The sequence below is a fragment of the Emydura macquarii genome, unplaced genomic scaffold, assembly GCF_026122565.2.
Source record: "Emydura macquarii macquarii isolate MOO-44397 ecotype Brisbane River unplaced genomic scaffold, CSIRO-AGI_Emac_v2 contig_1451, whole genome shotgun sequence".
NCBI lineage: Eukaryota > Metazoa > Chordata > Testudines > Chelidae > Emydura > Emydura macquarii.
Window position 1 is genome coordinate 24179247 of NW_027131588.1, and position 129329 is coordinate 24308575.

Below are 129329 nucleotides of genomic sequence, written 5' to 3' on the forward strand. Positions count from 1 at the left end.
CTGTTCACTGTTATTTTAAGGTCTGTGTGGTCATAGCTTTTAAGACCAGACATTTGACTGCCTATAAAGCACAGGGCACAGAATTTCAGAGATGGAGGATATCTTTTAGAGAAAAATCGAATCTTGATGTAAAGCTTCCAGTGACGGAGAACCTGCCTCATCGCTAGGCAAGTTGCTCCATTATCCTCCCTGTTAAAAATCTGCTGCTTATTCTGAAGGTCATTTGGCCTAGCTTCAGTTCTGAGCCACTGGACCTTGTTATGCCATTATCTGCTCGATTAGAGAGCCCTCGCCTATCAAAAATCTCTTCCCCGTGTAGCCATTTGTAAATGGTGATCACATCACATCTTCAGATCCATCTATTTAGATTAATAAAAAAAAGGTCTTCAGTCTGTCATTAGAGGGCAGGTTTTCCAGAACTTGAATCATTCTTGCAGATCTTTCCTGAATTCCTTCCAATTTGTTTACACACTGATCTACGAATCTACAACAAATTCAGGCTGGGTATCAGGAAAACAGTCTTACCAGTTAGGTCTGTTAGCTGTAGAGTTGGCCTTAAGGGAAGTGGTGACAGCCTAGTTGTGCTTGGGACACTTCAAACACCAATGGACAAAACTAGAAAATATAGTCTAGTGAACAATCCTGCCAAAATGATGGACTACCTGATCCACTCATCTTCTCTCTAATCTGCACAGTTCTTGCATTTTAGGTGCACTTTAGAACAGTTATTTCCACACACTGATTTGGGCAAAGTAGCCATGACACACACATGCAACACCTCATCCGAAGAACCCCGTCACCAACTCGCAGAGAAGAGCTACACCAATGCCCTTCACAGGCGCGCCACAGAATCTCTGCCGCATAGCAAACTTTTCCCAAGAAAAATCCCTGCTCCAGTTTAGATCACTTCTAAAATCTTGAGGTTTTATAAGACAAAGCGAGCTGGGCTGGTGAGACGTCAGTCAGTTCAGGAGCTTGTCTGTCAGACTTTGACCCAATTAAAGTACAAATAGTACCGCAGAGCTGCAACTGACTTTGCTCACTGAGGTCACAAAGGGCATCCATGATGGACAGGCCTGAATTACCTAAACCGCTTCCCTTTTAATTCACTTTAAATCACTTGGCCTTTTGCACTCGCACTGACAGAAAAACAGGAACTAAATGAAAATAGAAAAGCTGTTAAATGCCCCAGCAGTCCATCACACAGCGACATGGCCAAAGACAAACGGAAAGAGCTAGATTGCGAGTGTAATCCATACTTACCCACCATGGAGCTCTGTTCCCTCCTGGTGGCTCAAAAATCTGAGTCTGCTACTGCCTTTGCACTCAAGGACTTGGCCCTTTAGCTCAGGCAACAGGAAGACATGCTTTTTGATCCAGAGGTCCCGTGTTCCATCCCCGCTGACGACCCCCTCAGAAGGCTTTGTCGCATGTGCTGTATGCAGACTTGTAGGAAGCAGTGCAGAGCTGCAGGGAAAGAAATTATAGCTGAGGGGAGACAAGGGGTGCACGCTCCATTAGGTGCATGGGGGAATCCTTAGCCAGCTGAGTTGGCTCAATCCTATCCTTCAGAATAGGAGCGGGGCTGTGGAAGAGGAGGGGGGTAGAGTGCCCTCTACCCTGGCAATCCCTCACTGCCATTATGGCTCCTTGGGAGCTGTTACAAGCTGACACAGCATAAAGCAGTGCTGGGGCTGCTCTAAGTCATACTGGGGCCAACAACTGACACCGCTGCCACCCCCACCCCCGCTGAGATCAACACCAGCATCTTGGAGATTGGAGCCCAACGTAAGTACAAGTTGCAGAAAAATTAAACAGTATGTAAAGAAGATTATCTAATATCTAGAAACCTGCTTTATAGTCTCAGTGGAGAAATGTTATTGCTTACTAATTTAAAAGGAATATGGATAATAGCTACCATTTGCTGGGTGAGCAATCTGTATTCCCTAGACCCGATTTTGGAGCATTCATACACATCACGTGAGCAGTTGGTGCCTTCGCCTGCAGCCAGACAACTCGAAGGAGTCAAGACTTTAGGGTCAGGTCCCCACTACTACAGTAAGCATGTAAAGTAGCTGTGTCCCTTTCAGAGGAAGCTGGAGTGTGTGTAATAAAAACAACTCCATAGCTGTACTAGGCATCTATTCATAATAGCAACCACATTAATTTTAGCAAGATACTGATAAACGGCATAAGGAGAGTAGGACTCGCTCCCAATGCAAACTATGACTGGAGAAACAGATGAGAGAAGTTGTCTTCTCTCTCTTTAAACGTTTCAAAGGCTATATTTTTTTATTGATCTGATAACTTTCAAAAGAACAAAACCATCTGGCGAGGCCACTTTGTATTACCTCAGCCTTCTGGTGATAATGCAGTAATCCAGGCTTGGTGTGACCACAGATACAGTCGAGGAAAGATAATGTTTAACAAATAGCTAAATCATAGCAAGAGGGGAATAATGAGAAGATTAAGATGGCAATAAGCCACAAGCAAAGGTCAAAAGAAAAGAAAAAACAAAACTCAGTCACTGGGAATTAGGGATTCAAGGCCATATTTCTCTGGTTTCTACTTACTATGCAAAATCCATGTTCCTATGCACACAGCCCAAAACAGAAACAAGTGGAGATAAAGCTAATAGTCAACAAAGCAAAAGAGGTCTACAGCCTTTTAAGGGACCTTCTGCAGCTTCTGCCGGGAGCTTAATTTCTGCCTGAGATTCAGTCAACTTCTGCCAAGTGATTCTCCCCATCTGCCTGAAGCTGAAAAGGCTCCAGGAGGAATTCCTTCTCTCTTTAATTAGAGCATGGTTGGCTTTCAGAGGAGATTTCTCTCTCTCGAAGAGCAGAGCTGATAAGTCCCATTGGGCTTGCTTTCTATTTCCTTGCACTTAAAAAATAATTATCTTCCAGTTGTTCGCAAACACGCTGAAGTTCTTTTGTCGCTAAACAAAATTGAACGTTCTCTATCAGTTTCTTTGTGTTGCTGTTAGCCAAGGGGCAAGGAGAACCACTTGGATGAGAGTTCCTCCTCCCAGAGATAGTTAAACGTCTTTGTCCCCCTAGAAATATGGTATGCTTGGGAATTAAGCCAGACACCCTGCCCACAAATCAGCAGTTCAGGTAATGTCAAACCTGGGGATTTCCTAATGCCTGCCACCCCAAGAGCTAAATGCTTCCCACGTGAAACAGATCATCGAACAGAGATCTCTAAGTGCCCTTACTTCCTGGAGTCTTCTACTCTACTCTTTTCCCTGTGATCAGAGGCCTTGCTTGGTGACCATGCATAGATGTGTCATTTTTAATATGATTCCCATCCTGGAGGGAAAACTTTCTCAAAGAGGAAGTGTGAAGAGGCATGGGAGAAATCAATTATTTTTATGAATGGTATGGGTATCTCCATTTGATCATGGAATCATTGCATGTTCACATGGATCATATCTCCCCAAGGAAAGTCTAGAGCAGGGGCCGAACTCCGTTGGACTTTCTAAGGACTCTGTGATCTGGACACCGAGTCTAAAAGTGGCTGAACCATGGGATTCCACTCCGAGACAAGCGTAGGCACCGAATTTGTCATGGGAAGGGGTGCCCATGGATTGATGGAATGAGGGGTCAAGGGTATAGCTAACCCTGAACCAGGACAGGAGGATCTAACATCACACACAGTAACGGTGGTCAGAGTCTGGATGGGACATCTTAACAGGAGTGATGTGGAAAACGTTATGGTATCTGAAAAGGGTAGGTAAAAAATCGAAAGCCAAATTTTCAACAACACTCATAAGTAGAGTTGATCAAAGTTTTTCACAACTCATGGGCCCTGTCTAATCAATCACGTGACACCATTATATTAAAAGCTAGGTGTACTTGGGTCCAAGTTACAACAACTGTGCTTTGTTCCAGGGAATTTTAGAAATAGCCCTTGAAAGAAGGTAGAGTCTTGCAAATTTTAGGATGAATTCAAGGTTGATTAGCCTATATTCCAATGGAAGTATCCCTAGTCAATCTGCAAGCCCTCTTGTCTGTTTTTTATTGGGAAGCATTCAGGATTGATTTGTTGTTTATACTAGAATGGCTTTAAGATACCATTTGCTTTCCACGGTAATTCTCTAGATTTTCCATCAATTTATTAGATTAGGGTTTTTTCTCCCCACCCTTTATTACTGCAACTCAATAATTATCAAGCAATATATTATGAAAAGTCCCTTTGTAAATCTGGGTTTATTCCTGAAGTTACCAGCTTCCAAATGTTTCTGAGAGCCTGCAGGAGGTTTGTGCTAACTTTTGGACTGTCTATTTTAAGAGTTCTCCTTTTTAAATAGCAAAATTAAATTAGAAATAAAAAATTGAAGAGCTGAATAAAGATCAAAGGAGGAAGAGTATTAAAGTTAATCTTCCTGAAGTCAGCAGCTCAGCCATATAAAATTCAGTCAAATGTAATTTAATGATTCAGAGTTTCACATTTTTCAGAGTATTAAAATCCACTCCAAAAAATATGAAATAATGATTTCCAATGATTCTGCCTTAAGAGATTCAGCCGATAAGATGAAAACCAGCTAACAGAGAAAAGGGTTAAAAATGACGATGGTATTTTAAAAGATGAAACCGAAATGGATTGTCACACTGCAAAACAAACCATTACAACACACTTTGGTGGACTGAATGATGTGAAGCAGGGTTCTATCCTGCAAAGGGCAGGTAAGGCTGAGCGCACCACACAGAGTCGTTGGCAGGTCTGCTGAGCATGGCATACTGTTACAATCCCGTCAGACCAATAAAGCTTAGGCGAGTGCAAGCGGGCAGGCCAGTAAGGATTCTAGATGCAGAAGACATCATGAGGATGGCTGTGAGAAATGCAGTGTTCATAGAACTTTCTGAACCACTTTTATAGTCGTGTCTGGCCCTGTAGAGAACCACAGGAATTAGAGGAGGGCCAGACCTAGTCCACCCCCACGTGTTCATGCAGAATTCTTCCTTACAGTGCATTGCCTAGCAACTGGGTCAACTTCCATTGAGCTGCTCCAAGCAAACCAGGTTCCAGCACCACGCTTTGGGAGCTAATAGATCTCACCAGCAGGAGATTTCCAACCTAAACGTTCCTTTTGCAAAGTTCACCCCATTACTTTCCCACTCTATTCCTAGCTACCATCCGAAACAACTCCTCTCTGCCCTTGGCATATCGGCTGTTGTTAATAATTCTCTACAGATATTTCATTGAGATTGCGCCCAATCATGCTAGGTGCCCCGAAGAGTTTAGGACGTTAATTAAAAAATGACAGGAAGCCAGAGGCAGCACCGTCGTGGGCGGTGGAATTCTGCCTGGACTGGAAATGGAAAGTAACCAGGCCACAGTGTGACGAACTGTTGGTAAGTGATTTCCAACGGTGATCATCATCTCTGGCTGCACTGCTGTCCATAAGATCCAAACCACCAGAAAGCTTCTAAGGACTAATTACATTGCTAGAAGCTCTTGCATGTTGATATGGAGCCAGGCTTCTTCTGTTCCTTTTAATTTATTGCTTAATTTCATAATAAAAAGTTACCAAAAAAAACCCAGATCCAATTATAGAATTTCAAAATACATCTAAAAACGGGAAAGGGACAAGCCAACAAATAGTATGGGTCCTAATCCAGTTCTGTGAAGCCCATGCTAATTATGGAGAAAAGCACCACCATTTACAGAAATAGATTAAAACAGGGAAGGGTGCAGAAACGTTCACTATCGAAAAAACCTAGATATCAAGAACAGCTCAAAGAGGGGACAGCACAACAAGCTACAGCATTAGCAAGGTCACTACGAAGGCGCTGGCCTGCAGCAGTGCAGAATCGGTTCCATTCCATATGGAATTAGTGCTGGAGAAACCACAGGGACCAGAAGAGGGTGGATCTGAAAGAACACTCGCCAGACCAGAATTCTGCTGTAAGTTTCCCAACGCCAGAGTTTCACTCCACAGACATTCTGCACTTAAGCATGTGACTAGCCTACTTGGACTTCAGCAGGACTGCTTGGTCACTTAGAGTTAAGCATGCGCTTACGTGCTTTGCTGGACTGGGGGCCGCTGCCAGAACCCCTGTCAAGCAAGTTCTCCAAGGCCTGGTTCCACTATTTGTTATATGCCTTTGACTGCCTCACCTCCTCTCTGCCCATTAACCCATTTCCCCTCCCTCCTCATCTGCAGCCTATGGAGGATAATGTCTCTCTTGGGCATACAACAGGATGAGACAGCAGTCTCCTTGAGAGCAAGCCTTCCCCCGCTTGGAAGACCGAGGGCAGTTCAGCCGTTTGTGTCACACCTGCTGACGCTAGCCACAAAAAGAACCTCTGATTACTCCTCGCTCCCACTGAGTCGCAGGGGGGATGACATCACTTCATTGATATTTACTCAAGAACGGGTTGTGTTTTGCCGTGCCAAATTCCTCCTAGAGCTCCCCTGGGAGTGGGACAGTCTAGCTAACGTGGGTCTATGCCTTCAGGGCAAAATGAAGACTTGCGGGCTTGATCCTGCACCATTAAAGCCAATGGGAGTTTGACCATCGACTTCAGTGGCAGCTCTAAAAAAAGCCAATAAAAACCCAAGTAGTAGTAAATGCAAAGCAAACACTTGACTGAATACTGTCCCCATGCATACACCTGTGGTGTGATTAACTCCTTGCCAAACCAATAGAGAAGCACTCATCAATGGTGAGAAAGTGAGGGGGGGGGAATGTGTGATGTGGTTAGGTTGCATTGCAACTGTTCTCTCAATGGGTTGGCTTATTACAGATGGTTGGAAATGTTCTAACACAACGTTCTTCCAGCTGAAAATGCCGAAATGCTCATCAAAACGTCGATTCTGATGAAATTTCAACACACCAAGGAGATTTCAAATGGAAACCTGCCTGGTTCCCTGCCAACTCACCTGTTCTTGATAACCCAGCTGGCAGGGTGTTGCAGACCCTGAGCTTCTGGCTCCAGGCAGGCCATCGAGAATCCAGGACTCGAATTATCCAAAAAATTCTGTTTCAATTTTCTGTGGGAAACTTCACACTTCCAACTTTTCATTCAGTATCGGAGCACATTTCCCCACCCCAGAAACGTGCAATTTCCTGCTGGACAGAAATTTCAGTTCCTGTCCTGCTCTACTACTTATAGATCCCTCAGTGCTCTCTTGCCCTACTGTTGTTCATAGTGAAAATGAGTAGCACATCTGCCTTTCAGAAATTGACAGAAAGATGACGAAGAAAGCAATTACTTCTCCTTTAGAGTAAATGAGCTGCAACAGCATCACAGGTTGGAACCAGACAGTGGAAGATCATTCCACTTTTCTCTCTCCCATCCCCTTACATTGTGTACTGATCTGGTATCCATTCACTATGTTGGTGATGGCATCACCAACCAGAAAGGAAAAGTTATTGAGGCTGCCGCCATATATTCACAGTAATACTACCGATGCCCTGCCTTGAACACTCCTCTCTACATGAACAGTGTAAGAACCTGAAAGGAGCAGCACTGCATTGCTCAAAAGAGCAACCCGTCTCCTTTAGAAACCAGTTCTTCAACTCTAGCCTGAGAGACACACACAAGAGACACAGGCCTCTCAGCAAAAGCAGACGGAAGTTATACCCTGTTCTACAATATGACGCACACTTCGGCCAAGACATTCAGCGTTAAGATTCCCATTGGCTCCTCATTTTGCTACTTCCCCCTTCCCACACATGTACGCACACGCGCGTGCACGTGATGTGTTCTGGTATTACTGCTCATATACGGGGCAGAGAAGGCACGGAACTATAGACAATGCCCCTTCTCCTGGACTAATGTGATGGCATCAGAATCTCAGCTTCTGATGGCAAAAAGTAACTTCCTCTCTCTCCCTGTTGCAAAGAAAAGCATAACTGATGCAGTGACCCGTGCCTGAGTCTACAGACATCCTGAGCCAATCATTCAGGGGACCATGGACTGCCCTCCCTATGATGCATCTCTAAAGAGCTTTAACTCCCAGCCCTACTGCTCTCACGGCCCCACCAGCACCACTGTCGTTCCCAAGGGAGAGCCTGCTGCTGCTCCTGCGAGCATGGGGCTTCAAAAAAGGTCCCATACCCCTGCCTCTCTGGGAGGGGATGGGGCAACAGACCCTTGTCCCTGCGTGTGTAGGGTCCCAGGTAGTCTCAGTCTCATTCTGCTCACCTGGTCTCCTGTAAGGGCCTCCGAGGATGCAGTGATCTTATGAGCCGTACATAACTATTGTGGAGCGTTAAGAAAAGAGTGACATCCCCAACTCTGAATTCCTTTACTTTGGGGCACGGAAACTGGGCCCGCCCTGCTATTTGTGAAGTGATCCTGTTTGTGCTAGATTTCTCGTGTCTAGAAGTAATAGCACAACCCGTACGAGACTCTTCAGCTCACATCCCATTGTCTAAGTCAGCGACACCAGTCCTACGTGACTCCCCCGCCACCCCACACAGCTTACTGATGTAACCGAGGACGCTTTGCGAGCAGCAGCCACCAGGCCAGATGTTCAAATTTGCTCATGTTTCTTTGCCTGGTGGCTGCAGAGACGCCAGCCTCAGCCAGTGACAAAACCCTGGGTACTGTTCTCATGTCACTGCCGCCCCCGGGGGCAGGGGAGGGCACCGCGGTCGTGTCAGCCACGGCGCGCATTAGCACCATGCGTACCACGGCGCGAGGACACGCATTAAAGACACTTCAGCAGCTCGGACCCTGTGAGCGCCAACGCCTGCTGGGCTCCGTAAAGACTCTGCCAACTGCCACGCTTCCCCCCAGGATCCCCCCCAACATCCTATCTCTACAACCCCCTCCCCACAGAGCCTCTCTCACCCCTCACCCTGCAGAGCAGGAGGGAGAAGAGCTGCCAGTGGAGCACGTGCCGCCCCACTGCACCCTGCCTGGTTTGAGTGTGAGGCAGCAATTGTTCTCATCTGCCCCCAACCACTTCTGATCACCACCCACACCCAGCCATCCCTCACTCTTTCCCCACTAGCAAACTCTGCTGGGAGCAGCTGGGCCTGGAGTATCTGGGTGACTCCTTCCCAGCCAGTGCAGCGCTCGCACATCAATTTTCGCTACATAAATGTTCTCCTGGAAGCGGCTGGGGACAGATTCTCTGCAAGTTACTTGACTGCCAAAATTCCCATAGCATTCCCAACATTGCCATCTGCTGGGCTACTGCAGATGTGCCACCCCATTGCTTTCCTCTCAGCTCTTTTCCCAGACGGATCAAAATGCCGATACAGAGCCTTCTAATTCACATCTTTCCCCTCGTCTTCCGTGGCACCCCGCCACATTCCCGCAAGCTAGAAAGAGCCAAGATATTACCCCTGAAAATAGGGATTAAAATAGAAAGACAAAACAGGCCTAATACGCCATAGAGACAAGGTGTGTGAGGCAATATCTTTTATTGGACCAACTTCTGCTGGTGAGAGAGAGACACGCTGTAGATCATACCCTGAAGCAGAACTCTGTGTCACGGGAAAACCTCTCGCTTTCACCAACGGCTGGTCCAGTAAAAGATATTACCTCACCCACCTTGTCTCCCTGGGCCCAGCACAGCTCCGACACCACGACCTATACATGATGACAGAAAGCCACTCTTTGTGGTGTAAGAACTCTGACAGGAACCCTGGCAGTTATCCGGGCAGTTTGTAGGCCACCAAAATAAACGAACGCCTGCAACACTTAGCACTTCCCATCCTGCCAGGGCTTTACAAACAGTAACTAATTGATGTCGAAACGTGGACGTAACAGAATACATCGCAGACAGATATATTTCTTCCTGATGTTGCACACACAATACTAATCCAGAGGCAACAACTTCTACCATTCAGAGCCAAGTTATCAGTGCTGGCACCATCCTACTGCCTTTGATGTGACGGGCATAATGCCCCTTCGTTTCAATAGTATAGCGGCATCCCTGTGTGATTGCTGACATCCAGGGGTCACGTGTGGATTTAAAAATGTTGACATGGCAGATAATTCTCTCAAGGTACTTTTTAAATTAAAATTGGATGTTTTTCTAAAAGATGTGCTCCTAGTTCAAACAGGAATTATTTCAGGGACATCCTTTGTTACACAGGAGGTCTGACTGGATGAAAATACAGTGAATCCTTCTGGCCTTAAAATCTATGAATCCATGAACTAATCAATCTGTAGAACTCATTGCCACAAGTTATTGTCGCAGCCAAAATCTTAGCAAAATTCAAGAGAAAGATTGGACATTTACACGGGACACATGAATATCCAGAGTTACAACAGCAAGGACCTTTTTCCCCCCAATACCCAAAGAGTTTGGGATGGGATATAAATTCATGTTTCAGGGCAAAAGCCAACTCTTAACTGAGAAGGTCTAGGAAGAAACTTGCTCTGTGGGTAGCTTGTTCCAAAACTGCCTTCTACTGAGCTTCTTGGATCTTTCCTGGAAGCAGCTGGTGCTGGCCACTGATCGAGACCAAATACTGAACTAGATGGAGCACAGGGGCACTTCAATCTGGCAATTCCTGAGCTCCTGACCACCGGAACTTGGATGCAGAATTTGAAGAGAGAGCCCTTGTGTGTAGAGGGGACAGCTAAATATCTGAGGGTTTATTTCCCCTTCTTCTCCCCTGGATAAGCCTCTTAGATATACTTTGAGCAGCATCTTTGTTTCTACATAGTTTGGGTTACCGGGTTGGTAACCACGGGCTACCAGACTTCTTAATCTCTGCCATTCATGTATGATGAGTAGCTGGTATGTTGATCATTTTATTGTGCATGGATCACAACAGGTGACTTCACAGCAGTTCGTATTGTTTAACACACACTTTTCGGTGGCCATGACAAGTTGACATAGTCTGGTCCTCCTTGTCTGTGGGTTGTAACGCAGCTCTACTATAAGGTATTAAGTCTTTTTTCTCTTTTTATTGAAAGAGTTGGGGTTACTACCATGTACTAAAGCAAGTATGGGTAGAGCATGCTTTTATGGTATCCAATTTCCAATTTAATGCACTTTTTTAGTTTTTCAAATTTGTCTGATACCTTCTGGGTTGAAACTTTCCATGATCATCTCAATCCAAAGGTGACTTTTTAGTTTTTTGGGGGGATGGGAAATCAATCACCCATTTTTAAGTTCTGCTGGAAAGGAAAATATATATACTACTTCACATAGTTTGCTTGCAAACATAACAAGGTTAAAAACACCAAGCCTTGCTGATTTTGTAGATCTCTGCGTTTTAATGAATAAATCAAATTTTGAGCTAACTTAACTGAAAGTCACGGGCGTTTATACTGGGAAATTGCACACATGCACCATGGAATTTTGCTATTCCGTTTTGTGACTGATTGACCTAAGAAACCTTGGGAGATGTAGAACATGGGGCGTGCTAAGATGCCTTTGGCTGAGTCTACACCACAGGCACTGCAGCAGCTTCGCTATGGCACCCGAGCTGTGTCACGGTAACGCTGTAGCGTAGATGCAGACTAAGGGGTTTTCCCATCACTGTAGGAACTGAGCATTGGAAGCATTCTTCCGCTTACCTAGCCGCATATACAGGGGTTACTCCAGCATAACAATGGCACTCGGGATTGCAGATTTTTCACACCCCTGAGCATCATTGCTATGTCAACCTAAGTTTTCAGCGTAGACCCAAACTTCGATTTGAAATGTCCTCAATAGAAAAGTTCGGCTTAAAGCACAGACAGCCTCACGCTGACTATTCAGCTTACAGTTGCCCTTTAACTCTGAGACGTCAAATTCTGGGCCATTTACAAATTAGTTTACGAACTGTGGGTTCAGCAAGGCTTTGGCTAAGGATGTCTGTAAGGTCAGATCTCCCACCTAAGGGCACCTGTATAGCTAGGACTCCTGGGTTACGGACCATCGGAGTGTGAGAGGCCTTGGTTAAGGACAGCTGTACTCAGGCATCAAGTTGAAGAAAGAATTTCCAGACTCTAATTTCTATTTTTCTCTATTTAAAAAGGAATTTCTACCCAAAATTGTCATTTTAATTCAGCATTAAAGCTAGGCAAGCAAGCATTTAAAAGTCAAGAAATAAAATGTTGAAGTGGAAAGCTTAACTTCATGCCCTTAAAATATTCTCCCGTCTTCACTCGGGGCCTCCCGAGAGCATGACAACGTCCACCGGGAAACAGAGGGTGTGAGATTCCTGAGACGGCTCGTTTACATAAAAAGGAAAACGTGAATGGTTCTGAAGCAGAGAGCAGAAAGACAAAACCCAAAGAGATTTTGCCTGTCGTCTTCGGTTTACTTTCGGATAAAGGAAAATCAATGCATACTAAAGACTTGCATCAGGAAAGATCAGCATTGTTTAAGGTCAGAGCACAACTCCCACTCGGTCTGAGGATGCTGTGTGCTCTCTGTGTGGGAGTCAAGCCGAGCCCAGAGGCAGGGACAGCCGAACAATGGAGCTTCCCAGTTAGAAGAGGAGCCTTTGATCTCAGTTAAGTTATAGATGCTGAGGGAATAACAACATCCTCACACAGGTTCATTATGCAGTACATCACCAATCATTCCATTTTCTAACCCCTTTTCTGAGAGACAATCAAATACTTCCTTTTCTCTAATCTCTCTCGTTTTGTGGTTGTTGTTAAGGAAACTCATTTCCTTTCCAGTCATCCTTTGGAAGTGTCCCTTAACCAAGACAGCGTTTCTTTAATGGTAGATGCACTCACTAAGGCATGTAGGGGGTTACACAATTCGAGGGCAGACAGCAGTGTTGCGTGTATCTATAGATAGAACACGTGGGGCGTTTTGGCTCATACATAAGAGTGCCAGGGCTGTTCTTCTGTATCTACCTGAATGTTTTCTATAGCATTTTCTAGAGCATTTGGCCTCGCCTCCCTCTCTGTCAATCCATCCACTGGAAGTGTTCGTGATACTCATAAACCATGCCCGTTCTCAGCTCAGAGTCTTCCAAATGCAAATTCATTTAGAAACTGCTGCATTGTGCGAACTGAATGTGAAGCCAGGCTTGGTCGCATCCCCGCGGTACAGAACATAAATGCAATCCATGTGACACAAGGCACCCCTGGGAGCTATGCTTGTTCAGAAGGAGAACAGTATTCCCTGAATAAACAGGTTTCCTTTAACCTTAGCAAACTGACATGCCTGAATCTCTGATTTCATGAATGGAAATACCTTTCAACCTTAATCCTAGAAGATGAGGGTTGGAAGGGACCTCAGGAGGTATCTAGTCCAACCCCTCCTCAAAGCAGGACCAATCCCAACTAAATCATCCCAGCCAGGGCTTTGTCAAGCCAGGCCTTAAAAACCTCTAAGGATGGAGATTCCACCACCTCCCTAGGTAACCCATTCCAGTGCTTCACCACCCTCCTAGGGAAAAAGTTTTTCCTAATATCACTCACAATCCATCTTCGTAAAATATCCGAGTTGCTTGATATTTGGAACAAAGTTGGGCTTCAGCATGAGAAATTCTTGTAGTAAAGTATAAAGAGCCATTAAGATCAATTATTTCTTATGTCACTTCAATATCTTAGGTTTTGCCCCAAAGATAATGGTCCATATCCTATTTGTTCTAGTCAAGCCAAACTCTTAGCTATCAGGGTAATTCCACAGTGTTATTTTTGATACATTTTGTTCATTAAGATTATGAAACTTCTGAGTGCTAGTCTGCCTGGATGGACAAATTATGGATACAACTGATGACACAAGATTATAGCACAATATAACATAGACAAGAGTCTCGCAGAAGTTAAAGAAGACTGATAATACTGAGCACAAAAATTCTCAAGATTGACTTTTTGTCCTGATTCAGGATAGGAAAACTTTTGGAAATCTCAAAAATTCTGGTGGGACAGGAAAACCATTAACCACCCAGGCTAGTCCTTGGGATCCATCAAGCCAAAAATCCCTCATGACAACCAGAAGCAATCCTCTTCCATAACCCACCCTCAGTTCTCCCAAGAGGCACCTTTTCTCCTGGGATGACAACAGCTTGGAGGTCTCAGGAAGCTACAGTAACTCCTGGGGATCCAGCCCAAGGAACCTTACGGATAGTCTCTTCTGTGTGGCCAGAAGATGAATGGATCTGAACATTAAACGACCTCTCGCCTCTAGAAGTGGATTCTTCAGATCACAGCAACTCGCAATCAGAGGGCATTGCGGGGGAGTGTATGATGCCATGACTTGGGATAAAAAATCCAGAGTTTACAAGCCAGGGTTTACAAGTTTACTGTGGAGAGGAGAGTTTGAAAGAGTCCATGTTTTAACATCATTGTCTGCATACACAGGGCCATCCCAAACATGTGCTACTGAAAAGGTGACGCCATGCAGCAAGTCATCCCTGTGTGGCATACATTTTATGGGGGAAACATTTTTATGAATGTTTCCAACAGGTGTTTACAATGCTCTTGAAACGATTTCCAGCATTTCCCCCTCACCCGAAAAAACAGCAGAAAATGCTTTAGTTACCGTGAGACCAACTCGACTGAGGGGTGAGAACATTTGAAAACGACTGCTAAATATGGAACATCCCTAAAAATGAACAGAAAAACTTCTCTGCATAAAAATGCCATGGCTTTAAAGTCCAACATTTTGGGAGCTTTCACGCATAGAAGCATTTGGAAGACAGGAATCTCACCTTTCCAATGGAACAAAGCTCCCGTGTGTCCATTCAGAAAGGATCACATGGCATCGGACTTTAAACCTGCCTCTAGACAGTTCCCTCTTCAAGGCAGGGACTGCTTCTCATGTGTCCAGACCGCGTATAGCTCCAGGAAACCCCAACAGAGCTGGGACCTCAGGCACTAATGTCATGGAAATGAATAGTCTCTCATCCAATACTACCTACCCTGGGCTGCAGGCCGGTGTCGGCTGTGTGGTGGATGGGAGAAAATTGGAATTCCACGTTTGTGGCAAAAGAGGGAAGGATTTTGTGCAAGGTGTTTTGTTAACAATGTTTGAGAAATTCTTGCTGCCAATGGGGTAAGTGGGCAAAGGGCAACACGGATGCCCAAAGGGGCCCATGAAATGCCATTTTTGACATGGCTCTGCAATTCCACAGCCAGCTCTCGCCTCTAGAGCATGTGCGCACTCACGCACTGAGAGAGCGTTCGATCCATAAACGCAAAATTGCGTTAATACAGGAAACTTTGTTTTCCCCTCCACATTGTGTCATAACAAATTTGCGCCTATCAAAAAACAAGACAATCATTTTATTATTGATTTGACGCCGCTGAGACAGAAGCTTGGATTTGAGATTTAAATCCACTTAATTCAATTGTTTTTCTATTGCTGCTAGATGAGACGAAAATTGATGCTTCTCTTCTTCATGACTCACACAGGCTGTTCCGAGTTGGGAGCTTGAAAAACTAATTTCCTTCATAGCAACGTGGAAACCTCCCACAGGCTGCCACAGACCCGCATCTTAACCAAAGCTCTGACCATTGAATCCAACGGTGCACTCCCCAGGAGATCTGTGGGCAACAACCAACCACCATCTCTCTGCTGAACAGGGCCCATCCTCTCTCCAAGACCACCCAACATCCTCCCTTTCCAGCCCCCATGTTCCTTGCTACAATATATCACCAGCGCTCCCCTCTTCAACTCACCCCTCCTCAATGATCAACAGGAACTAGCAGGTCTGCTAGCCTCACACCTTACGGCTTCTACCCTGGTCCCACCATCTTCCTTAAGATCTGAAAGAGGTGGGAGAAGGCCAGTGAAGAAGATGGGAAGTTACACGTGAATGCGGCTCCCTTCCTCACAAAAGTTCTCTCCTCGGCAAGCTTCCCGGTAACTCTCTTCAACCCTTACGCCACGTGTCTTAGTCTACGTAGATCTGGGTGGAATGACAAACTCCTCTAGCCCTATTTGTGCCCGGCGACAGCCACCATTGAACTAAAATCTCACAACATGGTGCCAGCACTCCATTCCCCAGGCCCAGCAGACAGGCTTATGGAACTACCAGGCCCCTACATGACTGCTGCTGCCTGAAGAAAAAACACGACACTTCTAAAGAGAAGTGGGTGGATGGATGCACGGGAGGGTGGGTATCTAAAATCCTTTGCCAAGTTCTGAATGTTTCTCAGGACTCCCTGTTTCTTTAGTCCTAGCTGAAGGACTCCTTTAAATTGAAATTAGTTTAATTCTAACACAGTAATACCTCAGCGCTACAAACACCTCCGGTTGTTCGTAACTCCGAACTGTCCGTAACTCTGAACACATCATTATGGTGCTTTCAGAAGTTTACAACTGAACATCGATTTGGTACGGCTTTGAAACTTTTCTCTGCAGAGGAAAAACTGCTGATTTCAGCCATCTTAATTTAAATGAAACAAGCATTGGAACAGTTTCCTTGCCTTGTCAAATCTTTTTATTTTTGTAAACTTTCCCTTTTCTTTAATCACTTACGTTGAACACAGCACTGTGCTGTGCTTGGTTTTTGGTTTGGTTTTTTTGTGGCACTGCAGCTGCCTGATTGCGTACTTCCGGTTCCAAAGGTTGACCGGTCAGCTTGTAACTCTTGTGTCCATAACTCCAAGGTTCTACTGTGTGTCAGTAATAGGCTGAGTTGCAGTTACTATTCGTGAGTAGCTACACATTGTGCACGTCCTATTATTTTAGCTATCTTGTCTCCCTCAACCGCTTCTTTGTCTCACCCGTCTGTTATGTCCATTCATCTGTTATGTCCATCATCCATCTGTTATCCTCCATCCTTAGAGGTTTTCAAGGCCCAGCTTGACAAAGCCCTGGCTGGGGTGACTTAGTTGGGGGTGGTCCTGCTTTGACTAGGGGGTGGGACTAGATACCTCCTGAGGTCCCTTCCAACCCACATCGTCTAGGATTCTATGTCTTTTCTTAGACTGTGAACCCTCTAGGATAGGGATAGTCATTATTATATATTTGCACAATATCTAGTGTAAAGAGACCCAGAGCCGTTTGGTATCTAGACACTGCCATAATATAAATGCTTAATAATGACACATTCATACAGCCCTTTCCAGCGTATTCTCCAAGTACTGTGCAAACCCATCTATTTTAGACCATCATCATCATCATAAGCTTAGCGCTATGGAATAGTAACATCTGCCAAAATCAATAATGTCAAAAGGTGGACATAATTAGAAGAAGGTAATTGCAATTCTCCCAGCTCTGGCACTCTGTTTGAAGTAGCTTGAAACAGAGCTATTCCAGTGGGCTCCAATTCCATCTAAGCTCCTGTCATTTATGTGCTAATGTTTGTAATTACTGCAGCCAGGGAATGCTAGTTCCTTTCTTTAATATAAAGTGCTCAAGTACCCTGAAGTTTGAGGCATATGGAATCCATGCACAGAACCATATTTTATCACTCATTTCTATCGTTAATACCACCTACAGGAAAATCTCATTGCCAAACATCCCTGAACACTGGAAGTTTTGAAATCCTGATTCAGGTCTGAACTTTGCTGCTTGGGGTTGCCTCTAATAACAACTAAACCATCATCTAAAACCTGGAAGGAATATTTTTTTTAATTTCTGAAACCTGGGGTTTGTCTCAGCTTTTGGGGGGGTTGATTTTCAGCTGCCTTTGTGATCTCGTGTGTGGATAACGACAATCACAAGACAGGCTGCTCTGCAATTAATTCTGGCTCAGTTGAAAACAGGGGACAGAGTCTTGGAAATCTAAAAAACTGCCCGTCTGGCCTCTCAACGATCTGATTTCACCAGAATTCCAGGAAGTCTGGATCAGTGCAGGTCAGCTCTTGGCTCGTTCCATCACCTCGCTCTGCAGCTCACCTGCATCTATTCTGACTTGTTTTCTGTATGCTGCACTTTCCATCAGAGAGAAGTTCCACACCCGGCTGAAAATGCAGCAGCCATTTTGCATTCAGAGGCAACTGAATACACAGGAGACCCTGCTCTCTCATGGAGACCTTACTTTTTTTGGTTCTTGTTCTGTTCTCTTAGGACACAATGAAGACTGTTCCTAATCATAAGTTTATTGCTGGTAATTGACGTATGAAGCAAAATAGGCACATACCTTTCATTGCTTACCTAAGCTGAGCCAGAACAACACAACTTGTCCTCTCCACTCATGCTTCCCCGGAGATGGGATGGAGCCCTCCTGGATTCCTTAACTCTACAGTTGCCACTGGTTCAACCCTCCCGACTCTCAGATGTAGCTCACTGGATCATTGATGGATGATGTTCAAGAAGCCAACGTTTTGCTTGTAGGATACACAGGCGTAAGCATACACTGACATGTGGGAAAGCTGTGTGTCTTTGCACTGCTCCTGTGGGGAATCTTCACGTCCTTTCAAGAGAAAGAAAACTGTTTGACGGATTTGAAATAAGAAGCTTTACCCTATGGCACCCGTTTCTTGCTGCAGCGAAAGGCTCCGGCTGAGCTTTCCCCTGCCAGAGCTTTTCTCTCACACGTGTAACTGCACACCGCAGTGCGGACACAGCCTGCTTTTCCCGGCGGTGTGCAGCTACAGGTCTGCTAATCACCACCACCAGGGGTGTGTAACGTAGACAAAGCCTTACAGAGCCTTTAAATGCATTTTCTGGAGTTTGTCCTGGAAATCTGACCATACCTTAGACCTATTTATCCCCCATTATGGTTGATTATGCTTTGTACCTTTGTCTTTATGAGTAGTGCCCTCAGTGAGGAAACACAGCTCCAAAGAGTCAATACAGGTACCGAAACGCTTCATAGTTATTTATCGGGCTCCCAAATATGTGCTGAGTGCTTCACAAAAATAGCTAGCACTCCCTGTCCTGAGAAGCTTACAGTGTAAACCTAAGACCAGGCCCACGTGAGAGTAACAAACAATGAGGAGTGACAGGAAAAAGGATGAAACATGAAGCAGGCTGGGCCAGTGGTCTGGGCACTAGCTGGGGACATGGGAGACCTGGGTTCAATTCCCTGCTCTGCCACAGACTCCCTCTATGACCTTGGGCAAATCACTTAAACACTTTTTGCCTCAGTTCCCCAACAGGATAATAGCCCTGCCTCTGTGTTGTGAGGATAAACACATTAATGATTATGAGGCACTCAGTTAGTATATTAATGGGGACCATAGAAGAAACAATGGTAGATACACAATACTCCTAGACTGAGTTTATTTTTTTTTAAACAGTCAGCTTAAGGTAACATTTTAAATCCCAAAATCATAGTATAAAAGTTAGTAAAAACCCACCCAAATGGATCAGCTCATTTTAAAAAATTAATTGTAAGTTTAAAATTATGCCCCTTAATATTTCAGGGTTTTTTTCCTGGATGTAGAATAGTTATAAATCACTGAAAAATAATAAAGGTTAATTATGTGAAATACACTTTAATACTATTCCGAATAAATTTCAGCTACATGCCTTCTTTGATCTCTATGGACTAAAAGTTTAATTAACATAGAACATAGTTATCAAAGTGTTTCCAGAAAACTCATTTTAGTATGAATTTCAAGATGGGGTTTGTCCCTCTCTGGATAACATTATTTCACTTTTTTTACCTTACTTCTGGAAACAGATCAGGGAAAGGAAAACTATAGAATCTTAAAGAGCCCCATTAACAAAGCTTGCATATGACCTTTGCATAAATGAATGCAGTGTTAGATTTTGACAAGCACCAAGACAAGAAGGGACGTGCTGAAAAAAGTAACAAGAGTATATGGAGAACAGGTTTGGGTGGGAATGAAAATAAAAGTAGTTCCATCAGGATCTCAAATTAGCACAGATTTTATTATATTCAATATTGAATTAACAGAAAATCTCTCTCAGTCTGTAAATAATTTTTTTGGGATAGCTATTTATTATATTTTTAGGAAGGTTACAAGTTAATTTTTATTATTCACACAAATTCTAGATTAGTCACAAACAAAAAACTTTGTTGAACGTTCTTTAAAGTTGTTCTGCTCAATAAACTCAACTCTAAACAATAGGAAATACAAATGTAAGGATATAAAGGATTCAAAGGCTCCAAAGTGGACCACTCTCAAGTTAGGAAATGTGAGAATGAATATTGCTCAGGAAACCTTAATTCAGCCCCCTTGTGTTTTTGCACAAAGAGATATAACCTTAACCAACATTAAATGAAGTTTTTTGTTCCCTCCAGTTTTCAATAGAAATTAAATCTTTTATATGGGTGCTGTTTTAGTAATAGAGCACTTACGCTTTTGCTGTCTTAAATGTGTATTTTATTGCTAGAAGTTATTTTTCCAAAACTCCATGTTTCACCACGCAGTGCTGCGTTGGCCAATATATTGGAAGTCATTAAATTAAACTGTCTTCAAACAAAATAGTTTTTTATTGCAACCTCAATTTTACTGCATCTTCTAAGTGACAGTTTTAAATTGTGCAACAGAAAACTAAGTCAGGACTCAGCTAGTTTTCTCCACTCTTTGAAAAGGTAAATATTCATGAACCCAGAGTCCCTAGTTTGTAAGAAGCAGGGAAACTATCTACATGAAAATGAGCTGGAATTGTGTGTCTTGGTTTCACGGCTCCCTTTTGAGGAAAGTAACGAACAATTACCATTTGAAAAGAAACCAGGGAATTTACCCCAGCACAAGCCCCAAGGTGCACAGCTGGAGCTCCTCCAAACCCAGTCTGATCTGTTGCAGCTCCTCCCAGGACCCTGCTTTGTACTAATATGATGGTCATCTGAACATCAGAGCAGCCATGCTGGGTCAGACCAATGATCCATCTAGCCCAGCACCCTGGCTTCCGACAGTGGCCAATGCCAGGTACTTCAGAGGGAATGAACAGAACAGGTCATCATCAAGTGATCCGTCCCACCACCCATTCCCAGCTTCTGGCAAATCGAAGGTAGGGACACTTTAGAACCTGGTTTTCCATCCCTGCCTATCCTGGCTAATAGCCATTGATAAACCTATCCACCATGAACTGATCTTGCTCTTTTTTTAACCCTGCTATCTTGGCTTTCACAACATCCTCTGGCAAAGAGTTCCACAAGTTGATTGTGCATTGTGTAAAGACATACTTCCTTTTGTTCATTTTAAACCTGTTGCCTATTAATTTCATTGGGTGACCCCTAGTTCTGTTATGAGGAGGAGTAAATAACACTTCTTTATTTACTTTTCTCCACATCAGTCATGATTTTATAGACTGCTGTCATAACCCCCCCATTGTCTCTCTTCCAAGCTGAAAAGTCCCAGTCTTATTCATCTCTCCTCATATGGAAGCTGTTCCATACCCCTAATCATTCTTGCTGCCCTTTTCTGCACCTTTTTCAATTCCAATATATCTTTATGAGATGGGGCAATCAGATCTGCATGCAGTATTCGAGATGTGGGTGTACCCCACATCTGTATAGAGTCAGATCAGGCTATGCCTGCTACCATAATGAGAGTAGACGGTACTACCTGTGACTCATCAAGCCCACTGACCTGTGAGTAGCCTGGAAGCTAAAAGGCAAAGGGAGCAACCCCTGAAAGAAAAGCACCACTCTCTTGGGGAGAATCCGGGATATTGTAAAGGCTATGAGGGTAAACTCAGACAGAAAATCTGGTATGGAGCCCCTAAGGTCGTCAGGTTCTAACATTTTAGTATTTTTCTAGCAACCCCTGCAGTGGATCAGGTACCAGATGCATTGGTTCTTCCTCTCCTCTGGACTTTACCAGTGACACCGAGAGGGGGGCCCTGATGCATAGGGAACTCAGGACCTCCATATTATTTGCCCAGACTTGCACCCTGGAGAGGTACTCCAGCTTTGCCTTGAACATCAACACAACATTGGAGGCAGCAGTCACCGGTTTTAAGCCCTTACTTGACTGGTGTAGAGTTGAGCACTGGGGGTGTCTCCAATGGTAGGAGAGATCTTTGTATCTCACTGGACAACTACCGCCAATCATAAAATTGGGCAGTCCCTTGACAATGAGGTGTTGTCCCACGACAGTTTGCCTGCTTCAATGGATGCTTGGAACTTAGAGTTTTATAACTCGACAAGTGGACTGAAATCAGCAGGCAAATCAAGTAAGAAAATGAAAACCTCTTTAAACATTTGGAACATTTGCATCATGACAACTGGATTATCTAAGGACCTTCAAGTAACCAGTGATGCATGTAAAACTGCCACGATCAATGACAAATTGAAATGACTCAATGTGGATATTGTATCCCTCCAAGAAACAAGGCTACCATCAAGCAGATGGTCTTAGGGGAAAAGACTATTCATTTTTCTGGCAGGGGAAAAGCGTTGAAGAAACGAGAGTTTCAGAGGGGGATTTGCCATCAAGATCTTACTTCTGGGGATGATTGAGCCACCTACAAATGGATGAGAGAGAATTTTGGCACTATGCTTGTTCACATCTGAGGTGGGAACAGAACATGACTCATGGACCAACTGACTTGGTCAATACAGAACTGGTAAGCTGAATGGAAATGGTCAGAGACTGCTAGAAATTTGTTCCTATGACAACCTTTGTGTAAAGAACTCATTCTTCCAGACAAAACCACAACACGAAGTGTCTTGGAAACACCCCAGATCTGGCCACTGGCATGAACTGGATCTTATCATCACAAGGCATGTCAACCTTAGTAGTGTCTTACGTGCAGTTATCAAAGTGCTGATTGTGACACAAATCACACTTTGGTATGCAGCAAAGTCAAACTTAAACCAAATAAAATACACACATCTTAAGCAAAAGGATGTCCTCGTAGTAACATCAGTTCCATAACGGACCATGAAAAGTCATAGCATACAAGAATATATTACAGCAAGCCCTTGATTCCAGTGATTGTGCTACAAGTGCCACGCAGAAGCGGGACCAACTGAAGAACACAATCTATGACGCAGCCCTGTCGGTCTTCGGGAAGAAGGGAAACAAGACTAATGTCTGGTTTGAAGCATATTCCAGTGAGATGACACCAGTCATCATGGCCAAACATACAGCCCAAATCAATTATAAGAGAGATCCAAATGACGCAGCCATCAACGCCATTGAAAGCTTGCCTATTATGAACCAACTTGACGATGAACTTGACGATGAACCAACTGTCAAGAAGCTTAGCCCTGCCATAAATGGCCTTCCCAAAGGAAGGGCTCCTGGAGAAGACCGCATACCATCAGAGGTCATAAAATGAGGAAAAGCAACACCTGTAGGATTTGTTCTGTCTGAGCTGGAAAGAAGGCAAAGAACCACAAGAAACAAGAGATGCCATCAGCATCACTCTCTATAAAAACAAGGGCAACGAATGACTAACAACTATCGTGGCATTTACTTTCTTAGCATGATGGAAAAAGCTTTTGCCCAAGTCGTCCTGAATAGACTTCAAATCCTGGCAGACAGAACTTATCCTGAATCACAGTGCAGCTTCAGAGCCGAAAGGTCTACTATCGACACGATCTTCTTGCTGAGACAACTGCAAGAGAAATGCAGAAACCCCCAAAAAAACCAAAACCTTTAAATAGCCTCTATCGATCTCAAAGTCTTTTGACCTTGTCGGTAGAAGCTGGAAGGCAGAGTGACAGCAAAGGGTTTCATGTGAACATCTCTGTACTGCATCCAGGCTCTCTTGCCAGACATGACAGCTGAGACGTCTGAGTTTTGGAACGGACAATCTGAAAAATGGAAGAGAAATTTTTGGCATCAAAACCGTGTAAACCTAGAATTTTCAGAGCAGCATTTGGTGTAGTCTTTCGCTCTCCCCCGGTAGTGAAACTGACTAGTAAGAGTGCCGAGCTGATGTACAAAACATAAAAAAACCGGAGTCCAGAAGAAAAGTTCCATTTTGGGCCAGGACACGTAAATATTTACGAATAAATCAGCTTTCCAAATAGAGCGTTCCCTGGGAAATATCCGTTTAAAAGTCAAGGCAGACGAGCCTTCTGTGATTTCTAAGTGGGCCAGTATACTCTGAAATGGCAAACCCGGGAAGCTTCAGAAAAAGATCAAATTGACCGTGTTCATAAGCACTTGGGGGAAATCAACATTAGCCACAATGCAGATCATTTGAAAGCTATTTAATTGGTATCACCGCTACACAGGAAGAGCTTTGGATCCTGCTATCGGTGTCTTTAAGTTAGCCCCACGAGTTATTTGCCCAAACCAACACGTGATGGGGTGACCAGATGTCCCAATTTTGTAGGGACAGCCCTGATATTTGGGGCTTTTTCTTACATGGGTGCCTATTTACCACCTCCTCCCCCGACACACACACACACACACACACACACCCTGTTCCAATTTTTCACACTTGCTATCTGGCCACCAAGCAAGAACAGGGCAGGTAACGAGTCAACAGGAAAGTGCTGGCAGGTGAAGAATCCCCCTTTTAAAATTCTTTGATACATGGCAGGCCAGGGCAAACCACTTCTGTCGAAGACACTCCTCCTCAGATGCCCATAAATCGTGCAACACTGACCCTATGAAGAAAGGCCCCACGTCAGACAGCTCCCAGAGGTGTCACTGCTTTCTCGTCTCTGTCCCCTAGGCTGGAAGCTCCCCCAGGGAGGGACGCTCTTCATTGCCAAGTGCCAAACACGCCCCAGCAGCAATTAATACCTTCATGCGCTGAATCCAAGAGGAAGCGTTTTCCAATAGGAGTCGTGGGAGCAAGGGTCCTAACGGAGGTTTAGGACGCAGATTAGATGAGCGGAAGGGATTGCCTCTGACAGCGGGGGACTGGGCTCAGTGACCCAGGAGGCCCCGTCCCATCGTATGTTCTTATAACACAGTCACCGTAGCAATAAGTGCAGCAACGCCGTGTTTAAAAAGCTTTCCAGTGGGCCAGACGGACACTGCAGTGCACAGCACAGCCTGGCGCCGCGCGGGCTCAGAGCTCAGCTCTCACTCCCCACCCCGCCGGGGCGATAAAGGAGGCTGGCTCAGGCACTAGCCATGCCCATGCCTGAGTGAAGGCCCTGAGGGAATCCAAAGGGAGACTCTTGCCCCTCGAAGGACCGGCTGCTGTTGTGTTTCAGGTTCCCGAGGGCCTGGAATCCTTGTGCTAAGAGTCAGTATTAGCGCTGGCCTGGGACCAGCCGCCACACTTTGGGCAAATCCCAATGGTTAGTTGTGAACTCTGCGGCTTTTGGATCAACCAGCAGCTGTCAGGATGTATCGGCAAGGTGCCTACTCCCCAGATGTCCCGCTCCGGCGTGCACCGAGTCTTGGGAGCAACCGGAGACGCATTACTCAGGGGCTGCCTTGGGTGAGGTTGTTCCGGAAACAGAAAAGGCCTTTCCGGGCCGGCACGTGACAGAAGCTGCGAGTCAAAGGTGTTCTGGGAGAGAGTTAAAAGAACAAGGAGGGGTGGAAGCCAAGAGGCGCCCTTCCCACAAGACGACCCGCAGCGTCAGCAACAGAATGGAATCAGCAATTCACCATTTGTTAGCCTTCAAGTTTCTGGTTCGTTTCTCTCCCGCCTGAAGTGTCTCATGATGACTCGAGGCTGGCCCAAATGGGGGCACGGGAGAGAATCCATCTGGCTTTCTGACATACCCTGCCTGGCATGGGTGGTACCTATTCATCACACAGTTGGTGTCTTACCAGATGAACCTTCTGGCTTCTCCCCAACCTCCCTAACGTTTCCTCACAGCTTTCAGCACACACCCAGAGCATTAAATAAAACTCAGAGCCAGCCACAAAGGCAGCAGTAGTTGCTGGCATCCCAGGGCTGACGTGAGCAGATGGCCTAGTGGAACCTCTCCTATGGCAGAGAGTTAAACTACTCCAGTTATTAGCTGTGTGGTCCCACGGAATTATAACCTGTCTTTAGAACAGGCAACAGTCATATGTAAGGTAAGTATGTATGTAAAGTAAGGTGGGCGGGAGGAACATGGTTATTTAATCCCTTTCTGTGGAGTGGTTTTTTAGCCTGGCTGTATAACAAATACGTGGAGAACATTGGCTCTGCCCTACGTCAAGTGCAGCATGGGCTGTGGCAATGGACCTGCAGAGTACTGGTATTCAAAACCCTTCCCCGCAGAGACCTTTACAAAACGCCCAAGTTGCATCTTTTAGTACCACATCCAGGCAGCCGCCGCAGCCTTTGAAGGAGGCTTGTGAATGTTTAATTACCTCAGGCACGTGGCGCATTGCAACAGCTGCAGCCTCCCTTAACTTCACAAGCTCTGTTCAACGTCCCCGGGAAAGGGGCGCAGCATTCAGCAGTATAGCACACTCAAAAATCTCTGCTAAATGGGTGAGCAACGCTGAAGCTAGCTAGACCCACAGACTGAGTTTTACCTTGTGCAGTCGAGGGCTATATTTGTTTCCTCCAAATAATCTGCACTTTTTCTTACAAGTTTAACACAAATAGAGCCCCATGAACGTGCCGGTCTACAGCAAACGAGGACGTGCAGGTAGAGAGAGGAAGACACGGTGTTAGGCAGATGTTAACAACGGTTATCGCTGAATCTGAAAGCTAAGACAAATGGCCAGGGAATTTGGCCCAGCTTCAGGCACTGCAGTGACAGGATAGGGTTCCATTAATTCTTTAGAACCTGGAGCTGCTCTGAACAGTCCAGTTCATTGCCGTGCTTGAACATGCGCATTAGCTCCTTGGTGGCGGCAGTGAATAGAGCTCAGAAGAGTTAGGAAAAGCCTGCAGCAACTTACCATCCGAACAGCACCCAACCATGACAGGAAGCTTAGTCTACTCAAGCCCTGACTGGCCAGCATCCGTGACACTCAGCCGCCATAGCCAGCATGGCAAAGCAAGCCAAGGAGCTGGAACAGCTGCCCAAATTACAACGGCAAGAGACAAAAATCAAGGAAATGCAGCGAATTAAGGCAGGTCTTACAAAGCCAGGCGCCTACCAAGACTGAAGGTACAAGTGAAATGCTAGATTTAATCAGCATCCAGGCTAAAGCAGGGTTCTCTTAGCGGCGCTATGTACTGTGCAGAAGTCAGTGTTAGCTCCACACAGCTACCCTTCGCAGTGAGAGTGCAGCATGCCAACACCAGCCCGCAGAAAGCACAGCATAAACAGTCATACATCAGTTAGGATGCACCATAAACAAATATCCCCTTCTTCCAGCTGACGCACAAGATCCACCCCCGATTGTCCCCTCACATGCAGTTTGCCTAGCTGCAGCGTGGGAGTGAGCTTTGCATCCCGGTCTGTATCGCTAGCTCAAATACAGCAAAGCTCTTTCTTTGGAGAGGTCATGAGATGGCTGACAGGATAACATTGCCATACTCTGCGAGCCATATCCTGCACAGCATGTCTTCGGCTTGCTTTGCTTGGCATCCATTGCTCTCCTCTGCAGAGGCCAATCCTGTCATGATCAAGTCTAGTGGTTCAGGAGAGGAGTCTCTGCAGAGCATTTCACAAACGCAGAACATTTTTTGCATATTTTTATATACATAAACGCGTACGTGCGACATTCTGCCGACTTTTGTTGCAGCCTGGCAGAATTGCCCCTGCCATGGCCACCACGTGGTTGGGTATCAAGCCACTAGGACAGCAGGATGCTTTATAGCATTTCACACAAAGACCCTACACAGCTTGTGTCCACAAGGTCACTTCTCATCGAGACGGTTGCCACCAGCTCAGTCATTCAACTTCTTTTCCTGCACATTTTAAATGTCTTGTCATTTATTTCTATATCGAGACATGCTTCTTATGCCATGACCCTTCAGAATGTGGGGCTAAACAAGAGAGTCGCAGTATATGCCAACAGGAAGCACTCAAAAATCATGGAAAGGGGTTTGGTTTGGTTTTAGATCATGAATTTTAGGTTCCTTATTTACCTTGTGGTTTAAGACTTTAGAGGTCATATGTTCAAATTCTTCTCTGTAACCATGGTGGTTAGAAACTTACCTTGGCTCATGAAAATTGAGATTCCTGTCATCACATGAATCCAAGAACTAGGGCTCTAGGACAGAAATCAAATATCAATGAGACATGATGAAACCACAAAAATGGGCATTGCTGGATAATGTTTTTAACTAACTTCCCAAGACAATAACGCTCACATGATTTGGTCTCCCAAAAATGTATTTCCGGTGTCTTTTCTGAAGGAGACAGAAAGAAAATTGGCTTGGATAACCATAGGAAAGTATATAGTTTCTGTTCATGAACTAATTTCTTTACCCAGGAAATCCACCCTCCACATCGCTTCGTGCAGCAAAGCTCCAAAGTGATTTGACAAACAGCAGCATATGACAAATGGAAACACCTACCATGCAGGCAACGGCGTATCAGGCGTGCAAAGACTCACAGCTTTGACTGAGCTGTTGGGCACAAAATTGTTCTCTAATTGCAAGGTGCAGGTGGCGCAAAGGCCACCTTCTCGAGTAGCATGATTATGCCATGATTATGCCTTCCAGCAATTAGAAGGTAAAACTGTGTTGGAACAAACCAATAGAAGACACCCTAAATGATTTCACGGGCTCCATTTGACAGATTGTGGCACATGTAATTGTTGGAACATAATCACATGATTATAGTTCCGCAGTAGCCCGGTAACTTGCTCACAATTTACGGTCATAATAGGTAGCTTAAAATTCAGTATGGACTGCAAAGTGGATCTCCATCATTTTCTGCCATCTACTGTCCATTTTCCAGAGGTCTCTGCTCAGAGCTGTTACTTTGGTCCCCTCTCTCTCTCTGCCCTGCTGCTGCTCTGTGGGAAGATTATTATTTTGGGGTGTGCTGGGTGTTACCCAGGGTTCCTCGACCCAGTAACTTGTAGTCTCTTGTGAGTCACTATCAGGAAATAAACCAAAGGAAACACAGTACCTCCACCTGCTATATGGCTGGCACAGACAAGTCAAAACCAAATACTTCTAACTTTAAAGCTTTACTTTATTGGCCTCCAGCAATTCCCATCAGAATCACTTTTACCAGAAGTCTCCGCTTATTAGTCTTAAACACATAAAAATACAATAGGTGGTTAGAGTACCCCAAAACTTGATAGTTACCCCCCAAGTCTGGTGCAGTCTTCGGGTGAATCAGTTACAGTTTTCTGGCTGGCCAGCCCTTCCGTCTGTGCCTGGAGCTCTTTCCACACGTGTCCACCCAGTGACGTGCCTGACTCAGACTAGCTACCTCCCTTTTATACCCCCAAACGTTACAGAGACATGTCAATCAAAAGAAGGTTACCCTAGCTGACCAAACACGTCAATCACTGGGCAGAACAGGAGATACAGGGTCATGTCACTAAAAACAAATATTGTTAAGCAGCAGACTTAAGCTGTTACTCTGATAGCGACATTTCCCCATACCGACAATTCTAAACTATATCCAGACTTCCTGCTTTTCACAGACGTCTGCCCCAGCACGTTCAGAGAGCGAGAATGCATGAAGCCAGGCTCACGTCACACATTCACGTCACACATTCACCGGTTTGCCCAGTTATGCTAAGTTCCTACAAAGGCCTGAAAATGGCTAAAAGCAGCAAGCAGAAGAATTGATAGTCCATCCCAATACTTGGCAGCGCTGGGGCACCTAGCTGGTTGCTAATAGGCCTTGTACACTGGGCACCTCAGGACAGCTAGGAGAACCCAGGCCTCAGAGAGTTTACAGCCTTATTTTAGAGGGTGTACAGGGCTTGCCCACAGTCAGATCAGAGCTGTTCAGCAAGGCCAGTGAACAGCATTCTGCAATGTGTTGCAGGTGTTCGAGGGTTTGGTTCATTTCTTTTTAAGGCATCACAGCAGAAGTGGACCTCGCAGAAGAAAGGTAGAAAATTCCCTTATTCTTGGGGTGGATGGTGCAGAGAAACACTGATCCTCATAGACCTACTGTAAAAAAAAAAACCCACAACCCTTCCTCCTGGCGAGCCTGCAGCTTTCAGTCCATCTAGGCCAACATGCAACACCCTCCTGTTTGTTCTTTAGCACTTCAGCTTTCATTATTAGTTCATTAGACTCAATTTCAGACTAGTTTGCGTCAGAGACGCTTTTTAAAAACAGCTGATTGTTCTAGCTTATAGGGTTTTTTCCCTCTTTAAAACAGCGGTGTAGTAAGGAAAGCAACATTAATTTGCACAGACCAGGTGGGTGAGGTAATATATTTTATTGGACCAACTTCTGTTGGTGACCGAGATAAGCTTTTTAGCCACAGAGAGAGAGCTCTTCCTCAGGTCTGGGAAAGGTGCTCCCAGCATCACAGCAAAATGCAAATTAGAACAGCTTGTTTAGCAAGAATAGAGTGGCCCAGTAAGACCTCTGCAGTCATAGGAGAAAAAGAGGGGTTTCGTGGGTTACAGATGGCTGTAATAAGCCATCAATCTAGTGTCTGCTCAATCCATGATTTTTAGGGGCTAGCACAGTCATGAATTTAAGCTCTTGGGCTCATCTTTTGAAAGTGCTGTGCACATTTTCCAGAGCACAGTGTTTCATTTGGAGCAGGGTCACGGGGGTCGGAGAGGTCAGTGGAAAGCTCAAAGAAAGCTGGTGTCTCTTGTGTTCTGACTGACGGAATGTGTGGCTGTAGTTTTGAATTAACATCCAAATTGAGCTGTGTCACAAAACCAAACGCAGTGTTGTGGCCGTGCTGGTCCCAAGATATTGCAGAGGATAATTACTTCACCCACCTTGTCTCTCTAAAACAAATGCATGCATTGAAGATGGACAGCCTGACTTGTGAAGTCCTTTCGGATTGCTGTCTCTGCTTTAATCTACATCCCTGTAGAATGCTTATGGAGATACGTTTTGTGAAGCTACTGTAATTCAAAGACAAAACATCGATTCCCAAAACTAAATGAATTTAGGTGACGCGTCACAATTTTTTCCGCATACCAACATAGAACTTTTATTGCTCACATGAAATATTGATTTGGAAGCCAGCTTGTGCAAACATTTCCTGTCAAAGTGCTCTGTGAAGAGTTTTGATTGATGGAGTGCGCCAATACCTCATAAGGAGAGAAATGAGTGGACAAACACCAAGAGGAACTGTATTGCTCGCCTATTTTATTCATGAGGGTTTACACAGTTCCTGCAACAAAGATGAATAGGGGATCAAAAGCAACAGCAAGGCTTATATAAACAGCAGGGAAGATTATATAAATGTAACATCATTATTACAACTCCTGCTAAAACACAGCTCTGAGTTTGCGCTTCTAAACCAAACCGCTGCTTTCTGGTTATTTATTTATGTATTTTACACAGTGCTTTGTGGTGAAGGGGTGTTTACCTTTCTCAAACAGGTCACCTTTTTCTTGTTAAGAGACCTGTAGGGCAAACCTATTACTGAAAATATCTTCTGTTAGAGATTCACGAACTTCAGATCAGGGAATCCTCAGTGGAGCCAGGTGAATAACTGGTTTTTTTGTTTTGCCGGCCGGCCCCAACAATTGAGGGGAAAAGGGTTCAGGTTGAACTGAATTAAAACACACCAGACAATTTCAGTGCACTGAAAAAGTCCATTCCAGGTCAAATGAAACACGCCATTCCATCTGGAAAGCATGGTCCACGGGCATTTTTAACAGACTAGCATCTCAAAGCGGCCAGCAGCAGTGACTGCAGGAGAAACAACCTTCTTACACCCTTCAGCCCAGGCACCAGGGCACTCACCTGGGACGGGGGAAATTGGGGTTGAGTTCCCCCTTCTGCCCCATGTGGAGCAGGGAGTTCTACTTCGGTCTCCCCCCCACCTCGGGGTGCCCTAAACACCAAGCTGGCATCATTTTCACTCTTCCTCTGCCCCAAGGACGAGGCAAGTATTTTACACAGAGTGGAAGAGCCTCAACAGGAGAGGTTGAAATAGACCCACTCCCGGGTATTCCACGGGCTAGAGCCACCCGGGCACTGCCCAGCGAGGCCCAGAAGATGACGTGGGAGGAACCGAACGCAAGGGCCTTCTGCAGAGCGGTTCTCTGGGAGCTGAACAGACTCGATGTGATGAGCAGTCCACACTGCAATCCATGCCCCAAAGAAATCTGTCCGGAACGCCCCCTCTTCTGGCCTTCAGACAACCCCCCCATCCCACACACACTTCTCCAAGCTCCCCAAAGACCCGGGCCCACCCACTGAAGGCAGCACCAGACCCTGCCAGAACAGCAGCTGCAAAACCTGCAGCCATCTCTGCAGCCAACACCCCCCACCACACACCTTTCGGGTTCCACGGAGCCTATCACGATACGCGGGGCACCTCCTCCCGGGCACTCAATGCCTCAACCACCACCCTGTGGGCGAACCCAGACAGTCACTGCGCTCCCGAATGAACTCCCACAGCAGAATGAGCCGAGACAAAAAAAAAACCCTGTCCCCTGTGGGTGAACACGTCCCACGGAGCGATCCTCCGTCACACTCGAAGGGCCCTGCACAACGCTTTCAGAAGACGAGTCTGGGAGCGTAAACCCAGCACTCTGCTAGTCACTAACACTCCCGCACTGAGCAGAGACGCTGGAGTCATGGCTTATTACCACAACCGTAACCCCTGATCTCCCCCCATCTGCCCCGTGACAGCAGCGGTGTTACCGGGACACCCTGCCTCGAACGGTGCCTGCAATACGTGCTAACCACTTCTGTCCCGCCGGGCCTTTCACTGCGAGCCGGGAGTGCCCGGCCCAGGCCCGAGGAAGAGCTCCGTGCGGCTCGGAAGCGTCTCTTTCACCCACAGAAGTCGGTCCCATCACAGATATTACCACGGGCCGTGTGCGACTCCTGCCCTCCCCGAGCCCCTCACGCCCGCCGCCCCCGGATATTACCTCACCCAGCTTGCCTCTCGGATACCCTGGGACCCACACTGCAGACTTCGTAACTGCACAAGGCAGCGCTGCGGGTGGGACGCTGGCACACTTCCCCGCGAGTCGCCCTGAGCCAACACCTTGCTCTGCCAAGCAGCCCGTGGCTGACGGGAGTCCCGCCGTGCAGGTGAGCTGTGAGACTGAGGGGTCAACTCTGGAACCCTGAATCCCACCGAGGGGTTACACGCTGGCCACCAAAACCGCCCCTGCAGGGCCAGGTAATCAGGTGTTCCTCACTGCCTGTCCTCAACTCTTCTCCCATGCTTCTAAGCTCTGCATTTCAGCACTGGCCAGCTGAGTCCCTCCCTGTGCTTTGGGATCCTTCGGGCTAAAAGGTGCTAGATGAAGATACTAGCTAGGGTCACTGAAATAGGCACACCAATGCGCTTTCAGACTTGTTTCTCCCCCATTCCCCAACACGGGCAAGGGACTCGAGGGATTTATTCACAGGGCCTTGGTAATCCCAGAACCTAGTTTTAAACTTTACCACCACCCCAGTAAGATTAGCTAGAGGCACCAGCACACACAGGAAAATACTTGCTGTGTTCAAACCACAGGGACAATTTCTACATCCGTAATCAGAGTCCGCAGTACAGGAGCCATGCAGGGCATGGACCCGCGCTCCTGGCTGCACTGAATACTTCACGAGTCCTGCGTGGGAACACAGGGAACGGTTTGAGCAAGCAGCTAATTCAAAATGGCAACGGCCATTGAACAACAGCCTGCACAGAAAAGCACATAACGGTGACAGTGTGGGAAGAGACTGGGTGCTGGATTCCATTCCCAGCACTGCCACTGGCCTGCTGGGTGACCTTGTGTAAGTCACTGCCCCTCTGTGCCTCAGTTTCCCCCCACAATAAAATTCTGACCTTCCATTGCAAAGCACTTTGAGTAAGAGCTGAGTATTGTGTATCATCTACGCACCACAAAAAGGAACATCTTTAATAGCCACAAACACAAAACCAATGTGTCATGCCCATTGCTTTGAATTTGCAGGAGATTAGAATACAGGAATAGGATTTTAAAAGGTGAAGCCACTAAGAGTGGTGACTTGGTATCACATCGCTGTCCATACAAAGGAAAAGCTCTGTCAGAAGATAGCATAGTCAATATACCACATGTGCTATCCCATTGCTTTGAGTCTGGCTTTCCCTCTTCCCGACTTCATGTGAATATGTCCACAGTAACAAGTGAATAATTCCTTTGTACCAGGGGATTTTTTTCCCCCTATTTAATTTGTGAGGGAACAAATTCAGCCCTTTGTGGTTATTACCGTACTATCCACTTTTAATCGTAGGTGCTTTGGGGAGCCTCCGACGGCGAAGGCGCACAGAGCAGAGGCCAAATAATTACTTTCACCTCTTTAAAAAAAAAAAAAAAGCAGCAAAGCAAAGCAAAAAGGCCGTGGGAATGCAAATCGAGTTTGTTCAGTGTTCTGCAAAGTAATTACATTCGATCATTTGGCATTTGATTCGCCAGCCGTCATTCAAGGATTTCAGTCACACGCAGACTGTGTCATGCTAGACAAAGAGCATATGAACAGGGAGAGGAAGGTGCAGCTAACTTCGGTACAAAAAACAAGATCATCAGATAGTAGCCTCAACGAACGACGACCAGGGAACCATAAAATCTTAGCCATGTAGGGCTGGAAGGGAGCAGAGGTCATCTAGTCCAGCCCCCCCTCACTGGGGCAGGACCAGGTAAACCTGGACCGTCCCTGACTGGTGTTTGTCCCTGACTGCTCGTAAAAGCCCGTCAGTGACGGGGATTCCACAGACTCGCCGGGTAACTTGCTCCACGTGGGTCCCCAGCACCGGGAGAGCCACGCTCTGTGCTCTCCCCATGGGGCAGCATCAAGCGGGGCTTCTCCGAGGCTGGAGGGGGAAGAATGGGAGAGGAGAAGGGCTGCGCACCTGGAGATTCACCAGCCGTCGCCGAGCCCGTGCACACAGCATCCCACCCTCCACGCAATGCCCGTCTAAAAGAGGCTGCGCAGCAATGGAGGGCTTGGGCCGTAGTTTAAAGGGCCCCAGGCACAGGTGTGGCGGCTGATCTTTGCCGTAGGGTTTCTACACCTCAGCTGGGGAGGACGTTGGTTGGGCGCTAGCTACTGGAAAGGCCCCAGAACCGCGTTCCTGGGTGTATTACAAGCTATTTTTAACACCACTCACTGACCAAGGACTCACGGCTGATCTCTGCACCTAAACTCTCCTTCCAGGGCACTGAACAGGAACTTCCACAACGCGCCCAGGCCCTATTTCTTGAGGCTCAGTGGAATCCCGGGAGACCCCCTCCCCTGCTGCTGTAACCGTCTCTCTCACTCACACACACACACTTCAGGAGAACAGCAGGGCCGGTGTTCAGTCCCCTATCCCATAGGCAGCAGCAGGACCGCCATTTAGAAGGTCCACAGGCTTGCGCACGCCCCTCTCCTGGACACACATTCTGGCGTGTGTCACACCAGGCCCCCCAAACAACCCATCCCTGCCTGTGGCTGTGGGATGCTCCAGGCCCGGCAAAGGAAGGAATGGGGTCAGCGTGTCCACCTGTCCCAGCGGAGGAAAAGGCTCCGGAGCAGAACTCAGAGCAGCTCAGTTACCACGTTCCCAAGCCCCGGGGAAGGAAGTTCACTAGCCAAGCGCTAGAGCTGCTTCTCAGGGGTTCCCAGCCATTTCCGCCGCCCCCTGCGAGTCCTGCTTATTTCCTGCAGCCGCCAGTGCCTCAGGTTCTCAGATTGCTGACCGGCTGCACCTGAGACAGCATCCAGGCATGGGCTCATGTGGCTCTGCCGGCACCAATAGCCAGGCAACCATCCCTCCCCCCGACCTTCCTTGCTTAGACAGGGATGGATATTTACACCCTGGTGCTTTTCCTAGCGGTGGAAAGACACAGCGAGCGAGCAAACGCGCACTGCAGTGACACAGGCCCCTACACACCCTCTCCTCCCCGCGGCGGCTGATACTCGAGGTCCGTGTGGGAGAAGCACAGATCGATGGAAGGTGGGCAGTGAGGAGCAAGGGCATCATCTATCGGCGTGTAAGAGGACACGGGACGGTTCCCAGTCGAGTCGCTTCAACACATTGCACCAAGGCAAGTTGCATCCATAAAGTTCAGCCCCTGCAGGACGAAGGACTTAGAAATAAAACCACTGAGAGGTGACTGCCCTCCCGGCTCTGCTCATCTCAGCCAAACCCAGAGAACAGGGGAAGGCTTCTCCTGAGAGGAAACAACGAAGACCAAAAGCATATCTTGGGCTGACTGGTCTGCCAGCACAAATTCCCTCCTCCTGCAGCCTGACAGCTCCCCCTCACGCTTCCACCCTCTCCCCTCTACCTATAGCTTCTGCCCCAGAAATAACCCGTCTGCCCTCCACATGCAGCCTGCCCCGCTCATTCCCCTTGGCTGTCTCGGATGGTCCTGGAACAAGTCCCCCGGGACAGAGAGTGTGAAACCCCGCGAGTGTCCCAGGCAAACCCTGCAGCTGGCAACCCTGCTATGGGGATTGCAGGGGAACGTCTCCAAACCTCAGAGTAAGTCTGCGCTCGGGGCGGTTCTTTACTTTAACTAAGTAAGTTCCCTGTTTCCTGCAGACAACTCTGCACCCAGCCCAGCAAGGATCCTTCCAAGGAAACCCCTGCAGCTGGTCTGCTGGTCCCGCCAAGGCTCAGAGTCACCTTCATCACAGCGGTATCAGCTCACGGAGGAGCCAGACGGCAGAGCACCACTGGAAAGCTCACCCAGGCACGACAAAACACCCAGCCCGAAGGACACTGGTAAGATCACTAAAGAAGCTGTCTGCAATAGGTAGCCTCTGCTTATCCAGAACATCCCAAACTCTCGCAACAGTAAGGCAATACAGGGGGAAAAAAGATCTGCCTAATACTTGACTCTTATCTAGTGGTTTTCATCCACAGAGCTCACAGAGGCGTGTCTTTAATCTCAGACTTTGAGGCCAGGAGGAACCACCATGATCTAGTGTGATCTGCACAACACAGGCCACAGAACCTCACCCCCCCCCCCCACTCCTGTAACAGACCCAGAACCATACAGAGGGAGCAGAGAATTCCCCTCCTCACAAGGATCCTGGCGCTGGGCCTTGCACACGTGTGTAAAGCACATTGATGTCTCCAGACTCAGATTAAATCCACTGTGTGGTTTCCTCCTCCCGCACCACCTGGAGCTAATTTCTGGGGTCGGCGTGGGCCCAAAGCCGCCTATTCCACCCTGCTCTGCACGGGAGCAGGGCACCACTGCCGCCCCATCTCCCTGAAACTGAGGGCAAAAAATTTCTTGGGCCTTTTTTGCTACAGACCTCTAAGGGCTTCGTACTGCGCCCATCACCATTTCCTGGAGTCTCTGGCACTTCTCCCCTTTCAGGGGGTCACAAATGCTGTTTGGGGGGTTGAGGGTTTTGCCTTTTGGGGCTGGGATGTGGAATAAAGAGAGTGCAAGAACGGGCAGCATCGCTTGCCGTGGAGCGGCTCTCCCACAACTCTGACACACTCCCCCGACTCCTGATGCTACTGGCCATCTAACAATCTTGGGCTGAGATGCCCAAGGATGCAGTGAGGCCTCAGGTGTTCCCTGGGTCCTACATGTTAAAATAGCAAGAACCAGAGCCATATTTCCTATCCTCCTTTGGATGAAGAAGCAGGCAGGGTGTCGGCTTCTCAGATGGTCCTTAAAAGGCATTAATGGGGTGGGGAACAGCAGGCAAGTGAGGGACAGTCAGCTGAACAACTGGCCCTGGAGACTTTGAGAAAGGGATGGACAGCTATTAAGCTACTTCCTCCTCTGCACCATAAAACAGCTGGGGGTAATCCAGGGGATCTTGTGGCCTATTGGGATTGGAATCCGATGGGTAAAGTGCCCCACAGGGAGGCGCAGAGGGCTCTGGGCTTGAGAGGAAGGATGAAAGGGCTGAGAAAAATCTTAAAATCCCTGAACATTCAAAGTGTCTATTGGCCTTTGCCACCATCTCAACATTTACCTGTAGGTGGAGACTTGGTTGTCACCAAAAGTCTCAGTCACTCCTCCAGCATCCTTGTTACTCTGTTTCCTACAATAAATGCATACGCCACAGAACTGGGGGTTAGAAGAAGCTGGATATGAGTCAGCATATTGCCAAGAAGGCTAGCGGCATATGGGGCTGCATTAGGAGGAGCATTGCCAGCAGATCGAGGGAAGTGATTATCTCCCTCTATTCGGCACCGGTGAAGCTACATTTGGAGTAGTGTGTCCAGTTTTGGGCCCCCCCCTACAAAAAGGACGTGGACAAATTGGAGAGAGTCCAGAAGAAAGCAACAAAAATGATGAGGGGGCTGGAGCACAAGACTTATGAGGAGAGGCTGAAGGAACTAGGCTTGTTTAGGCTGCAGAAGAAAAGAGTGAGGGGGGATTTGATAGCAGCCTTTAACTACCTGAAAGGGGGTTCCAGGGAGGATGGAGCTAGGCTGTTCTCAGTGGTGGCAGATGACAAAACAAGGAGCAATGGTCTCAAGTTGCAGGGGGGGAGGTCTAGGTTGGACATTAGGGAAAAGCTTTGTCCCTAGGAGGTGGTGAAGCACTGGAATGGGTTACCTAGGGAGGTGGTGGAATCTCCATCCTCAGAGGTTTTTAAGGCCTGGATTGACACAGCCCTGGCTGGGATGATTTAGTTGGGGTTGGTCCTGCTTTGAGCGGGGGCTGGACTAGATACGTCCTGAGGTCCCTTCCAACCCTTATCTTCTAGGATTCTTTAGAGAGCAGAAACTACAGATACACACCATAGGGACCATTACCAGGCTGTACAAATGTAACAGGCACAGAGCAGCAGAGGGGGCAATCCTCAAGCCACAGAAGGGTTTCCCGGTGATATTTGAAGAGAGATGGAAACACAGGAGGGGTTCAAGCAAGGTGGGAATGGAGGACACGAAGGGACAAAGGGCAGCTAGTGAGGATTAGGAAGAGAGGAGACAGGAGCATATGGAGGATTTTGGAGGCTTAGGGTGATTATGGAGAGGGAAGCATGAGACAGCAGTTCGAGTAAGATGAAAAATACAAGAGCGACACTTAAAGACGATGTAAAACTTGGCTGATGCTATGGTAACGGTTAAAGAGTGAAGTAGTGACAGCCTAAAGAGTTCTTCACACAAATGCCATCAACGAATGACCGATCTCGCAGCTGTTTGGAGAGCAGGCTCCTACATAGGAAAGGGCGTGGGGTGGATTCATCTGCCCCCGGCTGAGGTTTCTGATATTTATTGCTGGCCAGTTCCTCTGCTCTAACCTCACTGGACCGTCCTGCAGTTCGATTGGTTTCACTGAGCTAGCAATCCATTAGCATCCTCGAAGAAGCGTTTCATCTGGATTTGATGAATACAGCTTGCCGATTTCTCCACTCTTACTTGTCCCCTTTTGATCTTGGGGCCTTTTAACTTGCGTATTGATTGCTTGTCCAAACCGTCTGTCTTTGTCTTTATTGGGATTCTGGAGCACCTTGCCCGGAGGCAGAGGGCCGTTATGCCACGCCTTCACACCGGCTCCTATCTTGATCCTACTTTTACACAACAATGCCCTGCAGTGGATTTGCTGGGCCAGCAAGCTGTTATAGTAAAAGATCAAACCACGTCGAAAGCACAAATATTTAATACTTTGGCTCCTGCATTCCACGGCAGTGGTACACGGTGGGAGCGTCTCTGTGGAAACAAACATAGCACGCATGGATTCACAATGGATTAACCACCACTTAACTGCAGAACATGCCAGGGGAACAAAGGCACCTGAGAAGCTGGCCCACGTACCAGTTGATTCTCTGTAATGTGCTGGGAACACAGGACAGGATCTGAAGTGCACTGGACCTAACGGTGAGCAATTCTCCAAGGCGGCCATATTTTAACACACCCACATCAGAGATCGTTTGAAAGCTTAGTTTTTGTACATTTAGATGAGGTATAATGTGGAGCTGCAAACTGGTGCCATAAGCCTGGTAGGCAAGGTGAAACGATGGTACCAAAATGAGCAAGTGTCGTCTTTTGCACAGTTCCAGAAACACTGCCCCATGACCGTGACTACAACATTTTTTACTGTTTAACTTAAACACCTTACGGTGGAGTTTACTGCACAAAGCCACCAAATGACAATATTTTTTTTTAATGGTTTTGTATGGACAAGTCTTCCCCCCCCCCCCCCCAGCGATAATGAAGCTTTTTAATATGTGACAAAAATCAACATTTTGCAATATACTAACACGACATGTTTTCATATTGCATTTTCTCAATTGTCAAAGTATCTCCCATGTGAAAATACTTGTCTATATTTTCAATTGAAATTTGCTGATCAGATCACAGTTGCACACTGAAACTTGTGGACCAACAACAGTGGATTGCATCCCTATGGTTTGCATTGCATAGGGGGTAGATGTAATGGTACGTGAATTCCTAATGTAATGATTCTCCATTTGTAAGCTTGTGTGAATACAATGTAGCATCTAGTCTTCCTGGTAGAAGGTTTTAATTCGTAATTGTCTTTGCATGCAGTACAAACCTTTGAAATATTTTAGAAAATAGCTTTTTAATTCAGTGATACTTATGCATAGTTCAGTATTAGTATTAGAGATGGCAATTTGCAGCTTCTAACTGGGCGTCAGTCAAAGTGCTCAGTAAACAAAAACGGCCATTTTGATACTAACATATAGATATAGTTCATCACAAGTCTGTATACTTGTACAAAACGAAAAACGGTGGCAGTGGTGGTGGTAATGCTAACAATATACTTTGGAATTTCACCAGGGAAGTTACAATATACGAGGACATGGAGGATACATGCTCCTTAAAACTCACATCAAAGAAAAATAAACCTCCCCACAAACTTTGAAACGTGTTGTTTTTCAAGAAAACCCAAAAGAAAGAGTGAAAAAAACCTGTCAAAAGCCAATTGTGCTCGACAGAATTCTGTGATGCTGGCAACAGAAGCCAGGAAAGATGAATTATACCGGTGGTTACAGGAGCCGTTTTCCAGTTTGAATAATGCGCCACCAACGCTCTATTGCCTTCAGAAATACACAAGCATGTCGAGTTTGGTACACACCAGGCTTGTATTCAACCCAGGGAAGAAAATGTACTCAGTCTGATCAGAGAGCATGATATTCAGCTGCTTCTGGAGCCACCTGACCAAGGACAATTGGTCCTGTTGCATTGTTAGCTTGAAAAAAAACACCCAAGAGACAAGAAACTTCATAAAATAGAAACCTTTGAGAGAGCAACCTAAGGGAGGCAGCACTTCAAAGAGCTGATGACATGATGTGCAGAATATCTGTGGAAGACTTGGTGCTAAGTTTATCACTCAACCTGCCTTTCTTCCTACTTGAGCAAAACAAATCTTAAAGCAAAACCATCTAGTTAAACTGCAACAACGTCACATGATTACATTTTATCAGCTGACTGAAGACACACACCATGGCCTTATGTACAAGATGGTTCTTCTCCTGTCCAAGCTGCTACAAACCCCTACTTCCGTCAGACACAGCGACTGCAAGCTATTCCAGTAGCAAATTACAGGCAAGATGAGAAAAACATCATGGTTCCACTGCCTCTTGCCCTGCAGCTCTGCAGACACCTTCGGTGACTGAGGTAGGTGCCGTCCCAAACTCCTTGGTACCAAGCCAGACTCCGGCGACCGGGTTCTGTGCCACGAACTCTGAGGTGCTGGGTTTTCCGACAACAACTGGGTTCTGCACCATCTGGTACAGGTGAACTCCTCGGTGCCAGGGATCTGGAACGGGAGCTGTCTGAGTGCTGCCTGGCAGACCTTGACCGGTGCCGCCTCCTGGCATGCACTGCCTCCGGTGCTGGGGAGTGACATCGGCGCTGACAGGGAGACTCCATGACACAGACCTGGAGCGACTACTAGGGGGGTGGCTCTACTCTACCCCCAGAGATCGTCCGGCAGGAGATCTTCCTCCCTGTACCGGGGATCTCCACCGTCATTCAAGGGGACCCAACGTGGGTTTCCTCTGTGACACCGGCCCCTTCTCCCTTGGCAGAAGGGGTGGCGGAGGTGCTAGAGGCAAGGCCAACAAGGTTCTTGCCCCCTGAAAAGCCTCCGGTGTCAACAGCGTCGGCAGGGGCACTCTCCCACTCCCAGGAGTCGAGGGAGGCTCCCTGACCGGAGATGCAGGCACCGGAGAAGACTCGACGGGCCAGGTCTGGTGCATCTCCGTACTCAACCCTGCCCATACCGATGACGCAGAGGAGCGTCCATGCTCCACACACCGCTTCTTCCTCTTTGGTGCCAGCGATGTTGTGCGGTGCCGAGTGGAGGGCGGCGCCGATGGTGCGCTCAGTACCAAAGTCACACTCGGTACCGAGGCAGAACGGGTCGGCTCAGACGCCGGGCAGAGTGCTACCTCCATCAGCAGGGCTTTCAACTGGATCTCTCGGTCCTTTTGAGTCTTCGGTTTAAAAGCCCTGCAGATCTTACACTTTTCTTTTCTGTGGGCTTCCCCCAGGCATTTAAGGCAGTGGTGGTGGGGGTTGCTGAGCCCAAGGACCGGGGCATAGCCCAGCCACTCTAAGTCCTCACAGGGACTTGCCTTATCTCTAACTACTCTTAACACTGAACAACTAACTAAAACTAACTTAGAATATCAAACAAGTCCGAACAAGGGGAATAGAACTTGCTGAGAGCAAGTTCACTGTCACGGGTGGAAAGAAGGAACTGAGGGGGCGTAGAGCCGGCAGCACCTCATATACTGCGGCATGTGCGCGGGGCTCCAGGAAGTGCCGGAGCCGGCCCTATGGGATCTGCTAAGGGGAAAAAAGTTCCGGGTAACAGTGCACGGACGCATGCACACCTCTATAGTGGAATGGACATGAGCAAGCACTCGAAGAAGAACTTCTATTCTCTTAGGAACTCCAAGAGCTCTTGAAATCCAGGCTGGTCCTAGTTTGTGTCTAAGTGTCTGTCCCAGTCTGTTTTGCCTCTCTGAGGGAAGCTGGGGTTTCCTCAAACTCCACCTTCCATACATGAGTCGCTGGCCCCCCAACTACCATATTGCTTATGGATCTGTTATAGGGTTATGGTGTGAAAAACTCCTTTGTCTCAAACCGGTTTTTCACGGTTGGCCAACATGGACATCTCGGAGAATAACACCATCAGAGTTGCTCCATTGTTTGGTAGCTAGACCAATTCAGCCTCGCTGGCTTGCAATCACAGCTCTTCTGACTGTACCCACCTGTGTGTGGAAGGGAATGTGTTGAAATTGTGTAATATCCGATATTTGAAAACATCTTAGAAATCCTAAATGCAAGCCACATTACAGGGTACGGATTCATTCCAGAGCATTTTCGCATTCATCGCAACTGGACATAACAGAAATCAAAGATGAAAGCCTGTTACTTCCCCCACCTAGCTGTTAATCGACCACCCTATCGTCTGTTTCTCTTTCTCTCTCTATGCCAGAACTACTCAAAGTAACTTCAATTGAACAAAATGCACCAAGAAGGCATTTTCTTTCCACCTCAAGCATTGCATACAGCCTACACACAAATATAAACCATAAAATAGAAACGAGAAATCACCAGGAAAAACTCCTGTTTAGAAGAGATTCTTCAAATGTGAAACGCCACTCAAACCTCACAGGCAGGCATCTCTGAAGCATATTATATATTCACAAAGGCCTCTTCAGCAGTGTTGACAGAATGTCAAAGAACATGTTTAACTTCAAAGCATGCAAAACAGTTCACTTCAAAGTCAAAATCAAGCACTAAGCCCAAATATATTGTTGCTGGGAATTTCTCAGATAAAATAAAGGAAAATAAATAGTTTTTACGGTAAATGGCGCGCACATATTGGAAGTTTGAAGACACTGAGTAAGCTATAGGTCAGAATAATGAGACACTTTCACTTTTGATGCCAGCACTAAAGTATTTTATATAAATTCCCATAGGTCTGAACCACTGACTTTGAAAACAACCAATCTTTGACTTAACACTAACCCACCACTACAAATGGTGCTTCAGATGCATGCAAGTCATAGAACTTCCATATACAAAAGTTATTGAATTTAATGTTTTTTAAATCAATTTTTAGCCTAAGTGTTGTTCTTACTGGAGCGTACATGGGAAACATTCAACCAGGCAGATTCACAGTAGGTAAAGGACTAGCAGGATTTCTGAACTTGTCCCATGTTTACCTCTAGGGGAGCATTTTAGTTGGTTGCTCATTAAGAACTACACTGGCAGATTTATGCTGTAGGAGCTTGCTAGGAAGATGGTATATTCACACTAACGTGATTCTTAGAGAAGCTACATTGTGAGGCTCTCGGGAATTCCACAACCAAGCTGAAGTAGTTTCCACTAGTGTTCTGCAGATTCGCAATTGTGTTTTGGGATGCTACGTTTTTCATTTAGTTCCCCCACTTCCACTGTTTAGTTTTCTATGACTCACAATCAAACCTAATTTAGATCAATTAGTTCAGACGAGCACAAAGGTCATGGAAATAAAAAGTAATGGTCAAAGAATTTATTTTTTATGTCCAAAATCAAAGCCAAAGACAATTTGAATAACTACAAGTATATTATACACAAAGCAATACAAAATACAAACGTATCAAAGTTTTGGGACAGCGTATTTCAAAAGGTCACATTCACAACAGATGTGGATGGCGGTGCCTTTATCCATTCCTGAAATGAGGTATGTGCACATCATTCTTACTGTACACCGGAGCAACTTACTCACCATGCAGATGCTTATAAAAAACATTAGATTAGTGTGCAGACTTGAGTTCCTATGTATTTTAGTGTAGGGCCTGGCTCCAAGATCTCAGCTGGCAAAGACTGTTGGTCATCACTTAACTATTCCAGCAAATTACAAGAGGTGCAGGTTGGAATATACAATGACACTATTGTGGAATACAACAGTTGGTTTCTAGCGCTGTTAATTTCTCTCTAGATGCCTGGAATACTTGCCAATAGTGCAGTAGGCTGTATTAATCAGGAACACCCATGCATAAATCACTGCTTCATAGATGTTTTTGAAGCAACCAACAAAGCAAAGTGACGGGGAAACGATAGATCAACTAACAACAAGAACAAGTAGATTTATGAACTGTAGTGCTCGCTGACACAGCAGAATTAGTGCTAAACTTATATCTTTATTATTTATTCACTTTTTAGTGACACATCTGAACAAAATGACCTTTCTGAGATAGATTTCTCCCATCGGTATTTAAATGGCCCATCAATGACAAAAACTGTCTAGTAGGCCTCATCGCCTCAGGATGATTACACGTCACCACCATTAGTGCAAGTAAGAGTGAGCTCTGTGCAGGAACAGACCACTATGTGGTTTAGAGTCAGAGTTCTTTACAATTCCTAACAAAATGGCAGAACCGTTAACCCTTTTACCTCTCCCAATATGAAGAAAACACCACACGATAGTTCTGAAAATATACATTATTGTATGCAGATACTGCAAAGAAATTCACCTAGTGTATTATCTGCTTTGCAGTTTACTATAATATCTAGATTACCCATTTAAATTCATTTAAAACCAAAACAGTAAATCCTTTTGAGGAGTTCCTACAGCATCCTTGATGATCTTAAACTGTTTGGAAAGAACCACTAAAATAACCCAGAACGCTACGAAAAATTAGATCAACTCTTTGAAGGCAAATTTACCTCTAGTTCATGAATCAAAGCTCTCTGCAGTGGCATTTTAGCTACTCTAAGACCTTTTTCTAACTTTCAATCAGAGAGAAAATAGTCTATGAGTATCTGTCAATCATTAATGATTAAGACAAAATAAGGATTTGGGCAGATTTGGTTTTTTGATTTAACATTTGTTCATTATGTCCAACAGAATATTGGACTTCAATCTGACCCAGCACAGTGACTTCAGCAGATGTGGAACAAGTCTGATATCATGTGAGGTGAATATATCCATGCTCACAAATACAAGAAGCGTCCAAAGCACCTAAAATAACTTCCTCCATGCGACAGAAGTCACTTTATTTGCTAATAGACAGACTTCCATGTATTTGGCACAAACATTTTGCCAATTTAAGGAGTTTTGTATTTTGTTTGGTGCTAGTGTTAGAGTCAAGCAAAAAATGGTAGACATTTTAGAGGAAAGATACTGTATAGAACTTGAGACAGATAGACAGACAGACAGATAGATAGAGAGGGGACTTACTCTGATACATGTAGTATTGTGCAGTACTAGTACCACTGTACTGTACTAGCTGGTCCTTTATGTTCTTGGGAAAAAACTGGACAAACGTTCAGCCTGACAGAATTTGAGTTCGCTTTTTTGCTTTTATTAACAAGCATATAATATTAATTGGCAAAACACTGGATACAAGCTTCACTACCATAAAACCAATAATTAAGCAATAATCCCAAAAGGTTTATTCAGACAAAAACTAGCCACCAATAGTACAAAAATCACACAGCAACACAAAGCATAAAAAATGTAAACTTTCAAATGAAACAAAGTCAAAAATATGGTTTTATACTGTGATAGTTTCAGTATCTTTATATACCACATGTTGAGGATAAAGGCTTAGTGGTTGCACTGGCTTATTGTCCCTTAACCCTAAATTAATCTTGTTCCAGAAAAAAAGAACTGTCCTTTTGTTCAATTCAATGATTTGGGTGTTAAGGGTTATATTAAATCAACGTGATAACTGTATTTTAAACAGAAGTGGAACTTCAGTCCATCCTTCAAAAATGAGGGTTTCTGCAGATAGGCTCCTACATAACTCTGCTGATGTGAATAATCCCACTGACTTCAATGGAACCATCCATGTGAGTAAAATTGCAAGGCAACTATTTGCAGGATTGAACTGTCACACCCCAATCCTGCAACCTGGTCTGGCAGGCCACATTGACTTCAGCTGGACTCAGAGTGCATAAGGATCTGTCAAGTGGATCAGATTGCAGGATTGGAGCTTAAATTTGTACACAAGCAAAGCCAAACTCGATGGTAAAAAAAAATGTTGGCTTACCATGATGAGCAAGTTTCCAGAAAATTTGTACCTAACCTCTGCTTTCAGAAAGAAGCAGAATCCAAGGGCAGTTCAAAGCTAAATTATGCACCTTAAGAAAGTAAGCACTCTTTCTGCACCTGGTACCTCAGGAAATGTTAAGTCACGACCTCTTCATTATAGTTAAGTATACCTTTATGCAATAATTCTAGCCAGTATGATGGGATTTTTTTCTTTTCTTTAACTTTGAAATAGAGGAACAGATGCATAGGTTGCATTAAAACCTCCAGTGAAGCATCTGAACTGAAGTGATTACCTGAGGAAATACAGAAACTGAATTGTTCTGTAGAGTACAGTTTAGCTGTCTGCATTAAATGTATTTCTTAAGTACTGATTAAAATATAAATTTATCAAAGATTCATCCGTTGATGTACAAACTGGTTGGCTTTTTCCTATTACATTTAGCTCAATGGTAAGTTTCAAATAACTGTAATATAGGCTAGCTATACTACTACATATACCATTCATTGGGAAAAAAAGTCCGCTGACTCTCCTAAGACTAATTATGCTGTTATGAAGACAATAGAGCCAGATAAACTTTCAAAGGCTCATAGCCTATTGGAAAAAATAGCACCATCATAGTTGTAGTCTGATATTTTATATGGTCCCATATCCCCAGAGGTTATAGTGTTGTGTATAGTATTGCACAACCAATACAAAATAAATATTCCCAGGTTAGATGGTACACAAAGATACCAGACGTAACAATGGCACAAAAACAATTTCAGATAGGCTGCAAGTCTTGCAGATTGCTTCCACAATTCACATTAAGGTTTCTTGCCAGATCATTTATTTTAAAATATTGCTGACAGGTAGTTCTTGCACTTACACACAATTTTAAAACCCCCAACTTCACTTCAAAAAACAAAAATAAAAAAAACCCAAAAACCCATTTGAATGTACATTTTAAAAATCCCACCTACATTCCTTCTCAATTTAGCAGTACGTAGATGCTACATTTACAATTTAAACATATGCCTTATAAATGCATGTTTCAAACCTATTGCACAAAAGCATAAGTAATGCTCTTTATCCATACAAGAACAAAAATATCAAATAAAAACTACTCAAACTCAAAGTAAAAGGAAGAAGCTTGTAAAAACATCTCACAATTTCATTTTATATGCCCGTAAATAAAGCTGGACCATTGAAACCAAAATACTTGGATGGTAAAATAAGATAGAAGGCTTAAAATAGAATAAATAATTTTATAAAGTTAATTTTTTTTTAAAACCCCCAAATCTTATTTAAATTCAATATTATATATTCTATCTGAATTCTCTATTTTAAATGAAAACTATATCTAGTGAGACTATGAATCTGGGTAATTAGTCTCATTGCTGCTGAGGATAATGCAACAAGGTATTTGTACTGCAATTATTTACCAGCATAAGCAGTTGTGAAAACTACTTCACAGTAGCTCCATATTCATTAAAACCAAATTGAACATGACCCAGGCAGGACCAGGAGATATCTAAGCTGAGCCTAACTTTCAGACCTTAAACAATATTTTTTTTCAAATCAAGTTATTTTACCCAATATAGTTTTGGCATTAAATCAACTGTCTCTTAAGCATCACAGAAGTGAAACAGAACACTAGAATCCTGAAGGCCTCCCACTGACTGTTTAATTTAATTGTATTCTAGGCTTTCTACAAAGCTAAAATCAACCAAATGGTGCAGCAAACCCACACGGGAAACAGGTTCTGTAGTGAAGATATTCTGACATGATGCAATTTAGAAAAATAGGTATTTTTACCACTGAGGTTTTATCAGGTCAATACATTAAAAAAGCAGAGTTACACACAATTATGAGCTATAACCAGCTTAGGTGTTAATACTGGCTTCAGATTTATGTATCTATACAGATATCAATCGATATTTAAATATATTGATATAGCACCATAGCAAATTCAAGTGATTCCAAAGATAGCTACAAACTTACAAATATATATTCTGTACTGTGGATTGTTACAGTGAGCGTTAGACGTGAATGGCAAAGGGTTTTTTGAATTTGCATGTTCATACTGTTTAATTTCGCCTCAGTTTAATTGCACAGGAAAATATTCAAATTCTGATGTACTTCAATGGCACTGCAGTAACGTCTGGTTTTACAAGATGCTGCTGCAGTGTATATTCTGAGGTAGACAGATCATGTATATATATTTATTAAACCCTTAGATGCAAATGAATCACACTGATTAGGGTAGGACCATTTGGCTGAAGTTCCATCACACCCGCCCCCCTAAAAAAAAGAGGACAAGTGACAACTGATCAACAGTTCCAGGAAGTCTTGGTAAATCAATCGACTTGTAGGGCCACATTGCCTATGTTCATTATGTGGAAAGCTCATAAAGAGCCACTTGCTAAAACTCATGAAGTCTCCCCTTTCCTCTTCTGACACTTCTATTTTTTCCTTCATGTTCTACGTAGATAAAAGCTGAACTGCAGATAGGTGCCTACAGGAACAGGAAGGTCAAACTAGAGCCAAATTCTATTCCCCTCATCCTCCAACGCTGAAGTACTCCAGGCCTAGATGTGAAGAAGTCCTGCCTAGCCCAGCAAACACTCAGTACATTTATATGTCTCATGCCCTAGAATTGCAGAGATGGCACTCTTACTAGTCCAGGAGATTTCCCTTTTTTTCCTCCACTTGTACCCACTGTCATTAGCTCCTCATTCACCTCTATGACTATGAATAAAAATAAAGAACCTCTTTTATATGCTGTTTTGAAATATATGCAGGTGAGATTGTGTTCCCTCTCACAAATGTGGCAGTAGGAAAGCTAAAAGAGGAGGCAAATGGAGGAACTGAAGGCTCCAGCTAGGTACATGTAAGGAGGCACACAAGAACATGGTGCTTCATGGATTTCTTTCAGACCCAGGAGAAAAGAGAATTTACAGTTTGGTTGGATAAGCCATTATTTCTCAGGATTTACTTCCTGATGTGAAATCCAATTTTACATAATGATTTTCTTCAGGGCAGAGGACCACCACTGGATGGAGTAGAGAGGTGATAACAGGCATAAGGATTATGTTGCCTTACGGAGGAATAAAAGGGTTTAATAATATGTATACAAAACTGGTGTTTTCAGCTGACGGTGGAACTTTCCCTCCTGAGAGTTTAAAAAAAAGTAACCTCCAGCTGCCGGTGTGTCATACTGCACACCCTCTTTTCCACATCTCACAATCCCCTGTGCCAGTCAAACACTCTAACATTCATATTTTTATTATATACGTTATAAAGTATATCACTTGCAGAAATCATTTTCATTTAATATTAACAGTTTTTAAAAAGTCACCTATTTTAAAAAGACTTCCAACATTTTTGTTTTAGTTAACACCCCTCTAAGCATTATCTGAGTGTGGACTTGATGACATATTTAGTGTCCTGCATCTCTCACAGCCGAACACAAAAGCTAGTTTAATAGATTTTAAGGCCAGAAGGTACCACTTCAGTCTTGTCTGACCTCCAAGATAGCTAGTGATGGCGCTAAAAGAAAGCAATGGCTTCTTAAGGAAACCATTAAAGGAAATCTAGACCTGGTCAGTAATTAACAGATGATTTTTTCAACCAGTGAAATGGAAACTTGTGCAATGTTTCTATTGGGGGGTGTTACCCAAAATAAAAATACTTTAGCTACTAGTGACAAATTTAGTGAAAAAATAAATTCTCCCTCAAGAAAATAGATTTCTGCAAGCCCCTACTAAATAACACAAGTCCACCTTAAAATTCACAAATTTAGCACTTCTGAGTACTCTTGTGTTATGATTGGATGCAAGGTATGCCATAGCAAAATATTAGCACATTAAAAAAGTAAACTCATTTTCATTAGCCTCATCAAAGCATGCAAAGGGATGTCAAAACATTAATGAAATATAAAATGAGATCAAGCATTGTGTGAAACTAATGAAGTTTTCATATGCTTCAATTTTTAGGAAGTTTTTAATGCAGCATAAATATCACCAGTCTCTATATCATAAGATACGTTCAATGCTCTCCAAAGGGCTCAATGAAAGCCAAAGTAACTGAGTCATACTATGTAAGACCGGAACACCTTGCAGAATATATCAAAATAAGCATTAAAACTTTCAAGATATGGAGAGTAACTAAAGGTAATTTTGGTGTCAAAAACCAACCTTTTAAATCACCCCCACACCATTTTAACTTCTTTTTTGTAACCGCAGCAAAGAGATGAATGATGTTGAGCTACATAGAACTGTGAAGTGTTTTCAGGATCTGTAAACTTAGTGCTGGTAGTGTCCTCTTGTGATTTATTTCTTTCGTACAAAAAAGTATAAATATTTTCTGTCCAGAAATCTGGGTAACACATCCCCAGAAGAAATATTCAGAAGGGTGGATGGCTGTGAGAGCACTACAGTCTTCCAAAACAATTCTGCTGGTTCGTGTCACATGTGTTAAGTGATGCACTAAGAAGGTGCCTGATGATAGTCTCTGCAAAAAACGCTGTCCAGAAGGACAATAAAGGTCTCTTACAGCAAGTCCATTTTGGGTCTGTAATGTAGCAGTAGAGGTGCTTTCTGCAAGATAAAATAATGAGCTAATTTAAGAAGCAAAAGCAAAATGAATCCTCCTATGTAAGAGGCAATTAACTCATCAAAATGTTATTGATCTATATTTTAGGCCAGAAGGGTCTGACCATTATATCATCTAGTCTGACTTTCTGTGTAACAGTCACAGAATTCCACCAAGTTAGCTGCATGTTGAGCCACATATGCATGTCCAGTCTACTTTGAAAAGAAGAGATGGAAAATACATGACTTAAGCTTTAGAACGAACTACCAAGGTAACTACTTCACTGTTAAAAATGTGAGTCATATTTCTAATTTGAATGTGACTGACTATCCTCCAGCCACTGGCTCTCGTTATGTTACTCTCTGCTACCACAGAAAGCCCTTTAGTTCTCACTTTCTACCTATGAAGGTACTTTTACACTATCATCAAGTCACCTCCCAATAGTCTTTTTTGATAAGCTAAACAGATTGAGTCTAAGTCTCACCATAAGGTATTTTTTCCAGCCTTCAAATCATTTTAGTAAATTTTTCTCTTCACCCTCTCTAGTTTTTCAACATCTCATTTTAAAAGCGGACACAGGATTCCAGTATCAGTCTCACCAATGTCACATACAGAAGTAAAATCACTTCCTTACTCCAATTCATTACTCCCCTGTTAATACAGCCAAGGATCACATCCACCATTATCATAGTTGGAGGTCATGCTGAGCTGCTTGTCCACTATTTCCCCATAATCATTTTCAGAGTCACTGCTATCAAAAATATAGTCCCCCCCTCCCCATTCTGTAGGTAGGGCTGCATTCCTTCCTCCTAGATATGTCACTTTGCTTTTGGCTGTATTAAAATGCATTTTGTTTGAACGGGCCCAGCTTAGCATGCGATCCAGATTGCTCTGTATGGATGCCCTGGTCTCCTCATTTACTACTTGGCCAATCTTTGTGCCATCTGCAAATGTTATCAGCAATACTTTTATATTCACTTTCAGATCTTTGATAACAATACTATATTGCATAGGTCTAGTACTGGTCACTGGAGAACTGGCCACTGGAAACATCCCTCTCAATGACTATTCCCTACTGACCACTCCTTTGAGATCTGCCAGTGAGCCAGTTCATCTATTTAAGGTGTGCTTTGTTGGTACCGTGTAGTTCTACTCTTTAAAATCAGAAAGTGCGTAGTACCCAGTTGGACCCTTACATCTATGTAACTACTTCTATTAACCAAATTTGTAGTGGTCAAAAAACCAAACCAGGCTTCACAAGACTTTTTTCCATAGAACAATGTTAACTGGCATGAATGATATTCCCATCCTTCAACCCTGTATTGTCTGAAACCTGTATCAGCTTTTCCATTATTTTGCCTGGGACTGATGTCAGGGTAAGCAGCCTACGTTACCCACATCATCCTGCTTGCCCTTTGCTAATGTCGTGCCAATATGCATAGTTTCAGGACAGAAGGGACCATTAGATCTTTTAGTCTGACCTCCTGCATACCACCAGCCATTAGTTTTCACCTTTTTCTATTAAGGCCAAAGACTGTAGTTAGACCAAAGCATTCCAGACCTCAGGAAACTGAACTGTTGTGTGCCGCAGGGAGAGAACGCGAGAGACCAAGGGGACAGCAATGCCCGAGGCCCCAGAAATGGCCGGGAATGGATTGGGTTAGTCATGCCCAGATGATCTCAGCAGATAAACCCCATCCCATGCTGCAGAGGAAGGCAATAAAAACCCAAGGTCCCGGCCAATCTGATGGAGGGGAAAATTTTCAACTCCAAATCTGGCAATCAGTGGGTCCCCGTGCACATGAGCATCGAGAAAGACGCCAGCTGAGCATCGAGAAAGAGGCTTGTCTGTACCACCTCAGAGCACTGGCCCACCCCACCCAGTGCCCATCTCCAGTGGTGGGGAAACTCTTCCTGTCTTCTGGAATTTCCCTATTATTCCTATGGCTCCTAGGTGCTATGGTAATTATAAATAATAATAAACATCAGTGATCCAGAGATTTTCTGAACCAACCCTTTTAGAGCTCTTGGGTACACATTATCTGGGCCTGCTGAATGACCTTTTGACAAGCCATTACTTCTCTGGGTGCCTCAGTTTCCCCATCTGTAAAATGGGGACGATGATTCTTACCTGCTTTGTAAAACGTTTTGAGATCTGCTGATAAAAAGCACTATTGAAGGGCTAATTGTCATCATCCCTAGTAGCTGCCACTGAACGCCCTCAATTTCTAATGGACTGAAAAATAGTTCATCGTCCTCACATAATACAAATATATCATCTTTCTTCTTTCCAAACACACAACAGAACTATACATTGACCCCTTTTACCTTTTCTGCATTAAACTTTATCATCTCCACACAGTAAAGGGCCTATACCACTGTTAGAATTTCTCTCTCTCTGATATAGCTGAAAAAACCTACCGTCCTTAGTCTTGCGAGTCATGGATTTTTTTCCCTGATATCTTTAATTTCCCTTACCAATTTTCTACACTTCGTAACTTCTAATTTATATTGATTGCTGGCTACTTCCCCTTTTCCCCCAGTTGTTGTATATTGGTTTTTATTTCTATTTGCTGCCTTCACTTTGTTTATGAAGCAAGATGGGCTTTCAACCAATTTTTAAGCCAGTTTTCAAGTTAGTGCAGGTATAAAACTGAGTACTTTATGAACTCTGTTCTATAATCAGGTTAACAACTTAAGTTTAATGCTAAATAGAAGTGAATTCATGAAAAAGCAGTTGTGTCGTACCTTAAATCTCCATCTAGTGACAACTACAAATTTGAGTGTATGGTCCTTGCCAAGAATTTCTTCATTGCATAATATATCCAGCTGATTGAAAAGGAAGAGATACTTAAATTCATTAAGGGACACATAGAACAGAGTACTGAGATAAGACAATGCAGACTGGCTAAATTCATGTTAAACATGTAAAGAATCATCAGAAGACATTGGAAAGACCCCTATCTTACCCACACTGTGTGAAACAAACCTTGCAGTCCTAATGGAGAAAGGCACTCTATCAAAGAGACAGGGTCTGTTCGCTGAATTGTGGATGTTGAAAGATCCTCAACCCATGAAAATCCATCATGGGAATGTTTCATAATGTAGACCCTAACTTTCTGATCCACCAATCCTTTGTGTGGTACTGACACTTTCCCGTAACTCCAACCCATCATCAGGACTTTTAAAAACCTGTACAAACCTTACTTCCTTCAAAGTCTCATGTGAAGACAGCTTATCCTCTCTGACATGCTACAAAAACTGTGTATGCATCATATTGCTGTAGGCAGTGTTGTTGTAGCTGTGTTGGTCCCAGGATATTAGAAAGACAAGGTGGGTTTGGTAATATCTTTTATTGGGGCAACTTCTGTTGGCAAGAGAGCAGCTTTCGAGCTTTCACCCTGAAGTGGCTTTCACCTTGGATTGTCCCCTGAAATACATGTTAACGACTTGTTCTGAACAATCTGTTCCACCTTGTATTTAGCTGAAGAAGAGCTCTGTGTGAGCTTGGAAGCTTGTCTCTCTCACCAACAGAAGTTGGTCCAATAAAAGGTATTACCTCACCCACCATGTCTCTCTCTGCATCATATGGCAGAGGACAACCTAGGTTGGAAGTTCTATTTTTAATGGTTGGTCTCTCCCATACAGGGATTACGTTTTATATAAATTAACACTTGTTACAGTGGCTTTTTGCAGATTTGAAAATTAGAGCTCAGAAAAAGAACCGAGTAAGAGTCTTCGAGTTAATTTAGATAATTTAAGTCTTGCAATTACTTCAGTCCGTAAGAGTCTATTCTTCACTTGGGACAGGCATGCAACTTCCGTTTATGAGAACTCCACGCAACCACATGGGGGACAGACCACTTATAAAAACAAAATTAAGCACGTTCCTTCACACTAGCCCAATAAGTTTAAGTGGTGATTGTTCCAAGAGTACACAATGTCCTCTGTTATGTAAATGAAGAAGTGAAGCTGTTTCAATTGACAATCTCTATTTTAAGCAAAGTAGCCTTCATAATAATTTTGGATAGAGATATATAGATGGATTACACACTGGGGGCTGCTAGAAGTGGGTGACTTCTGAGCCTGGTGACAGTGGCCGTGGTCAGGTAGGAGGGGAAGGGTTCTGAGTCTGAAAGTCTGGATGTTTTTGTAGGCTGTATTCGAAGCATGGGATAGGAGGTTTCAGAGCTGTGGAGAGATTAGGTAGGAAGAGAAGAGACAAGTGCGTAAGCGAGGACACAGGTATTTCTGAGCAGGAAGAGGTTCTGAGCTGGGAAACAGATGAGGAGTTGGAAGGGCTGAATACAGGAACAACAGTCAATATTTGAGGGGCTAAGACATGGTAGAATAAAGACTAAACTGTATGGGGAGAGGATGGGACTAGGAGAGAACAGTGAAGGGATGGAAAGAGAGATGCACCCTTCCCCTCACAATAATGTGTCCTAGTTTTACAATCTGAAATAGGGGAGGTCAGAGAAAAGAGAATGATTTTTTTTTCCTACTATTTCATCCACTTCCCCCCAGTCTTCCCAGTGACCCAGTCTCCCAGATTTTCCACTTTGGAAGCATGATCATTCCGCAGGGAAGCGTAGGAGCATGACCTGCAGTCCCTCTAGTTTACGTTGGACACCCACTGACACTATACTTTGGGTGAAATTCAGCCTGGCGCATAACAGCAGCACAAGGGCTATGGACCACTTAAGCCATATGGCTTAAGTAAGATATCCGTGGTGCACAGGCCTAAATTGGCCCCATGCACTGGGGTGAAATTCTCCATCTTCTCTTACACACACAATCAGATAAAAAAGGCTGCAACACTAGTGGAAGCATATACCAAAGCTTACTTTAATGACAACCATTTAAAACTGGATCTGGAAAGAGGGTTAGACGAGCCATAGGGGCTCAAACTCCAGTGGATTAGTGTGGGGAAGGAAGGAGGTAAGTGATCCAACATTCACATTTTGCCTTTTTATTTTTATGAAAAGGCTGATTTGCCCAGATCCAGCTCAAATGAAACAGCTATTTTAGTCCTATTATAATATCACATTTTACCTGAAAAATGGCTTGTTCTGTTCCTTGTCTCAGAACAAGATTACAAGGAAAAGTGTTGCTTTTTTAAAAAATGAGCTTCATGCGCTTGCTATAAGCTTTTTATTTACAGTGCAATTTTCTCTTATGTTAAAATATTACCTCATTAAAAGAAGAAAGATTAAGTTTTTTGGCAATGAACTTCTTTAGATGTAAGACTGTTGCTTGTGCTGAGCAGCGGATCCATTTTCGTTTCAATCCACGCAATTTGCTGCTATTGCATTCCAAGCAGATGCTTACCTTCAGGGAAAAGCAAACACAACCCAGGGTTGGTTAATAGAATTTCCTGCAATCCTTATTATACATTTATAGGCAGTCTTTATAACTCTAACAAAATGGAACACAAGCATTGCCATACTAGGTCAAACCAATGGTCCATCTAGCCCAGTATCCTGTCTTCGAACAGTGGCCAATGCCAGGGGCTTCAGAGGGAATGAACAGAACAAGTAATCAAGTGATCCATCCCCCATCACCCCTTCCCAGCTTCTAGCAAATAGAGGCTAGGGACACTTCTGAGCAAGGTCAAAACTTAAAAATCCAACATCTTTGAACTGAAATGTTCACTGGCACGTTACTTAAAGCAAAAAAGTTGTCTATAATTTGTCAGCTTACAGTTACACTCCATTTAACTCTTAAGTGTCTGGATGGAAGTTGACAGCCTCTATATTTTAGAGATCATTCTGACTCAGGAGCAGCCAAGGTCAAACCACAAACCAAAAAAGCGTATATACTGTAACAGAAGTGTACAGTATGAAAACCATCTTCACTTTTTAAATGACTGTTTACGGTGTAATTTTCATAGATCTTTAAAGGCAATGTTCATGTACAGCAAGATTAAATGCATGTTTTAAAAGGATTATCAACTCGAAAGTTATTTTGTCTGAGATGTAAAGGTGTTACAAGAACAAATAGGTAAAAAAAATTTCAAAAGAAAGCTAGTGAAAAAACAAAGGATTTTTACTCAAATTACTGGTATGTTAAGCTATGGTTTTTTCATGGACAATGTAATAAATATCATGACAGAGGTGTGAGAAAACAAGGATATGTCATAAAAATGGGGGAAAGCAGATGGCCCATGGGCGCGGGGCGGGGCGTAGCTTGGACAGCAGGGTCTCCCCACACTCACCCCGCAGCGGTGGCTCCTATCCTGTAAGGCAGGCCCAGCTTGCTGGTCTGGGCATTGTGACCTGGCCCACATGGTCACAATGTCACTCAGATTTGGCATGTCCACCTGTCTCCATCTATATGGGGCAGATGAACCAAACCTGAGAGCTCCTGCAACCATGCGGGTCAGGTTGCAACATCTGAAAGAGAAAGCCACCACCGCTGCAGGAATACCAACTCCATTCAAATTCACCATTACCATGAACATTGACCTCCGCGCCAAAATTGCAGCCGTACTGATACGTACTCAACTGTAACAAGGTACATTTCTATGACAGTTTAGTTTTTAACTAATCCTAACCTGGGACCGTGAAGAACACTGCACTGGGAGAAGAATTAAAAGCAGGACAAGGGGCAATCTGCATGACTTCCTGGAGCAGAGGAGGTGTTACCATAGGTGGTGCCCGAGAACAGAGCTCCAAAACCTTAGTGGCTGGTCACCAAACCCAACCACACCAGGCAATTCATCAGGGTACCCAACCAAGTGAGCCTTAGGCTCCATATTCCTTCATGAGGTTATTAATGCTCACCAGGGAGTTGGCAAAGCTTACTGAGGTTCATGGGATTGGGCTCAATACAGGCCTCCTAAAGCTTGCAGGGGTGATGTCCATGGGTGGCACAGTGTTTCCTCATGCAGTCCCCTCCCTTGCTGTTTCCTTTTGCCTCCCCAGACCTCTCTCTGGAACTAGCAGCAAGTCAAAGCAAGCTCAGCAGTTACTTAAACTCTGTTCTGAAACTCCTGTTTACTGTGACTAATCAACTAGCGTCTCTTGTTTACACATACACACACGCAAGCACCTGGAAGTCTGGAGAGCCTTTGCTCCAGGTGCTCCTGGCCACATGATAAAAGTGCAGTGACAGACTGCTCCACGAACCCCCACTTTGCCCCATAAAAAGCACTAAATCCCCATGCAGCAGGAGTAGACATGGGTAAGGTGTTTAATGACCTCCTACCAACATCTTCCAACCCTTCACAGCTTGGAAAAACACAAATGGGCCTTGCAGTGTGCCCCGAAGGCAGAAAACGAGAGCTACTTCAGACTGGGAGAGAGTGTCCCCCAAAGCTAAGCGGCCTTCGGAGAATGCCTTGCCAGTGGCCCTGTATCTGAGCGGCATCCCCACTGATCTCCGTGTGGTAGGATGGCACAGGGAGAGGCTATCTTTCACGTAAGTAGGTCGCAGGCCATTTGGAGTTTTATAGGTGAAAGCCAACACCTTCACTAGTCGCCAGTAGCTGGGATGGGAAGCCAGTACAGATTTAAAAGCATGGTTTCCTATGCTTCGGGGGGGGAAATTATTCCTTAACAGATGAGCTCATCTATTCTACACTGGTTTCTATCTGAAGCCCCATGTAGAACATGTTGCATTAATTTATTCTGGAGTTGACGAAGGTGCAGTTCACAACTACAATCTCCTTGCCATATAAAAGGTAAAAAAGCTGATCCTACTTTACCAGCAGATTGATAAAACACACACCTGCCCCACAAATGGCAACTGAACACCCTCAGTGTAGGTGGTATCTCTGCCATCTTTTCTGGTTTTCCTCAACCAACATCACACCTCCAATTTCTACACATTTTGCCTCAGCCATCTGGCTCTCATCCACATAGTAGGCTAGGCAATCAATTGCTTTGCCTAGATCAGGGTATATGGACCTGGTCCTATAAGAGATATTTTGATCCTGTGCATTAGATCATGAGTATAAAAATATGTCATTAAGTTCTCTTCCTTCCTGTTTTTGTTACAAAGTAGAAAAAATCATGAACTGTATTACTTATATTTTAAGGCATTAGATAAAGTTCTTGATTTAAATTACTTTGCATTTTTGTAGAATAATTCTCTCAGCCACAGACTTCACATACCAGTTTTGAGGCATATATTTTAATTCACTTTAGCCTAGAGGACAATCACAATTATAATGGAAACTGCCACCACCTTAATGAGGTTTTCTTGAAAAACCAACGCCACCCCTGCGCTACAAATAAAAGAACTTGGTCCAACTTTGTATATTCTGCTAAAAAGCATGGGAAGACAACCCCTTGCTTCCATCAACTGATGAAAGGTTCGAAGTAAGATTATTCTTCCTCCATAGCACATAATGAAAATAAAACTAAATAGCAACCTAAAACTAAAAAACCTGGCTGATACCAAAGTAAAAGTTGCCTGAAAGATATTCTACCTGTTCATCACTTCTGTGATAGTCATTATCTTCTTCCTGTTTTTCCTCTGAGGTTTCTTTGTTTGAACTCTCATCTGCTTTAGTTTCACCTTAAATAAAAAAGGCAAGCATTATAATCATGAAATTAAAAGATGTTAAACTGCAGGTAATCTCAACCAATAGTAACAAAAATCTAATCAAGACAAAGCAATTGGGGTTTTGGAACTATTTGAGTTTGTCAGAGTGGGGGTGAGCTAAAAAGCAACTTCCCCCTCTTTGCAGAAGCATCTTATTTTCTGGATGTGCACTCAGCTATATGAAGATCGATGGGCAGTGCACCTATGTTTCAAGGGCCCTACTCCAAAGCCCACTGAATACAAGGGGAAGACTGACAATGGGCTTTAAAGCAGGGCACAGGTGCACAGCTAAGTAGGTATGCATTTGTTGCTCTGAAGGACTTACAAGCTCTTGACAGTCATGTCCAAAAAAATGTTTCCCCTTAAAAAAATGTGTTATCAACGCACCATTCCTGTCCTGAGATTGTACTCAGCAGTCAAGAACTTCCAAAAGTTCAGGCTGGCAAAGAAACTCGCTCTGCCATGTATTATTCACGCAGTAATTTCTATTCCTCTGCCTCTCCAAAGGCAGCCTTATGGTATTAAGGTTTATTAGTAAAATATAATTCCAACCCTAACTGCTCAAATTTCCTAGCATTTGAGTGTGACCTCCCTAGCTTTATGCACTGATATGCAGTTCACTCCAATTATAAGTAAACTCTAAAAACTGTTGTGTGGTACATATTTTTGTTACTAAAAACTATATTTAATGGGAATTTTTTTCTGGGAATGTTGAATTATGCCTGCACAATCAATCTGGACAGATTGAAACAAATTATGGCAGAAATCCCTGGAGATAGCACAGATCCCTGGAGAAAACACAGATCAGGAACGGAGTGCAACGAGACCTTTGCTCTCCACCAACTCTTGGGCTTGGTGCTTTAAGTGACACAAGCCATCAGGAGTCCAACCTGGCAACCGGGCATCAGCTAAGCAGAACCCTCGCTATGACCAACTTTGCTAGCAGCCAGAAGCACGGCAGTGTAGGAGTTGCTACACCTGCACTACTCCAAAAGATCCCCTATGCTGGGGTGGTCTTCTTATGGCCAGTTAAGATGGCTTTAAGCGTAGGGGTGGTGTGATGCAAACCAGCTTCACCACACCCCAGGAAATGAGCATATAGCTTAACAGCATTAGACATTTATGCAGTCACATTCACAATATACAATGCTACAGAACAATTTCTGTAATTACCATGGGTGATTAGAATAACCTTACCAGTTTAATGGCATTTTTCTTAAGAGAGCAAACCAAAAAAAAAAAAAAAATTACCATTCCGATGCGAATCTAAATGTTGCTTTGCAGAGCATGTCTCCCCTTTGATGTCCCCTGGTACTTCCATGCCTAGTTTATGATAGAATTCTCTCTGCTTTCTCATTTCCGCTGTTTAAAAATTTAAACAGGTTCACTAATAAGTGCCAGTGTAACATTTATAAAATTGTTTCAAATCCCTCCCACTTCCTTGTAGAAGACGCTTCCCAGCAGTAAGAGGCACTTTATCTGAGTGGGAACAACACTATCCCTTCACTTTGGCGGCCATCCCCTAATCATCATTTTACCAAGTTACATCACAGATCTTATCATTCATCTGTAGAATAACCACCTCATCTTCTGAGGCTATCACATCCCTTCTGTGATTTCAGCTCAGATGGATTTTAAAGATACTCCATATTTTACCCTGTATCCTATGAATTTCTCAGCTGAAGTACATGATAAATGTCTCTTCAGTTACACATATAAGAGATTATGAATTTCCTTTTTTCTACCTACTTGTAGTTCTTCCAGGCTAAAAATAAGATTTAAATATAGTCTCTTTACTTAAGCTTGCTTATTTAAGTTTGAGAATGCCCTGTTTGACTTGACAACTTAGTTTCAATGACAATATTCCACCTAAACACAAGAAAGGCAGTAAAACACTTTATTGAAAAAAATGAGAATGGTCTAGTAGTTAGTATAAAGTATTCCTTCAGCTAAAGAGATCCATTATTGTCCAAATATTACTGTTACGAGAAGGAGCACACAAATTAGAAGTTACCTGTTAGCAAAGGGCTCAAGTATGCACTCTAACAAAAGGAAGAAAATTATGCTGAAACTAAAAATTTGCTCTGTATTTTGACAACTTGGGAAAGCAGCAACCAAAACGCATGAATAAATGTAGCATTTAAAACAAAATGCACACACAAAATATAATGCCAACATGAAAACTTCACTTTAAAGTACTATACAACTTTCTACAAATGTTTTAATTTTCCTGAAACATTCCCACAATTTTCATTACTGGAACATTTTCCTGTCCTGATTGTTAGTATTACTTTTGTCTAACGTTAACAGAAAGCATGTACTGAAATGCTAGAATTTGAATAAGTGCAGAAATGCTTTCATTGTATATTTTTCACCTCCCTCTTTGTCCAAAAGACGCAGATAGGTGAAAAACCTATACTATCCCTTAAACATGCACAATAGCTATTTGTAAATCTACCATTTACAGCTAAAATAAGATATACCAAGACTTACCTTCCTGAAGGCCTGGCACAAGTTTGTAAACAATATCTTGCATTGTTCTGTCATGACTGGTAGAAAGAACAAAACAATTAGAATTTGAAAACGTCCTGTTTTTTAATTAACCATCTCTATTCTAAAATGTCATCTCGCTTAAAGAGAAAGTCTCCAATATTAAATAGATTATGCAAACAGGAATATAGACTTTTAAACATCACAGTAGAGAATATTCAGATTTATAAATGGTGGTTGAACATCAGAAAGATGTTAGTCAAGAAAATGATTTTAGCAGACAGGAGGGAGCAAGATCAGAAGGGAAGCCTGATCCGGCTCCAACAGTCAAGGTGGGAGATAAAAAGTGGTCTGTGTGATGTGAAGAATGACATGAGGAATGTTAACAGGCTGTGTGAATTTTCTGACGTCCACCCTTAGCAGAAGACAGACGAACATGAGTAATCCCTCGATAGTTGAACGTAGAATTGCTCCCAACTGCATCAAGGTATACATCTTGGTACTGCACTTTTTACTATACCTTGATGGAATTCTGATCTAAGGCAGGCCATTTTTGGCTCAGAATGAGGAAAGATGCATTTCAATATGGCCTTCCCATTCAGCATGGCATCAGCCAACAGATATTACTGACGGCTTGCAATGGTACAAACATCTTTATGAATAACTGTACACTTCTCATACATGTGGAGCAAGAGTTAAATCAAGTTTTCATTTGTTATAGTGCATTGCATGACAGAATCTGGTCCTAGCTGTTTCAGCTGGTATGACTATGTACATTACAGAGTCCCTATTCTGTCACAAAAGTCTTATTTCACTTACAGCTATTTTAAATAGAGCCTAAAATGTTTTGTTTTCCTCCATACATAACTGTTCCATGAAATTATATACACCACGTTCTTTGCTGGTGGTAAATTGGTGCAACTACAACAACGTCAGAGATTTATCCATTTCCATCAGCAATGAATTTGCACCAACATTCCTATACAAACACATAGGGATAGACCATTTTGTTAGGACAATGCACACACACACTAACATCCCAAGGTCCTTCAAACCCACATTTGGTGATGTTTGGAGGAATTATCCATACTATGCTCCTTTTCTAATGAACAGCTAGAGAAAAGCATGCATAGGAAAAGCACCTAAATCAAGAAAAGGGAGTTAAAGCCCATACATTCAGCTGTTTTACAGGCAGTAAATTGCTCGACCCAGCCACTTCCATTCAATTTCAAGGAACACAATGAGCAGCTCTAAAAGCTATATTGTCCAGTCATTTTGAGCAGAAAGATAAGATGGCTTGACACTAGGCATGGAGAGGAAAAAAGCAAAATCAGTCAAGACCCTAAAACTCTAGCCCTCAACCTCCTAGGAGAGGCTAATCTAGTGATTTGCTTTCAACAGAAGTTTAAACAAAGAGTAATCAAGAAAGGGCAATTCTATCTAGAAAAGGCACTGTATGAAAGGGTCAGAATGTTCCCAGACCTACAAACCAGTACCACCCGGTTCTAATATTAAGCAAACACATGGTAATAATTTTTAAAATATACCCGCCCCAGCTGGTACCTGACACCACCCTGGAAAAATTCACTAGGCAGAAGGATGTGCTCACAGCAGAGGCCGGTTCTCAGTAACACTCCACAACAGCAGAGACCACGGAAACCAAGGACCAACAGGAGTCACAGAATCAGCGGTTGTTTATTATTAGCCACTTCATCTTTTTAAACAATATTTTAAGAGCAATAGGAGGACAATTAGGTTTAAATGAACTAATGGAACACTAAAAGGTAGCTAAGTTTCTAACATGGGTATAAGGGATCTCCTTCCAGATTGCAGGACCTTCACCAACAGCATTTCAATACAAAGGAACCTTAGTCAGTCAGTCAACAGTAACCAATCCACAGCAGCAAGCAGTTTTGAAAACTTAACTGCAGTCTCACTTTTGAATCACAAGAGGTGCTTAGGTTACCTATTTCCCAGCTGGACAGGAGAGGGTTGGGAGGGAGAGAAGTTAAGCCATGGTCTGCATAACAAGTGAGTAAAAGAATTAAGACTTACGTAAAACAATTTTCCTTCTGTACTCATTCTCTATTCCAAAAATCTCATCTTCAACAGTAGCTTGGACGAAGGAACACTGTGACCATCTAGTCTGACCTGTGCATAACACAGGCCAGACAACTGCCTCAAAATAATTCCTAGAGCATTGCTTAGAAAGACACCCAATCCTGATTTAAAATGACTAGTGATGGAGAATCCTCCACAACCCTTAGCAAATTGTTCCAATGGTTACTCTATCACACATTGTTAAAAATTTACACCTTATTTCCAGCCTGAAATTGTCTAGCTTCAACTTCCAGCCATTGAACCTTTCTCTGCAAGACTGAAGAGCTCAATATCAAATATTTGTTCCCATATAGATACTGACAAACTATAATTAAGTCGCCGTATAACCTGCTCTTTGTCTTTGTTAAGCTAAATAGACTGAGCTTCTTGAAGCTATCACTATGAAGCAAGTTTTCTAATCCTTTATTCATTCTCATGGCTCTTCTCTGACCCCTCTCCAATTTGTCAACAGACACCAGAGCTCTTGATACAGTTTTCCAGCAGTGGTGGCACCAGTGTCAAATACAGAGGCAAAATAATCTCTCTGTTCCTACTCGAGTTTCCTCTTCTGATGCATACCACGATTAAACTAAATCTTTTGGACAGTATCACACTGGAGTTCATGTTCAACTGATTGTTCACCAGAATCCTCAAATCTTTTTCAGTCACTGCTTTCAGGATAGAAACCCCCATCTTGCAAGCATGGCTTAATTTTTAATGTACACATTTACATGAGTCATATTAAAAAACACATTATTTGTTCGCATCAAGTGATCCTGATCGCTCTGAATCAGTGACCCGTCTTCATTATTTATCATTTCCCCAAATTGTGTCATCAGCTAGAAAATAGAAGGGAAGGGAAGTGGGGGGTTGACTACACTTTCCAAGTGCCACTGCTTCAAACATCTGTGCCAGGGACTGTGGGATACATACTAAAAGTAGTGCAACAAACAATTTAATCAAATAACTGTATGTGGAGGCAGGGCAAATGTGCACCTGAAAAGAAACAGCTGGTATGGATGCACTGCCCCGATCCAACTTACAGGGCTGCATTTTCAGCAGTGAAAGCTGCAATGGTACAGTTCTCTAATGCTGACCAAGCCAGGTGAGGAAATTTCAGCAGTTGTGTATCATGGTGACCGATGCCTTAGAAATATTGAAGGTGAGAGGAAACTGTAGGAGAAAAAGCAAGGGAAAGCACAACCTGCAAAAATACATCATACAGTAGGGACACGGAAAGAGTGGACAATACAGGCAGGACACCACAAACACGGTAGGGCACGCTGTAAAAGAACACTGAGTGGTGTGGGGACAGAAAAAGGGCAGATAGAAATCCTTTAGAGATGGCTTCAAACAAAAGAGGTCCGTAGCTACTGATCTAACCTTTCTACTGCTCCTTCTGTCTCCTTTGTGTGTACTTAAGATTATCCTGCAAATTAAGTCATTCATAAGACTAAACAAAGACAATGCTGCCACCTTCAGCTTTCCATGTCTTTAATAAAACCTCAAGTAAAACATTCAAACCACGGTGCACCTGCCATAACAAAAATATATTTGAACTACCAGTCATATGAATATAATGAAATATTAGATAAACAAGTAATTCACACAATCAGGAATAGATTATATGTAACCTATGAGAGCCAGATACATTCTAATCAGAATGTACTAAATCCTATTCAATTTCAGTTGAACTGGTAAAAACTAGAAAAATACTTCACCTGGTCTTAAATTTGACACAACACATTAAGTTTCAATGATCACATCACAGTTCAATCCGCCACTTTGCTTATACAGAAGCATTATTTTAATTTCAAATCAAGCTGCTTGCTTTTAAGTCTTTAAGACAAAATAGCAGGGAAGTAAGAGAATCTAGTAAAGATTTGTGCCATAATATAAGATATCTACAAATGACCTGTAGAGAGATTTTAATTAACTGTGATTTTCATTTCATACAGCACACTTACCCGATATACTGTAGCGGATGGCTCTGGTGTATAACAATTCTACATGTTGGACAGGTGTTATTTTCCTCCAAATACTTCACCAGACAACTTCTACAGACTGCAGACACATTTATAATTAGGAAGATAAGAAATTACTAAAAACAAGTTCACATTTGTGTTCTGCTGAACATTTTAAAATAAATTAGATTACATGCAAATAGTCACAGAACAAGTCACACACAATTCAGATTGTGTCCTTTCGATTTTATATAAATACACTTCTAAGACACCAGTGAATAGCACACAATTTCCATTGTCTTTCATAGATGTTCTAAATACAGAATAATAGTAGATTATAATCAACGTATGACGGATGTATCAGGTTACAGCCCAATTTCTGAACAGGTAAAGTTTACTTCATAACTATCAGAATACATAATACAATCCAAAACACTGTATGATAGAAAGAAACTTAAAGCTTGCTTTTGGATTTGTTTCAATGTCTATATACACAATTCTATTCATTTCACAAAACAAATTGCTCATTTTAAGTTTAATACTATTAATTGTTTAAAAGAAATCATACAAAATGATTTACTTTGATAGTAATTACTTATAGAGACAAGGTGGATCAAAGAAACAAGCTTTTGAGCTACACAGAGCTTTTCTGCAGGGCTGTGTAGCTCAAAAGCTCGTCTTTCTAAAACAGAAGTTGGTCTAATACATGATATTACTTCACCCACCTTGTCTCTCTAATATCCTGGGGCCAACACAGCTACGACACTGCAAACAGTAAATACTTACATTATAAATAAATTCCAACTTAAGATTTTTCTTTTTTTCTAACGATTTTTGAGTTACTAAAATTTCTGTATAAATATAAAAGTGGAAATTTTGGGTAAGTGAGCGTCTGTCCAATAACTCACGCTGATTCATTTTTTTTAGCCAGCAGTGCTACAACAGTTCTTAAGACTAAGTTACAGAGGCATACTTTCTGCAGTTAAACAGTGCCACCTACCTATCAGACAAGTTGATGTATGTTTGGAAAATAAGTACAAATTAAAACCAAAGATCAGCAAAGCAAAGATGCAATGTATGAATGTATTACACTATTTTTAGTCAGTACATGTCAGATAACACTGCTATCAGCGACTTAACCAGTAGGGCAGCATTCTTACCCTGAACAACAAACCAAATCTAATAGCCCTGCTCACTGAGGCCCAGATCCTTCAGAGGAAACTGCCTCTGTGGGACTCTAACACTGGTCTAGGGGTCCAGATTAACAGAATCTGATGCAGAAAGGAAGCCTGGGAAGGCAACCAGGAGGCCCAATCCTGCTCTGAATGAGTCAATGGAGGCAGAATCAAATCCATCATTTATAGCTTTAAACTCAATTGTAAGATTTTTCTCATTTTAAACTACAATTCACAGCATGTTTATTTTAAAAAGCATCCACTAGAAAATAGCAGTCACTAATCACTGCAATCTCCTGCACTGCCTTTCTTGCGTTTTCATTCCTGCGAGCTATTTTCTGGTTGTTTATAACCCAGAAATCTATCCTTCCTCACATCTTATTATCCCTTGAACACTGAAGATAAAAATCTATCTTTGGAGCTTAACTTTTCATGACACATTAAGACAGCTTTCAAGTACATGCTGCTGTCCAAGTATCAAGGCAGAAGATGAACTATTAAAACAATTTAACAGATGCTGCATTTTGTTACTGCCATTGTCAATGAAAAGGCATAAATAGGAGGAAACCGTTCATAGCTATGAAAGCATGGTATCTGGTGGAGTTTGTCCCTGTCACATCATAAGACTGAAGAGTTATCATTACTAAGGCTATGTCTACACTATAAAATTAAGTCAACTTAAGTTACGTCGATATATGGCCACCACTGTAATTAAACTGCTCTTCCATGTCCATACTATGCTCCTTGTATTGGTGGAGCGTATCCACAATAGCAGCTCTTGCATCAACCCAGAGAGCAGTGCACCTTGGGTAGTTATCCCACTGTGCAGCTGGCCGCAGGGTGCTTTGGGAAGGGTTTGCAACGCCTCATGGGGGCAGGTACAGCGTCATAGAATGAAGGTTTCTCAATCCCATCATTCGATGGGCATCCTACTAGACCGCCAGCTGCTTTTCAGCTGCCCTGCTAACCTGCATGCCAGTCATCTGTCAGAAAGCATGGATCCTGCTCTGCTGTTCTGTATTGCACTCTGTGTTAAAGAGCACCAACCTGTAAGAGGAGCTCAACAGGCAGCTAGTCGGCTGGGCGATGCCTTGAAGAAGCACATTAGCACTGAGCCACAGTAATGTGTGTTGCTGTAGTGTGCTGAGCCTGGCATTGTGTGCACCATGCAACGATTGCTGTGTGTGCCCCAGAAGTAACACATTTTAAATCACTTTTCAAAGCAGCACTTGGTAATACGACCAAAGTGACCATGCTGAACACTAACACGAGAGAGAGAGAGTGTGCGCATGCATGCTGGGGAAGACTGAGTGTGTTGGCACACTGTCTCTAATTATAGCACTAACCAGCCTGAACACTTGTTCAGACAGCAACTGGAAGCAACCAATCCTGAGGCAGAAGCTGATGTACAGACAGCTGGTGTCCCCCTGTCCCCGCACCCAAGTTCAGCAGAGACACTACATGCAGCACCTCCCTCCCTCCCGGGCTCTGCACAGCACATCAGGAGTCTCTTCCCACCCACCCACAGCAGCAGCCCGCCTTGCCTGCCTGCCGCTGCAGTTGTAGTGGTGGGGAGAGCAGGATTCCATGATTGTCTGAGGTGTCCCACAGCCTGCTCTGCTCTCAGACCAAGGAGATCCATCGCCTCCCCCGTAGTCCAGGCAGGACTGCATTTGCTGAGCCAACAAGCTCAACTGGGCAGTAGCTGTGTGAGCCCTCCATGCTGAGCAATTTCAAAACTTCCTGGGGCTTTGAAAAGGGGAGAGGTACATGCCTGTGTAGCTGGATGCAGGGCAGCGGTGTTCAAAACAGCGAGCAGAGCGGTCACGATGGGCATTGTGGGATACTTCCTGGAAGCTTTGTCAATATAACTGCCGCAAAAAGCTCTACGCCTCTCGTCACGGTGGTTTTAGTTTGTCGGCAAAGCAGGAGAGTTTTGTTGGTGGGAGGAGCATTGTGGTGTGTACACCTCCACTGTTCTGTCGACAAAAGCTGCCTTTTGTCAACAAGACTCTGTAGTGTAGGCAAGGCCTAAGATTCATATGAAAGAAGAAAGCCAGGGAAAAGATGGGAGAGATTTACTTCCCTCATAATTCTGATCCTCTGGAAGGCATCTTGCAGGATTCTCACCCTAGGTTTTACGTTCCTAACAGGACAGATGGAATCCCTCAAATACTAAAGGTTTGAGTATCCCTGAAAGCAATAAGTAGCATCCAGACATGTGAGCCATCTCTGCCAATGACTACACACTACCTTGGAATCTTTCAGTTTGGTCCCAAATTAGTGGAAAACAAAAGCTCCTTAAAATTAAAGCCAGACAAAAATGGAATTGACTGAAAGAAGTCAATACCAACAAGAGTTTTTTTAAATTATAGTAAGATTAACATACCTCCTATCACTCAGCAAGGCAAAATTAAAAAGGCAATTCATTTTCCTTGCTCTAACAATACCCTAAGACACCTTCCTCTAAAGTTACCCACCTGAACACCACATGCAACATCAACAATGCCAATCCCAACAAGATTTTTTTAAAATTATTGTAAGGGTAACATACCTCCTATCACCCACCAAGCTTAACATAAGCCTAAAGGATGGATACACAAGTAACAGAACTCTCCAAAAGCACAAGCAATGCAAATAAGTGACATACCTGAAAACACAAACACTCTTGGGGCTCAAGATTTGAGTTCTCATTTCAGAAAGATGTTCTGTAAGATTGTCACCCCAAAACTGTATTCTTTTCCAGTCCAAAACCAAGACATAGTGCTCGGTAAGCATATGTAGCGAGGACCATAGGTGCGCCTTGCCTACATGAACGGAACATGCTTGCCTGTCATGCACATTTCTGAGCTGCAGGCAAGCAAAGGCTTTCCTACCGCAGATCAAATGAGTCTTGACATGCCCTCTAGCCTCAGGCCAGGCAGATCATTTCAACCAGCCATTTAAACATAGCCCTTGTAGTGACTGCATTGCTGAACGACCTCGCTGAAAATAATATCAAAAGCAGAGTGGGATTCCTAAAGGCTTTAGTGCACTGCAAGCAGAAAACCAAGAATGTTTGGATGTAGTGTGACGAGAAGGGCTTCGCCAGGAGCAGCATACCGGCATGACAGGACTGGCAAAACAATAGGCTCATTAAATCCTACAAACAGTGCTTAAAACCGGACACTTTGGAAAGGACCTGACAAGTCCATAGCAACGCCACTTTTGTAAAGTGTGGTACCAGGTGGATCAGCCAAAAAAATCCTTCAACTCATTCCACCAAGGAGTAATCATTCCAAAACTAGGCTCGTAATCCATGAAGCAAAGGGTAGCAGCCAGGTAGTGGCAACGCCTTAATCAGAACAGAGCCCAGCATGTTTCAGGGTTCTGGGGCACAGCACAGCCCTGGCTGCCTCTACAACCAAGTTCTTGCATTGGGAGGAAGAGAGAGAGAGGTAAAAACATAACTGACAGTTTGGAGTACACACATTTTCTTAACTGCAGCAGAGATGGGGCAGCTCTGTTAGGTGCACCAAATTTGTTCACCATCTAGTACAGGAGAGGCAGGACCTGTACTGGATGATGTTTAACCCTGGTGCCTTTCTCTGATGGCTCCTATCAACATAATCAGAATAGACTAGAAAGCAGAGAAAAACCACTAGAAAGACACCGCAGCACCCCAAAGCCGGAGGGGATAAAGAGCTGGAGTGGTAATCGAAGAAAAAAAATCGACCAGGTTGTTTTAAGGCAAATAGTAAGGTTACTCTAAGGGTGGGGAATGACCACAAGTTTAGGGAAGAGGGGCTAGCACTTAGGGACTAATAAGAATTTCTGCTATAAGCTGAGGACACATCAGTTGGAAGCGACTAAGGAGGAGAAGGACCTGGGCATATCGGTTGATCACAGGATGACTATGAGCCACCAATGTGATGTGGCTGTGAAAAAAGCTAATGCAGTCTTGGATGCATCAGATGAGGTATTTCCAGTACAGATAGGGAGGTGTTAGTACCATTACACAAACCACTGATGGATAATCCGCAGAATGGAAAACCTGCCTTATGAGGGGAGACTCAAAGAGCTTGGCTTGTTTAGCCTAACCAAAGGAAGGCTGAGGGGAGCTATGATTGCTCTCTATAAATACATCAGAGGGATAAATACCAGGGAGGGAGAGGAATTACTTAAATTCAGCGCCAATGTGGGACACAAGAACTAATGGATGTAAACTGGCCATAATGAAAGTTTAGACTTGAAATTAGACGCAGGTTTCTAACCAGCAGAGAAGTGAAGTCCTGGAACAGCCTTCCAAGGGGAGCAGTGGGGGCAAAAAACCGAGCTGGCTTCAAAACTGAGCTTGGTTAATTTATGGAGGGGATGGTATGATGGGACAGCCTAGTTTGCAATTGACTGATCTTCAACTACTGGTGGTAGATATGCCAATGGCCTGTGATGGGATGTTAGATGGGGGGGATTCTGAGTTACTATAGAGAATTCTTTCCCGGGTATCTGGCTGGTGAGTCTTGCCCACATGTTCAGGGTATAACTGATCACCATGTTTGGGGTCGGGAAGGAATTTTCCCCCAGGGAAGATTGTCAAAGGCTCTGGGAGTTTTCCACCTTCCTCTGTAGCATGGGGCACAGGTCACTTGCTGGTGGATTCTCTGTACCTTAAAGTCTTTAAATCATGATCTGAGGACTTCAATAATTCAGTGATAGGTCAGGGCTCTATTACAGGAGTGGCTGGGTGAGGTTCTGTGGCCTGTGTTGTGCAGGAGGTCAGACTAGATGATCATATTGGTCCCTTCTAACCTTAGAGTCTCTCGTGACATCTACTGCGGCCCATAACACACCCTTTAGAACCTGGCAGCTGCTGCTGCCCATCTCACTCCAGGGTGAGTTCTAAACAGATATTATAGCCAGAGAATGAGGGTTCTTTTTAACAAAACATCTTAGTTATAATTAAAGTCCTTCTAGCATTTGTCTCAACATTCTGAAGCACCAATTATGAACTAAGTATTTAGTACAATAATTTTAATTACCAATATTGAGTATGTGAAAAAACAGTCTGAATTTTGCTGTTGATACACCCAATTTTTTTTTTTTAAATCAGTGCAAGATTTTTTAAAAATCTACTTCCATTTACTATATATGGTTTCAGCTTTGTGCAATACATATAGTGTTCTTGGGTTTGCTTCTCTTGTTCCCTTCATGAGACAATATAATTTTTGCTTAAAATGTGAAGTGTATAGCAAACTTGCATCGTTTTGTCACAGCCACAATAGATTTTTAAATTTCAACTAAACTGAAGCATCTAGTTTATGAAATAAGCAATATTAATTTTCTTTAACATGTAGAATCATAGTCATACTCACAGGTATGTAAGCATTCTGTTACAGTGGTAGCATCAATAAGGTATCCATTGCAGAGACGACAGGTTATATGGGCATTAATATCCCAGAGCTTAATCTTTCTAGTCAGCATCTTTGGTGTCTACAGAAGAAACACAATTGTTAGCATTTCAGGTATACTGATCTTGTAGCAAGTGTAGAGTAACCTAATTACAATAATTTATATTAGGGAAATGAATGTGTAACTTCAGGTTTGTGCATTTTATGTATGGAATAAGGGTACTAAATAATTTTCAAGGACTTATCTGATACAAATGAGCCATGAAACAATGTAAGATTACAGTATTTTGAGGTTTGAATAATGTGTATAAGAAGGATTGGTAATTACTACATTATATATCTTGATTCCGTAAGCAAGTAGGATGAGCTTGACATTTTAACAGTTTTCCTTCTATGTTATGCCCACATGTTGCATAACAGAGCTGCATGTAAGTAATCCCATTCAAGCCAGTAATTAAACGTATGAAAGTGAGAAGAGTGGACCCTGAAGAAAGTTCACCAGAGCACAATAGTAAAAGGAGTGTGCCTATTTTGGTTAAATTTATCAAGTTGTACTTTGTATTTATAGCCTGTTTTCCCTATCGTTAAAAATTATTTCAAAATTGAAGAAAAGTTGTATAAGAATCAAGTGGCTGTAAAGTAAACTGAAATGGTTTTCCAAAAAGCGAAAACTAGGTTCTCACAAATAAAAAATATGACTTCAAAAATAAAATGAGCTTTGTACCAATAAGGTTACCTCCTATGAAACTCAAGAAATCTGAACTTAATGCTTTTTTCCTTCCAGAGTAAAGGATGTCACAAATACCATAATTAAAGGAAAGGAAAACAGGGATTTTAAAACAGAATAGCTCTTTTCAAACCATTTTTCATGGCATTTCTGACGTCACTGGCAGAGAAAAATAGAAGTCTGCAAAAAGCCATCTAAGGCTTTTAAGAGGATGGTACACGCCCCTGATGATTAACACACACCACTACCTATTTTACAAAGAAACAGGTATGTACTTTTTCCTCTTCTGAAACTGAAAGAAGACTTCTTGAAATGTTAAGAACTCTGCACTTCACCCTTGAATCCATTTTAGGATGACAGATGTCTATCAAGAGCACTTGGAGCCCCTGAGACACACTTATAATTCACTAGCATTACCTTTCACCATAGTGTTATTGATTGTTATTTTTAAAAATACAGGCTATTAGCTTTTGGATACAGAGAACATAATGACACATTTTTCTAAAAACACATACATTTTGTTGCAAAATTCAAATATTTTGTTAAAACATTATGGAAAAACTTTATAAGAAAACAAATAAATGGTTAGGATAATGTTTTTTGTCCAGAATCAGCTTAACAAAGTTGGTGACACTAACGGCTCTCTCACAAACAAGTAGCTCATATCTGAAATCGGACTACAGCACGCAAGGTTACATAGCTTCCATATTCCTTCACGTCCATAAATTTACAGTTAACAAGCAACACATACTGAATTAGATTTAAATGTTGGCGCCTAGAATATTTAAGACACTAAACTTTTCAAAATTTTAATACATGAGCACTGAAATTACACAAAGTATCTCCCCTCTTGTTGTTAGCTGATTCTGCTAGAAAAATGTGACTTTGTTGCTGACTGGATGCAGGTAGTTTGTTAGCCCAGCCAGATATAAAGGAGCAAGGAGTACCTCTGTAGAGAGGACCTAGCTGTGAACTGAGCAGTCCAGAAGGAGGAATATGAGAAGCAACCAAGTCTGATGAAAAAACATAAGCTAAATTCTATGCATCATTTCAGTTCCCTTTATTTAAATAGCAGGCCCAGAAAGGGCCAAGTTATGACCTGTTAAAATCTGTGGGAGCAGTTTTAAGCATGGTAAGAAAGCCACCTGCTTGCACATTCTTGCTGTAAAGCAACATGCATTGGTAGAATAAAATGATGGCACTAAAGTTAAAGCAGGAAGAAAAACTGGTTTTACAATGTGTTACATTCAGCTCCCACAGTGCAGGTGTCACCAATTTGCTTTTCAATAAAATGACTGACAGTGTTTGGTTTGGAAACACAATTTTAGTTTAGTTCATTAAATGTATTCCAAAATAATCTGAGTGAAGAAAGCGTTCTTCAAAGCATATAAGCTTTCCTATCTGAATACAACAAAAAGGTAGTGTTACATTCTTTGCCTTTTTATTCTTTCCCTCTGTTTAATTCAAGTATGTAATTAAACATGATGGGCCAGCAGAAGCCAAGTATTTGCACCAATATGAGGGGTAACAGGACTGAAAAAAATACATTACCCTCTATTTTAAAACACTAAAATACGTTTCACCTCTAGCACTGTAAAAAACATAGTATGTGACATGAGGAAAACTTTAAGTACTTCAAATTCTAAAGGCTAAGACAACAAGTAAAGGTAAAAAAAAAAAAAAAAGTATTATATGGAATTCTGAGGTTTCATACTAAAATAAAACTAGTGACTAGTTGTTAAGGAAGCACCAAAAGTGTGATCAACTTATGTAGTATAACAGATAGGTCAGAACCTATGCCAGGGAATTAGATTACTCCTTTTTCAATATCATTTTCTAGCTTCGTTTCCAAGCAACTGAAAGATTTAGCAGTTCTTACATTGCAAGAGTCTCATTGAAAATATAGCTGAATAGAACATAGCTGTGTTTACAGAACCTAAAGAGGAGAGAGTATTCTGGACTTATTCCTAAAGTGATGTGCAGGAGTTGGTTCAAGTGGTAGCAACTGTTAAACCACTAGATAATGCTGACCACAACAGAATTCGATTCTTTGGAAGCAAAGAATCATACTGTCACAATGATAACCAAACTTTAGAAAAGGGCATTTTTAAATGATTAAGCCAGCCAAATAAGACTAATGCAAGTAAACAAATTCTCAGACTCAACATGCAGCCATACAATAATCAAAGGCACACATATCACTAAACAAAGTGGAAAGGTAAAAACCAGTTTGGTAAAATGGCACGTTTCAAGACGGTGATCAAGCTGAATAGGAGTCATTCAGAATATGGAAATTCAACACTACAAGCCAATAGAAAGTATGAATTACAATAGGTAAAATGTTAGTTAGGAAGGCAAAGACAACATTTAAAGGGCAAACAGCCAAAAGACAGATAAACAAATATGACTAAATATTTGAGTAGGAATCCAACCAAAGAACTGATGGGTCCACAGGAATAGCAAAAAATAAACGGAGTAATTAATAATAAGAATAAGAAGAATACTGGTGAACTCTGAGGCAAAAAAATTTACCTTCTCTAGAGAATGTTGTGGAAACTTCACATAGTAAAGATGAGCTACTATCAAACACCGAAGTATCAACACAAGTGGTGCTAGAACAAACTGATCAATTTGATAGCAAAAGATTACCCCAGGACCAAGTGTTATACATCTACCAAATTTGAAAGAGCTAAAGAATGAAGCAACTGAGATACGAAACAAAAATATGCAACCTCATTAAAATCAGCTATTATACCAGAAGACCAGAGGGTACCAAAGGTTCTACACCTATATCTAAAATAATGCACTAGGGGCAAACCTGGGAATTAGTTTCATTTTAACCAATTGTTCTGGTACAGAAAGGCTTAATTAATAAACCCCAACTGAACATGAAAGTATAAGAACAAATTAGCATGGCTTCTGTAAGGAAGACTACACTTCTCCAATCCATTAGAATTCCTTCAGCATGTTAAACTAGAAAACAACACTGGTTGGCAAACTTTCTCAGAACTTTCAAGGAGTCTGAGTAACTCAAAAAGAGAGTTTTAAAGCAAAGTACTGAGAGAATAAAGCTTAGCTAGAGAATAAAAAGAGTAGGAGTCCTTGGTCAGTTTTCAGCATGGCTAACTGGTAACAGCAGCTTACCCCAAAGTCCTGCACTAGAACCTGTGCCAGATACGTTTGTAAATATTTGGAGGAGGGGTGAGCAGCAAGATGTCAAATTATGAAGATCCCAATTACTTAGATTAGTCAAACCTGAGCCGACTGAGGCTGTACAGAGGGAAAGTAGATATATGGGGAGCATAAAGGTAAATTCAATGTTTATTAACACATATCAATGCCCACTGGAAGGAATAATTCCAACTACCCATATTCAGTAAGCACTTCTAAATGTATTTCAGCATTACCCCACTTTGTGTCACTTGGGGTATGTCTGCACTGCAATCAGGTGGTGTGACTGCAGCTCAGGCAGGCATACCCACACTAGCCTTAATCTGGATAGCACTGCTGAAAGTAGCAGTGAAAACGCAGCAGCACAGACTAGCAATGCAAGGACTTGGCCAATGTTCTGGGTAGGCTTCTAAAGCCCACAGTCGAGCCTGCTCACTCAGCATCACAATGCCTAACTAACTTAGAAGCCTAAGGCCATGTCTACACTACAAGCTGCAGTTGACGCAAGCCACATCAGCATACAGCCGCCAAACTTTCTACGTCGCTTGGGTGCATGCTTACTTGGCTGCCTGCATCAAACATTGCACATAGACAGAAATTCCTGGTGAATATGTAAATTGCAGTGCACCACAGGTAGATATCCCAGTGTGCCACACATCGCTGTTCACAACACCTTTAGGAAATGTTTGCAACTTGTTGTGAGATAGAAATGGCTTGCCCAGGGATCTCTTAGAGCTAAGGGTCGAGTTCCCAGCATGCAACCTTCTCCATTCCACAATGCCATCCCTATCCCATAATTTTCACACCACTTGTTTAAAAAAATCCCACAAACCCATGCAGCATCATGGGGTTTGCACAACTCTGCACTATTCTCATGAACACTGCACATACAAGAGAATTATGCATCCTGTATTTGCAGACCTGCAGAAAGTACCACAACAACAGGGGACACGAGGATTTCTCCATGAACAGCCTGCTGAGAGAGACAGCAAAAGGCAATTCAAGGTTGTTGGTGGAATTTGCAGAGCAGCTGCAGGCTGTGAAGCACTGCTTCTGGGATTAAGAAACAAACACTGAATGGTGTTAGCTCATCATAATACAGGTATGGGACAATGAGCAGTGGCTGCAGAACTTTAAGATGCAAAAGGCCACATTCCGGAATCTGCGTGCAGAGCTCGCCCCAGCCCTCCAGCACACAGACACCAGAATGAGAGCTGCATTGACAGTGGAGAAGCAAGTGGCTCTCTCATCCTAGAAGCTTGCAACACTGGACTGCTTCCAGTCCATGGAAAATCATTTTGGACTTCAAAAATTCAGTAGAGTTCTCTGGGCCAGGAACTTGGGACGCTGTTAGAGTTGTGTAGTGCTTGTTGTACATTCATAAATATGGCTTGCGGTTTTCCTGAAACTATGAACTCTATGGTGCTTTCTGTGTATTTACAAGTACTGTACTGCATGGTTTGACTAACTTTGCATTCTGCAATATTTGTTGTGAACTAAAAAAGATAATCAAAGTATCCAGAAATAGAACTTTCTGAGTGTGGTGAAAAGTGCAGAAAATCAATGTACCCACCCCCCCACCCCAAAAAAAGAAAGAAAGAAACTCCCCATCCCGCCCCCCAAACACACAGGCAATGTTATACAAACTTCTAAAATAAATCAAGGTGATAAAAATTTAAAATTAGAAGGACAAACAATTTTGTCCATTTGAGTGCACAATGTAGTCTGTTGTGGCTACACATACACCAGTCTATGGTTTCCACAGGTCACTATGTGAAACTGCAGTTTTCCTTTTTGTTTGTAATAAATAAAAAGCACTAATACAGAGGCTAAGCAACCTGCCAATTATTTAATATTACAAGAAGCCAAAACGCAATACATATAATTCACGCCTACAAAGCAGTGGGAAATCAAATACCAAGACATCATATCAGCCTATTTAGGCAGTGTTTGAACTGAATTTTTTACCTTTTGGACTTCTCTCCAACTGCAGTAAATACTAGAAAAATCTTAAAGTTGCTTAGCCAAATCAAAGTATTAAATTAACAACTCTCTATGATTAATTAATGTAGTGTGGCCACACTAGGTACACAGTCACATTACAAAGACGACGGGCAGCATATGATTCAACTGAAAGTCAGACACTAGCTTTGTCAAGAAATTAAAGTAGGATGAGGACGTAAATTTTACCTTCATGAAAGATCACCTAGGTTGAAGACTTCACGCATCCAACCCTTAGAGAAAATCAAAATCACAGGCCCCAAACTCAGACTTTCAAGGTCCAGAGACTGAACTGCAAGCACACTAGACTGCATTTAAGACATTTTAATTGTCGTTGTGGGTTCTGGATGGGAGAAACACACACATACACACTCCGCTTAAGGAATTTTAAACAATAGTCCACAACAGCAGAGATTCCCAGATAGACCAAATAATACATAACATTTTGTCAAAGATTTTCTTAATCTAGTGAATATTGAGGGTTGGACTTGAAAAGTTTTATTCTTAACCTAGCAAAGGAGCAAGTGACATGAGAGTTAACATGTGTTAGTATTGCAATGCAGGTCCGTGGACTATGACATTAAGATATTCTGGACTCTGCACTACCTTTTTCTAACTTCAATAATGATTAAATCTTTGTAAATTCCAGGATATACTTAAAATTAATCTGAGTCCAAGTTCAAAGAGGGAGCACACGAAGCCTGAAACACAGGTTAGTCGTTGGCAGAACTGAGCTCTGGTGAGCCAGTCTTTCAAGTAAGTGGGTACTTGAAGATCTTGACAATGGAACTGAATAGCAAGTGATGTCAACAGCTGGACAGTCACTGCTAACCCAAACGGAAGCACTTTATAACGAGACAGTCACTGTTCAATCTGAACCAAAGGTACATACTTGTGGCTACTGTGGAGAAATGTGAAACCTCCCAAGGTTTAAGAATTCTGAACTAATCCTGACAGAAGATTACAGCTGTTACTTTGGAAAAGATTGCTGAGCTCACACTGCACGAACATTGGTTGAAAGTGCTTTCTTTTTGTGCATAAGGAAAAAAGCCCATTCTTGTGACGTTCTCCAAAATCTGGTTCTATTGTTCTGAACTGTAGGAAGTACACTCTCCCTCAGTTTGAGAGTGATCCCTGAAACGGATGGGAAAACAGTGGGGTGATGAAGAAGCATAAATTTAAATTGGAGGGGACTGCCATCTCTAGAATCTGTGAAACTAAATTTAGAAGTGATAATATACCAAAGCTGGGGAGGAAAAGGAAAGGCAGTCCTTAAGAGATGCCAGATGGATCATGCAGGCCAAACTGGAAGCAAGGAGCAATACCACGCTCCCTATCAAGATGCCTAAGTTACTGCTTTGATAGAAGCTGTGGCTGGAACCAAGGCAGTTGAAGATAGTATTGATTAGGATATGATTTAATCGCCGAATCACTGGAACTGTTTTACAGTGCTTTGTGTGTCTGATACCCCAAGTAATCCACTTGGGGTGACTAACAAGGGTATTTGGCGTACAGTCAAATCCTAAAAGAAGAAAATCCTTGATTGGAGGGAGAGGCAGGATGTTAAGCAGCAGTGCAGGTTCCCCTGTGGTTTCCCAGAGTATTGTTCTGTCTCAACACTAAAGAAGTCAAGATCATCAAACCGAAGGTCAAGCAGTTTATTCTGAACCTCTTATAGCTAGCTGAAGATTTTAAGTGGTGACCATAATGAGACTTATTCTTTCTGGTGAGATTGAAAGCCCTCTGTTCAGATATGCAAAGAGACTCCAGCACTGAAAATAGCATTTTCTTTTTCAGCGTGGACTACAGAAGTGCTGCCAAGAACTTTTGAGGACCCGTTTTGGTGTAGTGGAAGTTCAGTTTGGAGCCCCTTCATATTTTCTGGGACTTGAATAAAGGACAAGCAAATGGACCCCTCTTGAAGGAATGGCCTTGTCCCCAATTGTATACAGTCTAGTCAGGAATATTTTGGGCTACATGAGGCATACCTCTTAAAACTGCATTTCTTTTCAGAGTCTGCCATCCAGAGACCTGAAAAGACAGAAAAATAATCTGAAAGTTAAACACTAGCGTTGCCAGAAATCCAACCACCACTACGAAAAAGATTTAACCTATCAATTTACTTAATACTAATCTTAGGCCTGGTCTACACTACAGAGTTTTGTTGTCTGCTGTTTATGTCTACAAGTTTGCACAAATATTTCCAAAATGAAAAACTCCCTATTACATTTATACATACACTATATTGAACACTTTCACAACTTAAGTGCCATAAAAGGAAAAATGTTGTCTCCATTATTTTCAGCAAGGGAATAAAGTCATCACGTTAATGTTTTAGTTTGACAAAAAGACAAGATTTTTATTATGCTAACTTCACACAGAAAACACTCAAATATTATAAAGACAAACAACGCCTCTTCAGTCTCCTTCCTTAGGTTATGTCTACGCTTAAAATGCTACAGTATGCTGCTGTAGCACTTCAGTGTAGACACTTACTACAGCATCAGGTGGGATTCTTCCATCGCTCAGTAAATCCACCTCCCCAAGAGGCACAGAGCTAGATTAACAAAAGTATTCTTCTGTTGACTTAGTGCTATGTATACGGAGGCTTAGGTCAGCTAAGCTATGATGTTCAGGGGTATGGATTTTTTTATGCACCGAGTGACATGGTTGGGTCAATGTAATTTTCTGCTGTAGACCAGCTCTTAGAAACTGAAGAAATAGCAACAGTAAGGTATGATTAACCAACACCATTGCATTACATCAGAGTCAGGATGTAATGTAACGGAACAATCTACTGACAATCCCTGTCGGAGCTCCTCTGCTGACTGCATTGAGAGAGGAATTCACCACTGCAGTACCAAAAGCAGCTTAGATTACTCAGAGTAAGTGACATGAGATGTTCTTGTGCTGAAATCAACAACTTGGGGTTTTAAACTGAGGGAGTCCCTGGACACATCTGTATACAAGAGTAGGAACCCAAGAGTAGGATTCTGTTATAACAGGTAAAATTTGATAATATAATCCATTCCCCCAGCAAAAAAATCAAAACCAAAACCAACCAAAACCATCAAGATTAATGCTGGCAATAACATTACAATATTGTGGCTATAAAAATGGAGTTAGTGTTACAAATAGTATAGTGGTGTATTCTTAATGCACGTGGAAAATACAGGGGAAAGCTGATGGCTGCTCGTGGTGTATTTTTAATGCGTGAAAGCATTTCTCAGCAGCTCTCACCATTGTTGCCTGCTCTTTCACTAGTAGCAACATATGGGTAGTTCCAGTATTATTAGTGTTAAATATTTAGGTGATAGGAGTGTCCAGAGACCTCCTGAAGGATCAACTGCCCTCATTATGTTCAACACCATACAAGAGACTAGAATGCCCTGTGACTGGGACTAATCTTCATGGTCAAAGCACTTTATAGGAGCTGGCGGTGTAGGATCTTCATGCTCTGGGCATGACTAGTCAGTGATGTACCTGGTCTACACTTAAAATTTATACTATGTCAGTGGGGGTGGAATAGTTTTTCCAGCACAGCTATGCTGATTTAAGCCCTAGTGTAGATGTACTTCATACCATTATAAGAGCACTTTTGCTAGTATATCTTATGGTCTTCACTGAACTAGCGTAAACTATGCCAGCAGAAGCAATTTTATGCCATTATAAACTGCAGCTACACTAGGAGGATTTGCCTGTATAGCTATACTGCTATAGCACTGCCAGCAAAACTTTTCTAGTGTAAACAAGTCCCTGGAGAGAAAAGAGTGAAATCGACCAGTATTAAGATTGGCTGCTAGTGACTGGGCAAGTGTACTTTTGAACATGTACAATAACTTAAAATATGAACATTGTGACTTGGTCCTAAAAATTTAGGACAAAAAATCCATATTAACAGAGTGACAGCCTTCTCAGGAGCAGGCACAGGATGGGACTGAATTCCCAAAGGAGCTATGAACCACCACACCTCCCAAATGCTAGGCATACTTTGACCTTGCTTTTACCAACATAAACATAGCACAGAGTACATAAAACGTGTGTATAAACCAATGCCAAGAAAAACTGAAGTGTACACACACGTTTTCCTCATAGGGAGAAGTTAAGGGAAAACAAAGTGAACCACACATGACTGATGTTAGTCACGCTGCTCAGTGAACTACTGGAAGGTGCTCAGATATTACAGTGATGAGAGCAGTGTAACAGCTTGTATAGAATAGAATATGTACACTTGATTTCACAAAGCTGTTGGCATTAAAAGAAAGTGAAAATTCTGCTTCAACAACAAATATTACATTACATATTCTAGTGAGTCAACCAGACATCTTGATATGTGTGGAGGATTCAAACTAGACGATAAACCCTGCCTAACCCTCTTACCTGACCTGTAGCCCTACTTGAATACCTGTTTCTCTTTGGCTGCATTCATGAACCAAAGTGGCCTAATCTAAGGCAAGGCTGATTAAGCTTTAGAAACAGACATTGCCTGCCCTGGCAGTGAGCTTCATTGATCCTACGGATTATCAGTTTTTCAGTCCAAAAAAAGCTCTCTTCAGACTTTACAGCTCTTTCACCTGATTCAATAATTACCAGTTCATGCTAGCTAGACAGGAGATGCCTGCAAATTCCTGATTCCACTAAGATGATGCTTTTCTGAATCCTCTCTCATTATAAATATGCATATCAGCTTAACTGAAGTGTAATATCACTGCTGAAGAGATCATAATCCACCCTTAAAGCATGATGTAACTGGAGGGCAGTATTGCATTGTCATGAGGTCATAGACATGCAGCATGAAAACCCAAAACTTTTATATCATTTTCATCAACTGGACTGCCGTATACAAGTAAACAAGACAAGTACACCAAGTTAAGCCATTACAATACCACCACTCACTGTTTTTCAGTCTTGAAAGCAAAATTATATGTCATTTCACCAACACTCTTTAAAAAGCTCCACATAGTGCACGCGTGCGCGCACACCCCCTGATGTGTTGGAGACATTTTCACAGTATTTATATCTATTTTGGATAATTTTCTTCCTTTGAACACCATCATTTAAACCCAGGTTGTACGGGATGAACAAAACGGGTTGTGCATCATAAAGTCAACCCATGCCCCACTTCCTCACTCTGCTAACTGCTGAAGGAATTTCAAAAGGCAGGCTCACGCCCAACTGCTAGAGCCCGAAAATCAAGGGGAAATTTAACTAATTACACTGTCACACAATAAGTACTAATGCTTGGCAGCTCTACAAAATCTTTCCATCCAAAGATATCAACATGCTTTGGGATCATTAGTTGACCTCCGATACACCTGGGGAATAACAATATCCCCTATTTTGTTGATCACAGTTCTCTATGCAGCAGGGTTGACCGATTTAAATCGAAGTGATTTAAATCACCAAGCAGGAAACCCTTATTTAAATAATCGATTTTAATAATGTTTGTATTTATACTTTTGTTATCTTCTTAAAGGTTGATTTCATTGGTTGGTAACCATTAAAACGTGATTTCCAACTAATTATACCATTAACACTAAATGAGGTGCTTCTTTTTGCTAGCCAGGAGAATAAACAAACATGTATAGATGTAGTGTAAGCAATTTATATAGGTTAATTCACATTCATTCAGATTCTTAATTCTACATTTTTATAATGTTAGAAAATGGTGAATGATGCATTTCTTTTTTCCTAAATGAATTTTTTTTTCACTTGTGATTTCTGTCCAGCTCTATTTGGATGGAAATTCAAATTCAATTACAAATGCTTTATGCATTTTTAATTAAATAAAACTATCTTAAATGTGCTGGATATACAAGAAAAGTTTATTAAGACATGTTTTGCATTTAAAACTGATTTTATTAAACAACCTAAGTATTTATGCACAGTTAGAGAAATGAACTGATTGTTTCTGGTCACCATGTCCTTCAGGATTTTAAAACTAGTAGATCTCATCCTCTCACCCCTAATTTGTATTCATAGACGGGAGCAGGAAAACATGCTTTCCTGTTTTAATTCCCATTGAATGAAGCAGTCATTGAACTTAACTAGATGAATAAAATGAAATGAAGAAAATAAGCCGTGCACCTGCAGAAGAGGCTAATGCTGTCAAAAGCTGGTTTGGCATATCAACCAACACTGGCTTCAGGAGCTTGCCAGTGACTTCACCTAGTTTAGTGGTCTGACTTTCTTTAAAAAGTGATAGCAAATATGTACTGCTTAATTTGTTTAATTTAAATGATTTAAATAGACTCAATTTAGGCCTGAGCATAAGTCGCCAATTTCAAGATTAATTTTAAAAAGTTGTTGTACTAGCTCTCTACTTTAAATAATAAAAATCTGATAAACAAGTATGAAGGAAGTCATTTGTTTTTATCCATGCTGCTATCCAGTACTACAACTGTGTAAAGTAATGTGGAGAACGAAAAAGCAGTCTATTACACACAACATAAAACAAACTCAAGGAAGAAAGGACAGGGAAAACAGAAGTTGATTTGGTTGCTTTGGTTTAAAACAAGTTTTGTTTGTTTTCAGAGGTTTTTGCATTATTGGTTTTAATTGTTTTGGCCACAAACCTGCAAAACAATTTGCCAACCATTTAAAAGAGAATAATACGTTCAAATATGGCTCCAGCTATATAATTTTCACAGAGGTATTTATGAAGTTTAAGAGTTTAAAAAAAAAGTTTTCCATTAAAACTTTTACAGTACTAATAGAAAAAGGGTAACAAATTTCTTCCTGAAATATTTGCAACTTAAATATTAAAAGCATTGTGCTACCAAGAGTAAAACTAAGTAGAAATAAGAGAATAATTTTTATTGTCCATGTGGAATGAAACTCAAGAAGTATATCACTTAAATAGCAATAACTGAATTTGATATTTAAAATTCTCTTTTAGTAAGCCTAGTTGTTATTAGCAGCACAGGCATGGTCATTTATTAAATTATATGATTCAGTGTGATTAATTCTGCATAAAGGTGTTGAATACGGTATGGAAGCTTATATAAATATATATGATGGTAGCCTTTTTATTTTTTAAATCTAAAAAATGTGAGTAATACTACTGATAACTCAATTTTCCTCTCTGCAGGAAAATAACAGCAGGAAAATAATAGCTCCAGTAGAGGTCACCAGTCCACCAACTTTATAAAGCAGGCATATAAATTAATATATTAATTTTCAGCAGGTTGAGGGAAGGAAGAGACTAAAAGACCTGTCATGCAAGCCCACGTGCATGCTCTTCTTACTCAGCGAAAAACACAGCTTCATACCAGGGGCCTGAGAGCTGCCAAACACAAAAGCAGCATATAATGATTTTAAAAGATGGATGCACTGCTGCATTTTGACAGTATTTAAAACAATTACCGCACCAACAAAACCCTCCATTATCAGAGCTACAGAGAAACTGTCCACCACTCATTTTGTTTGTCAGGGAATCTCCCTCTCTCTCAACACTGAACGGCTAAATGATTAAGCCAAAAAGCTGGTCATATGAGGATTGGTCCTCAGGTGAGTATTAAGTGATCTGAAGTTAAAGAAGTAATAGATACCTTACTATAACAATCCATTTCAAAGCAAAACCACCTGTCTTCTCTGGCTCATTTACATCAGTGATTGTTTCTTTTCTTCCAGGAAAAGTCTGAAGTAATGACCATGCCCAGTGATGGATTTTCACATGGCTGACGGATCCAGGAAATTGTTCATTAAGCCTGTTTGACAGAAACAGCTTAACACAAGCTGCACTTCTCCCCCACCCAAGGCCAAGACTGAAAGAACACCGGGATATAGGTCACTGAATGCAGCCCTAAAGCAATCAGAAACGGTCTCTCTCTCTAGAAAGCTACCCACTTCTCAAGGGCTTGAGGACAGTCTTCAGGGCAGGGACAGTCTTATCTGTATTTGTACAGTGCCCGCAAAACAGTCCCTAGGACTTCAAACCCCATCATAATATAAGTATTTACACACTACCCTCACCTTCAGCCTCCTGCCCGTCAGCACTGGAAGGGTGTGGGTGTCCAATATTGTCAAGTACAGGCAAGCAAGTACATACTTCATTTACAAGTCAGAGGAGAGCAGAGCTGAGGAAATATACACAGACAGTCTAGCCCAGTGACAGAGGCTCTTGAGACACAAGTGGCTCTTTAATGTGTCTCCTGCAGATCTTTGCAGCACATATTAAAACACTGAATATATAGTAAATGAAACAATGAACTGGGTAATGCTGATCATTAATTTGGCTCCTGAACCACTGAGGCCTGAGTATCACTGGTCTAACCTTAATTTAAAGGAGTTTCTTCTAATAACTATCACATTTGTAGCATGAAGTAAATGGTCTGCAGGTTCTCTCACACCAAACTTAAGTGAAAAGGATTAAGACAGTTTAGGGTTTGTGAACAGGATCAAAGTGCTCCACAAAGATTTAAGATAAATACTCATTCCATAGAATCCTCATTTGGGACCCCAGGCACTGAGACCCCACAAGAGGGGGAGGGTCTCCGAGACCGGGGTCCAGTTTGACCCCAAACATCTACACTGCAATTTTATAGCCCCACAACCCAAGCCTGAGTCAGCTGACCCAGGGGCTTTTACTGCAATATAGACATGACCTTAGCTAGTACTATTCCAATTAAGCAGAAGTAATTTTTCATTATCAATGAGCTACACCGATTCCTCTGAAATGTCTCAGGGATCGCCTGTCTTCTGTACGGTAATGTGAATCCAGCCCAACAAGCTATACTCTAATAAGTGAAATAAACCTACCCCAGTTTCTCTGCTATTAGAGTTTCCATCCAATTTAAGCCCTGGGTCTCCTCATCTGAAAACATTCACAAAGAGTATTCCAAAATCAGTCTTAAGTTCTCTCCACTAAAAAGAGGACAGAAGATGACACAAAAAATGTTTAAATTTCCACATACAACTCTTAACATCAACATATGTCCCTTACCACAGCACAGAAAGACAGGAAAGTGAAGTCCCAGGCCACCTCTGAAGTTTCATTAGCGTGCCTTCACATGCACTAAAAGCCAGAAGTATTTTTCAAGTTAGCCAGGATCTTTAATATTATCCCGCCAATAAAAAACCATTTTGAATCTGGTGCAAAAACAGACACCTGTTCCCTGAAGAAGCATGTTTAAAACTCTAACACAGATGCTTTTTAAATATATATATTTTCACAATTACTTTAGGGAGGACTTCAGTGCCTGAGGCAGATTATTGATTTCTTCCTAGTACTGTGTAATAGATAAAGTTCACACCTTTGGTGAACTCTAGTGACATAAAAGAGTACATTGTCTATTTCCTAATGAGACCAGAAATAACGTGCATAGCAGCACAACTCTTAACATGTTCTTAAGAGGAAAAGCGGAAGGTGGGAATATGAAGACATCCGGAAAATAAATTTGCATTCAAAGCTTTAGATTTTAGAGTGTTCTTCACTCAATACTGCAGAATTTTCTTTTTTAAAAAGACACATCATTTAAACACATTTCTTGGCTGATGGACAACAAAATAAAATCATTAAGATAGTCGGTAGAAACTTTTATCTGATATCTAAACAGTACTACTGTAACAAGATGGTTGGCCAAGATTTTAGAAAACTGGTAAAGTTAGGCTCCTAAACTAGTATTATTTTAAGGGGCCACAGGGATTTGGGTGCCTAAACTCCTTTGAATATCCAAAGCAAGGGCCCATAATTAGACAGGTCATAAGTGGCCTGAATTATTATGAGTGCTGAGAACCCAACAGCTCCCTGTTGAGTTCAATAATTTTGTAGTAAAATGGTTTGTAAGTAGTCGGTGCCATGTAATTAAGTCTTAAAAGGGCTTCCTGAGTAACTGCTTCCAAGCCATGTTTCAAACTGGCAATATTTACTATTTTATACAAGTTAAAACAACAAACATATAAACATATTTCATGCTACTCTATGTTCTGTAGGCAATTCAGAAATGGTCAAAAATCAGAAAACCCTCGGGGGGTATATTTTTACTAGATTCTTCACACAGATGAACCAATGTAACTTTCATTAAGTAAAATAAAATACGTATAACAGGTCTGATCTTCAGCAACAGGCTATTTGAAATGGTCAAGGTATTAAATTCCTAAACATAGGTTTTAAAAAAAATCTGACAGACTTTCGTAGTAACAGCAGCAGTCAGGTAAGATAAAACAAAGAACAAACAGATGGTAGGAGCACATCACTTCCTTGTAAACCTCCTGTGAGATTTACTGAGAGATCAGATACACATATTTTATTAATTTATATCTACTACTAAGTCAACACCAGGTTTTACTCACGACTGTGGCTTAGCATGCTCAAGAGGCCAGATCTAGTGCAGGCTGCATTTTCATCTACTTTGAACAGACTTATGATTCAGAGGTTTAGGTGATATTTCAGTTTACTCCTGTAATCCTAGCTGTCAAGACTGTTTAAAGAAAGTCATAGCTAGGCTTACTGATGTTTGACAAGTTTTCTAGTGTATCACCTACGAAGAATGTATTTGTAGATTGAGAAACAAGACAAAATTGGAATTATTAGTTAGACACTGGACTTAAGTACTTCCTATGTCTTCACAGCAAGATATGGTGTGTTACTATTGACATTTAAAGAGCACACCTTTTTTTACCCACTGAGGATACAACCTTAGATGCTACAGTTATAGACACTGTATTAAACTAACAGATTACTCCTTTATTGCCTTGTATTTTTAGAGTTGCTGAGCACCAACAGCTCGCAATCAGGCACTCTATTACACAACTGATTATTTAACATCTATGTATGTGTTTTAAAGCTGCAGCAGCAGCAGCAAATACGGTGACTTAACACTTCTAATAGTTCCACTGACCAATTTTGAGGGGTGAAGATTTCTATTTCCTCCATGCACTGCAGCAGGAGCTTGAAACTAGCTGGCAGCATAAAACCAATCCAGATTTGGGCAAATTCTGGAGCTAAATTAAGGTGGTAATTTTCCACCAGTCATTTGACCAGTACAATTTGCTACCAAAAACCTCAATAATTCTGTCAGCACTGCATCTCATTCCAGCCAAACCACTGCTCCAAACAAGAAAAGAAATGTGTAACTGACATATCAAGATAGGCTTTGTACTAGCTATGGTGCAGTAGAACCAGGAAATCATGTTCAAATGTAACTTTTACTGACTTGCGATTGTCCTATCCACTTCACTACTAAATGAATAAGGCCTCATACCCTCCTGAGCGGGCACACAACTGGGAATAGAACAGCTCTCTAATATGGCAGATCTAAGGCCCAGGCACCTTGGACACAAAGGGTATGTCTACACAGCGTTTTGGAGCGAGCAGGAGCAAGCCTCCCAGCCTAGGTGGATAGACTCTGTTTAGCACAGCTCACACTGGTGCTCTAAAAATAGCTGCAGAGTCAGCACTTTGAAGTTGCAGCTGGGGCTGGAGCTCAGGTTCTGAAGCCCAGAGAATAGAGTGAGCTTCAGCATCTGGAGCACAACTTCAGAGCTATAGCTATACAACTATTTTTAGAGCAGCAGCGCAAGCCCCACTAGTCTGAGTCTGCCAGCCTGGGCTGGGAGGCTCATTCCCACTCGCTACACAATGCCGTGTAGACAATGTCCCTATGGGGAAAAAAAAAAAAGTTGACCCAACTTTAGTTATCTGTCATCCTGTTTAAAATGGGGCTATTCGTGCATATACGACGTACTCTTATGGCACATTACACAGTAGAATCTCCTAGTGCGTGATCCACAAATGATAACAGCTTACTCCTTTAGCCAGCATTTGTGCTAGTAGCAGCGCTGGAGGTTCAGGGCTCCAACTCTGCTGATTCAGGAGGCATTTGCACATAATTCAATTTGTTTCATTTTTACGTTTTTAAAACAGACTAGTAAGTTACATACAGACAGTGATAAAAGTTTAAGATAGGAAGTTAGGACATAATAGAATAAAACTTACTTGTTTAACTGCAATTCACTAACCACCAGCCACCCACCACACGTTTATGAATTATGAGCATCTCTAATTTGCCCATGCTATTTTTTCCACAGGACCCCTGCAGCATTCAGTGGACAGGATGGATGATGCTCAGGGAATAAATCAGGGTTGTGTAGTGAAGCAGGCTGTTGTCTGTAGAACTTCTATCTCATTTGTTGTAGAAGTTGGAAAGTGTGTAGCAAATGAGACAGGGGACTGCAGAAAGAGAAAGGATGGTCATAGGGTTAAAGCAGTTGAATACAACTCAGAACAACTGGGTCCTACCCGTCTCTCTCATAGCCCTTTTACATGATGCTGGACAATGCACTTGACCTTTGTTTCAGTTTCCCCATCGGTAAAGTGCTCTGAAAATATATGTTAAGTCTCATTGTTTCAGGGCAACTGAACCTGTTTTTCCCTGGCATGGTTCAGAAAGGGCACTCCCGGCTCCCACCCATCACCTCTCTTGGGTGAAGACCACTGTTTTATATGCTCCTGACCAGGGATTTTAAGACTGCACAGCTCTCTGCCTTATACTGTGATATCCCTAGCAAGGTACACTACCTAAAAAAAGGCTAGCATCTGTGCTTTGCTTTCTCTCCAAAGGTTATGACCAGTGTATTGCCTGCAGTTATAAATTATCACACAGCTCCTGCTAAGAAAGAACATTCATTCTTAAGGTAAAAGCATTACAGAGAAAACATTTTAAAAAACAAACAAACAACACAATACAATAAGAGTTCCTGCACACATGCTAAAAAGGTTACCAAAGGTCACCCCCAGGTTTAGGCTCCTTTCTTTTGGAAACCACAGAGATCTGAGGTTCAGAATTTGCATTATTCAATCCTGCACCAGTGACCAATTTAACCATCTACTACCTCACCATCTAGAAACATTCATCAGCGGAAACCTGAGGTTCAGAAGTATTGCACTTAATTGGAATACTGACTTTCAGTTCTGGTAGGTCAATAGATTGCAGACCTTAGGATCACATAATCTTGGATGGTGGGGTGGGAGGAAAGGTATTTTAGGGGGTTCTTTTAAAGCTATTTAAAGTCTATATTACTACTAAGTTCACCTCTCTCTGCATGTAGAGTTGTGTTTATGGGACTAGAGCCATCTGGCCTTTTCAGGAAGAAGGAATTTAAAAGAATATCTTTTTTAAAAGATGTTTTTTAAAAAAACCTACAAAATGTCAGTAAAGCGTGATATCATAATTGATGGTTTATAAATTGCATAGTCTTTTGGAATGACTGTATTTCATTTCTGTCCATTTCATTCTGAAATGAGGTGGAACAAGCAGAAAGTCAGACAGAAGTTATTTCAGCTCCCTTCACCGAGGTAATACAATGGTCATTTATTAGTGAGGTTGGCAGCCTAAAATGCTTAAATTCTCTGCTACTTTGATATCCAAATAGGAGCACCTGCCTTAAGTGCTTTTTGCACTCAGCTCAGCCAGGTGACCATCTCCTCATTATAATGTGGACCTCAACCACAGTTATTCATGCCTCTGTCACCTTCAGACTGAATCACAGCAATCTGCTTGTGTGGATACAGAGCCAATGTAGGTTTTGCACTTTTTCACACAAAAAAAAAAACACACCAAAATCAATAGGCACATAAAGTTTAGAAATATATTTCAGCTTGCCAATACTGTAAAAACTTGTGGCTTGTGATTTTCAAGAATCATATATTTATGCTTGTTGGTTATAAATGGACACACACGACTGCAATATTTGGTGTCTAAAGTGCAATGTCAATCCTACATGTGCAAACTGGCTATGGCAAGTTAACTCAAATACCACAAGTCCCTAAAGCAGAGTTAGAGAGACCACTTCTGAAGTTATTGTTTCCACAAGTGATGTCAACAGCTTTCCACAGTTTAATTGATCAGAGCTTAGCTAGTAGGTTGTAAATAAATGTCTACTGTCAGTATAAAATGCAGTCAAACTTACTAGCTTTTAAAAATGCTTATTAGGACATAACTCCTTCATTGAAAGATATAACATTACTCATTCTGACCACTAGAGTCATAATTTACTTATTTCTCACTTCTCCATTCTTATTTTCATGTGTTTTATTTTTGACAATTCTATCAGTGTTCACAGGCCCCACCCAGCCTCTTACAAATGATTAAGAATAGTTTATAATCTACCATTACTCTTTCCACACGAAAAGACATCCCCTGACAAGTTAGAGTTTACAGTCAGTCATGGAGTGCAATAAGCCCCCTTCTTACAAGTTTGTAGAACATTAACACCTTCAAGAATTTATGCTTTAATGAAAATAACCATAAATTCTGAGAACAAAGACCAAAATTAGGACAGTTTTACTGTTCACAAGGTTTGTGAGGATGGAATCATGGTCCCATCAAACAAGACACTAAGGTACATCTACACTGACGGTGGCAAAATCGCCTCCGTCAGATCGACCTCTCTAGATCAATTGAGCAGTCAGTGAAGACCCGCTTAGTCGATCCAGAAGTCGATGCTGGTAAACCAACCCCTCAAGTGGCATAGCACTGTGTCGATGGGAACACAGTTCCTGTCAGCGCACTGCAGTGAAGACAACGTGCAGAAGGGAAGCACAGCAGTCGACGGGAGTTACGCAAGCTACTTTGTGTAGCTTGCGTAACTCTTGTTGACTGCCGCCGAATCGTCAGGTAAGTGTAGACCAGAGCTAATACTTATTAACTCGTTGAGTAGAGAATTCCAAATATGAAATTAAGTGTCACTTGAAGTTTCCCTCAGTTTTCTAAAAAGGGATTTGATTGTAGGTGCTCCAAATTCCTAAAAATAACATCACAGAGTTCTCTTACAGTGCTTTTCATCAGTAGAGCTCAAAGTGATTTATATATATTATAATAAATAGCAAAAGTATTAGAGACTCAAGTTTTCAATTTTAAACTAAAATTAAAATAGAGAAAATAGTTAGCGAAACATGCTTTGCATTTAAAAGTAACTGATTTATTAAACAATGAGTATTTTCTGTGAATTTAATGAACTGAACTGATTGTTTCTGGTTACCATGTCCTCCAAGACAGAGGCGTAGCCAGAATGGATTTTTCTGGCAGGGCCTGTGCTTGACATGGGTGGGCACAAGCCTTGTGACACAAGCAACAGAGGCTGATAAAAACGTGCGATGAATTGCTTAAAATCTGATTGGGTGGGCCTGCTTTCAAAGCGAGTGGGCCATGGCCCACCCAGGCCTACCCGTAGCTACGTCACTGGTTCAAGGTATTAGAACACCAAATCCTATTTTTTTACATTGATTTTATCCACCCTGCATAACCATCATATGTTAAGCTCTCTCTGCATTCAAAACCCCATGCAATTAAGCATGTATAGAACGTGGAAATGGAAATTTGGCCCGCCCACCTCCTCCACTGGAACGCTGGATTCTTTCCTTCCGAAAATTCTGATTGTGCCCCTGCCCTTCACTAAACAAGTGCTCCAATTCTGACAGAATATCACTGCTGTGCCACCACCTACATTGCTTTATGTCACTCTGCTCTTACCCCTATTTCGGCTGAGAGAACAAGGTCACGTGTGTGTCTAGATGTACTGCAGCTGCCTGGGAAAACTACAATAGGACCTAAGAACATAAGAATCCATACTGAATCAAATCAATGGCCCACCAAGCTCAGTATCTCATCTTCCTACAGTGACCAATGCCACTTGCTTTGGAGGTAGTGAACAGAACAGGACAATCAAGTTATCCACCTGTCACCCAGACCCAGTTTCTGGCAGTCAGAAGTTTTCGGACACCCACAGCATGGTGTTGCATTCCTGACCATCTTAGCTAATAGCCATTGATGGACCTATCCTCCATGAACTTATCTAATTATTTTCTGAATCCAGTTATATTTTTGGCCTTCACAATATTCCATGGCAATGAGTTCCACAGGTTGAACAAGCACTATGTGAAGAAGAACTTTGTTTTGTTTGTTTTAAGCTTGCTGACTATTAATTGCATTGGCTGACCCCTGGCTCTTGTGTTACGTGAAAAGGTAAATAAGACTTCTTTATTCACTTTGACACCATTCACAATTTTATAGAGCTTCATAGACCATACCGCCCCTGTGCCGGGGCCACACACCTCACACGAGTGCCCCTGCCGGCATGGCTCTGCACCTGCTCTCTCCCAGCTTTGCTCTACTTGTGGTGACCTCTGCTGATAGTTAAAGGTCTCAAGCAGATTTTCAATGACTCAGCCCTGCAGGTGTACAAACAAAACAGACCTCTTCTGGGGCACAAGTTCAACGGGCCTCTCACGGCACCCTCTGTGATGTCTCGCTCCATAGGCTTGACACTGGGCTCAGTTCTCAATGCGTCTAACAAGGCCCTGTCACAGTGCCCTGATTCACCTCAGCCCCTCTTGGGTTAGCTTCCAAACTGTCCCTCAGTCCCTCCTGGGCTAACTTCTAATGGTACTTGCTTTATTATGGAGCAGTGCCCCAGAGCCTCTCCCTAGTGACTCTTTGCTCTGTAGCAAGCCTTCCTGATCCCAGCTCTCCATCGGAGTCTCTAGTTCGGATCAATCCCCTTTCCAGGGGGAACACAGTTGAATTAAACGCTGACCCTCTCCAGTGTGTTCTGCCCTATTCTCTGGAATCAGGCCACTCCACCTGGGGGCTGGACACAGACCCACCCACTACTCCAGATCCCAACCCAGGGAACCTTTAAGTAGCAGCCACTGGCTGCTTCCCTTTAACTACTTGCTGCTGTGTCTCCCTGGGCCACTTCCCTTCTTAGCCCCAGCACTTTCAACTTCACCCTTACCTCAGGGCTGAAGTCTTGCTTGAGTCCCAGTCATTAGCCAAAAGTATCTTCCTTACTCTCCTGACTCGATCCAGCAACTAATCTGCTCTGTCCAGCAGCTCCTTTTGTATGAGCCAGCTGGGCTCTGCTTAGCTGCTTCCCCGAAGCCTCTCTATGCAGCCTGAAGGGCCAACCTCTACTGCTCTTTCCCGGGGTAGGATAGTGAGGCCTTCAGCCACGGGCTTCAAGGGGCCTGATCCACTCCATCACAGCCCCTTAGCCATGTGTCTTTTCTAAACTTAACAGTCCCCGTTTTTAAATCTCTCCTCATATGGAAGTTGTTCCATATCCTTAGGCATTTTTGTTGCCCTTCTCCGTACCTTTTCCATTTTCCAATATATTTTCTGAGATGGGAGACCAGAACTGCATGCAGTATGCAAGGTGTGGGCGTACCATAGACTTACATAGTAGCATTATGATATTTACTGTCTCATCTATCAGTTTCCTAATGTTCCTAATATTTTGTTAGCTTTTTTGACTGCTACTGCACATTAAGCAGATGTTTGCAGAGAACTATTCATGACAACTCAAATATTGCTTTCTTGAGTGCTAACAGCTAATTTAGACCTGTAATTTAGTTTGTTGATGCTAAAGCCTCAAATCTTTCTAACCCGTTAGTAATCTTATCCAAATAAATGTCTCGGGGAAACTTTTTTTTCCCATTAACCAATCCCATTGTATTCTTCTCTAAATACAGTCTAGCTCATTAATAAGTGATCAAAATCATTGCTGGAGGCATCAGGCTTTTGAGGAAAAAAAAGACTACTCATTTTCATACACTAACCCAAATTACGGTAAGTATTCTGGCAAAGAGTTACAGAAAGAATTTGTAATATACTAGGAGAAAATGTTACAACTGATTCTTTGTTGGGAATTAAAAGCCACAAATTAGCAGTCATTAAAAAGACACTTGGATTCAATTCAGATCATACTCCTGTGTAAGAACATGTATCACAAGGAGATGGAGATTCTTAACTTTCAGTTATTAAAGAATGGTTTAAAGAACCCACATGCTATTATCACATGGAGGACAACGTCCTTTCAAAATCATCAAGACATCAGCTATACTTACTACAAAATATCTGTACTTAAATGAGTTTGCAATCAACTCACTGGACTAAGGGCTTCTCTACTCTGCCCCACAGTTCAGAAAACAGCAGTGTGAATAGCAGTGCCCACCAAAGTGCTGCGCTCTAATTCCCCCATGTGGACACCTGAGAGGGAGCTAAAAGGTTCCTAGCTTGGGTTAAAGCAATCCTCTGGAGTGAAGGCAGTGCCACTTACATGTATAATGAAAACATTCAGCGTTACACCGGATAAGAAAAGACATTGTTTTAAAGAGGAATGTTTCTGCATCAGGATTTAAGCCAGCCACTAACTCAAAAGGATCAGGAAGTAACTATCCTTATGGGCAGATTATTACAGTTATGGGGTTTTCTTGCACCTTCTTCTGAAGCATATGATACTGACCACTGATAGAGATGAAGTAATTGACTAGATGGACCTCTGATCTTGTATGTCAATTGCTATGTTCCTAAATACTGGATGGGAGGGGGAGAAGAATTGTCAAACAGCAATCAAGTGAAATAAATACTGCCAGACTTCGAGTGGCAGGTATTGAAAAATTCAGACCCTAGCCATGAGTCTATTAGAACAGACACACATGAAAAACAGGTGATGGCCATTGGAAGGCAATACTGTGATGAGATGCCAACCACAACCAGGACTGTTAAAAGCAGAACAGTGCTGGAAATTGATTGATTGCACCTATTTTATTTGTAACTTCTTATTTTTACTGGGATGTTAAAAGTTTTATTAAACAAAGCCCAAATTAAAGCATTACAGTCATTCAACTCTAGCTGAACTCGAGGCTTCAGTTGAAAGTCTGAATATCTGTATGGGTGTGTCACTGAAAGTCTCAAACAATGACCAAAGTCTTCGTGTTCCTTGATCTTTCTGAGCCAGGGACAACTGTCTCCTATTACTTGGCAAGTCAGAAGGTGAGAAAGGTCATTCTGTGGAAATGCTCCATAAAAATGCTTGCAACTGCAAGAAAAAACCCCAAATCCCTTCCTAGGTTTAATATTTAGACATTTGAGTCAAGGGACACCCTTCATTCAGACTTGCATGAAGTGAATTCATCAAAGAGCCTTACAGAGTTCCATGGAAAATGAGCCTTCCATAAATTCCTCAAATCAGCAGCTCTTGAAACCCACAGGATGGTGACTGTGACAACATACAGAAGTACTACCCTCCCATCTTTCCCCTACTCTGCCCAGCATTTTGCTCTTTCAGAGATAAACTGAAGCAGCCATGAGAACATTGATTGTATAGTTTGTTGATCTCGTTTAACACCTATATCTAGGGCCTTGGAAAGCAGCAGTTCAGGTTTCTGCCTCTTGTGAGTTAACAACTTTGGAGGACCAGGATAGTTATCAAACTCCAACAAAAAAGGAAAGTTACAATCTGATGTTCTGCTTTGTTTACTTACATAACTAAATTGCTTTTTAATATGGATTTTTTTAATCCCAAAATTATCTTTGATCATGAAAGTATTAACAGGCCTCCCAATAACGGATTTGCAGCTCCTCTTTAAGCATTCTCCACATTTAAGTCTTATACAGTTTCATACGTGCTCTGAACCTGGGGCCATGAAACAAAGTTTGAAAGATTAGCCTTTAAGTTTCCAAAACTTTAAAGAACTATCCAGCTAAAGAGTCAAAACAGATTCATTATTAGAGTGTAAGCACTGAGGCAGGAACTCTTACTGTATGTATACACAGCTTCTAACAAAGGGGCTCTCTCCTCAATTGGGCCTTCTGGTGCTGCTGCAGATATAGTATAGCCAAAACAGAGTGTGCACTTAAATATGCTATTGCACCCCAAGACACAAAACTCTCTCATTGCCCAACAGAACATACAACTTTTCAGAGACAACAAGTGAATTCGTCTGGTTACCTGGAAGTTTCCTTTCTTGATGTAATAAGACCCAGAGATACAGTCACAATGAGTACTTAAGTCTGTTCGCAGCTTAGGGAGGGAACCAGACCTGCCAGTCATTGGAAGCAGGAAAATGCTCAGCACCCTAAAGCTCCCTCCAGTTGCCACCTAGCACCTCTCTTCTCCGCATTTAAAGGTAGAACAAACATTGCAAACAAGTTGGATTTATCAGCAGAAAACTAGTCACTTGTTTTACTTGGCTACTGAGTGTTTGAAAATGTATCCAGAGTAACAAATCTTCCTTTGAGGACTTTTTACTTTGATGAAGAAGGGATTTTGTACTCCTAGTAAAGGAGACTATACAATTCTGTGAGTACCAGACCTCTTTTAGCCTATACATAGTATATAGTCTTTAATTTCCAATAAACATCACCAAGTCTGCAGAGATACTGTATGCTTAGAAAATATTCTTAAATTTACTGTCAGTGTCATAACATTAGTGTTAAGAGAATTCCTCTTTGTAAACTAAAATGACGTATCATAATTTCCAAGAAATCATTAATGTCATTGTGAACATAAGGCATTTCAATGAATGTAAACCCCTTCAGTTGAAAAAAATATTGATTTTACCTTCAGATAAGTGTACAAGTTGCCATCTGAAGTTACTCTTTATTGCATAAATAGCAAGAAAGTGTTATCGCTGTTAGCCAAACCAAAACACACAACAGCACACAGCATTGAGCACTCTAATATGAAATGTAACTTTTACTAATCTGTTGGGCTTGCCTTGTTTAAAAACAGATGTAGTTAATTCAGAATCACCACCTAGGTCAGGTCTGAACTTAAATTTTGCCAGCATAACCTACGTATGTTAGTGTGGAGGAAGGGGTGGGGGGAAAGAGACCAAAAAACCCCACATATCTGTAGTCAACCTAACTATATCAGCAAAAGATCTAGTGTAGATGCAGTTCGGCTGGCAAGAGTTCTTTTGCCAGAATAGCTTATTTTGTTCAGAGCTGGTATAAGCGATCATGGCAGAAGACCTCTTGCCAATATAAACTCCATCTCCACCAGGAGATTTTGCTGGTATTGCTACTTGGGCAATCCTTTTCTTGCGCAGACAGTTATACTGATAACTGCTTATACTGGCAGTGCTTATTTCCATAATCGGACGAATAAATTATACCAGCATAAACGCCTTCACACAGGTATAAACGTGTGAATAAAAAAAAAAAAAACACTTACTGCTTCCACAATAAGGGGTGTAACTATTTAACAATATTAGGGTTAAAAAAAATCAGAACCTTATCCAAAAAATATTAATTTGTACAAAAAAACTGTTTACCTTGTTTTCTGATCTTCAAGGCCTAGTATACACTTAAAAATAAGGCTGACATAGCTATGGCGCCCAGGGGCGTGAAAAATCCACCCCCTGAGTGCCATAGCTATGCCAACACAACCCCAAGTGTAGAAGCAGCTAAACCAACAGAGGAATGCTTCCATGGACTAGCAACTATTGCTCGGGGAGGTGGTGTTCCTACAGTGACTGAAAAACCCCTTCTGTCACTGTAGGGCTGCTTCTACACTATGAGATTATACCAGCATAGCTATTGTGCCATAGCTATGCTGCTGTAGTTCCCATGGCGTAGACATGATCTAACTTACCAACCACATTTACACTCACTGCATTAAGTACATTTTTTAATTCACATTATTGATGGTTTACCTCATGTTAGCATCCTACCATAAAATAGGACAACTTGTAGTTTTCACGTATTAGCAGGTCAAAATAAAGCACAGGTTCCCCCTAGTATTTACCTAGATTGGCTAATACATATAAAAACAAGCACCTTGTTCACACTAGGATTTTACCAGGTATTTATTACCATAAGGTACATCTTTTTCCTAATGAAAAGAAAAGTCACAGGTTATACCTACACAAGACTACTTTGGCAATGAATTAACTCAAGAAAAGTAAATTACCTAGTGTAGACAAGTCCCAAGCATAGCACACTCCTAGTGACATATTAGGAAATAACATAACTATATCTAGTTAATGACATTTTCTATACTGTTCCATAGCACTATAAACTTAGTGAAGTGGGTTTGTCAAGTTAATTGCTGGGGAGAATAATAAGTAGTAGTGTAAAATTTTGGTAAAGTGGGTATTAAAAAATACAACTTGATATCTTTGTTTTCTGAAATCTTTTCTCCACCCTGTTCAAATTCTCCACCACCCCCCTATTCTGGGAATGGCTCTCTTCAAAACACCAAAAAAATCAAGATCTCCCTCTGCCTCTCATTACTGAACTCCCATCAAGAGGGAAAACCTAGCTTTTCAATGGGTTGATCAATCAGGAAGCAGCCAAGAGTTGCCACTGGAGATGAGGAATCTGCAGTCACAGTCTCTTGCAACACCAACCATTCTGGCCTACAGAGGGTGTCTAGAGGAAATTAATTAGGTTCAAAGTAGGAAGACTTGAGCACAGATGTTACACTCACAGCTGCTTGCCCCATGTATGTAGTGGGCAACTATAGTATGTTGTATATTAGCTATACAGCCCAAATATTTGAGAGTCCATATTTCTAAACTAAGAGGCAACATGCCCTCATTGGCAGACACTTTGTGGTTAGCTCCCAGATGACTTAATTGTCACATACAAAGGTGGGCAATGCAAGCAGAAACAGATGAACAATGACAAGTTGTAACTGCAGTTTCAGACCTTCTTGAAAACGTGGTCAAAACATTCCTGTTTCACTTTAAGTGTAACCCTAAGCATAGCTAATTTTATTAGTTTATCTCAGAGATGGCCAGCTCAGGTAGAAGCACTGCAAGGTGTGCTCTGGAGAGAAAAGTCGCAGCTTTCCAACCAGCAGTAGATCATAAGGCACTACAGTCCATAAAAGCTAGGAACACAGAGGGAGATACCTGGACTCTAAGATTGCAAACCATTTTTGCAGACGGTGAAGACAGTCAAAAAACTAGACAACCCCTTCATACTCGATTCCAGTTTACTTCAATCCAGAGCTCAGATAGAGTAATGAAGACCACAGAAACTTGCTTTGATAAGATTCTAGGTTTATGTGCAAAGCTTAGCACAATAGGGTCCAGATTCAGGCTACAAGACATCACCAGAACACAAACGAAGGGTATCTACAACTAAGTATCAGCATACTGAGGACACTGTAGCCCAGATCATATTATTTCTCTTTGGTTTCACACGTACACTGAACAGAAGAGAATGCTGTGGAATCCAACAACTGCCCTCGAACTTTTGGAAGATAAGCAGCAAACCCAGTTAATTGCTACTCTGTTCTCTCCTACAAGATCCAACAGGCAAACTAAGAAGACCTTGTGGTCAACGGTATAGAAAGTTGCTGACAGGCACAGTACAATCTGTAAGGACCCCTCTACTTCACTATTAATTCAATCAACAATGATATTAGACTCCATTCTATACCAACGTCTGAATGCAAATTGACAAAAATTAAGAAAAATCTGACAAATCTGAGTTGGCCAAATACCACATTCTCAATAGCTTTATGTAAAATCTACAGGGAGGTTAGAGACCATAGTAATTAGTGAGATTATTAAATTCCCAAGATGTTTGTTTCAGCAATTGCTTAATCACAGTGAAAACATGACTGGTATATTACCCTCTTGAAAGGAAGCATTATCAGATCACATCACCAATGGATTGATCTCTATTCTCATTTTAGCGATGAAGGACATAGGTTCAGCCTACCAATGTTTCCCTAAAATTCCCACATACACCAAAAGCCCCAGTAAGCACACCTGGGTAAAGATCAAATCAACAAAATTTACTTCTCACTAAAGTCAAAACAGCCCATCTCTGATTGAACTTCACTTGTTAAATCTGACAATGCCTAACCTGTAGAAAAGGTTTGGGAAAAAAAAAAACCACTTATTCTCTCCCTCCCCAGACCCCAGCGTTACAGCCTTACGGAACTCATGTGTTTAGTAGCCTACACATCTGTTTGTCTCTGTATCAGGACAGTGGGAAAAAATTCTACTCCTTTAAAAAGTAACTTGAAATAACTTAAATTTTGAAACCTACTAAAAAATCCATATCCAAATCTTCACTCACTGGAAAAACAGCCAGCACAGACTAAAGCTGAAATTTTCACTACTGACTACCTAAACAGCTAAATAAAAAAGAGCCTTATTTTCAGAGATACCATGCACACATATCCCACATTGACCAATAAAAAAAATCTAACCTGAGTAAAGTCCTTTAAGTTTACTTCTCCCAAGTCATCCAGTAAGCAGTTTCTACATATACATGATAAATATTACTGCACCTTCACTTTTGCAAGTATTAGATGTGCATTGTTGCAGTTATTTCAGATTTTGCACTTCAATATACCCATTCATTAACTACAAAAGTAAATGGCACCACAGAACAACATCTGAAGTACCAGTTGAATGTACATAATCTGCTTTGAGGGAATAACCTGCAAGACTGCAGTCAGATTTCAATTGCAAGTCTAATGCATTATAAACTCAAAGCACCATGACAAAATGTGAAATACCATTTTGATCACAACAATGCCATGAAATTTTTCAAATTTTACCATGAAATTTTTAACCTTAATTATGCCACCCAACTCTGTAAGCCAAAGTGCACTGCAGGCCTTCCACTGTTATTTCAGCAACAACTGTGCTTTACAAAGACCAGCAGGAAACAATCATTCATTCAGATCTACAGATTGTTTAATGACAAGTACAGCACGCTCTCTCTCATTCCTGTACACACTAACACTTACTGAAAGCCCCACAGGCCATCTGCAGCCACTCATTTCTGGTGGTCCACGATACCACTCTGATACCAACCACTTCAAAATTTAAAAACTCTCCTTGTAAAGATGGTAGGTTGCAACCCCTGTGGGCCAACACACTATTTTCCATTGCTCTGTTGCAGATGTAACAGCTGTAAAACCATCACAACCATCATCTTCATTTACAAGGAGTGCTTTGTATCATGGCAGGCCAACATCACAGATTGATTCTCTTTCCTCTACAGAGCTAAGCAGTACTGCAAAGATACCCACACACCTGTCAGACTTCCACAGAAAGACAAGAGGTACCAACATAGACAAAGCACAATCAGAACTCATGCTCCTTTCTCCCCCCAGCCCCGACTACCACATTCCATCCCCTGACACACTGGAGGTGCACATTTTGGGCTGGTCTATGCTTAAAACTATAGCACTATGTGAAAAATTTCCCAGTGCAGACACAGCTAAGTTGACTGACGAATGCTTACAACCTTGAAATCTTTATTTTTCATGTGTGACTTCTGGGTATTAAAATAGGCATAAAACTGCTCCTCAATTATGCTAATCTTGAAGAACAGCATGAAAGGTCTAAATTATTGTGAATGTGTGCCAATGTCAGTGATAGACTCAAAGTCTCATGCACAAATCTCACTGTGGTACTCTTACACTCAGTGTAATTCAGTGGCATATTTGATTTTGAAGATCTTTTAAAAATAGATTTTCTATATTTGTGATGAACACAAATCTTTTTTATCTTGCTGCTTAGCTCCTGACAAGACTTATATTTTTCTTCGAATGGACTGAAGCACCAAAAGCTATTTTTAATTGATTGTTGACAACCACTTCATTCTCCTTCAGGGAAGGCAACTGATTTCCACTTATCCATGTGTGAATTTATCCAACACTGATATCACTATTGATCAGAAGCTTTCACATTTACTAGTTAGAGTGAGAAATCAGCACCTCATGAACTGAACACTACACTAAAAGCTGCACCAGTTTTACATACAACCATACCCCCCACATGCCATACCCACTGGTATTCTAAGAAGTTAAGGGATTCTAGTAAGCCAACCCACCCTATTGTACTGTTCACAAGTCAGCCCACTGCCCTCTTAAATATCCAGTGATAGATTCTACCTTCTACCCCATTTCTAATTAGCAACAACCAACTATTCCAGGTTTCAGACAATATTTACGGTTTGCTAATAGGCCTTAATGTTGTCATCTCTTCCCTTTAAACGTTTTAGGATAGTTTAATTTCAGTCAATTAATGGACATGTTTTGCCTAATGTTGCCAGTCTGAAACTTTAATAAATGTTGTTTTCATGTAATTACTCCATAATGATCGTTCAAAACCACCAAGAAATCCCCAGAAAAAAAGCACAGAAGACACTAGTTTTTACCCAATATGAGGGAGCAGCACTGCAGAAGAATGAGGATGAAGCAGAGACAGGAAAGAAAACAAATAGAGTAGAGGTTCCCAATTTGTGATCTGCAAAGAGCTGGCTGCTAAAGTGTTGCTGACCCTTGTTCCATCTGATAAAAATCAAACAGAAGGGAAGAAGGAGAAGAAGTGAAGAGCAAAAGTGGATAATGTGGATAAGGCCTTGTCTACACTACAGAGTTTTGTCGACACAAGTTATGCCAGCATACAGGCTGAGTTACTGAAGTCCTCAAATCTTTAAATAAAGACTTCGAGTAACAGAGACTCCACCATTTACCCTAGTTCAAACCAGCAAGTGACCTGTGATGCAAAGGAAGGCGAAAACCACCCAGGGTCTCTGCCAATCTGACCTGGGGAGAATTCCTTCCTGACCTCAAATATTGTGATCAGTTAGACCCTGTGCATATGAGCAAGTCCTACCAGCCAGACAACTGGGAAAAAATTCACTGTATTAACTCAGAGCATTCCCCATCTAGTGTCCCATCTCCAGCCACTGGAGATATTTGCTACTAGCAATCGCAGATGGGCCATATGCCATTGAAGGCAACCTCATCACACCATCCCCACCATAAATTTATCAAGCTTAGTCTTGAAACAAGTTAGGTTTTTTCCCCCACTGCTCCCCTTGGGAGGCTGTTCCAGAACTTCACTCCTCTGCTGGTTAGAAACCTTCGTCTAATTTCAAGCCTAAACTTGCTGATGGCCAGTTAATATCCATTTGTTCCTGTGCCAGCATTGGCACCTAGCTTACATATCTCCTCTCCCTCCGTTTTTATCCCTCTGATGTATTTACAGAGAGCAATCTTATCTCCCCTCAGCCTTCATTTTGTTAGGCTGAAAAAGCCAAGCTTCTTAAGTCTCCACTCATAAGGCAGTTTTTCCATTCCTCTGATCATCCTAGCAGCCCTCCCCTGAACCTGTTCCCATTTGAATTCACTTCATTATCCGGTTTATGGAAATGCCAAACAACAATGGTAAAATGCAGCCCTGTTTCACACCAATGTCCACATTGAACCACTCTGTTGTCTGATTGTTTGCCCTTACACAGCTCTTTGCATCTCTATACATGGCCTTCATGATATTGACAACTTTTCAGTCTGATGAAATCCCAGCCAGACTATTCCAGAGTGTAGATTGGCCATCACTTTCCATGAAAACTACTACAGAGCAGTTTAGGAGAAGTATTAGGAATTATGCACAGATTTTCAACAGTGAGAGTGATTAATCATTGGAACAAACTATAAAAGGAAACAGTGTCTTCAAATCAAGAGCGGATGCCAGTCTGGAGCACAGGTTTCTGTGCTCAATACAGGGGCAACTGAGTGAAATTTAATGGCCTGTGATATACAGAAGGTCAGATTCGATGATCTAATGGCCCCTTCTGGAATTAAACTCTATCATCGGAAGCCTCACTTCCAACAACCTTGGATACTTTAATAAAGGGGTTTGGAAAAGCCATTCAGAATGAATGAAGCATGCCATCTCTTACACCACCCCCACACCCACAAATCTAGCCTATTCATAGCCACTGTTAACCAGTAGAACACACCAACTTGCTATATTACAATTACACTATAGAAAAATGCCTTGCCCCATCTAATAAATTAATACATTTAGAATTATTTTGGCAAAACAATGCACTTCACACCTTAGTAATCAATTGACTCACAGCTTCAATTATGCAAATCTATGTACCTAAACCAATAAATGACTCCCACATATTAGGAAACATTGCAGCAGAAGAAGTGAACCATATTTTCTAGATAAAATAGTTGAAGTTAGTTAGTTCTCTTGTACTTTCAAGTTGTTTCTTCAGTTGACAAAATGAAAAGAGCATTGTATAAGAACGATATTTTGCATGAATGCTGTGCAACCTGGGGACACGGTGGCTGGATTTACATACTGTTATAAATAGGTTGAGGTTTATATTTGCATACCTTCTGGATTATGTTTTTGAGTGCACACTATCTGAGAATATTTCTGATAGTCTATTAGGCTGTGCCTTTTTTTAATTTTAGATTAGTCAGTCATAATTCACCTAAGATTTATAATATATCCATCACTACCACCACAATGGATATATGTTCTACTGAAGATACGACATGTCACACATTGAATATCTGGATATACGAATAAGAGTGGAAAATGGTTCATGTGTTAGTTTAACTAAGAGGTTTGTCACCAAGATTATCATTTGCAAGTCAGCAATTCAATAATATTCACTATTAGCTAGCTGAAAAAACTTGCTTTCAGAATTAAGCAGCTATTGCATAGCAGCATCAAGTGTGTATTAAGGAATAAATGTCCCAAAACAAAGCTATGCTATTTGTGAAGCAAGCAAGTTTATCTGACACTAAGTTATTGCCACTGAATTACAGATTTTAACCTTAAAACTTTGGGACATTTTAAGTCAGTCACTCACAAGGTTAGAATATGAAAGGATCATAAAAGTTATCAGTTAATAGCAACTCAAACGCATGTCCATGGAGATATCATAAATTCACTTCCTCTCACTCTAGAGAGAGATAAATATAATGATTTTGAGGTAGTTCAGAGAAACATGGAGGGACCTTTCAATTGTGGGGAAGGTTTTGTTTGTGTTTGTATATGTTACAACACACACAAAGAAAGATTATAATGGCAAAAAGTACAAAGATGTGGAACAGCTACTGGAGTTTCTTTAAATAAAGTAAACTTCTCTTGTGGCAAATCCCCTTTTCAAATTAATCTTCAACAACATTTACAAATTATGTACTTAGGAATATCCACATCCTTAATAAAACTCACAGAAAACAAATGGGAAAGCTGCATTCCATTGTCAAATACTTCACACCATCAACTAACCAATGCAAAAAGCAAATGGACTGTACTGACAATACATGGGCTTTTACCATATGATTTAACATGTTTCATGAATCAAGTTAATTGCAGTACATAGGTAGATACATTTCCAGAGTTTGCATACATCAGTGCAGCTGCTGATCAGAAGCACCTCTGGGAAAAAGTCACCATTAACATTAGCTCAGGTATACCCAGCAGCACAACTGATTTGGTTATAGTAGGAGGTGGCCTTTTTCCAAAAAGCAAATATAGTAATCAACAGTCAGCCTTTGTCCAGACAATCATTTCAGGAACTGTAGCTGTCATTCAGCCATTTTTTTTTTTAGTGATTTCAAAAAGTAAATTGAATTTAAACCACTGAACATTCAAGAACATCCTGAGGTGGAAGAGCTAAAGTTAGTTTTGTATCACCAAGCACTATGTGCTCCAAATTACTAATAAATGCTTCTGTTTCAAACTATGTACCAACTGGGGCACCTGCCCAATCTGAAAGAACACTAGAAAACGGTGGCTCCCAAATTCCTGCAAGGCATCTTGCTCCACTGCATGTTTTAAGAGATATTACAGCCTCAAAGAAGGCAGTTGATGGGAATCAGATGATTACAGACTTGAATGGTTTTCAAAACACATGTTGACATCAATTCAACAGGTAACTTCTCCCTGACATCAATAAGCCAGTTGGAGTTTCCATGCAGAGATTTATTTTAATGTATTCTACGGGCGGTTTACTGTAGAGTGCAATTTTTCCAAAAAAAATTTAATTTTTCAGCCTTGAATAACCATCATTTTTGTTCATTTTTTTCATCTAACTAAAATAAAGACCACCTACTTTAAGGAGTCTTTTGGGAACATGATACGGAAGTCCATTAAAGCAGAAATTTAAAACATGTATGTTAGTTATGAAATAATATTTATTAAGGTAACCTGTTTACAATATAAACCTGTTTCATGTCTAGTGAACACAGTTAATCAGATGAACCTATGAGAATGCAGAATTAAGTTCATCCGAACAAGTGATTATAGTACATTGAGGTTCTGGTTCAGAGTTTTTCTAGTAGTAAAAAACCTTCATACCATGATATATAGTTTTATCTGTATAGGGATTTATATCTGAGCATAATATACCAAGAGTATATGCTAGCATTAGAATAAAATCTCAATCAGCTTCAAGTCAACACAAAATTTAACTAGCATTCATTCACCCTTGATTTTCACAGTGATGATGTAAACTCACATGATCGGATTTGGCTAGATCAGCCCATATGAATAAGAAATATGAAAGATTTTTGGTCTGATAAGGGCTATGGGAAAAAATGCCATCTTTATACCAGCATCCAAATTTAAGTCAATGAACTTTTCTGTTGTAGCTTCTGTAGAACACTCTTTAAAAAGATTGGTGTCCCCCAGCCTACTGGGGTAAATGATCGCTGACTTCTTCCAGATCCACCCAGAATGTATTCCCTTACATACACATTTAATTAATAGGTTTTAGTGGACAACTAAGAAATTTAAACAGGGCCTTTCTTTGAAATGTGCAAGTCTTCTGTTACTAGAAAGGAAACTTCTCACCTATAAAATAAGTCTTATGAATTACAAACAAAGCTTTACAAGGCACATCACAGGTTAGAAGATTTTATTTAAATCAGTCACTGAGGGAATGAGAAGTTCACATTGTTAAAAGACCCAATATTTATCAATATGGAATATACACAATACTTAGCACTAAGAAAACCTGTACTTAAATCCGCAAAGCACATGGAACTGCCTTTAATAATCTAAACTTCAGATTGTTTTATACTGTAGAACAAACACTGAAAGTTATACATCTGATTTACAAATTGTAGAATAGATTTTGTAGAGATTGCAGTTTGAGGTTTACATGCTTGTAAAATGTTTTTTGTAATCTGAAGTTTTTTCTATAAGAATATTAGTTTTTCTGAGAAAAGCAAGGACAACAGTTTAGCAGTATAAAGTTGGAGAACATCAAAGTTAAATGTTTCCAAAGGAACATTCCAGAGCACAATGTGATAATTAAGCAGAATCTATAAAGATAGTTTTCTAGTTACCAATATATCAAACCCAGAGTGCAGAAAAGCAGGGACATTAACCTTAGGTTAAAGTTACTAAATTAAGAAGTATTTAAATTTTTTCAGAGTGAGTCCACTTGCAAGAGTAAAAGGGCATTCAAATACGAATGCAAGGTAACTGTGACAGTATCAAATTCAGGACACACTGCATTTCTTCACTGGCCAGTCCAAGATGACATCAATCACTTGTGGACTAAAAGACACTGCAGAATTACTATTAAATTGCACCTTTCTGACAAGACAACATGGCAGTTGAAAACAACTAAACTTCAACAGTTGTGTAATGTCATGGCCATGAGAAAATGTTGGCAAAAACAGACCCATTATTCTACCCAAAAGTACCACTTCAGCCGGCGCTTTTCACAAGCCCACAAAGGCAGGAGCTGTTCCAGATCTCTCCCCCAGCACACACACACACACACACACCCCCCTTCTGCCACGGAGAGCCACGACTACCCGCCGCCGTGTCACTTCTCACCCACTTCAACCCACGGCTCTCGGCGGCCGCCCGGACAGACCGTTTCCATGAGCAGTGTAAACCAGCCCCTGATTCGGAGGGGGGCCGGCTCAGAGAGAGGCTCCGCCACCCCCACCATCACCATCCTCCTCCCCCCCAGACACACCTGAGCGTGGCCAGGGCACAAGAGGGGCACCTCTGCCAAGCGTGCACGGACCGAGTTCGGCCCGCAGCCGGGGCCGGGCAGCCCCGGACAGGCCGAGCGGGCTGCCCCGCACGCGGGGCGGACGGACAGACACACGCCAGGCCGGGGGGGGAGGGGCTGAGAGAGGGACAGCCAGACAGACACACACACCACAGCCCGGGGAGGGGACACCCCCAGCCGGTGGGCCGGGGACGGACGGACGGACACACATGGGAAGGGGGCGGGCGGACGGACGGACACACACAGGGGGGGACGGGAGGGGGCGGACGGACGGACGGACGGACACGGGGAGGGGACGGACAGACGGACGGACGGGGGGGGACAGACGTCCTTGACAAACCCTGCCTCGACACAGAAAGTTGCCGCGCCCCCTCCTCAGGCCCCGGGGGCGCCGGGCCAGACCCTGCCCTGCCCCAGCGCGGCTCGGCTCGGCCCGGCCCGGTCCGGCCCGGCGGAGCGGGGGCCGCCGCGCGGGGAGCGGGGGAGGCCCCGGGGCCGGGCACTGACCTGGCGGCGCGGGGGCCGGGCGGCGGGGCGCCGTGTCCGCCCGCGGGGGGCTCCGCTCCCTCCGACGGTCCCCAAAAGGAGGAAAAATTTCCGGCCGGAGTTTAAAACAAAGAGGCGGAAATAGCCGAGCGGGGCCGAGCGCGGCCGAGCAGGGGCGCCGCGCACCGGGAGCATGCGCACTGCCGGCGCCCGCCCCACGCGCGGAGGGGAGGGGGCTGCGCTCGTGCAGCCGCCCGAGGCGGGTTGGCGGGGCTGCCGGCTGCCGGCCGTGCGCGGGGGCGGGGGCGCGCGGGGGAGCGTTGGAGCTGCGCGCGCGCCCCCTCCTCCCCCCGTGCGGGGAGTCCCTACCCCCCCCCCCGCGGGAATCCCCATGGGAACCTGCCCCCCCCCCCCCCACGCGCCTCGTGAGGGCCGTGCACGGACCGGGCCGCTGGGAACGCCCCCCCACACACACACACCCCCCCTCCACACACACAGGGGGTGCGCGTGCCAGAAGCACCTAGCAACGCCCTGCCCCCCCCCGGGCTGGAACCCCCCCACCTCATCACACAGGGCTGGACACCCCCGACCCCCCACTAACAGCCCCAGGACAAACACACACACACACACACACCCTCATCACACAGGGCTGGACACCCCCGACCCCCCACTAACAGCCCCAGGACAATCACACACACACACACACCCTCATCACACAGGGCTGGACACCCCCCGCCCCTCCACCAACGGCTCCAAAACAATTACCGACACTTTCCACCGCACACTAAAGGCTCCCCGACAACCCACTAACACACCCGCCCATCTCATAGACAGGACTGGACACCCCCAGCCCCAGAGTCAGACACCCCCACTCCTCCACCCCAGCACTAAAAGACTCCTTGACAACCCAGCCCAACAGTCTCCTCACACACACAGCTGGACACCCAGAACTAGAGATTACAAGGCTACCCACCAAACATCCAGGCAGGCAGACGCAGGCACCACAAGCACAAGGCTCCAGAAATATCTGCCATACCCGCTCCAAAATACACAGCCCCAGTCCCCCACACACTGCTAAAAAGGTGCCAGAAAAACATCTACCAAAACCCCCACACAACATTGCAAAAAATCCCAAGCCTTCAAAAAAATCATGAGTCACCTCCCAAAAAATCATGAGGGTTTAAAGACCATTAATATTTGTAGGTGCTTTTACTTGCCTTCCAGTTTGAGTCGAAGGTTACACATCTTTTCACGCTTTTTCTCCAGAACTTTGAGGGCTAGAAACCTAGCTTTAAAAAGAAAGAAAGAAAGCTGAGACATTCAATCATATGCCCCCACAAGCTAAGGTTTTAAGAAATACACCAGTTAGTGTGAGATTCAAGAGCTAGCAACACTGATGATAGTATATGCAAATTCCCTAATGAGCTAATTTGCAGATAGACCATACACTGCAGTTTATGAAAGTAGGTGGATTTAGTGCTGGTGAAAAGCACTGGGTTGAGAAGTGTAAGTGAAGTCCTCTGCATTTAGTGGGAAAGCTTCCCTCCTTGCTATTAGATCACTCTTGATCTGGGGGCTGAGCTTTCTCTAGGAGCAAAAGGGGTAGTTCAGGCTCTGGTCCATGCAGTTATTAAACTCTATCAAGTCTTTCAGACCTGAAGAAGAGCTCTGTGTAGCTCAGAAGCTTGTCTCTTCCTCACCCATTTTGTCCCTCTATCCAGTCTGTCAATTAATGCAAGCATGGTGGTGGGTTTGTGATGTGGGATCTGGAACTGAAGCCCAAACTTCAGATTCTAATAATTCATTAGATGGAAAATTGTCATCTCTGCTGAACTGGGGTCAAACTGGTGACCTTAGGATGAAAGGCTTTTTAGCTCATTAGTAGTGCCCTGCGTCATGCAGTCCCATAATACACTGTTAAATATTAGACTTGTTTTCTTGAAAAATAAATGTATTAAATGCAATTCTAATACAATATTAACACAACAGCCACATTTTCTTCTCAATATGTTGTTATAAAAAAACATTAAGATTACAAAGACAAGTTAAGACTTTCTGGAATTAAAATTACCAATGCAAACCTCCATCTTCCCCCTTGTGCATATGCGCCATGCTACTCTTTAGTTACGTGTGCTCACACACTATTTTCCCCACATAGTTGTTCAGCAGTATTTTAACCCAGGACTTTCAGAGCCAAAGCGTAGGTTGCTTCCACTTCAACTAGAAGAACAATTGGTAGTACAGGTAGGCTGTCCTGTGGAACAGTCTCTAGCGGGGACTTGACACTGACCATGAGTTACCCAATAGTCAACAATTGTCTTAAACATGTATGTATCTATTCCTGGTTCCAAGAGCAAAGTGTTATCTAGGGGCTAGATCAGTGGGTCAATTCAGTGAGCCAAACCTATAGCTTTAGCACTTTTAGCTTCAAAGGCAGTGGAGGAGACTCATCTGTAAGAGATCTGGGTTCTGTTCCCAGTTTTGCCTCGAGTGACTTAAACAGCCCTTCTGTTACCTTATTTAAAACATGAAGGCTGATGGTTGCCTGCCTCCTGAGGTTGGGATATGAGGCACTGAGTAGTAAACAAGGTAGTGAGCTGCACAGAAATATGAAGAGCCCTTAACAGAAATGAAACTAGAATTCATAGTCTCCTGGCTATTTCCAGCCAGTGTGTCATCTCTTAGGCCAATTTATCTTTTTGGTGCGGGAGGGTCTCTGGGCAAGCATGGCAGAGCTAATAAATGTGGAAGTGTCACAAGAGGAGACACTTAACTAGTCAAGCAAAGGCTGCAAGAGTAATCCATCAGCATCTCCCCAGTACATATGTCAAAGGCTCCAGGACCTCGCTTGGCCGTAAGGTTCCATTACCTTAGAACTGTTCTTTTAAAAGTGTATATGAAGTTTTGTATTACTGAAGGGCCTAAACCTCCGATATCCAAACACCCTAAACCTGGGGAAAGAGTCGGCTTCCTTGAGATGTCTACATCAGAGTGAGATGACAAGGCCAGGTCTGCTCAAGGAATTAATTTACCTTAAAAATCCCCTTGAGAAAAAACCTGTGAAATGACTGTCCTGACCCTTTAGTGAGAGCTGAGGCCATAGTTTCTTCTTGCTTTAACCTCTTTGCCCTAACATTAGTTCTGCTGCTGCTGCTACCCATTGACCAGTGATATAACCTGTAAATGACATTTCTGACAGCCTGTAACTAAATACAATTCTACTTACATTGTGATTGAACAGGTACAAGCAGTCACAGGAACTGTAGCATTTGGAACTAATGGTGAGCTGGAACTTCGTGTTAGCATCAACAGTATTGCACTAAGGATAAAGCAACAAGATCAGAGAAAGATCTGGGTGGAACAACAAGAATTAGCAGTTAAAGAATTTCTCCTTGATACGTCTGACAAACTTGAATCCTCAGTGTCCCTGCAAAACCAAAGCATGATAATTATAAATGAAGCTGAAGTTAAGAAACTTGCACAAAAGTACAAGAGGAATCAGTGTCAGAGCTCAGGACTGGAAACACTCCTGAATGAGATTGAAGAACAAAAATCCTAGCTAAAAGGTTGAGGGGGGAATAGTTTTCACTTTCTGGTTGCAGAGAAATATGACAATATAGCTAAGCAATACATTTCTGTGCAGTGTCAAAACACAGAAAACTATACAAAATTTGTGACAAAAGCAGTTAAAAGTACAGTGTTGTCCAAGAATGACTTTTGGAGATATTTACAAGAAACGAAAGCTTGAAATGGACAAAGTCAGTCTAACTTGAAGGGATCTAAACTGCAGTCCCACAACAGTAACAAGGAGGGATTAATTCTTGACTAAAGAAGCCAGAATGGCTTAGCAAAAAGCTCTGTTTGCAAATGCGTAAGTGTCTAGAGTAGCTAATAAAAGCAAGCATGGCAGACGAAACCACAGCTTTACTGAGCTGCTCTCTGGGAACATTACCTCTTAGCTCATGAGGTGAAAATATTACTCCAGAAGAATAAGCCTTAATAGCTGATCTTCGACTTCTAGACTATGAAAGCAGTGTTGCCAACTCTTGCAATTTCATCATGAGTCTCACAATATTTTGTGTTTTACTTCCTTAAAGTCTCAATTCCTGGAGACAAACACTTAGGCAAGAATCTCAGCTTTAATTTAAAAAGTTTGTGCAACTCTGAGAGAGACAAAAAGCTTGAAAACATGCCTGGAGTGCACTCTAAAGTTTCAAAAATGGATGTTAAATAACCCCAAACTATGTAAGATTTACTCCATTTTAAGCCCATCTCCTAATTGTTCAGGCTGGCATTATTAGCGTCTCAGCCTCGCTGAAGTTTGAGGGAAATTGAAACGGAGCACAATTTCCTCATGGGAACTGGAGAAGTACTTGTGAACAGAGGAAGGGATAACACACTGGGTAATCTTATCTATGGAAACACCAGTAATGAAGGTTTAATGAACTAGAGATAGTAGTTTATACACTGGGCAAGCCGATATAATGGCTTTTAGGAGAACCTCCTTAAGAGTTAAATATTTCAGAGAAACAAAGCAATTCAAAAGGATAGATACAGAGAACACTTAGCACTGGAATCTGTCTCCATGTAAGTCTTTAATTCTCATAATAGCGCTAAAGGAACATTTGAAAGAGGACATTAACCTATGAGACACCCTTGAATGCTTCCTGAAAGCCATGCTTGTGCCGAAACTCTGATGAAAAAACCCAAGATCTTGTTGATGGGATCCTTGCATTGAATCATAGAATTAGAAGGGACTGCAAGGGTCATCTAGTCTAACCCTCTGCCAAGATACATGATTTGTTGTGTCTAAATGGATGTGTCATAGCAGAATAACAACTTATTCCAAATCCTGTAATACAGGAAACACAGGAAGATAAGGCTATTGCGGAGAAATTACATTCCTTCAAAACTCTTGGGTGGATACCATCTGGTCTAATGGCTTATTCCAAATCCTTCACTATTGACACCTCAGTCTGGGACAGTTCCTCAGATTTGTCACCTAAAAAGAATGGCTAAGGTTTGGGAATCTCCCTCACATCCTGAGATGTGAAGACCCATGCAAAGAATTCATTTAGTTTCTCCGCAATAGCCTTATCTTCCTTGAGTGCTCCTTTAACACCTCAGTCATCCCCATGGAGAGCTTGGCCGGCTCCTTGTTCTGATGTGCTTTTAAAAGGTTTTGTTGTTAGTTTGAGTCTTTTGCTAGTTGCTCTTCAAATTCTTTTTTGGCCTGCCTCATTATACATTTACACTTGACTTGCCGGAGTCTGTGCTCCTTTCTATTTTCCACAGTAGGATTTAATTTCCAGTTTTTAAAGAATGTCTTTTTGCCTCTAACGGCTTAGTTTACTTTGTTGTTTAGCTGTGGTGACACTTTTTTTGTCCTCTCACTATATTTTTTAATTTGGGGTATTAGATTCAATTTGAGCCTCTATTATAGTGTTTCCAAAAAGTTTCCATGCAGCTTTCAGGCATTTCACTTTTTTCACTGTACCTTTTCATTTCCGTTTAACTAGCTTCCTCATTTTTGTGTAGTTCCCCTTTCTGAAATTAAATGCTAGTGTGGTGGGCTTCTTTGGTATTCCCCCCATTCCACAAGGGTGTTCAATTTTATTAGATTATGGATGTTCAGCTATAGTCACCTCTTGGACCAAATCCTGTGTTTGACTAAAGACTAAATCAAGAACTGCCTCTCCCCTTGTGGGTTCCAGGACCGGCTGCTCCAAGAAATAGTCATTTATGGTGTCTGGCAAAGGCATTGTAACTTCAGTCTTTCCCAGAAAATGTCTGAAAGAAAAAGTGAATTCCCTGGTGACATTCAGGATATCCAAATGCAGAAGCAAACTCCAGAGCCAGAGGCATCACCAAGAGCTCCTCCGAATTAAATCAAGAATTTGTTAGTCCATTCCTCTTAAACAATCACAGCTGTCACATCACCATATGGGAAGAGAGGCAGATCAAAAGGTAGACAAACCCCAGAACACTTAGTGTTTTAGTAGTGAAACACATTAAACTTCACCCAGAAATTTAGGGGGCAACCAGGGCATGTGAAGCAGCACAGGTGCAATATTTCCTTTGCTTGAAGTATCGCTTAATAAGTGGACTTGCTTTCCTTCTCCACTACTACCAATAATGCCAGCCTTAGCTGCCCATTTGCTTGCTTCTTCCACAACTCTCTTCATGCCTTCTTTCATGGTGCAACTCACATGGAATGCCATCTCTGAAGTTGTCCAAAAGGCTACCCTCTAAATCCCTTCTGCGAACTCACTTCTGCTCTGATGCCTAGAAGAAGCTTGGCCACTGGTTACGGCTAGATTGCGGGGGGAGAAAACCCAGCACTTAAGTGATTCACTACGGTTAAGTTGTGCACATGCTAGCCTACAAAAACACAGGAATTGACTGTTGTTACCCTGTCCTTCCTCCACGTCATTGTTTTTTTCATTCACTTGTCACAAAGTTATTGCAGCAAGGACCTTATTTTCTGCTTTGATTACACAGTACAAAACACAGTGCGTCCCCCATCCTGACTAAAACATTTGGACACTACCAGACTACCACCACCACCGCCACCAGGGAAAGATTCACACACCATCAGCGGAGTGTCTGTACCACAACACATCTATGAACTAGTTGTGTAGGATTAGAGAGCTCCAAACACTCCAGTGTTGCTTGCCTTTGCCACAACTTTCTTAGTGATCCACCCCAAAAATGAGAGCTTCAACACAGGGTGATATTTGGAGTGCTTGTCTGTTTTCAGGAGTGGCTTCTTGAGCAAGGGTATAACAATTTCATTTTAAGAGAAGCCAATATCTCACCTTCCTTCAAGGAAGCATTCAAATCATCTGTACCAATGTCCATTTCTTCCAATCTGGCTTTGACCAGTCAAGTACATCGAATCCCCGGATCATAACACGTATATCCCCAGAACCTTAATTAGCATGATATGTCCAAACTCAAGACTCGCTCCTAAAACCAGTGCAGTCTCTAGTCTTATATTCTCTTGGGGCTGAAAATTGGAATAAGCTGAGAAGTTCACCCACCCCCAAATAATAAAAAACATTAACCAAGGGACCTCGTTGATTTCTTTCAGTTTAAACACATAGTCCACACTGGTTATATAATTCCCTTCAACTATAAAACATTAAAATACCTTCTAGCTTTCTAGATAATCTTTAGTCTCTTTGACTAGGGGATGTTTATATCTTTCCCCTTGTCCCTGCTACAGAGTTGACAAGGCCTGCTGTAACAGCCTTTAACTGACCAACTTTAGCCTCTCTTCTGAGCTGCACAGCTTTTTCTTTTCTGAAGGATAACAAACACAATACCCCGGGCAATTCAAACCTAAAAGACTGGCATTTAGCTGTACCTTCAGTCCTAACAACCCAGCTGAGCTCTTCATTCCCACTTCCATTTTACTCAGAAATACCTACATTCCCCTCCAAAAAAACCTTCTGTTTTCTCTCTGTTGCCAAATTAAAATAAATCATGGGTTTCTTCAAACCTTGTAACAAAATCCAGTAAGCTGCTTTTCATGGGATGAACCCACCTAGAGATCATTGGGAAAATGAAATACAAATGCTATGTTAGGAAGTATCTGACAACATGCGAAATAATCATATTCCTTGAAATATTCTCACTAGTGAGAGATCAGAATTACTGGGTTGGCTTATTAGCTACTGTTAGCTGGTATAGTGGATCACTTAATTCAGCAAAGAGCCATCCAAGGGCTCAGGAGTTTATGGTTCACTGGAATAGTAAAAACTCCTGAATCCTGTCTAAACTAGAATCTATGCGAGTGGTAGAATGCCTGCTTGAAAATGGCACTTAATTAACTTGTGTAAATATATCCTGGGTGTGGAACACTCCTTCTCAGAGACTTCAGTCCCCCTCCCTTAGAGAATAGTCATCCGTAGCTTCCCAAATTACTCATCTGAACCTATTGGCTCTTCTACCTTCCTACCCCAGTCCTGCTTTCTTATTTGCCCTACATGTTGTGTTAGACCTAAGAAGGGAGATAACTTCCTGCTTGATGTAATTCAGCTAGACAGTCTGCACTGTCACAATCACTAATCATGAGTCGTCAAGTGATGTGTCAGACTATGCATATACATCAGGAGGGCAAGGATTTTTAATGGCAAGGTCATGGCATGCCTCAGTGTATGGAAATCTCTCAAAGTCCCACCTGATTTCTAACCGTCTTCATTGTCCTTTTCTAGAATTTGTGTGTCCAAGTTATATTTTTAAGATGACTCCACGGCTGGACATGCAACTCCAGATGAAGAGGTCCCAGAGTCAAATATAGCATAACAATTTCCTATTTCTTTTTAATGCACCAAAGTATCCTATTTGACTTTACATACAAACTGATCCCTCCCACCGGGCTGACGTCTGCTCAGCTACCCACAACTGTTGTTCCTGAATCCTCTTCCTAACAAGTTGCTGCAAGTTCAGAACACAGCTGACCACGTGGGTTTAACTCCACTGAAGCAAATGGATTTATACGCCAGCAATGTATTTTGTCACTGTGTGCTACCTTATACCTCCAGAAATGTCATCAGCACGATCGCCTGCAGCTATCCTCCTTCAGTCTTCCACATATTTTACTACTCAGAACAATGGAATTAGACTCAGCAGATTTCATCAGCTCCCTGTCCACTTCTTCCTTCAAGTGGTTTCCACAGACCTGAAGCTCTGGTCCCAATACCAACACCTGGAGCGTCCAGGCACTGCCCTGTACGCCCTGAGAACAGCTGTTTACTACTGGCCAGAAACAGCCTGCTGTAAAGCTTTGTTGACTTCAGCTGAGTTGCATTTGCTGATTCTCAGGCTAGATGAGGTCAGCTGACTTTCCTATTAATAACCAGTTATTTCATAACCAAACTGTGTGTTACCCTGCGGGTTTGTTTTATTATTTGTTCTCCTTATGACTCTTTGAGGAACCATACCAAAAGTTTCCCAAAACTCCAACTTAAGTGTTCTCTTTATCTTATTGTTTAGTTTTTTCAATGCATTCTAGAGAGGCACAATATTCTCTTACAGACACGGTGTTGGCGTAACCTCTGAGAACATCAGTCTCCGCTTGCACACTGATTGCTAACATCACTACGCAGCCTGATTGAAGCTTGATACGCTAGCTCCTAACTTGTCTCCGTGTTATCGGCTGTGATTCCTTTTGCTCTCTGGAGGCATATTCCTATCAACCCTTGTCAGGGTATCACAGCTCTAACACGCAATTCACCCTTTAAGATGACTTCTCCCACTCTACATGGGGAACACCAAGGATCCTAATTAGGTCCCACCTTACAGAGAAGGGTAAAGGTAGAGTGCAGACAGGCATGCAATGTATAACAGGGTTCATTAAGACCAGATACACTAGAAGACACCATACTGCATTCCTTAGTTAGCTGTATTGCTTCAAGAGAAACCACTTACTTTAAGCTCCATTGTCTCAGCATGGTCTGCACATCTAAGGTCAGCTCTGCTTTGATGCATAGATTTCAGGGTTCAAAGGACAGTCCCACCAGTATCCCAAACCTCTGTGCCTGCCTGGGTCAACATCTCTACCAGGTGAAGACCAATGATGGGACTTCAAAGGCCTTCAAGCAGAGAAAGGGTTTGACTTAACTGAGTTGCATTTGGAGGCCATAGGAGAACTCAGGTGCTCCGCTCTCTCTGGGTTAGTACTTTCAGGACTGGGAAAGATCCTGACAATCCCAAAGGACTGAATTCATGAATATGATTTCAGTCCAATCTAGGAGAAGACAAAACACAGAAACAATCCCCAGGTGCTGAGAGGATCCAAAGTTGATGGTCAACAGCCAAGGCCATCAATACACAACATGTCAAAGGATGTCGAAGTATCATCCTGCCAGGGAAATGAGGCCAGAGAACCACAGTCCCACAATCAACGCACACAAACTGCTGCAGCCCAAAAATGAGCTGCGTCTGATGCAAACAACTCAAACAACCCCATTTTTACAGGTAAGAGTCAGTGGGAACCAGGCCTATCAAGAGATGCTGTGGGGAACTCTAGGGGAACAGGGCAAATCAGTTAGAGACCACAAAAAATCCCATCCAAAGGGCAGCAGGGGCTGGGTCCAGCCTAAAAGGATTCAGTTCCAATGGGGAGCCACTTAGCTGAGCGTAGGCAGAGAGGCACATGCAGAATGTTCGAGAGGCGGGCACTGCAGGCCTGGCAGAAAGAAGCTGCACTCCGAGTGGCTCAAAGGGCCATCCAAATCTGAGGGTTGGGACAGCTCTGGCTGGTCTCCCGCTGGGATCCAAGAGCTGGGAGCAGGAATCCAGCCAGCATGATGTGCTCAGAGAATCAGACTGTGTATATCAAGTTCTTTGAGATCACTGGATGAAAGACACTAGGGGCTTGTGGCAGGATCTCAGCTCTTTGCCTCGGGAATGCAGCCCTTTCCTTGCTTGTTTCGCCCTCCAGCTGGACTCAACCACCCTTCTCTGTAGCACCTATAATCCAAATAAACCAGAGACCCCAATCAAAATGAGCTTGGTTTTTACCCTTAAATTGGAGATGTCCTCTCAACCGTAACTCCAGTTTAAAGTCCTTTTTAGCTTGAATTAGGAGCTGTGTGATTTAGAGTATGCATCCGCAGCTGGGGACGGTGTAAGGAACATTTTGTTACCCCTGAAATCATTCTGGACCAAGAGGAACATTTTATGCAATGTAATGCCCTGGCTCCAAAGGGTTTTTCCGACCAAAATCACTTGCATGAAGGTCCCTAAAGAGTCGTTTAACGTGACATGCCCTTGTGACAAAGCTTTCTCTGGGTTTATCAGCCCTGTCTGGGACCTGTTCCCTAGTGTGGGTGTGTTGGAACACCTCTCAGATTGAGCAGATTAAGCCTCCCACCTCGACCAATTCAGTCAAGGGAAAGAGGCGTTGCAACGCCTTCCCTGTAGGGAGCAGGCAGGGGTCCCACTGAGCTAGAGGTTTTCCCTTCCTAGGTGTAAGCAGCCGGGTCACCACAGGGTGGTGCCACCTCCCCAGCTGACACTGACTGCCCAGGCAGCTCCCAGCACTAAGCAAGATTCTCCTGCAGAGTGACCTGCAGTCCCTGCCTGCTGTGATGGTCTGGCTTTTCCTGCCTGTAGCCAGCAGCAGTCCCTTCCGTGCCTCTCCACCTCCTGGCTAGCCCCCCGCCAGCTATCGGTGCCGCAGGAGGCAGCCAGCCAGCCAGCCAGCGCCCCTCAGATGGGCCTGGGTGCAAAGGTTGCAGAGCATGGTTCCCAGTGGGAAGCGAGGATAAGCAGATAGGAGCTGGGTGCAGGGAGTTGGTGGGTTCTGAGGATTTATGGGGGAAAGCAGGGAGAGCAGGAGGCAGAGGGGCTGGTGTTTGTTCCCAGGGGTGCCGGGGCAGAGTGCGAACGTAGGCAGGCTGGGTAGTGGAGGATTCCCGGGATGGGAGTTAGGACGAGGTGCTGGAGGCAGAATGGCTCAGGGCCATGGAGCAGGATGAGGAAGTGCTGCAGGCAGCACAAGGAGTGGGCTGCAGACTGGGGTAAATAGACAAAAATGTCAATAGACAAAATGACACCAAGAATGCACCTAACCTATTATACATGTCTCCTCATAACGGAAATAATCCAGCAAGGCCCTGAATAGTGGCTAACCACTCAGGCCGAAGGGACAATACTACATGAACACAAAGCACTGGGAAGAGTGCCGTATGGGAAGATCTTACACAGTCCCAGGAGTGAACCAGGCGATATTGTGGCCTCGTCTTTTGACACAGTGTCCAGTTCTGACACCAGTGTGGCCCTCTGCCAAGAGGTAGCAGATGTCTGCAGCCTTGCAGGCTGCCTTTCTGGTGCAGGGGAAATCAGCAATGTGGAGTCTGGGTATATTCTAAATGTGACTTATTTTATTGACACGTATACACTCGTCCTGGAACAGAGGTGGACTGACAGCATGCGGGGCAATCCTCCTTCCAGGAACCTCAGCCCAACACAAATCCCTGGTGCCCAAGCCTTAAGAATTGACTCCAGTCAGAGTCCAAGACAGAACAAACTCTGCTGCTGGTCACACAGCTCCCACTCCTTCACCACAGCCTCTTCGCAGAACCCAACACGTAACGAAATTACCAACACCGCAGAGCAATCTTTGGAAGATTGAGGATTTGCTCGCATGCTAAAAAAAGTACTTGGAAGTGTAACAGCAGCACACAGTGACGCCTGCCACAATAGCTCTTTTACATCTCTAATTTATATGCGGCTACAGGAAGTGTAATTGTTTAAATAGCTGCTTAAAGAGAGACTTATAATGGCAACTCGCTTTTCCGTAAGACTTATTTCTAAAGAGCCTAGAAGCTGAACGATACATTGGCCTCAGAGCCCAACAAATTTCATTCCAACAATAGTTATTTTCAGGATGACAAAAGATGCACCGAACTCCATCTTTAAAGCATCTCTCCAGGGGTAGACAAAGATGGTATTTAAAATGTAGGCAATAAAATGTTAAACAAAATTAACTCCCAGGCTGAGCAGCTTTAGTGGGAGTGTCATTTAAAAAAACAAGCATTTACACCTGTGATTTAAGTGGTTCAAGGAGGATTCAATTGTAAACAACCCTTCAGTAGTGTAAAGTACATGGGCCAAATTCAGCCCAGGGGGTAAGTAGGCACAACTCCATCAAGTTGTAAAACCAATATCCTGGCCCCTGCTGTTGCAATGGGGGAAATGCCTCAGCCCCAGGGCTTAGCTCTGATCTGCTGCATGCCTTGGGCAGCCCCTCCGTCGGCTGTAGCTTCTTTCTGTACAACATATACGGGCTTATCTGCTCCTTCTCTTGACTCTGATGTGGCTCTGGGTGTGGCCGGCACTAGCGAGCGCGCGCACTGATTTTTTTCAGTTCAGCGGCTGAACCAAAAAGCCTGAAAAAAATGTTCCCATTTGGACCAAACCTGAATGTAGGTTTGTCTCACGGAAATGAAAGAAACAAAACCATTTTGTTGATTCAAAATGACATTTCCAAAATTTGTTTTCAGGTTTTTTTCCAGCTGATAGTCACTGAATTTGACCCAAACTCGCAAATAGTTTGGATGGAACCAAACCATTTTCTGACATATTTACTAGCTGCCGAACTTTGCCCAGCTCTCGTTGGCATCCCCACGGATTTCAAGGAGGGCTGCAATCGGCTCTGGGTCAGATAGTTGCCATTACCTCCTTTTAACACACCAGCTGTTTTTTACTGGGGCCAGGGAAGTTGGTGCAGCTCTGCCACCAATCTGGGGCCTCGCTGCATACCTTGTCTAAAGTGCCAGAGTTCCCTCTCTAACATTGTCACCACCTCATGCATGCTCACTGTCAGACTGAGCCCAGCTACAGGGACTCCCTGTGCTGTGGGGAGACGCCAGCCCCGAGCTCCCCTGTGTAAAGGGGAGAAGAGACATTTGGACATGGGTCAGCCTTGTAGCAGACAGGATGAATGGTGGCGTGGGATGAATCAGGGCTGTGTAGTAATGGACGCTGTTGTCTCTAGGACCCCCGGCCCTGTTGTTGCAGAAGTTAGAACGTGTAATGAACGTGGGGGAACTGCAGGAAGAGAAAGGACAGTCTCATGGCAAAGGCGAGCCTGGAAAATTGGATTCTATCCCTGCCTCTGCCACAGAGTTCCTGTGTGATGCTGAGCAAGTTACTTGTACAAAGTTTTTCACTGTTCTTCACTTTCTGGGTGCCAACGCTGCAATAGCTGGGGTCTGACTTGCAGAAATGCTGAGCTGCAGTGCAGTCAATGAGTTCCGGGTGCTGAACAAATAGTGCCATAAAATGCTACATTGGCTGAAAAGGAATCACACCACAGGCCTCTCAACTCAGGCATCTCAAATTAGTGGATGCTTCTGAGATGAATGTCTCTGCCTCAATTCTTCATCTGTAAAATGGGGATAACACCTGCCTGCATCTCACAGGGCTGCAGTGAAAATGAATGCGTTAATACTTGTGCAGCACTCGTGGTAGCGATGAATGCCACAGAAAATCCCATGAAGAAATTAATAACTTTGTTTTCAAAGCAGGTTTATAGGATGTGGAAAAAATATGACCTGCGGTCCTCCTCTCAATGGTGAGATAAAAATCAAGTTGTGACTAGCTGCTCATTCAATGCTCACCATCCATCCCATACAGTGAATGAAGCAAGACCCCTATTGGGAAAAAATAGCATCTGATTGTGTAATGAAATACTATCAAAATGCACATGTCCGAGGCTGAATTAAGGTTACACACGCAGCCTTAGTTCTGGCATTTCCTGACTTTTGCGAGGACTTGGCAACTCATTATTTGAATGCAGTTTTCTGTGTGCCATTTCATTGCTTTTCAAAAAGCAAAGTGAAAATACAGGATTAAATCAGGTGGCCCCTCACTGGCCCTTCCATCAGCAGGTAGGGTGACCAGACGTCCTGATTTTATAGGAACGGTCCCCATCTGCGGGGCTTTTTCTTATATAGGCGCCTATTACCCACCAGCTCGTGCCCTGATTTTTCACACTTGCTATCTGGTCACCCTATCAGCAGGGTTTGGAATGCCCCCTTTACAGCACAGACGTCTATCCCCTGCGCTACCAGAATAATTTGTAGCCGCAGCAGGCTGAGCGTGTGGGTCAGGCACGCGAGGGAGATGAGACGCACTTTGCCAGGGGGTTTCACAACTATTTGCTGAGAGCAACGTTGAGCCTAAGGACCCATGGGATCTATTCGCTTTCCCAGGAGCATGTTACAGACCCTCCTGACCCTGCCCTCCCAGTCACTGCAGTCAGGTTGCAGCCTCCTCCAGGCTGCCCGGAGATCAGCAGGGGGCATTGAGAGAACAGGAGAGCCTGTCTCCCTGCTTGCAGTTTCTGTGTCCAGCCACACAGCAGGCCACTGGCATGGGGAGGAGCAATGGCAGGGTACGTCTTGCTCAGCATCCCTGGGATGCAGCGGGATCACTTTAGGTAATATCTTAAGAGAATTTAGTGGCCAAATTCTGACTGGTCTCTACTGAGCATGTGCAAACTGAGATATTTCAGTGACACGTAAGTTGGGCAAATTTTCCCAGGGCTGGCAAGAGGCACTTCCCAGCCTCCAGGGTGAACTGCCAAATATCCAGTGCTTGCGCCACTTGATTTTTTTGCAGAAGCTTTCCTCAAAAAATTCACCTTGAAGCAGACACTCAGGATGGGCTATTTCAGCCCAAAACAATCCAGAAAATGGATAGCTCTTTTTTTTAAAAAAAAAAGCTAAAACAGTGCTTGTAGCAGATTGCATAAACCAGTATCTAGCAGAACTTTTACACAGCGGGGGAGGAAAGTCTTCTGTACCTCCTGCAAAAATGCTACTGTTGATCAGAAAAGAGTCTGCTGACAAGCATCTATAATCAGCTAGTCACCAAACAAGAGAGGGGGAACTACAAAGCAAGATAGCAACTGCTTTACTTGTGAAGAAACCAAAAAGAGCCAGATCGTGTTTCACACTGCCACTGAAAACCATGAAGCACGTACCTGTAACTCTAAATATTGATTTGCCAGGCACTGATTTGCACAAAAATACCCCCTGAAAAAATGGACAACCACAAGCTAAGGGAATTCTTCAGATGGGCTGTAGCAAATGCAGTGAATCCTTCATCGACCCAGCTGAGACATCAGTTGTTACCTAAAGTTGCCAAGTGTGACAAGCAGGAGATACTGGAACGGGTGAAGCAGTCAGGTTGCTTATCTGGTCACTGACTAATCCACTGATGCCCGTGATAAGTAGTTATTACATATTTTACAAGGCCTAAATGGTGAAACACATCTGAGTTGGAATGAAAGTTGTCCTCACTGGTACAGTTTGCCTAGGGGCTGTTAATTACAACAGTGTTACACACGCTATTGTAAACAGCTTGAATACCTGTGGGTTGGACTTAGCTTCCTAAACATCTGGGAAATTGGTCCTCCAGATGTCATTATCCAGGGCTACCATGTGAGCACTGCAGGGAAAATGGACGAAGTAGGCAGCAAGTCCTGAAGCACTGGAAGGTCAGTGTTTGACATGCAGGATGTATTGGCAGAGACAAATGCACAGAGAGCAAAGAGGCAAAAGTTTTTAAAAACTGTCTATCAGACCATTGCATTTTAAAGAGTAGTCACAAAGGGCAGGGCAGGCTGTGGGTTCGAATCTCCCTGTGAATGTGCTCTCTGAACCATTCTGGCGACTGCGCTGCTGAGTCTTCATTGAATAGCTACGCATCCTGCCTTACCAATCCACGCCTCCCACTGGGATGGAGCTAGTGCATAGCGCCTGGTGAAAGTGTGGCCGGAGCTCCAGGTCGCAGCTCTGCCTGTGTCCAAAATTCTGACATGCCACACCAGGGAAGCAGCCTTTGCCCTGGCGGAACGTGGGCTCTTGCTCTCACAGGAGGATGCTGATGTTTGTTTGTAGCTTGCTTCTTTGCACAACTGATAAGCCCCTTAGATAAGGATAACTTCTGGTGGCGTGAATCAGAGCCAGTCTCCAGGCTATTGAATGTGCACAGTGGCCTATAGTTGGCTCCGTTGCCTGATTGATTGGACGGGTCACCAGACCAGTGCTTAAACCAAGCAGCAGTTCCGAGTGTTCAAAGCACTCGCCCACTGCTTGTTCCCAGCCATGACCCTGCCTTGCCTCGCTGCAGGGAACGCTGTCCTGATCCTCGGCTCCGATACCTGACTCCTGATTCCAGCTGCAACCCTTGGGCGCCAGCTCCTGCTCTGACCACTAGGCATGACCGCCCACGTCCCAGTCACTGATGTCGGGGAAATCTGTACCTAGGAGGGGGCTCTCCTTTACTTTCCCAGTGGGGACGGGGGAGAGCCTGAGCCCTCAGATTTCCTGAGGCCCGTTACATTTTTCCTCCTGAAGAGCCCTGAGCAGGGGTGCTTTCAAATCATTGACCAGACCCACCGGTGGGTCCGACTGATGTACCTGGGTTTTTGCTGGAAAGGTGGAAGAGGACCATGCCAAGGCGTCTGATGTTGTCTCCAGCCTCTTCCGTTGTTGGAACGGCTATGCTTGTTCCACTAGGTGCATGACCCTCTGCCTGGGCTTTGCTATCCCCGAGCCCTTTGTTTTCGGGCCCGAGGGGGGTTTCAGCACAGAGGCAATGGGGTGTCAAGGTGTGCAGATGAGCTCTGCTAACGGAGGCTGACCCCGGCGGGGTCCTGCCGTGCTCGGAGGTCACAGCTGATGGCTGCGGATCCGGCAGCTCCACAATCGTGGCTGTTTCCTTGCTAACGGAGATCGGTACCTTGGTCGGTATCGTGTGCTGTGTTTCAGCTCCCCAAGGAGCTGGGCCGTGCTTACAGTAGCCTGCAGAAAGTGAGAGAGCCGCTCACACTCAAAGGCGCAGCTTTAGTAAGACAGTGCTTAGTGCGGGCCCAGGCTTGATTTTTTAAAACTTGTTTTTGACTGTGTCTGCAACCTCTTGTGACCCCTCTTTAAGCACTGGAGTGGCGGGTAAAGCTGGCTTATCCATACGCTCTGATCCTTTAGGCTCAGAACCAGAGGGCTTGGTGGTTAAAGCTCCCTGGAGAAGCAAGGCTTGGAGCAGGTTTTAATGCGCTTTAGGCGCACTCGGGTGGCGGCACTGTGTATGGGGACGGTGCAGCAAGCTGGAGCATAACGCCCCCCTTCCCAAGCAAACCAGACACCTAACATGGGCATCCGAAGCTGGGAACGCAGCAGGACAAGAGACCCACCTCTTAAATCCTGGCTGCTTCCCTTTCGGATGGGTGGATGTAGGCTAGGACAGGGGACCCGACCAAAAAAATTAAATAAAACAAGAGCCACCCCCGCCCCCCAAGGCTGCTGGTCCATCGGCAGCAGCAGTGGGAAGGAAGCCGGGTGGGCAGAGCCGCTCGCCCCCTGTTCTAGCCCTGCCCTCCGGATGCTCAGGAACAGCAGAGGGGAGGTCAGGAGGGGGGCGGGAGCGCGGGCCAAGGGGCACTGCCATGAAACGTGGCACTGGCTGCAGTCCCACCAGGGCAGCCCGTGAGCATGACTGGGCCAGGCCGCACGGAGGATAAGTCGCTTGGCTGGGGGAAGCAATGCTGCAGGGCCAGATTTCCAGTGAGGCGCAGTCAGCACGTGCCTAGGGGCGCCTAAACGGTGTCCAGTGACTGCCCGGGGCCAATGGGGCCGTGCCCGGAGGCCCCGGCCCATTTGGGGGCCCCAGCCCCTGCTCCTTCTCCTCTCTCTGGGGATCCCCCACCCTGAAGCCTCGCCCCCTGGCCAGGGGGGAAGCCGGAGCCCAGGGTGGGCATATTCCCCCCCGCCCAGAGCTGGCCAAGCGGTCGCCCCAGCCCCTCTGCGCCCCCTAATGCGGAGCTGGCTCTGCCCCCGTTGTAGGCCGGGATGGGGGGCGCCGAAGCTGCTCGGCCTAGGGGCGCGCAAGGCGTAAATCCGGCCCGCGGTGTGCGCGTGGGAGGCCGGGCTCCCTGGCACTCCAGCGGCTGGGCTGGGTGGCCGGCGAGCACCGGGCCGGCTGGCTGCCAGGAGGCCGCAGGGCTGGGCGTGGGAGCCGGGCCGGCACCAGGTCCCTGGCGGGGCGGCGGAGG

The 129329-nt window shown here is 43.2% G+C and overlaps 1 protein-coding gene across 6 annotated transcripts; it reads right to left on the minus strand.

Moving 5' to 3' along the window:
• Positions 1-47872: 47872 nt before the first annotated feature.
• On the minus strand, positions 47873-110943 carry PCGF3 (polycomb group ring finger 3). Of its 6 annotated transcripts, XM_067553378.1 has the most exons (14): positions 110777-110943; positions 90655-90888; positions 87661-87732; positions 87477-87531; positions 80705-80747; positions 78906-79059; positions 72782-72899; positions 66259-66355; positions 62195-62250; positions 60953-61063; positions 59586-59674; positions 56345-56482; positions 53900-53980; positions 47873-51156 (listed from the first exon to the last, which is right to left on the minus strand). In XM_067553378.1, the coding sequence occupies exons 6-14, from the start codon at positions 78909-78911 to the stop codon at positions 51109-51111; spliced, it is 744 nt and encodes a 247-aa protein (XP_067409479.1). In that variant the 5' UTR covers positions 78912-79059; positions 80705-80747; positions 87477-87531; positions 87661-87732; positions 90655-90888; positions 110777-110943; the 3' UTR covers positions 47873-51108. The 6 variants fall into 6 exon arrangements, with proteins under 6 accessions (XP_067409479.1, XP_067409484.1, XP_067409480.1 ...); XM_067553383.1 differs by lacking the exon at positions 60953-61063; XM_067553379.1 differs by lacking the exons at positions 87477-87531; positions 87661-87732.
• Between the last annotated feature and the right edge of the window lie 18386 nt (positions 110944-129329).

What these genes read in the sequence shown, in the direction of transcription:
- PCGF3 (XM_067553381.1), bottom strand. An exon ending in TGTGCCAGGCCTTCAGGAAG is followed by an intron (nt 61,064 to 62,194) that starts GTAAGTCTTGGT and finishes ATTTTTAAACAG; the next exon opens with CGGAAATGAGAAAGCAGAGA. An exon ending in TTTAGATTCGCATCGGAATG is followed by an intron (nt 59,675 to 60,952) that starts GTAATTTTTTTT and finishes TTTTTATTTAAG; the next exon opens with GTGAAACTAAAGCAGATGAG.